General features: G+C 44.1%; 2 protein-coding genes across 7 annotated transcripts in view; both read left to right on the forward strand.

Moving 5' to 3' along the window:
* The first annotated feature begins 852 nt into the window (after positions 1-852).
* On the forward strand, positions 853-109,759 carry LOC133446238 (probable ubiquitin carboxyl-terminal hydrolase FAF-X). 6 transcript variants are annotated; one of them, XM_061724220.1, is made up of 48 exons: positions 853-1,117; positions 25,382-25,668; positions 31,900-32,045; positions 33,887-33,966; positions 36,329-36,441; positions 38,590-38,808; positions 41,126-41,241; positions 41,316-41,567; positions 44,324-44,459; positions 44,545-44,697; positions 47,226-47,330; positions 47,522-47,728; positions 49,217-49,353; positions 50,313-50,351; positions 53,328-53,461; positions 55,122-55,212; positions 59,783-59,896; positions 59,982-60,210; positions 62,443-62,538; positions 62,630-62,841; positions 63,929-64,169; positions 64,297-64,446; positions 66,433-66,553; positions 67,968-68,098; positions 69,561-69,839; positions 69,930-70,055; positions 72,073-72,210; positions 73,113-73,279; positions 74,297-74,405; positions 75,289-75,435; positions 77,533-77,679; positions 82,525-82,732; positions 87,813-88,033; positions 89,193-89,380; positions 90,174-90,347; positions 93,055-93,196; positions 93,377-94,133; positions 96,567-96,690; positions 96,895-97,120; positions 97,257-97,386; positions 98,935-99,120; positions 99,674-99,894; positions 99,973-100,061; positions 100,160-100,316; positions 101,183-101,395; positions 101,779-101,808; positions 107,007-107,105; positions 107,669-109,759. In XM_061724220.1, the coding sequence occupies exons 2-48, from the start codon at positions 25,549-25,551 to the stop codon at positions 107,918-107,920; spliced, it is 7,872 nt and encodes a 2,623-aa protein (XP_061580204.1). In that variant the 5' UTR covers positions 853-1,117; positions 25,382-25,548; the 3' UTR covers positions 107,921-109,759. The 6 variants fall into 6 exon arrangements, with proteins under 6 accessions (XP_061580204.1, XP_061580205.1, XP_061580207.1 ...); XM_061724221.1 differs by having other exon boundaries at positions 72,085-72,210; XM_061724223.1 differs by lacking the exon at positions 101,779-101,808.
* Positions 109,760-140,459: 30,700 nt separating this feature from the next.
* LOC133446242 (cohesin subunit SA-2-like) overlaps positions 140,460-144,179 on the forward strand; it is a 50,383-nt gene continuing 46,663 nt past the window's right edge. The window contains exons 1-4 of the mRNA XM_061724232.1: positions 140,460-140,586; positions 141,573-142,088; positions 143,029-143,113; positions 143,244-143,384. Of these exons, the coding sequence (XP_061580216.1) occupies positions 142,039-142,088; positions 143,029-143,113; positions 143,244-143,384 (276 nt within the window). The 5' untranslated portion in view covers positions 140,460-140,586; positions 141,573-142,038. The remainder of the gene's footprint in view (positions 140,587-141,572; positions 142,089-143,028; positions 143,114-143,243; positions 143,385-144,179) is intronic.

The raw sequence follows: 144,179 nt of genomic DNA on the forward strand, positions 1-144,179 counted from the left end.
CTTGACGTGTGCCTCTGTGTGGTCCTGTTTCCTGGATTGGCAGTGGATGTCACCCCCCCCACCCCCCACCAACCACCCCCAACCCCCCCCACAAAAAAAAAAAAAAAAAACTCACTGGGTTTGTATGTGTATATTTATGTATGTGTATGCATGCATATATATATATATATATATATATATATATATATATATATATATATATATATATATATATATATATATGTGTGTGTATATATTAAATATAGTAACAATGCACATATATATGCCTTTGGTTTTTACCTACATGGTATCAATCATTAATATGTGTGCAGACAAGGGAGAAAAAAAAATAAAAATAGGTAAGTAGAGTGACAACAGTTTCTCATTTACAATGCTGACCTGGGTGACGTCACTCAGGTATATCATGATAGTTAGGTGTATACAAAAAAATAAAAAATAAATATATATATAAATATAAAAAAAATAAAATAAAAAAATAAATAAATAAAATAAATAAAAGATATAAAAAAAACTACAAAAAACAAAACAAAACAACAACAAAAAAAAAAAAAAAAAAAAAAATACTGTACTGGAGACCTGGTTGCCATGGGAGACCTGGTGGTCATGGAGACCCTACCAGGGGCGTAATGCCCCCGACCACATAGCTCCTAGGATCACTCGGGCAACACAAAAAAAAAAAGAAATATATATATATATATAAAAAAAAAATAAAATAAACAACAAAAACAACTTAAAAAAAAAAAAAATTATATATATGTATATGTGAGTAACCCCCGCTGGTGCGGTACCTCCCCCCCTCCTCCAGGGGGCTCCCTCTCCGCCGCTACTGTTTCCTGCTAAACTCCGGAGCGGAGCAGCTGGACGGGACCGACACCGAGAACCCGAACCTCGTCCTTCCTGCTGGTGTTGTGATGCGGTTCTACTGACCCACCAGAACCAGAACCAGGACCGGTACCGGTACCAGGACCAGGACCAGGACTCTGGTCCACCAGGACTAAACCAGAACCAGCACCAGAACCTCCGGGACTGGACCAGAACCAGAACCAGCACCGAGGCCGCTGACGCAGGAGAATCCCCCGGGTCGGACCAGAACCGAACCGGACCTTCACCCGAGCAGGTTCGTGTCTCCAGGCCCGGTTATACACCCCGGTACCGGGTCGGTTACCGCAGAGCCGGTACCGGCCCGGGAGAGACCGATACGAGGGACCGCGGTCCCGGGAGTTCCGGCCCAGCTGGGCCTCAGCTGGTACCGCCCCGGTACCGGTCCAGTCCCCCCAGGCCGGTCCAAGGCCAGCGGGACCAGCAGAACCGGGGAGAACTGGACCGGTCCCGCCGGGCCGGGTCGCAGGTTCGGACCGGCGGGACCGGCTCCGTCTACTCCCTGGACGTGTTTACACCGGTACCGCCGCGGTTCCGGGCCCGGTTCCGGTCCAGACAGCTGTGTGTCCGGGCCTGGGCCGGGCTGGACCCGGTTCCGCCAGGCCCCGGTCCCTGGTACTGGTTCTGACCCGGTTCTGCTGAGCGGGTCCAGGAAGTAGACGGAGCCCGGGCCGCTGCAGCTGGTACCGGCTCAGCTGCTGCTGCTGCAGGTTCTGCTGGTTCCGGGCCGGCCGGCTCGGTCCAGAGTGATCAGATCAGCTGGGTGGGTGAGCTGGACTTGGTACCGGTTCTGTCCCGGTACCGGGTCCAGATCCCTGGTCCGGGCCCCGCCAGGGCCTGCTGAGGCCTGCTAGCCTGTTAGCTGCTAGCGGGCCCGGAGCGGCGGGGAGGAGGTGGTACCGCGGGGCCGGTACCGGGGCCATGGTGGTGCCGCGGTCCCGGGCGGGTTCGCTGGGTTGTTGGTTCTGCAAATACAGAGTTCGAGAGAACCAGGCCCGGTCCGGGGGGGCTAACCCTAACAGCTAACGGCTAGGCGGCTAACTAGCCTTTTAGCTGGAGACTCAACCAGAAATACAGTTGGATATACTAATATACTAATATAATTATAATAACTGGTTATAGTTACTATAATAGTCTCTGACTAACCATAACTATATATTTACTATAGTACTATACACTAATACAGACAGTACTGTGTACTACAGTCTCTGACAGTTCTGGTTACTACCAATATGACTATAGTATAGTTATAGTATACTATATAACTATATAGTTTATAACTATAATAGTCTCTGACTAACCATAACTATATATTTACTATAGTACTATACACTAATACACACAGTACTGTGTACTACTGTCTCTGACAGTTCTGGTTACTACCAATATGACTATAGTATAGTTATAGTATACTATATAACTATATAGTTTATATACTATAATAGTCTCTGACCTGCTGAATAACTAAATGACCACTAACCCTAACTATATAGTTTATATAGTATAATATATACAATACTATAGTAGTCTCTGACTAACCATAACACTGACCTGATAACAGATAAATAACTGAATAACTAACCAGAACTATATAGTATATACTATAATAGTCCTATAGATTTCTATCTGGTATAAGTGTAAACTGTTATATATATATATATATATATATATTACTATGACCTACTGACTGACTAACCAGAACTATATAGTATATACTAATATAACTCTAGTATAGTTAGTTATATACACTATAGAACTATATAGTGATAATAACAGGATATAATAGTCCTGTGACCTGAGGAATAACTGACTAACCACAACCCTGTGTGTTTTGTGTGTGTATATATATATATATATATATATATATATCTCCCTAGCCTACTAACTAACCTGCTGACTAATCCTCTAGAATAGATATTTATTATATATTATATATATATATATATATATATATATATATATATATATATATATGTATTGTCATATTCATGGTACAGTGAGATTAAAAGCATCAACTTTACAGTGCAAGTCAGTGCAAACAGAAACAAGAAATATAAATAATATAAAAAAGGTTAAGGTGCATTTTTAAATAGTCAAATCAGTCTAACTTGCTGACTGAATAACCTACAGAATAACCTGCTGACTAACCTGCTGAATAATCTGCTGAATAACTAACCTGCTGACTAACTAACTAACCTGCTGACTAGAGCTGCACTGATCAGGGTTGTGAGGGCCGATCACTGATCTCCAAAATCAGTATCTGCCGATCACGGATCAGCGTGAATATTGTTGTCTCATGTCCAACACTGACATCGTATTATTAGGAGATGAGAAAGTTTCATGAATGGACTGTTTTATTTCAGGCTGATGTGCAACATTTCCCTCTAGAGATGATTTAGACTCAGTTACAAAGAGTTAGTGTAGTTTAGTAGTTTAATCTTCCTGTGGTAATAATGATGTACATCTGGCATTGTTTTATTTTGATTTTATTTTCAATGTTTTGTGCATGTACATTATTTAATTGTTTTGTGCATGTACGGAGTAGGATGGGGTTGTGTGGTGGGAGGTGGATGGGTGGGTCGGGGTTTTGGAGTGCTTAGTATAGTCCAAGCTCATTCAGTTTAGCTCTATTCACGTAGTAATGTACCAATCTTATATATGTTACATTTATATGTATTTTATGTGTAGACCCCAGGAAGACTAGCTGTTACCATGGTGACAGCTAATGGGGATCTTAATAAACAATAAACAATGTACAACATGAACCAACACAGAAACAGCAGACATGTCTCTCTCTTAGAGCTGATACAAGTTAACTGTAAACCTTAGTTTTCCTGTGGAAAGAGGAATTAAATCTTAAGATAAAAATGTATTATGAATTATTAAGCTGTGTGAAAGCTTTAGCGGTAGCTTCCGCCGCGTGTGAGGAAACTCTTGTGAGTGAAACAAAACTCTTCTCACTAGAATCCACCTGTCACTGTGGAGCGACTGACACGACTGTCGTCCTGGTGAGGGTTTGGATGTAAATATTCTGGTTAAACTCCGGCAGGATTTCATCAGTGAAATACTAACGACGCGGCAGCGCGAACCGCAGATCCAAGCAGCTAACGACGTGTTTAAACCCAACGTCTGCTACAACAGAAAGGCTGATGATCAAAGCTTATGAATCCATTACCTTACGATGTAGTTCTTTATTTTTCTTGCTGTCGTTTATAAGTCTCTGTTACGTTCAGCTGAGTTAGCGGCGTTGCTCCTGTTCTTTCTCTGCCTTAGCAGCAGCCGACTTTGGCAACTCAATATTCTCCTTCGTTTGAAAAACGTTGAATGTCTTATCAGCTTCGTTGTGTTGAAGTTCTTTTGTAACTTTCCTCCTCGCGGTGTCTCCTTTGGACCGTCAAAACTGTACATTTGTTGTCCTATTCAGATATTGTAAAACTCCCATAAGAGCGACGCCATTTTCAGTGTTGATGTTTTGTAGAGACGGCCACGCCCCTTCTAGAGGCCACGCCCCTTCTAGAGACCACGCCCCTTCTAGAGGCCACGCCCCCTAAGACACCTGGGTCAGGTGTGGGAACTCACACGAGGGCGGCGTTTGTTGTTGTAAACGTCATCTGATCGGCAGCTTTGAACTATTTTCCGATCAAAACCGATAGGGGCGTTATCAGTCGATACTGATCGGTTGCCGATCGATCGGTGCATCTCTACTGCTGACTAACCTGCTGACTAGTCCTCTAACCTGCTGACTAAAGGCTGAGTTATGGTTTTGCGTCAAAACGACGCTGTGTCTATGAAGTGTAGTATGCGTCGACGCAGAAAACACGCTGTCGCTGACGCCGTCACTGACGTCACCTCCCACAAACTGTAACTCTGCGTGGAGGCGACGCAGACCAAACACAGACGAGACGGCTGTGATTGATTCGTTTGGTAGCAACGCATTTCTGGTTCTGGTTTGAAGCAGTCGTGAACTTTCAGCCTCTTTTCTTCGTGTATGTGTGATTTTTTTTTTTTTTTTTTTTTTTTTTTTTTTTTTGCACAATAGTTACTTATCTCTTTCATTCACTGTGACCGGAAAAGTCGGATAAACCATTCAGGAAAATATCGCTAACTAGCGGTCACGGGGGGTACTGGGGGGGAAATGGAGTGACGGAGAAGTCTGAAGGTTCACGACGGCGTTGCTTTGACGCAGAACCATAATTCAGCCTTAACCTGACACTGCTGCTGCTGCGGCCTTAACTACCCTAATCATTTAGCTGCTGCAGGTGACTAATGGAACTTTAACACCAGCACCTACTCAGCTCAACTCCTGGTTTCTTTTCCTCTACAATCAGCACCAGATCAGCAGTAGGAAGTTGGAGAAGCTGCTGTGACGTATTTGATTGTGTTTCTAAAGGAAGAAGACAACAACACTAAAGATGTAGAACCTGGAGGAGATGATAGATAAAGATGGAGGAGATGATAGATAAAGATGGAGGAGATGATAGATAAAGATGTAGAACCTGGAGGAGATGATAGATAAAGATGGAGAACCTGGAGGAGATGATAGATAAAGATGTAGAACCTGGAGGAGATGATAGATAAAGATGGAGAACCTGGAGGAGATGATAGATAAAGATGGAGGAGATGACAGATAAAGATGTAGAACCTGGAGGAGATGATAGATAAAGATGTAGAACCTGGAGGAGATGATAGATAAAGATGTAGAACCTGGAGGAGATGATAGATAAAGATGGAGGAGATGACAGATAGAGATGTAGAACCTGGAGGAGATGATAGATAAAGATGTAGAACCTGGAGGAGATGATAGATAAAGATGTAGAACCTGGAGGAGATGATAGATAAAGATGGAGAACCTGGAGGAGATGATAGATAAAGATGGAGGAGATGATAGATAAAGATGGAGAACCTGGAGGAGATGATAGATAAAGATGGAGGAGATGATAGATAAAGATGGAGGAGATGATAGATAAAGATGGAGAACCTGGAGGAGATGATAGATAAAGATGGAGGAGATGACAGATAGAGATGTAGAACCTGGAGGAGATGATAGATAAAGATGTAGAACCTGGAGGAGATGATAGATAAAGATGGAGGAGATGATAGATAAAGATGTAGAACCTGGAGGAGATGATAGATAAAGATGGAGAACCTGGAGGAGATGATAGATAAAGATGGAGAACCTGGAGGAGATGATAGATAGATATATAGATGATAAATGTGCTGCTGGTCTGTGGATTGTGTTCCATATCAAGTTAAAAATGAGAGTGAAAGAAGCTTCAAGCGGCTTTTTAATGTTGTTAGTTTGTCTCTGCTGCTGAAAAGTGTGTTGGTATCTGAGCAGCTATGAAGGAGATCCTGGTAGATCTGGTGGTTCCTTATCTCCTCTAGATCTTTTTAATTCTCTCCTGGTAGATCTGGTGGTTCCTTATCTCCTCTAGATCTTTTTAATTCTCTCCTGGTAGATCTGGTGGTTCCTTATCTCCTCTAGATCTTTTTAATGCTCTCCTGGTAGATCTGGTGGTTCCTTATCTCCTCTAGACCTTTTTAATTCTCTCCTGGTGGATCTGGTGGTTCCTTATCTCCTCTAGATCTTTTTAATTCTCTCCTGGTAGATCTGGTGGTTCCTTATCTCCTCTAGATCTTTTTAATTCTCTCCTGGTAGATCTGGTGGTTCCTTATCTCCTCTAGATCTTTTTAATTCTCTCCTCAGCACCAGGTTTATGAACCGTTGCTGCTGGAATCAAATGAACCAGAAACTCCGTCACAGTCTCTTTCTCTGATGTCACTTCCTGATTCAGGCCACGTTTCCACATAGTATTTACAAAAACGGATATTTCCCCCTCTACGTTTTGGAAAATCCCATCATTTCCAGGAACCTGCATAAATATCTGTTAAGGTGCTATGAGCAGCCAAACCTACAGGGGGCAGTGTAACGAGAAGATAAAGTCATGCTAGCCAATCAGAATCCTGGAAAAAAACATCAACAAATGACACGAGTAACTTCCAGTTACTTCCAAGATGAACCAGAGTCTTTGGTTTGGAGTGACAGAGAAGTGGAGTTACTTTTAAGTGTGACGTTAGAATATAAAACAAGTAAAATACAAGAAAATATTGACGGTTACAAACTAATTGTAACCACAGGTGTCACTCATGACGCTGGTGACGTTTCTGTCTCATAATGTGACGTTCTGAAGAATAAATGTCCGTTTCTCTCCGTTTACAAGCAAACGTGAAGACGGAGGTTTTAAAAATCTACACTGGACGGAGTTTTCAGAAATGATGGTTTTTGGAGACTTTGAGCTCCGTTTTCGTGTAAACGAACAAACAAAACGCATGAAAACACCAGCGTTTTTGCTCCGTGTAAACGGGGCCTCAGACGTCTGACTCCGACCAATCGGTGGTCTGTAGTGTGATGACATCACAGCCCGACTCAGCCGCTTAAAACCTCGGCAGAATAGAAACAGAAAAGTATCTACTCTAGTTAGACCCTGGTGGAGAAGAACCAAACCTGGTGGAGGAGACGAGTCGGTTCTGGTGGAGAAGAGCCATAATATGACATTATGTCAGCGGTGGAAACTCATTTCAGTTCCATCTCAGTTTACCGCCAACCAGTAGGTGACTAGCGCCCGCCGTCTGCGACTAGTAGAGATGCACCGATTGATCGGGATTTCAACACAACGAAGCTGACAAGACATTTGAAAGTTATTTACTCAAAGGAGTATATTGAGGTTCCAAAGTTGTCTGCTGCTAAGGCAGAGTAAGAAAAGGAAGTAACGCGGCAGTAACAGCTGTAACAGGTTACGTCGTAAGGTAATGGATTCATATGGTTTGCTCATCAGCTTTTCTGTTATAAAAGACGTCGGGTTTAAACACGTTAGCAGCTTGGATCAGCAGTGCGCGCTGCCGCGTCGTAAATATTTCACTGAAATCCTGTCACGTGTTATACCAAACTATATACCGTGTACGTTTACCGTACCGTATATCAAACCGTACAAAGCCGTGTCAGTCGCTTCACAGTGACATCTGGAGTTCTAGTGAGAAGAGTTTTGCTTCACTCACAAGAGTTTCTTCACACGCGGCGGAAGCCATTGTTAAATCTTTCACAAACCTTAATAATTCATAATACATTTTTATTTTAAGATTTAATTCCTGTTTCCACAGGAAAACTAAGGTTTATAGTTTACAACTGGTATCAATTTTTAGAGAAACATGTCTGCTGTTTCTGTGTTGTTGCACATGTTGTACATAATTATTACCACAGGAAAGCTTAAGCTAGTAGCTACACTAACTCTTAGTTAGCCGAGTCTAAATCATCTTTAAGAGTCTCTATTGGGAAATATTGCACATTGCCTCAGTCTGAACTAAAACAGACAATTCATCATGATACTTTCTCATCTCTTCATTTTTATACCTAATAATACAATTGACGAATTTATGGATTTCACGCTGTGATCGGCAAAATCGGGATCGGCAGATATTGATTTTCGAGATCGTGATCGGTGCATCTCTAGTGACTAGCACCTGCCGTCGGCGACCGGCACCTGCCGTCGGCGACCGGCACCTGCCGTCGGCGACCGGCACCTGCCGTCGGCGACCGGCACCTGCCGTCGGCGACCGGCACCTGCCGTCGGCGACCGGCACCTGCCGTCGGCGACCGGCACCTGCCGTCGGCGACCGGCACCTGCCATCAGGCGCCTGATCAGGGACCGGAACACTGGAGGAATGTGAGGAATGTCAGGTGTGCTGTCGTTGCATAAGTGATTTGTGACACGTGTCTGTCATCACGTGTGTCTGGAGGAGCTTTGGGAACATTAGGGTCCGGACGGAGAACACTAGTTTCCTTTGGAGCTACATTTATTTATTTTTTTTATTTATTTATTTGGATCATGTGCTCAGTATGGTTCACTCATTCATAACATGTCGTGTAATCATTTAGATCGAAAAGGAATAGGCTGAAGCTCTGAGCTTATAAATGCCTTTAACCTTCACATTATTATTATTTACACTTTCTATAACAAATGCTTTCTAGCATTTCCACCCAAAAAAGAAGCAAACACGAAAATAAAATATATGTAACAACAAAGAACCAGTAAGAAAAGAAAAAATAAATAAATAGTCCCGATTTAAAACGAGGACAAAAAAGATCAGTAAATATTACCTGCATAATTCTCTCCCTTGCATCTTATCCTTTAATCTTGTATACATACTAATTAACACTGGACATTTTATTCCAGTAGTGTAACTCGCTCCACTTGAGTAGTTTGGGTGTTTAATTGAACTTAATTAATGTCTAAAGTGAAACGATTGTGACTGCAGACGTTTCCTCTGGTTACTGTCCAGCTTTCTAGTAGCTGTTTAGTTTGTGTGTTTGTTTTCAGAAGAACGCTGTTCAACTTCTCAGCGCTAGCTGGCAGTGGGTCACCCAGATTGGTTTGAGTAATATATTTATTGATTTGATTAGTAAAAACTCTGGCTGGAAGTGATGAATTCCTCCGGTGAAACCAGCCTGCTCACGTGGAGGTGGAGACCTCTCCTCTCCTCTCCTCTCCTTTAGCGTCCCTAAACTTACCGAAGGAAAGAGATGCAGATCACAAACACGAACATCATGTTCCCTTGGTTTTTATTATATACAATCTCTTTGTCCTAATCTGTGTGTTAACTAATGAAGGGGATTTATAGTCCAGATCTGTTGAGCTCGTCCTGCTCTGTTGTATTTACACATCCACCCAAAAGACATGAGCATTTTTATTTTTACATGATGTGAGGAAACAATGTAATTATTCCACTAGTCCAAGTGAAATGATACTATTAAAAAGCGTGTCATAGTCGGGCTGAAAGGAAACCGGACAGAACTTCTTAGTCGTACGATTAATTATCAACTGACTTTAGATTAAAAGCTTTTCATGTCTTTGATATCGAACAATCTCGCGGGATATAAAATCTCCAAATTAAAGAAATATTGACCCGTCATCAAACCTGGTGCCACGGTGTTTGTAAAGGATTGTACAGTAGGATAAATTGAAATAAATATTGAATAAACAGTGTAGATTGTGGATGAGTTTGGTCCACAGAGCTGGTTTGGACCTGGGACTGGGCTGGTGTTTTATCAGCCTTTATTCTGGTGTCGTGTTTATGACGGAGCTGATAAGACGGTGTGTTGCCGCACCACGATAGTACGCCTGTAAACTTTACCCTGTATTAACTATGTGATGTTGGCTGACGTGAGATGATGAAAACGCTCTTTGGATTCTCCTGCAGGAACCGTAGTAACCACATCCACGTCTCCTCCTCCTCCCACGGAGCTGCTGATACGTCATCGCCGCCATATTGGATGTTCAAGACTGTAAACTAATACAAGTGAATGGACTTATTTTCATAAAGCTCCTTTCTACAAAGAAATGTACGTTTTACGTCTCGTTTATTCATTCACACACGCACTAATATACTTGGGGAACAGTTAGGAACCAAATATAATATATTTAGTTTTGAACGTTGATGAGAAAATCTGTTTCTCTATGTTTCTTATTTTTGTGAGGGGGATATAAATTGTTTTTCGGCACTACCTTGTTCTCTATATCTGATATAACATGAATTACTCCTAATGTGAGATCAATAAAGTTCTTATTTTTGCCATCTGAGAAAATTAAATATATTATATTTGGTGCCTAACTGTTTCCAAGTATATTAGTGCGTGTGTGAATGAATAAATGAGACGTAAAACGTACATTTCTTTGTAGAAAGATGCTTTATGAAAATAAGGAAAAAAGAGGAAAAAAATATGAAAAAAAGGAGGAAAAGAGTAAAAAAAAGATGATGAAAGAAAAAAAGAGGGAAAAAAAGATTAAAAAAAGGAAAAAAGATTAAAAAAAGATGAAAAAAGATGAAAAGGGAAAAAAAGATGAAAAAAGGGAAAAAAGATGAAAAAAGGAAAAAAGAGGAAAAAATGAAAAAAGGAAAAAAGATGAAAAAAAATTAAAAAAGAGGGGGAAAAGGAGGAAAAAAAGAGGAAAAAAGTGCATGTGTGAATGAATAAATGAGACGTAAAACGTACATTTCTTTGTAGAAAGGTGCTTTATGAAAATAAGTCCATTTACTTGTATTAGTTTACAGTCTTGAACATCCAATATGGCGGATGTTGACGTATCGATGCAGCTCCATGGGAGGATACGTTTATATGTCTATGGTAGTAACTCCTCCTTCATTCAACACCACAGCTACCATTAATACTTTATAAAATAAGAAGGAAAATTACAGTCTCACTTCCCTAAAACCTACAATATGCTGTAATATTACATTAAGGACAAATAATTTATATTAGCCACATGTTATACAACCAAATTTAAAGAAAAAGTGAGTATATTACAGATCCATGGTCATTATTCCAGAGAGTAAAGCAGCGAAACCTTCTGGTTCCCTTATACGTTTATAATTATAATAATGTTTATAAGAGATGATGTGTTGGCCGGTCTGGGAACCTTCAGGCTCGTCCTGGGACACGTGGAGACGGTTGTTGGTTCTGGTTAGTCTGACGTTCCTGCTGGACGGACGGACGGACGGACAGAATCTTTCAGGGCGGCACCGGATGTTTACAGGACTGTCTCAGAAAATTAGAATATTGTGATAAAGTTCTTTATTTTCTGTAATGCAATTACAAAAACTAAAATGTCATACATTCTGGATTCATTACAAATCAACTGAAATATTGCAAGCCTTTTATTATTTTAATATTGCTGATTATGGTTTACAGTTTAAGATTAAGATTCCCAGAATATTCAAATTTTTGGAGATAGGATATTTGAGTTTTCTTAAACTGTAAGCCATGATCTGCAATATTAAAATAATAAAAGGCTTGTAATATTTCAGTTGATTTGTAATGAATCCAGAATGGATGACATTTTTGTTTTTTTAAATTGCATTACAGAAAATGAAGAACTTTATCACAATATTCTAATTTTCTGAGACAGTCCTGTACATGTTGCAGTTTATTTATGGCACTTTTCCACCAGCACCTACCCGGCTCTGCTCAGCTCAGCCTGGTTTCTTTTCCACTACAATTCAGCACCTGGAGCAGAAGTAGGAGGTTGGAGAAGCTGCTGTGACGTATTTGATTGTGTATCTAAAGGAAGAAGACAACAACACTAAAGATGTAGAACCTGGAGGAGATGATTGATTTTTAGATTTTTTTTTTTTTTAGATTTATTTATTTGCACAGTTTAAAAATTACACAAATAAAAGTAACAACTTTACAAATTAAAGTGCAGGAAGAGGTGAACATTCAAAGAGCTTATCAGCTGCCTCCACCTATAGTTAACATAAAATGTAATATCATACTTATAAAAACAAAATATACAAATGAGCAGTTAGAAATCTATAGATGATAGAAATTAAATGAAAATTACAAAGAATTTACACAAAAGAAAAATGATCGGATATATGAATAACAATAAAGAGTACAATTTGATAATTAAGAAACAAACAAAAAATAAAGGACTAAATAACAAACCCAATGAAAACAAACAAAAAATAATTTCAAGGAGATTACGCAAGACGATAAAATGTGTCAGCACATCCATAACTTCTGCCAGAGCAGTTCCATTTACAAAACAAAAAGTAAGTGGTGTTTCAGACATCCTTTAAAACCTTTTTTTGCTAAATGGGAATATGTATTCCATAGTTTGACCCCCCTGTACCGTAATATTTACCCCTGGTTGTAACACATTTTGGAGGATGCAGATCTATGATGATAGATGATAAAGATGGAGAACCTGGAGGAGATGATAGATAGATATATAGATGATAGATGTGCTGCTGGTCTGGGGCTTGTGTTCCATATCAAGTTAAAAATGAGAGTGAAAGAAGCTTCAAGCGGCTTTTTAATGTAGTTAGTTTGTCTCTGCTGCTGAAGTGCATTGGTATCTGAGCAGCTATGAAGGAGATCCTGGTGGATCTGGTCGTTCCTTATCGCCCGTCTAGATCCGAGTCGTCTAGATCCGAGTCGAGCCGGGCTGAGCAGGTTCTGGTGGAAAAGTGGCATTAGTGTTTTTAAAGTGACTTCTGAAATCCGTCGGCGTTGGGTCGCTGCAGAGCAAGATTAGACGGAGCGTTACACATTTGGTTTTACTGATTAGAAACATTCATTCGGAACCGAAAGTGAAGGCAAAAGCACTCGGTCATCTGTGATAAACGTCTTCTCCAGTTTACAGACTTTCTAGCTTCACATTAACACGCTGACTCAGCAGAGTCGGAGTATTGATGACGAGACATTTCCCCCGCTGGACGTTCTGGTCATGGACCGGTTCTTACTGCATCACGCTGCAAGTTATCAACGTTAACGGTTCTTACTGCATCACTCTGCAACACCGAGTTATCAACGTTAACGGTTCTTACTGCATCACGCTGCAACACCGAGTTATCAACGTTAACGGTTCTTACTGCATCACGCTGCAACACCGAGTTATCAACGTTAACGGTTCTTACTGCATCACGCTGCAACACCGAGTTATCAACGTTAACGGTTCTTACTGCATCACGCTGCAAGTTATCAACGTTAACGGTTCTTACTGCATCACGCTGCAACACCGAGTTATCAACGTTAACGGTTCTTACTGCATCACGCTGCAACACGGAGTTATCAACGTTAACGGTTCTTACTGCATCACGCTGCAACACCGAGTTATCAACGTTAACGGTTCTTACTGCATCACGCTGCAACACGGAGTTATCAACGTTAACGGTTCTTACTGCATCACGCTGCAACACCGAGTTATCAACGTTAACGGTTCTTACTGCATCACTCTGCAAGTTATCAACGTTAACGGTTCTTACTGCATCACGCTGCAACACCGAGTTATCAACGTTAACGGTTCTTACTGCATCACGCTGCAACACCGAGTTATCAACGTTAACGGTTCTTACTGCATCACGCTGCAACACCGAGTTATCAACGTTAACGGTTCTTACTGCATCACGCTGCAACACCGAGTTATCAACGTTAACGGTTCTTACTGCATCACGCTGCAACACCAAGTTATCAACGTTAACGGTTCTTACTGCATCACGCTGCAACTCCGAGTTATCAACGTTAACGGTTCTTACTGCATCACGCTGCAACTCCGAGTTATCAACGTTAACGGTTCTTACTGCATCACGCTGCAAGTTATCAACGTTAACGGTTCTTACTGCATCACGCTGCAAGTTATCAATGTTAACGGTTCTTACTGCATCACGCTGCAACACCGAGTTATCAACGTTAACGGTTCTTACTGCATCACGCTGCAACACCGAGTTATCAACGTTAACGGTTCTTACTGCATCACGCTGCAACACCGAGTTATCAACGTTAACGGTTCTTACTGCATCACGCTGCAACACCGAGTTATCAACGTTAACGGTTCTTACTGCATCACGCTACAACACCGAGTTATCAACGTTAACGGTTCTTACTGCATCACGCTGCAACTCCGAGTTATCAACGTTAACGGTTCTTACTGCATCACGCTGCAACACCGAGTTATCAACGTTAACGGTTCTTACTGCATCACGCTGCAACACCGAGTTATCAACGTTAACGGTTCTTACTGCATCACGCTGCAACACCGAGTTATCAACGTTAACGGTTCTTACTGCATCACGCTGCAACACCGAGTTATCAACGTTAACGGTTCTTACTGCATCACGCTGCAACACCGAGTTATCAACGTTAACGGTTCTTACTGCATCACGCTGCAACACTGAGTTATCAACGTTACCGGTTCTTACTGCATCACGCTGCAAGTTATCAACGTTAACGGTTCTTACTGCATCACGCTGCAACACCGAGTTATCAACGTTACCGGTTCTTACTGCATCACGCTGCAAGTTATCAACGTTAACGGTTCTTACTGCATCACTCTGCAACACGGAGTTATCAACGTTAACGGTTCTTACTGCATCACGCTACAACACCGAGTTATCAGCGTTAACGGTTCTTACTGCATCACTCTGCAACACCGAGTTATCAACGTTAACGGTTCTTACAGCATCACGCTGCAACACCGAGTTATCAGCGTTAACGGTTCTTACTGCATCACGCTGCAAGTTATCAACGTTAACGGTTCTTACTGCATCACTCTGCAACACGGAGTTATCAACGTTAACGGTTCTTACTGCATCACGCTACAACACCGAGTTATCAGCGTTAACGGTTCTTACTGCATCACTCTGCAACACCGAGTTATCAACGTTAACGGTTCTTACAGCATCACGCTGCAACACCGAGTTATCAACGTTAACGGTTCTTACAGCATCACGCTGCAACACCGAGTTATCAACGTTAACGGTTCTTACTGCATCACGCTGCAACTCCGAGTTATCAACGTTAACGGTTCTTACTGCATCACGCTGCAACACCGAGTTATCAACGTTAACGGTTCTTACTGCATCACGCTGCAACACCGAGTTATCAACGTTACCGGTTCTTACTGCATCACGCTGCAACTCCGAGTTATCAACGTTAACGGTTCTTACTGCATCACTCTGCAACACCGAGTTATCAACGTTAACGGTTCTTACTGCATCACGCTGCAAGTTATCAACGTTAACGGTTCTTACTGCATCACGCTGCAAGTTATCAACGTTAACGGTTCTTACTGCATCACGCTACAACACCGAGTTATCAACGTTAACGGTTCTTACTGCATCACGCTGCAAGTTATCAACGTTAACGGTTCTTACTGCATCACGCTACAACACCGAGTTATCAACGTTAACGGTTCTTACTGCATCACGCTGCAAGTTATCAACGTTAACGGTTCTTACTGCATCACGCTGCAAGTTATCAATGTTAACGGTTCTTACTGCATCACGCTGCAACACCGAGTTATCAACGTTAACGGTTCTTACTGCATCACGCTGCAACACCGAGTTATCAACGTTAACGGTTCTTACTGCATCACGCTGCAACACCGAGTTATCAACGTTAACGGTTCTTACTGCATCACGCTACAACACCGAGTTATCAACGTTAACGGTTCTTACTGCATCACGCTGCAACACCGAGTTATCAACGTTAACGGTTCTTACTGCATCACGCTACAACACCGAGTTATCAACGTTAACGGTTCTTACTGCATCACGCTGCAACACCGAGTTATCAACGTTAACGGTTCTTACTGCATCACGCTACAACACCGAGTTATCAACGTTACCGGTTCTTACTGCATCACGCTGCAAGTTATCAACGTTAACGGTTCTTGCTGCAACACCGAGTTATCAACGTTAACGGTTCTTACTGCATCACGCTGCAAGTTATCAACGTTAACGGTTCTTACTGCATCACTCTGCAAGTTATCAACGTTAACGGTTCTTACTGCATCACGCTGCAACACCGAGTTATCAACGTTAACGGTTCTTACTGCATCACGCTGCAACACCGAGTTATCAACGTTAACGGTTCTTACTGCATCACGCTGCAACACCAAGTTATCAACGTTAACGGTTCTTACTGCATCACGCTGCAACACCGAGTTATCAACGTTAACGGTTCTTACTGCATCACGCTGCAACACCGAGTTATCAACGTTAACGGTTCTTACTGCATCACGCTGCAACACGGAGTTATCAACGTTAACGGTTCTTACTGCATCACGCTGCAACACCGAGTTATCAACGTTAACGGTTCTTACTGCATCACGCTGCAACACCGAGTTATCAACGTTAACGGTTCTTACTGCATCACGCTGCAACACGAGTTATCAACGTTAACGGTTCTTACTGCATCACGCTGCAAGTTATCAACGTTAACGGTTCTTACTGCATCACGCTGCAACACCGAGTTATCAACGTTACCGGTTCTTACTGCATCACGCTGCAACACCGAGTTATCAACGTTAACGGTTCTTACTGCATCACGGTGCAAGTTATCAACGTTAACGGTTCTTACTGCATCACGCTGTAACACCGAGTTATCAACGTTAACGGTTCTTACTGCATCACGCTGCAACACCGAGTTATCAACGTTAACGGTTCTTACTGCATCACGCTGCAAGTTATCAACGTTAACGGTTCTTACTGCATCACGCTGCAACTCCGAGTTATCAACGTTAACGGTTCTTACTGCATCACGCTGCAACACCGAGTTATCAACGTTAACGGTTCTTACTGCATCACGCTGCAACACCGAGTTATCAACGTTAACGGTTCTTACTGCATCACGCTGCATCACTGAGTTATCAACGTTAACGGTTCTTACTGCATCACGCTGCAACACCGAGTTATCAACGTTAACGGTTCTTACTGCATCACTCTGCAAGTTATCAACGTTAACGGTTCTTACTGCATCACGCTGCAAGTTATCAACGTTAACGGTTCTTACTGCATCACGCTGCAACACGAGTTATCAACGTTAACGGTTCTTACTGCATCACGCTGCAACACGAGTTATCAACGTTAACGGTTCTTACTGCATCACGCTGCAACACGGAGTTATCCACGTTAACGGTTCTTACTGCATCACGCTGCAACACTGAGTTATCAACGTTAACGGTTCTTACTGCATCACGCTGCAACACCGAGTTATCAACGTTAACGGGTTCCAGCTGGTGCTCTGGAAGGAGCACTGTTATAATTGATAAAAGTGTTAGGAGACGCTGGAACTTGTCTGTCTGTCTCTGAACCCCCTGACAGACGGACGACGCGCGAGGGCTGGGCGATATGGACCAAAAGTCATATCTCCATATTTTCTAGCTGAATGTTGATACTCGATATATATCCATATTTTTTCTGTGACATAATTGGAGTTTCCCCCAAAGCATTATAGCATAGCATCTCTGTTAGCATCTCTGTTAGCATCTCTGTTAGCATCTCTGTTAGCATCTCTGTTAGCTTCATTTTTTCTGAGGCAAACCCTTAAAAAAACAGTCAGTTTTAATCCAAAGCCTCGTGCCAAATGTCACACAGGTTCCTTTATTAACAGAGGTCTGCACAATATCAACATGTATAAAACTAATGAAATAAAAATAAACTGCCTGCATATATAGAATAAAAATGCTTCTTGAATAAAATAAAACAAATATCCCTTTCCTGCATAACAATGAAATTAAAATACACTGTAATTAATACAATGTAGACAGTAACAGGCAGACTTTTCCACTGAGGTTGACAGTTGTGCAAATAACAAAACATTTGTGAAAATCTCAAATAAATACAACAAGTCAACTACTGTACATTTTACAGATTTTGTGCGAGGAAAACTAACTTGTCAACACTGTCAGGTTTCAGCGAGGGGTCAGTGTTGATGTTCAGTCAATCTGTCACAAAATAAGCTATATCCATATAAACGTGTAAACCTTACACTTAACGTAGGCGGTACGCCTATCTTGAACATGAACTGAACCACTGCATTTGCAGAAATATTTTCTCCTAATTTAGTTTTTAAATGTGGCAAATAAAATAAACAAAATTAATATTTTTTTTAATTCTTTCTCGATATCAGTTTAACAGAAAACATGTGAGCTCTTCTCAGCCGGGGAGATGCTGCTGTCCTCCATCCCATCAGCAATGTCACATTTGGTTTCATCTTCTGTCGCATTTTCTCTCTGGATTTTTGCTTGTGATCCTGTAAAATATGAGGATTTGCTGCTCTGGATTCTTTTCATTTTTTCATTCATTTGACTGACTATCTTTTATTTTGGCGGGCTGGAAGTCGGACTTTTGGAATGCAAGAAAATCCGGTTGGTTTTCAAAATAAAACTGCTTTCTGTGGGAGCGATGCCTCTGACTCGGTCCCGGTATCAAAATCACACCCAAGCAGAATGAACACGGACTCTGTGTATTTTGGTTGTTATTACTTGTTAATAATTACGATGTAATGGTGAAAATACTTTGGGTGGATAAATGTTGTCCCACCGAGGATCAAAATAATTCAGCAGAGGGTACGACGTGTAAACCAGAGGGGGAATCCCCACCATCCCCACCGGCAAATCACACCTGTCGATATTTATTAAAATCTCGATATATGGCCCAGCCCTGACTCGCGCCCGAGACCTCGGCCCCCAGCGGTAGCAGCAACGCGGTAGCAGCAACACGGTAGCAGCAACACGGTAGCAGCAACACGGTAGCAGCAACACGGTAGCAGCAACACGGTAGCAGCAACACGGTAGCAGCAACACGGTAGCAGCAACGCGGTAGCAGCAACGCGGTAGCAGCAACACGGTAGCAGCGGACCGGACCGGGTCCATGTCAGAGATGTTCTAGCCCAGATACCTGTAATCTCTCAGCAGTGGAGCAGAGCAGTTGCTTAGCAACAGTTAATATTCCAGTCTTAAGGCTAGCATTGACGAGCTGCTGTTTACCAGCGTGAAACGTGACAAAGAGGACTCACCTCCGGCCCTGGACCGGGCTGACCCGGTCCCCCCTGCTGACCCGGTCCCCCCCTGCTGACCCGGTCCCCCCTGCTGACCCGGTCCCCCCTGCTGACCCGGTCCCCCCCTGCTGACCCGGTCCCCCCAGTAACACAGGTCCACTCTTGTGTGGGAGCTTTGTACTTTGTCTCTGCAAAGAACTGCTGATGGTACCACAACTCTTTGTGCAGCCGTCTCACTTCTGTTTGCATCTGCTTCCCCCTGAGACCGTGAAACAGAGCAAGGTGTTCTGCTGCTCCCGCAGGTGCAGGGACCTCTCATCCCCGTACTGCTGCTCCCGCGGATCTCTGTTCTGGGGCCGTGTTGTCGAACCGTCGCTGTGGACGTTTAGGATTGATCTGTGAAACCTTTCCTGTGTGTGACGCAACCTGACTTCTAGATATACTGGTATTTTAAAGCAGCACTAAGGCCGCGTTCAGACTGCCAGCCAATATCCGATTTTTAGCCCATCCAGATTGAAACTGGATGACTCTTTTGAAGTCTGAACAGTCCCAAACCGCATGAGATCCGATTTTTGCAAACCAGATGGAAACCACCTCCGGGAGGTAGTTTCATATCCGATCATTATCGCATTTGGGCAGATGCGTCTCAGTCTGAACAGAGATCCGAACTCCAGCTCCAAACACTCAGATCGGATATGACTGTCCCAGACGCTCCAAACCACCCGCCCATTTCCAGTTGTGGAGCTACTACAAATCATGTTTTAATAGCAGAAAAAAAGGCTGCATTTCCACGTACGGTGAGTGCGCCGCGTACCCAACGCCGTAGGCTCTGCGTTGGTGTAACGTGGAACCATAAATCAGCCTTCAGTCGCGCTGTGAGCGTGAACCTGCAGACCGTCAGCTCATCAGGAGGAGAGGTTAAAGGTTAAAGGTTACAGAGCGGGGCTGCCAGTTGTTCATTGCTGGTTGGTTTTGTTAACTCTGAGCTTTGTTGGTTGGTTTGTTAGTTTGCTGGTGGTTTTGTTCTCAACACTTTTCTCTGTTTCTCATTTTGCTGGGACGTCGGGTCTCTCCGCCGAGACACAACTTTTGCGGTATGCGTTCATTGTTGTGTCTAAAAATGATGCGCAGTGCCCACCCAATCAGAAACGGTACAGATATTTTGGAATTTTTTTATATATATAAAATTATAAATAAAAATAAAGCATCCACATAACCTTTGATCGGGTGGGAAGGACGCACGTTTGGGTGGAAATAACCCTCACGAAAACATTTGTGCAAATCTCAAATAAAACATAAAAAAAAAAAAAAATCGGTATAAACGATATTGTCTCGTACTATATCGTGTTTGAAAATATATCGATATATATTAAAATCTCGATATATCGCCCAGCCCTAGAGCGTAGTCAGGTTTTGGTCGGCGGGTCGAGGTCGTCACGTGATCCCGCTGCTCCAATAGATGTTACTAGTAAACAATATATTCACATTAATAACCCAATATATTCATATTAATAACCCAATATATTCACATTAATAACCCAATATATTCATATTAATAACCCAATATATTCATATTAATAACCCAATATATTCATATTAATAACACAATATATTCATATTAATAACCCAATATATTCACATTAATAACCCAATATATTCATATTAATAACCCAATATATTCACATTAATAACCCAATATATTAATATTAATAACCCAATATATTCACATTAATAACCCAATATATTCACATTAATAACCCAATATATTCATATTAATAACCCAATATATTCATATTAATAACCCAATATATTCATATTAATAACCCAATATATTCACATTAATAACCCAATATATTCATATTAATAACCCAATATAATCATATTAATAACCCAATATATTCACATTAATAACCCAATATATTCATATTAATAACGAATATCAGCTACATATCAGCTGTCACCTCCACCACACGGATCGTGACGTTTTTGTATCGCCAAATTTAGTGGCAGATATATTGTCCCCCCCCTAACTCTGATCTAACGGTAGTTAATGATTCTCACGGACCGGTCCAAACCCGGCTGCTCTGGTAGCTGAGGCCGGTGGTGACGCTGGTTCCTGTTGGGCTGATTTAGGAGCTTATCTTTGCTCTAACAGATTCTCCTCTAGGGCTGGGGATCCATTCAAATATCAAGAATCGATTCCGATTCTTAAGATTCAGAATCCATTTATCAAGATTTGATTCGATCCGATATTGATTTGGGTTACTGTTAATAAAACTGTTTTTTCAGCTGTTGCATGAATGATATGACTGTAGTTCTGCAACATATTAATACTAGTATTATATTGAGATTCAACAGCAAGTATTGCAGCTAATGATGCTGTAAGGACCAATCAGCTCCCAGAATGCTGATAGAACTGAAACAGAAACATCGTGTAGAATTACCAAACACATCCAGGGAGGAAACAGAGAGTTTTATTTTTAACACATTCGGTTTGAATTTTTTCCATTTTCCTTTTTTAACTTTTGATCATTTGGTCTTTAGCATTTTATGAAAATGTAACTGCAAGACAGTATATAAAATAATGAAATATAGACAATTTATACAATTATAGCTGAAAACTTTAATGTTTTCATACCTTTTAAACATATTTAAAGGCAAAAACATGGCACCAGTTATTCTCGTGTCCAACAAAACTTTCATTTTTTGGGCATAAACAAAAAAATACCAAAAGTTGTAATGATGAAAAAAAAATTGATCTTTAGACATATGAATCGATTTTTAGGAATTAATATGAGAATCGATTTAGAATGGGGAAAATCAATTTTTTTTTTTAATTTTTTTTTTCAACACAGGCCTATTCTCCTCAGATATTTACAGATGTGTGGTCCAGCATCTGTCCTGTGGTTGTGACTGTCCTCTCCTCCCCCTCTCCTCCAGGTGTTGACTAGGGCTGGGGATCGATTCAAATATCAAGAATCGATTCCGATTCTTAAGATTCAGGATCCGATTCGATCCGATATTGATTTGGGTTACTGTTAATAAAACGTTTTTTTCAGCTTTTGCATGAATGACTGTCTAGTTATGCAACGTATTAATACTAGTATTATATTGAGATTCAACAGCAAGTATTGCAGCTAATGATGCTGTAAGGAGCAATCAGCTCCCAGAATGCTGATAGAACTGAAACAGAAACATCATGTGGGTCAGAATTACCAAACAGATCCAAGGAGGAAACAGAGACGGATGAAAGAAATCGCTTTTATTTTTTCCCCATTTGCTGAGAATTCAGTTTTTTTTTTAATTCAAGATCTTTTTATTAAAATTTTCACAAAGTAAAACAGATGAAATGCTGAATGTCAATTACAAATATTTTGAGTAGGCATGGGCATGTTAATCATAGCATACACCAGTGTACAGAATATAAAAAACAATTAAACAGTATGAAAAAACATAAAATAGTAACAAAAACAGACTTCAGACCAAACTAATCCCTCCCCTGTCACTGCCAGATTACTAATCACAATATGAGGTCACTCTAACATCAAAAGCCTGCACTAGGAATACAAAAGAAATATGAAGTATAGTTCACAGGGTCTGGAATGCTTCTAGAAAAGGTCCCCACACTTTCTGGAACTTATTTGATTGCTGAAGCGAGTATCTAATTTTCTCCAGCTTTAAGCAGGACATGATGTCTTCCAGCCATTGTGCACGAGTAGGAGGGAAGGGATCCTTCCACCTGAACAGAATTGCCCGACGAGCCAAAAGGGAGGCAAAAGACAAAGTGTGCCCCTGTGCAGTGGTTAACTTCCTTCCTCCCTCCATGACCCCAAACAGGGCCGTCAGTGGGTTTGGTTCTAATCTGATTTTAAGCACCAGAGAGAGAGTATGAAATACTTCCATCCAGTACTTGTTTAGACATGGGCAGGACCAGTACATGTGGATGAGAGAGGCTTCTGCTACTTTACATCTCACACAGTATGGACTAATATCTGGGTACATGGAGGATAACTTTGCCTTGGAAATATGAGCCCTGTGTACCACTTTAAACTGAATTAAGCAGTGACGTGCGCACAGGGAGGTTGTATTAACCAGTTTGAGTATGGACTCCCAGGTATCCTCTGATAAGGGAAGCCCTAAGTCCTGCTCCCATGCTGCTTTGAGTTTATCTGTAGGGGCACTCCTAAGATCCAGCAACATACCATAGAAAGACGAAATGAGCCCCTTTTTGAATGGGTCTGTGGCAAGAACTTTGTCAACTGCCTATCGATGCACCAGGGGCTGGGTGTCTGGGAAAGAACAAAATGTCTAGCCTGAAGATACCTAAAGAAATGTGATTTTGGAAGGCCGAATTTACTACTTAACTGCTCAAAAGATGCCACGGTGCCATCTATGAACATATCTCTAAAACGAATCATACCCCTCCTGTGCCATTCCTGGAAGGTGGGGTCCTCAAGGGATGGTTTGAAAAAGTGATTTGATGCAATGGGGCTAAGAAGAGAGAAGCTTTGAAAACCAAAAAACTTCCTAAATTGGGCCCAAATTCTAAGAGAATGTTTAACCACTGGGTTTTTGATTGATTTAAGTGAAGGAAGTGGAAGTGAGGAGCCGAGTAGGGCAGGAATTGACAGGTCATCAGTTGGATGTAACTCCATCGCCACCCAGTCAGGGCGGTCAGCGCCGTCGCAGTAGAAGGACCAGAATACAAGGCAGCGCAGGTTAGCAGCCCAATAATAATAACGAAAGTTTGGGAGGGCCAGACCACCTGCAGACTTTATTTTTTGAAGGTGAGTCTTGTTCAAACGTGGCCGTTTACCCCGCCATAAGTATGAAGATATAACTGAGTCAAGGGACTGAAAAAAAGAGCCAGGAATAAAGAGTGGTAAGGTCTGGAAAAGGTACAAAAATTTAGGTAAGATGGTCATTTTAACTGAATTGATGCGACCCACAAGAGACATTGACAGGGGTGACCATTGTGTAAGGATTTGTTTGGTCTCATTTAACAATGAGATAAGATTCTCTTGGAGCAGGTTTTTGTGTTTCCTTGTCACAGATATGCCTAAATAGGAGAATTTGTCATTTACGATTTTAAAGGGAAAATTGGAAAGGTCTAAAGCATGTGATTCGAGATTGGTAGGGAAAAGCTCACTTTTGCTGAGATTCAGTTTATAGCCTGAGAGTTTCCCAAACTGACTGAGAAGTGACAGCGCAGGGGGTAATGAGGCCAGAGGGTGAGAGATGAAAAGCAAGAGGTCATCGGCATAAAGCGAGACCTTATGTTCCCTGCCACCTCTCCAGATACCGGACACATCCTCACAAGATCGGAGCGCTGTGGCAAGCGGTTCGATAGCCATGTCAAAAAGCATGGGACTAAGAGGGCCCCCCTGACGGGTTCCACGATGCAGATTAAATGGTTTTGACCGTTGAGAGTTAGTACGAATTGAGGCTGTCGGGTACAAATAGAGAAGTTTAATCCACAGCGCAAAGTTCGGACCAAAACCAAACCTGTCCAGCACAGCAAAGAGATAATCCCATTCAACGCGGTCGAATGCTTTCTCCGCATCCAGAGAGACAACGCATTCAGGGATAGCCTCAGAGGCAGAGTAGATAATATTGAACAGTCGCCTTGTGTTGAAGTAAGACTGCCTACCTTTAATGAAGCCAGTTTGGTCTTCAGATATAATTGTGGGGAGGGCATTCTCCAGCCTATGGGCTAGGACTTTAGCTAGGATTTTAGCATAGAATTCAGTTTTTAACATTTATGAAAATTTAACCCCAAGACAGTATATAAAGCAAAGAAATATAGACAATTTATGCAATTATAACTGAAAACTTTAATGTTTTCAAACCTTTAAACATATTTTAAAGGCAAAAACATGGCACCAGATATTCTCATGTCCAACAAAATATTTATTTTTTGGGCATAAACAAAAAAGTACCAAAAGTTGGAATGATGGGGAAAAAAAAAAAAAAAAAAAAAAATTTAAATCGATCTTCAGACATACTAATCGATTTTTAGGAATTAATATGAGAATCGATTTAAAATCGGAGAATCGATTTTTTTCAACACAGGCCTAATTTGTCCTCTCCTCCCTCTCCTGCAGGTAATGCGATGGTCCCAGCAGCTCGTCCAGGTCTTAACTGTCTTCTCCTCCTCTCCTGCAGGTAATGCGATGGTCCCAGCAGCTCGTCCAGGTCTCCAGCTGCTCGCGTCGCTCTCTCGTGTGCTCGGCCTCTCTTCCCTCTGCGCTACAGCTGAGCGGGCTGTGATTTCCCTCCGGGCCAGCGCTCCCTAAAAGGCCAAGATTGCCAAGATCTGCCCCGTGGCGAGCATGACGGCCACCACGCGTGGCTCTCCGGTGGGGGGCAACGACAGCCAGGGCCAGGGCCAGGGCCAGGGCCAGGGCCAGGCCCCCGATGCTCAGAGCCAACCGCCGCTGCCCCAGAACCAGGTAGGTGTCACCACAACCTGCTGCTGCCCAGGGGACCGTGGGGGGGAGAGCATCAATGAACAGAGGAGTGATGGCTGCAGAGAGTGTGTGTGTTGGTTAGACGTGAGAGGAAGCTCCTATGTAGGTCAGCCAGGCAGAAGGAGCTCCATCACTCCCCCACATCCATGTTTCCCCGTTCTGGATCTGAACAAAGCGCCGCTGCTTCAGCTGCAGCGCCGCCGTCAACGTGCTCCTCTGTGAGGAAGAGGATGCTGCTGAACATGCTCCTCTGTGAGGAAGAGGATGCTGCTGAATATTTCTGGTTTCTGCTTCTCTGAGGGGCTCGGAACTCTAAGGGCCAATCCCAATGTTCACCCTACTTTCCACCACTAGCCCTAGAAATGAGTAGGGTCCTTGTAATGTTCCCTAGGGATTGGGACACCACTTGCTACGTCCCTGCGTGGTTTACGTTCGGGTACGTAAGCGACTGCGTAGTTACGTTTGCACAAACGTCACACCATATCAGGAAGCCCAGAGATAAAAGCTGTTTTAATTTCAGCTGTAGCGCTGTTAATATGCCACTTTATTAAGTTTTAATATTTTTTCAGGCGTAAAAGTAACCGTTAAGATCCCCAACCTGGGCTCAGTTTATCCAAATAACGCCTGGTAAGAAATTTGCTCCGATGTTTTCGGGGGATGAGAAGAGCCGCCGGCTCGGGAGCTGATTTATGGTTCCGCGTTAAATCAACGCAGAGCCTACGGCGTAGGGTACGGCGTACGGCGCGCGTCGCCGCGTAACCTACGCCGTAGGTTCTGCGTTGGTGTAACGCGGAACCATAAATCAGCCTTTATTCTGGCGAGATCTTTGCAACAACGACCAAACGAGTGATCATGTACATTCACTGAGTGAATATTATGAAAGTAAAATATATATTTCTCGCTAGAAATGTAATCAAAATGCATTTTTATGCAGAAACTAACAAAATATTGATTTTTATTCACTAAAAATGAGAAAATGTCCGCCATGTTTTTTTGTTTGATTTAGGCCCAGTCCCAATCCCCCACTACTCCTACTTTTCAGTCCTACCCCTAAATGTTCCCGTTCCCGTGAGGGCAGTGGTTCCCAATTCCTCTTTCCACCTAGGGGGAGTGGAGAAAACGAGGGCGAGTGGTTATGAATCTAGCTCTTCACAGCGAGGGATTTCAGATGCTGACTCGCCGACCGAGGGCCAGAACAAAATTTCCCAGAATGCTTAGTTTACGTCATCATTTGCAGACTGAATCAAACAAAAAAACATGGCGGTCATTTCTCATTTTTAGTGAATAAAATCAATATTTTGAGTTAGTTTCTGCATAAAAATGCGTTTTGATTAGATTTCTAGTGAGAAATATATATTTTACTTTCATAATATTCACTCAGTGAATGTACCATGGCCTCAGCGTTAGGGCTCGGCCAGGCGGGGCATGGGACACCCATGGGACATTTTCTCTGGAGGATTTCTGTTCTAGCCGCTGCTGGTTGGTTTGTTGCCACAGGTCTTCATTTCTGATCTTGTCTGGCCAGTGGATCCTCAGTCTGCGTCTCAGACACCAGTTGATGAACGTCTGGATCTTGATGGTGTTGATGGTTCGCCACGTCGTAGCTCCGTGTAGCAGAATCCATTTGACATTGCTGATGAAGATGCAGATTTTGGTTTTTCTGGAGACGTCCTTTGAGTGCCAGATGTTCTTGAGCTGTAGAAAAGCGGCTCTTGCTTTTCCCATTCTGCATCTCACATCTGCATCAGTTCCACCCTGAAGATGGACGATGCTGCCCAGGTGAAGTGGTCAACTTCCTCCAGTGCGCTGCCTTCCAGTATGATAGGGGCTCGGTTGGTGGTGTTGACTTTCAGGACCTTGCTTTTCCTTTTGTTGATGTTCAACCCGACGCTTGCTGATGTTTCCGCAATCGTGGTGGTTTTTTCCTGCATTTGTTGGTGGGAGTGTGAGAGGAGCCAGGTCGTCTAGTTGTTTCCAGGGGTTCCACTGAATACCGTTGATGATAATAATAATAATAATAATAATTCATTTTATTTAGAGGCGCCTTTCAGGTCACCCAAGGTCACCTTACAGGAGATACAATACATTTAATACAAAAAGGAGCAACAGACGGCATCAAAAGGTACATTCTGTAAATCAATAAAAAGAACAAACTAGTGTAGTGCAGTGTCCAGTTAGAGTGAGGGAGCGAGTTTGAACAGGTGAGTTTTGAGTTGTGATGGAGTCTAGTCTATTTTATGTAGGGGAGGGAGTTCCAGAGTCTGGCTGGGGCACCCACGGTGCACCCATGGGTGTATGATGACATGATGACACGATGACATGATGACAGCGGCGACTCTCCTGCCCTCCGTTTGTTTTTAATCCAGTTTTAAATACAGTAGTTGTTGTAAAATCCTCCTTAATTCTGTAAAATCATCCAAAGGGAAATAAAAGACTGGATGATGAAATACTTTACAAGACCCCGACCCCCAGGTTAAAAGTTGTTTTTATCCATCCTGAACTTTTGTTTGCTAAATATTTCAGAGAAGTGGGACACAAGTCCCAGATGTTCTAATGATTGGGAGTAGGGCTGAACGATTAATTGCATTTGAGATAATATTGCGATGTGATAAAACGAGATTTTCTAACCGCAAAGGCTGCGATTTGACCAGTCATGTGATCTGGTCACGTTGCCGGCAGGGAAAAAAAGTCAACAGTGCCGCGTGTCCGCGTGTAACCTAAATCTACCGTGGCCTCAGCGTTAGGGCTCGGCCAGGCGGGGCTTTATAAATTTATTAAATATATGAGCGCGGAGTCGGCGTGGCGAGGAGCCGGGCGCGCACCGGCAGACAGTGGAGTCGCACTGTGAAGCCTGATTTATGGTTCCGCGTTAAATCGACGCATAACCTACGCCGTTGGCTACGGCGTAGGTTACGCGGCGACGCGCGCCGTACTAGGGCTGGGCGATATATCGAGATTTTAATATATATCAATTTATTTTTATTTCATGTGTTTTATACATGTTGATATTGTGCAGATCTCTGTTAATAAAGGAACCTGTGTGACATTTGGTAGAGGCTTTGTATTAAAACTGACTGTTTTTTTAAGGGTTTGCCTCAGAAAAAATGAAGCTAACAGAGATGCTAACAGAGATGCTAACAGAGATGCTAACAGAGATGCTAACAGAGATGCTAACAGAGATGCTAACAGAGATACTAACAGAGATGCTAACAGAGATGCTAACAGAGATGCTAACAGAGATGCTATGCTATAATGCTTTGGGGGAAACTCCAATTATGTCACAGAAAAAATATGGATATATATCGAGTATCAACATTCAGCTAGAAAATATGGAGATATGACTTTTGGTCCATATCGCCCAGCGCTACGCCGTAGGGTACGCGGACCGTACGGCTCTGCGTCGATTTAACGCGGAACCATAAATCAGCTTTGTGTTGCTGTGAGCCTGAACCTGCAGCTCGTCAGCTCATCAGGAGGTTAAAGGTTAAAGAGGTTAAAGGTTAAACAGCGGGGCTGCGACTTCATTGCTGGTTGGTTTTGTTAACTCTGAGCTTTGTTGGTTGGTTTGTTAGTTTGCTGGTGGTTTTTTCTCTGTGATTTTTAAATTATTTGTGAAGTTCTGAGTTCCCTGTGAGGAAGGTTTTTTGTTCCCTGTGGGAGTTTTTCTGTGTTTTTCTATTAAACTACACCTCGTTTTGGCTAAAGTTTAACCCGGTTTGGTGTCGTGTGATTGGGTTCAGAGAACGATCATAACACTCGTGTGTACAGACGTGTGTAGACGTGTTAAAGAGGTAAAGCTACAGATTTGTTTTCTTTATTGTTGTAATCTGTGCTTTAAATAAATCTTACATTGTTTATTATAAAACAGACTGATTTATTGCTTGTGTATTTGAAAAATACATGAGAACAGGACCTTGAAAAAATAATCGCATATTAAATCGCAATCGCAATATTGAGGAAAGAAATCGCAATTAGATTATTTTCAAAAATCGTTCAGCCCTAATTGGGAGCCATTTCCAGTTGTTGAGAGTGGATGAACGGCTCATGTCTGACGCTGCTGTTTGTGTTTGAGAGCAGGGACTCGCTAAACTGAAAGTGAAAGTTAACGAGCAGACTAACTGGTTTAGTTTAGTCTGCGTGTCCAGGTGTAAATACCTGCAGGTGAAGGCGTTCATGGATCAGTGGGGGGGTGGTATTCACATGTGCAGCTCAGTAAATGTGGATTAAACCAGAATATGACGTCAGGAGCAGTTATTTCTGTTCAGTTATTTCTGTTCATATTATCTGACATTTAGAGTTCGGCAACCGTCCATTAAAATCTGGTAAAACTTTGGAAGTTCCATCATCCAAAACTCAGTCATTCTTCCTAAAGAAGATGTTGTTGCTGCATCATGAGGGCGTGTCCTCAGGTTCATCCCTCACACAGAGGATGTTGTAAAGTTCTTTATTTTCTGTAATGCAATTACAAAAACAAAAATGTCATACATTCTGGATTAATAACAAATCAACTGAAATATTGCAAGTCTTTTATTATTTTAATATTGCTGATCATGGCTTACAGTTTAAGAAAACTCAAATATCCTATCTCAAAACATTAGAATATTCTGGGAATCTTAATCTTAAACTGTAAGCCATAATCAGCAATATTAAAATAATAAAAGGCTTGCAATATTTCAGTTGATTTGTAATGAATCCAGAATGGATGACATTTTAGTTTTTTTAATTGCATTACAGAAAATAAAGAACTTTATCACAATATTCTAATTTTCCGAGACAGTCCTGTATTTCATGTATTATTCCTATCCATTCATCTCTAGTGGGGGATTCAGGTTTTAAACCTCCTTGGAACAGATTTTTTGCTCGCTGCACGGAGTATCTGTAGCAGTTTCTTATCTTTGTTATTCCACCCCTCAAATTGGATGTCACCCATATATAGGATGTTGTTGATTTATAAATACATCAATACATCTGTGTCAGAATAATGACCTAACTGAACTGTAATAAAGCGTGACTCCAGGTGTGGTGTGTTTTAGTCCTGGTTTGTAACTGTGGGGTTTGTTTTTAGTCCTGGTTTGTGACTGTGGGGTTTGTTGTGTGTTTTTAGTCCTGGTTTGTAACTGTGGGGTTTGTTGTGTGTTTTTAGTCCTGGTTTGTAACTGTGGGGTTTGTTGTGTGTTTTTAGTCCTGGTTTGTAACGTTGGGGTTTGTTGTGTGTTTTTAGTCCTGGTTTGTAACTGTGGGGTTTGTTGCGTGTTTTTAGTCCTGGTTTGTAACTGTGGGGTTTGTTTTTAGTCCTGGTTTGTAACTGTGGGGTTTGTTGTGTGTTTTTAGTCCTGGTTTGTGACTCCAGGTGTGGTGTGTTTTTAGTCCTGGTTTGTAACGTTGGGGTTTGTTGTGTGTTTTTAGTCCTGGTTTGTAACGTTGGGGTTTGTTGTGTGTTTTTAGTCCTGGTTTGTGACTGTGGGGTTTGTTGTGTGTTTTTAGTCCTGGTTTGTAACTGTGGGGTTTGTTGTGTGTTTTTAGTCCTGGTTTGTAACTGTGGGGTTTGTTGTGTGTTTTTAGTCCTGGTTTGTAACGTTGGGGTTTGTTGTGTGTTTTTAGTCCTGGTTTGTAACTGTGGGGTTTGTTGTGTGTTTTTAGTCCTGGTTTGTAACTGTGGGGTTTGTTGTGTGTTTTTAGTCCTGGTTTGTAACTGTGGGGTTTGTTGTGTGTTTTTAGTCCTGGTTTGTGACTGTGGGGTTTGTTGTGTGTTTTTAGTCCTGGTTTGTGACTGTGGGGTTTGTTGTGTGTTTTTAGTCCTGGTTTGTAACTGTGGGGTTTGTTGTGTGTTTTTAGTCCTGGTTTGTGACTGTGGGGTTTGTTGTGTGTTTTTAGTCCTGGTTTGTGACTGTGGGGTCTGTTGTGTGTTTTTAGTCCTGGTTTGTAACTGTGGGATTTGTTGCGTGTTTTTAGTCCTGGTTTGTAACGTTGGGGTCTGTTGTGTGTTTTTAGTCCTGGTTTGTGACTGTGGGGTTTGTTGTGTGTTTTTAGTCCTGGTTTGTGACTGTGGGGTTTGTTGTGTGTTTTTAGTCCTGGTTTGTAACGTTGGGGTCTGTTGTGTGTTTTTAGTCCTGGTTTGTAACGTTGGGGTCTCTGTGTGTTTTTAGTCCTGGTTTGTGACTGTGGGGTCTGTTTTTAGTCCTGGTTTGTAACGTTGGGGTCTCTGTGTTGCAGACATCGTCTCCCAACTCGTCCAATGAGAACTCCCCGGTGAGCCCCCCGGACGAGCAGGGCCAGGGGGACGGACCCCCCCAGCTGGAGGAGGAGGAGCCGGCCTTCCCCCACACCGACCTGGCCAAGCTGGACGACATGATCAACAGGTAATATCATCATAATAATAATAATAATACCACACCGACCTGGCCAAGCTGGACGACATGATCAACAGGTGAGAAGAATAATAATAATGATGATAATAATACTGATAATAATAATAATAATAATAATAATACTCATAATACTCATAATAATAATAATAATAATAATAATACCACACCGACCTGGCCAAGCTGGACGACATGATCAACAGGTAATAATAATAATAATAATAATAATAACACACCGACCTGGCCAAGCTGGACGACATGATCAACAGGTAATATCATCATAATAATAATAATAATAATAATAATAATAATAATACCACACCGACCTGGCCAAGCTGGACGACATGATCAACAGGTAATTATCACTATAATAATAATATAATACCGTAATAATACCACACCGACCTGGCCAAGCTGGACGACATGATCAACAGGTAATATCATAATAATAATAATGATAATAATAATAATAATCATCAAAACCACACACTCATGTTTACAGCTCACCACTGACTGCGTTTCCAGCATCAATAACCCTTTTCTAACTGGAATATTATCAATAACCCGGTTACACGGCCATGTAAACACCAATAACCCCTTTAATAACCGGAATTTGCTCATATTTTGGTTTTTAAAAACCCCAATATGACCCCTGGGTTCCTCCTTTTAAATCCCAAATATATTTGGTCATCTACAGGACTGTCTCAGAAAATTAGAATATTGTGATAAAGTTCTTTATTTTCTGTAATGCAATTAAAACAACAAAAATGTCATCCATTCTGGATTCATTACAAATCAACTGAAATATTGCAAGCCTTTTATTATTTTAATATTGCTGATCATGGTTTACAGTTTAAGATTAAGATTCCCAGAATATTCTAATTATTTGAGATAGAATATTTGAGTTTTCTTAAACTGTAAGCCATGATCAGCAATATTAAAATAATAAAAGGCTTGTAATATTTCAGTTGATTTGTAATGAATCCAGAATGTATGACATTTTAGTTTTTGTAATTGCATTACAGAAAATAAAGTACAATATTCTAATTTTCTGAGACAGTCATGTTTAGCCTAAAGGGATTTCCCCGTCAGAAGGAACAGGAATTTGTTTTCTGCACATGCTCTGTTCACAAGGAATCCTGGTGTTTTGAGTCCAGGAAGTTCTTATAAACACGGAGAAACCAAGACCAGGAGGAGACTAATCACTTCATAAATGTAATGAAGGATATGAACATTTCTGCATTTGTAGACGGTAGAAAGTACCGGGATAGAAGATTTACAAGAAGGAGAGAGAAAAGTTGTGCGAAGCAGCATTTGTTTTGAATTTGGATCCAGGAAGAAGAAGCAGAAATGACGGGAATTGCGTCATCACGTTCTCCGTGCGTCGCTGGTTTGATCCAGATAAATGATTAATCACCACGTTTACAGGGATAACACTGTTAGCTCAGCATGGAAACACATTATTCCTAATGTTTCAGGAACCGGAATATTGACTTTAACCTGAGTTTAGACTGATGTAAACGTAGTCAGTGTTATGATGTTCATGACTCCTCTTCCCCGTGTGAAGCTGAGGGTTTATGAACTTTGCTTTGAGCACAAATCAAGTTCAACACTCGTTAGTGGATCTCAGTTCACTGGCCTTCAAACCAACAACCTTATCAGAGTAACACAGAACCTGCTTATACTTGGTCTGCTGGGGTTTCAATGAGAAGCTGTTACTCTTTCTGCCATTAACACTCAAGTCTAGAAATATTTGTTGATTGTTTTTAAGCTTCAGAATGTATTAATTGTTTTGGTGTGTACATCATTCTCTGTGTTGTCTGTCTGTCCTGCAGGCCTCGCTGGGTCGTTCCCGTTCTGCCAAAAGGAGAGTTGGAAGTTCTCTTGGAAGCTGCTATTGACCTCAGTAAAAAAGGTACGAACGCACACCGTTGTTCTAGATGTCAGAGCTGCTGCTGAACTGGACCTGACAGCAACAAGGTTCCTGGTTCAACTCCAGCAAGAGTTTCTGTGGAGTTTCATGTTCCTCTCAGCCTGTCTGGGGTTTCTGGTTAAACGTCCGGGTCTAGAGGAACTTTTCAGGAGCTGAGAAGCTTCTTAGAGCAGCAGAATGATGAAGGGATTCCTGCTTAAACACCACGATGTTCCTGTCTCTGATGACCAGCAGGATGATGATGATGATGATGATGATGATGATGATGATGATGATGATGATGATGATGATGATGATTTAGAATGTATTAAAGTTTAGCCCCTTGAGATGCAACATCTCATTTTCAAGGGGGTCCCATAAAACATACGTTACAATATATTACATTACAGTACAGACATACATGACATAAAACACACACAGACATCTTGCTCACCCTCCCACACACAACCCCTACACACATAAATCTAGTTACAGAGTAGATTAATTGAATAACTGAAACAATGAGATAAATTTAACATAACAGAGAAAATAAATAAATAAATATAAATAAATGATGATAATAGGAATCACTATAATGATAATATTATCAATAATCATTATTAATAATAACATTGGTTATAATATTGATAGTAATAATTTTGACAATAATAACAGTAATTATAATAATATAGTGGTGGTGATGATTAAATTAATAGTGATAATAATAGTGATATGAATGATGATAATATGAATAATATTGGTTATAATATTGATACTAACAATTGTGATAATAGTAATGATAATAGTGATGATAATTATACTGATCATAATGCTGATGGTTATTAATAATAATGATGATAATGGAGATAATACATGTAAGTTGTAATGTGATGTTGGATTTGATCCACACATCTGACTCCATCGGATCTCAACGGGAGAAGAAAATATACAGTAAAAATTTAAAATAAAATACATGAATAACATGGCCAATTAATATGAAAAAATGATGAAAACTGAAATTTAAAGAACTATCAGTTGTTTACGTATTTTATATATTAAATATTACGTAGATTACTTTTAACATTCTTATTAAATTGTTAAAAATGTTTAAAATATTCAATGTAGCTGTGTATCAGCAGTAGTTGACATTAAAAGTAAAAGAATCTTAATTAAGTTGTCATTAAGTCGTCCATAAGATGAAGATTCCTCTTCTAGTCAAACATCCTCATAGTCCTCATGACATTTATATAAAAATACTCAAGATAAAACAATTATCTTCATTTTAGCCTTAACTTCCCAAACTGTTCTGAGCAGCGTATTTTGTGGGAAACGCAGGTTTGGATCAGAGCTGGTAGAGGAGCCAAAAGTACTGTTACTTCAGAATAATATGACTCAAGTAGAAGTATAAAGTATCATCCAAATAATTACTTGAGTAAAAGTAAAAAAGTACTTGGTGAAAAAACTACTCGAGTACTGAGTAACTGTTGAGTAACATCTGATTTATTTTTTTAACACAACCATTCAAACAAAAGTACAAAATAATCATCTTCAGGCAAATTAAATCAATAAAATAATAAAATAAATTAAAATTAATACAAAATTGCTTAAATTAAAATCTTAAAGTAAATTCAAGTACTTTAATAAATAATAACAGAATATATATATAAAAAAAAAGCACAAGTAGCACAAAATTTCCAGCCTTTGTACTTTTCTTTTTTAACCATCAGAACTAGAACAAGCATGAACTCATAGAAACTCTGTGTGTGTTTGAGTCTGTGTAAATGTGACAAAACATGCAAAAACTAACATTTTTCCCAAAGAATCACCCAGTGATGTCATGAGATTGACGCGTATGTGGATAAAAGGGATAAAAGAAAAGTAACAGCTCAACGTAGCCTAATGTAGCGGAGGAAGAGGAACAGTTTCTTCTTCACAAATCTACTCAAGTAAAAGTACAAAGTATAGTGATTCAAAACTACTCCTAAAAGTACAACACCTGTCTGATGGAGCTGGTACCTACACATTTACCACCGCTCCACCGCGTTGCTACCAGTGTTTCAGCTTTCTGATCAGGAAACTACCGACTGGTGGAGAAATGAGAGAATAATAAAACGTCAGAGTTCTTGGCGAAGTTAAAAAGCAATAAACTTTTATAGCATTTTATATCAATCTCATTCCTTTGCAGGTTACACTGAAACTTGTACATTTCAGTGTCCTTTTCTTTCCCTTTAAAAGTTGTTTCCCCCTTGTGGTGTGTTCATGAGTGGTTAGGTTCATGTGTTCATGAGTGTCAGGGTTAGGTTCATGTGTTCATGAGTGGGAACTAACCTGCCAGGTTTTCATGTGAATGTGTGTTTTGTTGCAGGACTGGATGTGAAGTGCGAGGCGTGTCAGAGGTTCTTCAGAGACGGACTCACCATCTCCTTCACCAAGATCCTGACGGACGAGGCCGTCAGTGGCTGGAAGTTTGAGATCCACGTGAGTTTCCCCGTCTTCTTCACCGTCAGGTCTGCAGGAGGTTTAGAGGAAACTCTTCTGGAGGTCTGAGGAGGATCAGGGTCTGCAGGAGGTTTAGAGGAAACTCTTCTGGAGGTCTGAGGAGGATCAGGGTCTGCAGGTTTAGAGGAAACTCTTCTGGAGGTCTGAGGAGGATCAGGGTCTGCAGGAGGTTTAGAGGAAACTCTTCTGGAGGTCTGAGGAGGATCAGGGTCTGCAGGTTTAGAGGAAACTCTTCTGGAGGTCTGAGGAGGATCAGGGTCTGCAGGTTTAGAGGAAACTCTTCTGGAGGTCTGAGGAGGATCAGGGTCTGCAGGAGGTTTAGAGGAAACTCTTCTGGAGGTCTGAGGAGGATCAGGGTCTGCAGGTTTAGAGGAAACTCTTCTGGAGGTCTGAGGAGGATCAGGGTCTGCAGGAGGTTTAGAGGAAACTCTTCTGGAGGTCTGAGGAGGATCAGGGTCTGCAGGAGGTTTAGAGGAAACTCTTCTGGAGGTCTGAGGAGGATCAGGGTCTGCAGGAGGTTTAGAGGAAACTCTTCTGGAGGTCTGAGGAGGATCAGGGTCTGCAGGAGGTTTAGAGGAAACTCTTCTGGAGGTCTGAGGAGGATCAGGGTCTGCAGGAGGTTTAGAGAGGAAACTCTTCTGGAGGTCTGAGGAGGATCAGGGTCTGCAGGAGGTTTAGAGAGGAAACTCTTCTGGAGGTCTGAGGAGGATCAGGGTCTGCAGGTTTAGAGGAAACTCTTCTGGAGGTCTGAGGAGGATCAGGGTCTGCAGGTTTAGAGGAAACTCTTCTGGAGGTCTGAGGAGGATCAGGGTCTGCAGGTTTAGAGGAAACTCTTCTGGAGGTCTGAGGAGGATCAGGGTCTGCAGGTTTAGAGGAAACTCTTCTGGAGGTCTGAGGAGGATCTACAGAACTCTGCTGGGGGTTGAGAGAAACTTTCATGATTTCTATAATATTTAATGTTGTTGATGGTTTGCAGTGTTTTAAATAAATGTGGCAACGTCAGCGGTGAGGACATTTCTACGGTGGCCGAGACCCGCCATTGCTGAAAATAAAAGTAACACTGCAAACAGAAACAAACGCTGCTGCAAATAAAATAAACGCTGAAAATATAAAGAAACGCTGCAAATAAAAACAAAGGGCGCTGCAAATAAAAGAAACGCCTCTGCAAATAAAAAAAAAAATGGTGCAAATAAAAAAGCCACAACGGAAGTGAATTACCGGGGACTATTTTTTTCCCATTTTGATTTGATATATAATGAGTTTCTTCCATCACTTTTTTGGAGACAGCTATACAGTTTTGATACCGTCTTTGAGGGGGTTCTTTTATATGCGCCCATCAAAAATACAATCATCTCATTAGTCTCCGCTGATAAGTACCTATTCACTTCCTTGTCATAAAAGTTACGTAGCTGTAAATAACGGTACAGATCTCTGTTTTTAAATTTAAACTCCCGTTTGAGTTTTTCAAAATTCTTCTTTATCATTTAATTTACTAATTATTTTTGTTAGACAAGAAATATTTAGTTGTTTTTTTTAAATACCTGACATGTTTCGCCTTCATCAGATGAAATGTAAAGCCATGGACAAAATTAACTTTATTAAATCACAAATATTTATAGCTCCTGGTGCAAACTTATTTCTTTATTTAACAAATAACGCTGTATTATATCAGAAATGTTGAAGTCAGGGTCTGCCTTTATTCCCGTTTACATGATGGAGGTGCTGAGGTGCATTGATCCAACAATTTACTTTTGTAATCCTGTATTTGACCCGGTCTTTGTACGTTTTGACCGTAGAGAAACGTAATTCTTACCATTGTAAGAATGAGATGAACCTGCTGGATCTACCGCCCTTATTTAACAACAACTTGTGTTTTTTATTATTTTACCTCTTTTCTTATCATTTTATTTCATTTTATTTGTTATTTATGTTTGAATTGTGTCTTGCTGCTTTTAATGTTGATGTAAAGCACTTTGAATGAGCTTGTGTTGAATTGTGCTGTACAGATAAACTTGCCTTGAATCAGGACGGGGATAATTGTGATGCATGGATGTTTCCAAGTCCGGGGTTCAGCTGCAGCGTCTCCAGCTGCTGTGAAGCTCATCCCTGTCTCTCTGTTTTCTCCAGCGGTGCATCATCAACAACACCCACCGCCTGGTGGAGCTGTGCGTGGCTAAGCTTTCCCAGGACTGGTTTCCTCTGCTGGAGCTGCTGGCCATGGCCACCAACCCCCACTGCAAGTTCCACATCTACAACGGCACGCGGCCGTCCGAGACCGTCCCCGCCGGGGCCCAGCTGGCCGACGACGAGCTGTACGCCCGGCCGCCCGACCCGCGCTCCCCCAAGGTAAGAGCTGTACGCCCGGCCGCCCGACCCGCGCTCCCCCAAGGTAAGAGCTGTACGCCCGGCCGCCCGACCCGCGCTCCCCCAAGGTAAGAGCTGTACGCCCGGCCGCCCGACCCGCGCTCCCCCAAGGTGAGGTGGGGGTGGCTGGACCCAACACCGGGGAATATCTCCGTTATCAACACCGGGAAATATCTCCCCGAATCAACACCAGAACTTTGCTGGAAATCTTAATCTTTTGTGTAGGGCTGCAACTAACGATTATTTTAATAATCGATTAATCCGTCGATTATTTTTTCGATTAATCGGTGAATCGGATAAAAAAAAACAAAAAACAAAAAAGCATTAAATTCCAACCATTCGAAAACAGAACTGACAGTGCAAATTCACATTGCAGATAATCTTCAGAAAGTTCACTAACAGGTTGCTCCTTGAACAAGCTGAGTATTGATAAAAAAAAACAAACTAAATGGACTAACACAGAAAACATACACATGTATGCTTTACATCTGCCAAATATATAAAAATCAAGTGCACAAAAGAGGAATACTTTGTTTAAAAAGGGACCTGAGCTGTCGGAACAATAAATAAATTATAAAAAATAAAGAAAAATACAAATCAGAAACAGGATTTGTTTGAACATTACAATTTGTTCTCTCACTGCCTTCACTCAAAAAACTAAGGATCTTACCAAGAAATGTTCTTATTTCTAACCTAAAAATGCCGTTACACCTGATAACACACATCACTTAAAAGGTTAGGTGTTTTCCCACGTGTTTTAATTGAACTTTCATTTATCTCAAGCTAATTTTAAGTTCTAGTTAAGTTTTAAGTTAAAGTCTTTGTAAGATTTTGAGTTTTGGCAGTGTTCTAAATAAAATTATGATCCTGCTGTATTGGAGCACATTAGGCTCCAGTGCTGCTTGTTTTATCCATGAATGACTACAGTGATAAAATTGAAAACTACCCAGTTAGCTTTATTACGTTTTTATTTTTCTGACATTTTCTGCCTTTTCTTTTAGTTAAAACTGTAGCGGGAACAGATGTTTAGAGGAACCTATGTATGTACCGGGTTAGAGGGGGAACATATAGGAGAACGGACCAGAAGAATATAGACTGGATTGAAAATAAAAGTTAATCACTGAGCTACATGTGTCTCCGTCTGGGCCATTGCAGACTGTCTGAGCACGGCATGTTACTAAAACCAAACAAATCCGCGCCCTCTTTCTTCTTTTTACGTGCGCGGCGTCAGCGCGCTGTACCACATTAAATGTAGTCCGGGCGAAACACCTCAACTTCAGCTCCGCGACTTAAGGCTGATTTATGGTTCCGCGTTACACCAACACAGAGCTACGGCGTAGGCTACGTGGCGGTGTGCGTCGCTGCGTACCCTACGCCGTAGGCTACACCGTCAATTTAACGCGGAATCATAAATCAGGCTTTAGTGAGTGACGTAATAATCGCGCAACACAACGAATCGATAATGGAATTCGTTGCCAACGCTTTTAATAATCAATTTTTATCGATTTTATCGATTCGTTGTTGCAGCCCTACTTTTGTGTTGTATAATAAACAGGTTTTTACATTTTCTAGACCAGGGCTCGGCAACCCGCGGCTCTAGAGCGCCGCCCCTTTTTTCTCTTTTTTTCTTTTTTCTTCTTCTTTTTTTCCCCTTTTTTTTCTCTTTTTCCTTTCCTTTTTAATCTCGACATTTTGACTTTTTTTTCAACATTTTTACTTTTTTCTCAACATTTCCACTTTTTTCTCGAAGTGCATAATGAAAAAAATAAATCTTTCCCAGTTCTAACTAATATAGAAACATGCAGCATGTGTTTCTTCATTCTAATTCTGATACGAGACTTTTCATTTTTTGCGACTCCAGAAATATTTATTTTTTGTGTTTTTGGTCCAATATGGATCTAAAACATGTTGGGTTGCCGACCGCTGGTCTAGACATATTTGTCAAGAATAGTCACAAAATAAGTTGTTGTGCCCCCCTCTATTAAGGTCCAAATTTAATTCAATACTACTATTTATATTATATTTATTATATTATATTTATTTATCCCCAAAGGGAAATGAATGGTTGTAGTTTTCATGATTTAAGTCGTTTCAGAGTCATTGTAGAGAGTTATTGCTGTGGACAGAAATAAGTAAATAATAATCCAGAATAAAATGTAGAATACAGCATTTATAAACCACTTTGTTTGTTAGAGACTTGTATAAACTCTGTGTGCCGGGTGTTGGAGCTGAGTCAGCGACCTCCAACATCCCCGTCCCCAGAGGAAAAACATCAACTTTCTCTCTCTTGTCTCCTCAGGGCTGGCTGGTGGACTTAATAAACAAGTTTGGCACGTTAAACGGGTTTCAAATTTTGCACGATCGCTTCATGAGCGGCCAAGCACTGAACGTCCAGATCATCGCTGCACTTATCAAGTGAGAGCTCTGATTCCAGCCGCGAGAGTCCCGGCCGGTGAGACGGTTCTGACTCTGCTCTGCTCTGCTTTCAGGCCGTTCGGCCAGTGTTACGAGTTCCTCACGCTGCACACGGTCAAGAAGTACTTCCTTCCAGTCATCGAGATGGTTCCCCAGTTCCTGGAGAATCTCACGGACGAGGAGCTCAAGAAAGAGGCCAAGAACGAAGCCAAAAACGATGCACTGTCCATGATAATCAAGTCTCTGAAGAACCTGGCCTCCCGCGTGCCGGGCCAGGAGGAGACTGTGAAAAATCTAGAGATTTTTAGGTTAAAAATGATTCTTAGGTGAGTGTGAAGGATCTGCTGGAGTTCCTGTAGAGGGGAAATGTCATGGCAGTTACAGTCAGTACTGGAGTTGTAAAATAAAACGGGGGATGTTGGATTTGATCATATGGGGACAGATAATTTGTGCTGATTACAAATAATATAATATATTACAAATAATAGCAGTGACCAAAACACCTGCAGAAATACTGCAGGAATGACATAGCAGCAGTTAAATGCAGCCTTCTGTAAGCTTTAAATATCCACTGGACTTACATCAAATACATCAAAACACAACAATAAAAAACACTTTTCTGAACTTATCAATATGACTCTGTCCTTCACAGGATAAGTAACATGGATCACTGCAAAAACTCACAATCTTAACAAGAATATTTGTCTTATTTCTAGTTAAAATGTCTCATTTTAGTAAAAAAATCTCATTACACTAAAAACAAGACTCATCACTGGAAAAAACAACAATTTCAGGTACATTTTCACTTGAAATAAGTAGAAAAATCTGCCAGTGGAACAAGATTTTTTTAGCTTGTAATAAGAAGATAAATCTTGGCAGATTTTTCTACTTATTTCAAGTGAAAATTTACTTGAAACAGGTGAAAATTGTCAAATAAGTTATTTTTCTGGTGATGACTCTAAATGTTGAAATAGCAGTAAAACCACATTCATTGATGAAATGACATAAGGGATGGAAAGGAGGGATGGCAGTTTTACAGGGGGGATGATTTGGACCGTTTTTATTTCAGGGGGGATGATTTGGACCGTTTTTATTTCAGGGGGGATGATTTGGACCGTTTTTATTTCAGGGGGGATGATTTGGACCGTTTTTATTTCAGGGGGGATGATTTGGACCGTTTTTATTTCAGGGGGGGATGATTTGGACCGTTTTTATTTCAGGGGGGGATGATTTGGACTGTTTTTATTTCAGGGGGGATGATTTGGACCGTTTTTATTTCAGGGGGGATGATTTGGACAGTTTTTATTTCAGGGGGGATGATTTGGACCGTTTTTATTTCAGGGGGGGATGATTTGGACTGTTTTTATTTCAGGGGGGGATGATTTGGACCGTTTTTATTTCAGGGGGGGATGATTTGGACTGTTTTTATTTCAGGGGGGGGTGATTTGGACCGTTTTTATTTCAGGGGGGGATGATTTGGACCGTTTTTATTTCAGGGGGGATGATTTGGACTGTTTTTATTTCAGGGGGGATGATTTGGACCGTTTTTATTTCAGGGGGGATGATTTGGACCGTTTTTATTTCAGGGGGGATGATTTGGACTGTTTTTATTTCAGGGGGGATGATTTGGACTGTTTTTATTTCAGGGGGGATGATTTGGACCGTTTTTATTTCAGGGGGGATGATTTGGACTGTTTTTATTTCAGGGGGGATGATTTGGACCGTTTTTATTTCAGGGGGGATGATTTGGACCGTTTTTATTTCAGGGGGGATGATTTGGACCGTTTTTATTTCAGGGGGGATGATTTGGACCGTTTTTATTTCAGGGGGGGGTGATTTGGACTGTTTTTATTTCAGGGGGGATGATTTGGACCGTTTTTATTTCAGGGGGGGATGATTTGGACCGTTTTTATTTCAGGGGGGATGATTTGGACCGTTTTTATTTCAGGGGGGGATGATTTGGACAGTTTTTATTTCAGGGGGGATGATTTGGACCGTTTTTATTTCAGGGGGGGATGATTTGGACCGTTTTTATTTCAGGGGGGATGATTTGGACCGTTTTTATTTCAGGGGGGGATGATTTGGACCGTTTTTATTTCAGGGGGGATGATTTGGACTGTTTTTATTTCAGGGGGGATGATTTGGACCGTTTTTATTTCAGGGGGGATGATTTGGACTGTTTTTATTTCAGGGGGGATGATTTGGACCGTTTTTATTTCAGGGGGGATGATTTGGACTGTTTTTATTTCAGGGGGGATGATTTGGACCGTTTTTATTTCAGGGGGGGATGATTTGGACCGTTTTTATTTCAGGGGGGATGATTTGGACTGTTTTTATTTCAGGGGGGATGATTTGGACCGTTTTTATTTCAGGGGGGATGATTTGGACTGTTTTTATTTCAGGGGGGATGATTTGGACCGTTTTTATTTCAGGGGGGATGATTTGGACTGTTTTTATTTCAGGGGGGATGATTTGGACCGTTTTTATTTCAGGGGGGGATGATTTGGACTGTTTTTATTTCAGGGGGGATGATTTGGACCGTTTTTATTTCAGGGGGGATGATTTGGACAGTTTTTATTTCAGGGGGGATGATTTGGACCGTTTTTATTTCAGGGGGGGATGATTTGGACTGTTTTTATTTCAGGGGGGGATGATTTGGACCGTTTTTATTTCAGGGGGGGATGATTTGGACTGTTTTTATTTCAGGGGGGGGTGATTTGGACCGTTTTTATTTCAGGGGGGATGATTTGGACCGTTTTTATTTCAGGGGGGATGATTTGGACCGTTTTTATTTCAGGGGGGATGATTTGGACCGTTTTTATTTCAGGGGGGGATGATTTGGACTGTTTTTATTTCAGGGGGGGGTGATTTGGACCGTTTTTATTTCAGGGGGGGATGATTTGGACCGTTTTTATTTCAGGGGGGGATGATTTGGACCGTTTTTATTTCAGGGATGATTTGGACCGTTTTTATTTCAGGGGGGGAAGATTTGGACTGTTTTTATTTCAGGGGGGATGCCGTCCCCCTCATCCCCCCTCAACTCCAGTACCGGTTATAATAATATAAAACCTTTCTCTTCCAGGTTATTGCAAATTTCTTCATTTAATGGCAAAATGAATGCACTAAATGAGGTGAACAAGGTGATCTCCAGCGTGTCCTACTACACGCACCGGCACAACCCCGAGGAGGAGGAGTGGCTGACGGCCGAGCGCATGGCGGTAGGCGTGGCCTCAGGGTGCTGTCGTTCCCATGATGCAGTGCGTCTGCCGTAGCTGAGCTTCTCCCCTCATGTCCCCCCTGCAGGAATGGATCCAGCAGAACCACATCCTGTCCATCGTGCTCAGGGACAGTCTGCACCAGCCCCAGTACGTGGAGAAGCTGGAGAAGATCCTGCGCTTCGTTATCAAGGAGAAGGCTCTGACCATGCAGGACCTGGACAACATCTGGGCCGCTCAGGTACGACCACGCTGCTCCAGGGCTGTACTGCCTTTTTATGGAGGATTTAGGGCCTGAGCACTGAAGGTGCGAGGACCCTATTGTATTTGTGGTGTTTATTATTATTCTTATTTTTATTAGTGCCACGGCTGCGCCAAGTGGCACGCCTCCTCCATAGCTATGCAATAGCAATGGAGGAGCAGTGCCTCTTGGCGCAGCCAGAGGCACTATTGTTATTGTGTGCGTTTCATGTTATTATTCATTTTCTGGACAAAACTTCGGTTCGCTACTAGTCCCGCAGCTTTGAGAAAACGCGATTGGCGTGCATGTTTTTGCGCAAGGTGCAAAAACGTGCACTTTTAGCGCCATCCGGAATGCATTGGGAGAACTTTGGGGCCTCAAATTAGAGTGGAGCTCTAATTTTTAAGAGTGGGAGGGACATTAAAAAAATGACCTTAATTTTTCTTTGTAACTCGAGCTCACGGCCGAACCCGTGAAAGCTAGAAAGATCATTTTTGGTTAGAATGTAGACATAGATGTTGGGATTCATAAAATGTGACTTTCACAGGTGGGGTATGCACAAAATTTAAACAGGGGGGGATAAAGCTGCTCCAATTCCTGCCTCTGTCCCCATTCACTGCAATGTAATCAAAAGTTTTCTTCAAAAAAATCTCACTTTGTTTTCGAACTGCCGTTAATAACACATTTTAAGGAATATCTGAATAAAATTAAGATTGTCAGAATCTTCTGGGTTCTGTGTCTCTCACGATGTCTTTGTTTTTCTGCTAGGAGCTATGGTTTTCTCACAAATCGGAGTTATTTGACAACTTGTCACAAGGCAAAAACTGGGGTTTTCTCACAGCCAGTCCGGAACATTCCTCATTTCGAGGTTCTTGTTGCCGGGGCAACCAGAGCTCAGCTGTTGACTGATTAGAATGAGCCAGACTGGTCACATGACCCAGTCAGTACAGACTTCATATACTATAACCTGGAAAATGGAGAAATCTGAACCCTGACCTTTTGACCTTACATGATCCCCAGTCCTGCTGGGAACAGGTTCATGGGATATATATGTATATTATTATTATTGTATATATAAATATTTACATTTGTATATTATATATACAAATTAGCCCCTTCTTCTGATTGGTTGTCCCTATTTTCTGCTATAACTTTTGAATGGTTTGACATAAAGAGTCATGGGTGGTGTCAATTGACTCAGTATTGAGTCCTTGACCTTCATTTATCCAAATTAGCCCCTCCCCTTCTTCTGATTGGCCGATATGTTATAGTCCGATAACTTTTGAATGGTTTGACATAGAGAGTCATGGGTGGTGTCATTGGACTCGGTATTGAGTACTTGACCTTCATCGGTGAAAATTAGCCCCGCCCATTCTTCTGATTGGCCGATATGTGAGTCATTCACCTTTATTGATTGCAAAATGCAATAATGTACACAAATGTGCAGCAGCCCGCCGTGGCATTCTTGAAATTTCTGCGAGGAAATTGTCTAGTTATTATTATTATTCTTCCGAGAAAGGAATTGCCTTTTTGGAGGCCTTAAAATGCTTGAAAACTCACCCAATTTTGCACACGCTTCCAGAGTCGCGACAATTACGTATTTTATGGGCGACAGGCATGGGTCGACAAGAATGGGCTCTATAGCGCCACCTATTTTATGTTTTTCGATGAGCCCCACAATATGGTTTGACTTACAGCAATGACCTTTATGTGTCTATTATATCAGACAAAGCCCTACAAAAAAGTCTCTTGGTCCCATGCTCTAAGTTACACAGGAAGTCCGGCATTTTGAACAGAAAATGGCATTTCTCATGAATTCTGATCATTTCCAGGCCTCGTATTTTAACGAACTCCTCCTAGAGTCAAATTTCGGTGTCTCGCCATGAACATAAAAGTTGTTGTAACTTGCTCATACTTTGTCCAATTTGACCCAAAATCTGTACATTTAATCAGGCTTCCATTCTGAACATGCAAGTCATACAAGCTTCCACTGCAGCCTGAACGTGCACTAGGGTGCGAGGGCCCGTTCATCGCTGCTTGCAGCTTTAATTAAAATCGATTTATATGTCTAAAGATCGATTTTTTTTTTTTAATTTTTTTTTTTTTTTTTTTCTTTACACATTTTTTTTCATCATTACATTACAACCCTTTGTATTTTCTTTGTTTATGCCCAAAAAAGGAATGTTTTGTTGGACACCAGATAATTGGTGCCATGTTTTTGCTTTTGAATATGTTTAAAGGTATGAAAACTTTAAAGTTTTCAGTTATAATTGCATAAATTGTCTATATTTCATTACTTTATATACTGTGTTGGGGTTCCATTTGCATAGGTTGCAGGTTTAACCTCCGCCCTAGCGTCCGCGAGGAGGTTGATCTGAGTTTGTGTTGTTTCAGGTTGATCTGAGTTTGTGTTGTTTCAGGTTGATCTGAGTTTGTGTTGTTTCAGGTTGATCTGAGTTTGTGTTGTTTCAGGTTGATCTGAGTTTGTGTTGTTTCAGGTTGATCTGATGTTTGTGTTTGTGTTTCAGGCCGGGAAACACGAGGCCATCGTGAAGAACGTCCACGACCTGCTGGCCAAGCTGGCCTGGGACTTCTCCCCCGAGCAGCTGGACCACCTGTTTGACTGTTTCAAGGTAGGAACTAGGAACTAGGAACCAGGAACCAGGAACCAAGAACCAGGAACTAGGAACCAGCACCCTGTTCCCCTGGTGGGGGCTGCTGCCCCGGCCTCACCTGCGTCTCACCTGCATCTCACCTGCGTTGTCTCACCTGCGTTGTCTCACCTGCGTTGTCTCACCTGCGTTGTCTCCCCTGTCTCTTCCAGGCCAGCTGGACCAACGCCAGCAAGAAGCAGCGGGAGAAGCTGCTGGAGCTGATCCGGCGTCTGGCCGAGGACGACAAGGACGGCGTGATGGCCCACAAGGTTCTGAACCTGCTGTGGAACCTGGCGCACAGCGACGACGTCCCGGTGGACATCATGGACCAGGCCCTGAGTGCCCACATCAAGATCCTGGACTACAGCTGCTCCCAGGTACGGGGGGGGGGGGGGGGGGGGTCAGGGCTCCACAGCAGGCAGGTGGAAGCAGCAGCGGGATGACCGGGGGTGGGGACCGCAGGCCAGCATGCAGCTCCCGAAGCTCCGGCCCAATCAGCAAGTCCCAGGTTGGGGTGCAGGGTCGGGGGAAGGTTGAGAAGGGGCAGGGCCAGGGAGAGGAGTCTTGACGGACAAATCTCTCCCCCGCCTGCCCGGGCCGTTACCCTGACCGGGCCGTTACCCTGACCGGGCCGTTACCCTGACCGGGCCGTTACCCTGACCGGGCCGTTACCCTGACCGGGCCGTCAGCCTGACCGGGCCGTCAGCCTGACCGGGCCGTCAGCCTGACCGGGCCGTCAGCCTGACCGGGCCGTTAGCCTGACCGGGCCGTTACCCTGACCGGGCCGTTACCCTGACCCTCTCACTCCCACGCTGCAGGATCCGGTGTTGTGCATTCAGAGATGCTCTTCTCCACCGGCAGAGGATGCTGCACCATGTACAAAAGAGAAAAAAGGGGGGCCGGAACAAGAAACTACAGAAGCGATGGACAAAAACGATAGCTATGAGATATTTATAATAAATAAAAATGGAAAAGGAGAAGAGAGGAAGGGAAGAGGAGAGGAGAAGAAGGGTGAGAGGCACCGCCCAGCGGATCATGTCGGTCCCCCCTGCAGCATAGGCCTATAGCAGCATATCTACCACCAAGCTATATTTGAGACTAACTATTATAGTTTTGTTCTATAGCTGCAACTATGACTACTGACTCTAACACACTAGAGTTTACACTACCTAGAGATTTACCAACACCAGCTAGAGGTTTACTAAACACTAACTATAGGCTTTACTAAACAGAAATGTTTTAAGTTTAGTTTTAAAGGTGGAGGTGGTGTCAGCCTCCTTAACCCAGATTGGAAGTTGGTTCCATAGTAGTGGTGCCTGATAGCAGAACGCCCGCCCTCCAAATCTACATTTAGATACTCTAGGAACTACGAGTAAACCTGCACCCTGAGAGCGGAGAGCTCTGCCAGGAACATAAGGCACTATCAGGTCTTGTAAATACTGCGGAGCTACGCCGTTTTGGGCTTTATATGCAAGTAATAAAATTTTAAATTGGATTCTGAATTTTACAGGTAGCCAATGGAGCGACGCTAACACTGGAGAGACGTGGTCTCTCCTGCTGATTCCTGTCAGCACTCGTGCTTCGTTTCCTTGGTAACGGGAGATATTCGTCTCCGCTCAGCTCCGCTCGGATAGTTTCTTTTCTCTCCTTTTCTGCATCCCAGTCATCAAAATTGTTAAATTCACCAAATAAATTAAAAGAAATGACCAAATCCCTCGTGTGTCCGTCCTGCGGTAGCCGGCTCTTCTTCTCTGTATCTCCGTTGCCGTGGTTACCACCTGGCACTTGATCCAGCGCAACAATATTAAAGATAACAGGAAATTTGACCAAACTTCTGTATCGTGACACACGGCTTTCCTTCACAGGACCGAGACACCCAGAAGATCCAGTGGATCGACCGCTTCATCGAGGAGCTGCGGACCAACGACAAGTGGGTGATCCCTGCTCTGAAGCAGATCAGAGAAATCTGTAGCCTGTTTGGAGAAGCTCCCCAGAACCTGAGGTAGGTCCCGCCGTGGCGTCGGTCCCGCCGCGGGTCGCCCCCGCTAGCTCGTAGAACTGCAGCCCAAACCTCTCAGCTTAACATTTACCACCAAGTTCTAGTTATTCTACTTTAATTTAAAGTAAAGGGCGCGCTGACATCATGGCGCCCTCTTTTTAAACGAGCATCTTTATCATGATTACAACCATTCACAGAGAGGAGCTTACATGCACGTTTAGTTGGTTTGCTTTAACAAACCAATGTATTTCTATGAAGGTAGTTGGATATGGAGCCAAATCAAGGCCAAAAGTTTTGCTAATTTGAAAATAAAATTTGAACCTGAAAATTATTTTTTAGTTTCAATTTTTTTTTTCGGTGTCAGATCTTTTTTTTTCAGTTTCACATCTCTTTTTTCAGTTTCACTTCTTCTCTGAAACTGAAATAAAAGTTTTGAAACTGAAAAAAAGATCTGATACCAAAAAAAAAAATTGAAATTGTAAAAAAGAATTTTCAGGTTCAAATTTTATTTTCAAATTAGCAAAACTTTTGGCCTTGATTTGGCTCCATAGTTGGATTCCATAAATATAACTGGGTCAGTAGTTTTGTTTATGCTCCTATTTCCACTAAAAGGTGCTTGAATAAACAGAAACTAAAGCGTCCCGCCCACAGCCGTGAGGCGTAGCTCGGTAGCTCTTCCGTTAGGCTACCTTATAAGATCTTTAGAAGGTTAAGTTATAAGATCTTTCGAAGGTTAACCTTCTAAAGATGTTATAACTTATGTTACGAGATCTTTCTAAGGTTGCATTATAAACTAACCTGACCGGTTCTGCTGGCGTCTGAACCGTTTCCATAAGGTCCTCGGTAAATTACATGAAAAGGGAATACGACCTAGTCCTGCTGCACAATCCTCACATTCACATTTCTCTGAAGGAGTTTGTTAGTCGCTGTAGAAAATATGTAGTTTACCTGTTGTTTTTCAGAAAGAAAATGCCAATTAACATACTAAAGAACTTAGTGGGGTAAGTTGAGTGTCAATTCCAGGGTTCTGCCCGTTTCTTGTTACATCAAGTCTTACTTTCTCTCTGACATGTTCGTGACATAAACCAAACATGACATGGAAAATTCTGCCACGAATCGGCTTCAGCAGCTTCTCGGGATTCATCTCAAAAGACTCGTTACTCCTCGTACCGGCCGGAACCGCGGGTTAGAGTTAGGGTCAGTGTGGGTCAATGTGGGTCAGTGTGGGTCAATGTGGGTCAATGTGGGTCAGTGTGGGTCACCGCGGGTTACTGGGTCACCGCCGGGGCATAGATGCATCAGGTGCAGGTGCGTTAGCTGCAGGTGCATCAGGTGCAGGTGCGTTAGCTGCAGGTGCATCAGGTGCAGGTGCGTTAGCTGCAGGTGCATCAGGTGCAGGTGCGTCAGCTGCATCAGGTGCAGGTGCGTCAGCTGCATCAGGTGCAGGTGCGTCAGCTGCATCAGGTGCAGGTGCGTCTGCTGCAGGTGCGTCAGCTGCAGGTGCGTCATCTGCAGGTGCATGTGCAGGTGCCTCAGCTGCAGGTCTGTCAGCTGCAGGTCCGTCAGCTGCAGGTCCGTCAGCTGCAGGTCCGTCAGCTGCAGGTCCGTCAGCTGCAGGTGCGTCAGCTGCAGGTGCATCAGCTGCAGGTGCGTCAGCTGCAGGTCTGTCAGCTGCAGGTCTGTCAGCTGCAGGTCCGTCAGCTGCAGGTGCGTCAGCTGCAGGTGGATCAGCTGCAGGTGCGTCAGGTGCAGCTGCGTCAGCTGCAGCTGCAGGTGCGTCAGCTGCAGGTGCGTCAGCTGCAAGTGCAGCCCGGAGCGCCGGTAGCTCGGGTCACGTCTGCTAACGAGCTTCTCTGTTCCTACCGTATCGGCCCAACTATAATAGCTGTATTGTGTTCATTAGTCTTCAGATTGATCTCTTTGTGGTTTTTTCTTTTGTTCAGACAAGGATCAGAGTTCTGACCTTCAAACTTTACTGACAGTTTCAGCAGAAATTCCACTTTCCTCAGAGACGGCCCCAATATAAGACGTTTTTATCATTGTTTTTATCATTGAAATCAGACTGAAAAAGTGGGCTCGTCTTCCATTCGGGGTTTAGACGTTATTCCCATTCACAACGCTAGATGGCGCCAGATATCTTTAAAGCGAACCCCTATCACCAAGAAGATAATAGCGGTTAGAAAGAAAAGAGAAGACAATAAGAGAAGAGATAACATCTGTAGAAAAGTGGGTGGAAGATCGGCAGGTGAACCGGCAGCTGAGGAGAAGTTATGATACAAACTTCAACATGATGGTTGGAATGAGGCAAAATAACAAGCTTTTTCTCTGCAATATATTGTTTTAATCATTTGTTTCAGATGTACTGTCATTATTTTCTGTATAAAATTTGAATTTGGTGTTCAAAAAGTCTTTTTTCAAACTGGAGTCTTGAGAAAAACAGGGTGGTCTTATATTCGGGCCGATACGGTAATAGACTTTATTGTGCTGGTTGTTCATCGACAGGGAAACGTACGGTGGCCGAGACCCGCCAAAATAAAAGAAACGCTGCAAGTAAAAGAAACGCTGCATCAGCAAAAATAGTCCCCGGTTATTCACTTCCGTTGTGGCTTTTTTATTTGCGTCGTTTTTTTTTATTTGCTGCAGCGTTTGTTTTTATTTGCAGCGTTTCTTTTATTTGCAAAGCGTTTATTTTATTTGCAAAGCGTTTATTTTTATTTGTAAAGCGTTTATTTTTATTTGCACCGTTTATTTTATTTGCAAAGCGTTTATTTTTTTTTGCAAAGCGTTTATTTTTATTTGCAAAGCGTTTATTTTTATTTGCAAAGCGTTTATTTTTATTTGCAGCGTTTCTTTTATTTGCAAAGCGTTTGTTTTTATTTGCAAAGCGTTTATTTTATTTGCAAAGCGTTTATTTTTATTTGCACCGTTTATTTTATTTGCAAAGCGTTTATTTTTATTTGCAAAGCGTTTCTTTATATTTGCAGCGTTTCTTTTATTTGCTGCAGCGTTTGTTTTTATTTGCAGCGTTTATTTTATTTGCAAAGCGTTTATTTTATTTTCAGCAATGGCGGGTCTCGGCCACCGTAGAAATAGCATCGTTTGAGCGGCTCGTTACGAAAGCTCAGGTTGTGAAAGTTTCTTTGTCTCGGTTACTGGATGTTCTCGGTCAGGTTGCAGCTGCATCCTCAGCCTTCCTGCACCAGAACTGAAATAACCTCTCAGAAACAACAGTGTGTTTAACTTCCAGCAGTTGTTGCTTCGTTGTCGTTACTGTTGTTGATCTCCAGTTCCTTCTACATCAACTCATTTAACTAATTTAACGGGTTAACGTTCAGGATCCCGTCAGGAATCTGAGCAGCAGCCGGTCCGGCGGAGCGTTGTCCAGTAAACGTTTACGTAGTTTCTCCCGTCCGAAGGCGGCGGCCCTGCAGAGCCGTCTGATTGGCCCGCTGTGCTAAGGGGCGGTCCTTTGAGATGGAGCCCCGCCCCCTTCTGCCAGTCTGTCCGTCAATCATTCAGAGCTGAATATCAGAGGGATTTCATGCCTTGGAACTAAGTCTTTCTTCATTTCTTTTCCCCATTTTTTTACTTCTTCATTCTTAATGCATCACCTGTCACCACAATGATTGATCTTTACATAAACTCAGAACAATTACTTCAGCGTTTAGGAACATTTTAACAAAAAAAACCCTGAGCCGACTAAAGAAAATGAAAATGTTCCTGGTGTTTGTAAAACTTGAGCTGAAAGAATCTTTCTGGAAACAAGGCAGGAAATGACTTCACTGATATGACTCTTTCTGCTGGTGACACACACACACACACACACACACACACACACACACACACACACCAGCTGCTTCCTTCATGTTCTTTACAGAATGAGAAATCAGCTTCTGAATCAGGTGTAACTGACGGTGCGTTGTTTTCTCCTCTCTCTGGTTCCGTTAATCCTGCACTCTGGTCCGTTTGTCCTCCAGTCAGACCCAGCGGAGTCCCCACGTCTTCTACCGCCACGACCTGATCAACCAGCTGCAGCACAACCACGCCCTGGTCACGCTGGTGGCCGAGAACCTGTCGGCCTACATGGAGACCATGAGGCAGCTGTCCAAAGGTGGGGGAGAACCTGGGGGGGGCTCACCTAGGAATGGGCGATATTTTACCGTTCACGATATACCGTCAAAAAAATTCCCCACTATAAGAATTTGTCATCTCGCGGTAAAAACGATACATTTTCGTTGATGATGTTTTTGTGTAAAGCTGATTTTTGGAAGGAAGGGAGGGAGGCAGGGAGGGAGGGAGGAAGGGGAAAAAAGAAGAAAGGAAGGAAGGAAAGGGGAGAAGGAAGGGAGAAAACAAGGAAAGGAGGAAGGAAGGGAGAAAAGAGGAAAGGAGGAAGGAAGGGAGAAAAGAGGAAAGGAGGAAGGAAGGGAGAAAAGAGGAAAGGAGGAAGGAAGGGAGAAAAGAGGAAAGGAGGAAGGAAGGGAGAAAAGAGGAAAGGAGGAAGGAAGGGAGAAAAGAGGAAAGAAAGACAGAAAGAAAGAAAGAAAGAAAGAAAGAAGGATAAATTCTCGTTGATGAGGTTTTTGTGTAACAAACATGGCGGATCTGAGAGCGAGATAGATTTATAGTTAAAAAGGTGGAGTTGAATTGGTATTTTTTTATCGTCATTTTTATCGTTATCAGGATAAATGCCAGAAATTATCGTGATACATTTTTTAGTCCATACCGCCCATCTCTAGTCTCACCTGGGGGGGCAGGCAGCAGTCTGAGGGCCAATCCCAAAACACCCCCTACTTTCTACCACTACCCCTAAAATTCAAGCCACAATTTTTAGGGCCCTTGAATCTTCCCAGGTCAGTCCCAATACTCCCACTACTCCTACTTTCAGCACCACCACTAAATGTATCTGCTCCGTCACTGCGTGGTTTATGTTCGGGTACGTAAGCGACTGCGTAGTTACGTTTGCACAAACGTCACACCATATCAGGAAGCCCAGAGCTAAAAGCTGTTTTCATTTCCGCTGTAGTGCTGTTAATATGCCACTTTATTAAGTTTTAAAAATTTTTCAGGCGTGAAAGTAACTGTTAAGATCCCCAACCTGGGCTCAGTTTATCCAAATAACGCCTGGTAAGAAATTTGCTCTGATGTTTACAGGGATGAGAAGAGCCGCCGGTGATTTATGATTCCGCGTTAAATCGACGCAGAGCCTACGGCGTAGGGTACGCGGCGATGCGCGCCGTACGGTGTGCGTCGCCACGTACCCTACGCCGTAGGCTCTGCGTCGGTGTAACGCGGAATCATAAATCAGCCTTTATTCTGGCGTGATCTTCGCAACAACGGGCAAGCGAGTGATTATGTACATTCACTGAGTGAATATTATGAAAGTAAAATATATATTTCTCGCTAGAAATGTAATCAAAACTCATTTTTATGCAGAAATTAACTCAAAATATTGATTTTATTCACTAAAAAATAAATGTCCGCCATGTTTTTTTTTTTTTGATTCAGTCCGCAAATGAAAACGAAAAGCATTCTGGGAAATTTTTCTGGCCCTAGATCAACTAGTCAGCATCTGAAATCCCTCGCTGTGAAGGGCTAGATTCATACACACTAGCCCTACATGAAAAGAGGAATTGGGACACCACTACCCTCACGGGAACACGCAAAATTTAGGGGTAGTGGGGGGATTGGGACTGGGCCTAAAGGTGGGGGGGTCTCACCTGGTGGGGCTGGGGGGGTTAGGCAGCAGTCTGACCCGTTTCTGTTTGCAGAAGAGCAAGCGGAGTTCGACCCCCAGACGGTCCGGCCCGGGAGCCGCTACAGCCACGTCCAGGAGGTTCAGGAGCGGCTCAACTTCCTAAGGTCAGTGATCCCTCGCTGTAACTCTGTTCTGCTTCACGGATCTTCATCGTGCATCGTGTTCTGCATCCTGATTGGCTGAACAGTCGCGACCGCTGCGGTTCTGTTAAACCGGCCAATGCAGGCCGATTTTGCGGCTGAAATCGGGACGTCCCTTCTCTCGGCTCTCGGCGCTGCGCGCTCCCGACCAGATAGCGGATGAAAGCGCGATAATGATAAATATGATAAAATAATTACAAAGCTGCTGTGAAATATGGTGTAATAGATGTACTGTAATTATTTTCTGTATAGAAATTGAATTTAAAAAGACGGGTTTGTCTCAAAATCAGTGTGGTTTTATTTACTTGGCCTCTCTGGTCAGTAGAGAGGAGAAAAAAAGCAAGCGTGCATGTCCTTACAGACATGCGCCGAACGGCCGAAAAACATTGGTGACAATAACTATTCCACTTGAATATTCCACCATAGATGTCTTCAGACTAAGTCTACAATTATGCACATAACACAAAATACTTACATTAGGTGAATCTTGTGTGAAAACACTGGAGATCTGTTTCTCCAGCGCAAGTGCATGTGCAAGTGACGTCACCATGCTGCGCGCGCAGCAACGTTCCCCCCGCTCCCCCTCGGCCTCCACTCCCGCCGCGGGAGCTGGCCGGCACAGAGAGTCAGCTGTTAAATCCAATGGATTTAACATAAAAATTCATTAAAAATCACATGTTGGACGTGCATTTATGAAATCAACAGGATATTTTCACATCACAGTAAACAATATCTTTACGAAGTTTGAAGTTAATTGGACATGGCATGAGAAAGTTATGATTTATTTGAATACGAGTTCATATTTTGAAAAAAGTGAGTGACAAACTTTTCCAAATATGATATGTTCCAGTGTATGATTATGTCCTGTCGAAAGGTTTCTGTATCTGAAATTTAATTGTCCTAAGACAAAACCAGTGATTTTTAATGATTATTTTACCAGAAATCTTGAGTGACGTAGAATTGCAATTTCGTTCAAGTTATGACCACGATACGCGACGCAGTCAATAAGGACCCTTATGACAATAATATGTGTGGATTTCATTGTGATTGGATGAACGAAACAGTAATTACGGCACATAATTTGATGAAAAAATTATACCTGACCAAAAGGTGGCGCTATGGAGTTCATCCAAGATTGTCATATCCACTTGTTCAGAATGGAAGCCTGATTACATGTACAGATTTTGGGTTAATTCTGACCAATTATGTTTAAGTTACAACAACTTTTATGTTCATGGCGAGACACCGAAATTTGACAACCTCTGACAGCGACGCCCTTTGACACAAACTTACATTTTTCACTGTCAGTCATCGTCAATGCCTTACCTTTTATGTGATCAACTTTGAAATCAATAAACTGATCTCGTTTGGAGCACAGATGCATACTAGAAGACATGACAATTCCTGGTGCCAACAGGTGGCGCTACAACCGATCCTGAATATTCCACCATAGATGTCTTCAGGCTCAGTCTACAATCATGCACATACGTTTTCAACCACATCAAATCATGTATTGCTGAATTACAGCCAATTGATGTTTGATGGCGAGGCTTAAAAATGACCTCAAACTTCGCCGGATCACTACGGTCAAGCCCTCTGCTGAAAACTTAAAAGCTTCACAATTTAGCGTCGGCCATGTGTCTAGATTGTACAAACCAAGTTGTGAGCCAATTCGATAAAATCTCTAGGAGGAGTTTGTTAAAGTACGAGACCTGGAAATGACCATAATTCATGAAAAATGACATTTTCTGTTCAAAATGCCGGACTTCCTGTGTAACTTAGAGCATGGGTCCAAGAGACTTTTTTGTAGAGCTTTGTCTGATATAATAGACACATAAAGGACATTGCTGTAAGTCAAACCATATTATGGGGCTCGTCGAAAAACATAAAATAGGTGGCGCTATGGAGCCCATTCTTGTCAGCCCATGCTCATCGCCCATAAAATACGTAATTTTTTCCGACTCCTGAAGCGTGTGCAACATCTGGTGAGTTTTCGAGCATTTTAAGGCCTCCAAAAAGGCAATTCATTTAAGGCAAGAATAATAATAATAATAATAATAATAATTAAAGCTGCAAGCAGCAATGAACGGGCCCTCGCACTCACGGCCACCGCCCCCATAAGCATATCAGAAATGACACCACCCACGACTCTCTATGTCAAACCATTCAAAAGTTATAGCAGAAAAAAGGGACAACCAATCAGAAGAAGGGGTGGGGCTAATTCAGGCCAACCAAGGTCAAGGACTCCATAAAGAATCTGATGACACCACCCACGACTCTCTATGTCAAACCATTCCAAAGTTATAGCAGAAAATCGGGACAACCAATCTGAAGAAGGGGCGGGGCTTATTAAGGCCAACGAAGGTCAAGGACTCCATAAAGAATCTGATGACACCACCCACGACTCTCTATGTCAAACCATTCAAAAGTTATAGCAGAAAATCGGGACAACCAATCAGAAGAAGAGGCGGGGCTAATTCTGGCCAATGAAGTCAAGGACTCCATAAAGAATCTGATGACACCACCCAGGACTCTCTATGTCAAACCATTCCAAAGTTATAGCAGAAAATCGGGACAACCAATCAGAAGAAGGGGCGGGGCTAATTAAGGCCAACGAAGCTTAAGAACTCATTACAGAGTCCCATGACACCACCCACGACTTCCTATGTCAAACCATTCAAAAGTTATGGCAGAGAAAAGTATTCTAGGGGGCGCTGTTGAGCCGTTAGGCCACGCCCATTAATGCAAACCATTAAATATCAAATGTATCGCCAGGCCTGGCTTGCATGCAAAATTTGGTGACTATCAAATATGGACCAATCAGATGAAGGGGGGGCGTGCCTTTTGGCGTCTAGCGTCGCCATGGTAATACTTTTGAAAGAGAAAAGTAATGCGTGGTGTCGCAGGATGGAGACGCACATTTTGATGTATAACACACCTGGGTGCACGTTACGGTTCGGGCCGTATTAATTGCCGAAGGAATGGCATAAATTTAGCCAAAATTACACAATTAATTCAAAATGGCCGACTTCCTGTTCGGTTTTGGCCATGGCTCCAAGAGACTTTTCTTTAAGTTGTGCCATGCTACAGGTGTGTAGCGATTTTCGTGCATGTACGTCAAACTGTATCGTGGGGCTTGAGGCACAAAGTTTTCCGGGGGGCGCTGTTCAGCCATTTTGCCACGCCCATTAATGCAAACCATGAAATATCAAATTTATCGCCAGGTCCTGCTTGCATGCCAAATTTGGTGCCTTTTGGGGAACTATCAAATATGGACCAATCAGATGAAGGGGGGGCACGCTTGTTGGCGTCTAGCGTCGCCACGGTAACACTTTTGAAAGAGAAAAGTAATGCGCGTTGTCGCAGGATAGGGACGCACATTTTGATGTAAAACACATCTGGGTTCATGATACGGTTCGGGCCGTATTAATTCTCGAAGGAATGGCATATATTGCTCCAAAATTACGTGATTCATTCAGAATGTTCAAAATGGCCGACTTCCTGTTCGGTTTCGACCATGGTGCCAAGAGACTTTTCTGTAAGTTGCAACATGATACAGGTGTGTACCGACTTTCGTTCATGTACGTCAAACCGTATTATGGGGCTTGAGGCGCAAAGTTTTTTCTGTCTGAACCAATCAGATGAAGGGTGGGCGCGCTTTTTGGCGTCTAGCGTCGCCACGGTAACGCTTTTGAGAGAGAAAAGTAATGCGCGGTGTCGGAGGATGGAGACGCACATTTTGATGTATAACACACCTGGGTGCTCGTTACGGTTCGGGCCGTATTAACTGCCGAAGGAATGGCATAAATTTCGCCAAAATGACACGACTAATTCAAAATGGCCGACATCCTGTTCGGTTTCGGGCATGACGCCAAGAGACTTTTCTTTAAGTTACGTCATGATACAGGCGTGTACCGATTTTCGTGCATGTACGTCAAACCGTATCGTGGGGCATGAGGCACAAAGTTTTCAAGGGGGCGCTGTTGAGCCATTAGGCCACGCCCATTAATGCAAACCATTAAATATCAAATTTTTCGCCAGGCCAGGCTTGGGTGCAAAATTTGGTGACTTTTTGGGCACGTTTAGGGGGGCAAAAAGGCCCTCCTTTCGTCAGAAAAATAATAAGAATAATAATAAAAAAAATACAAATAATTCCTACAGATACAATAGGGCCTTCGCACTGAAGGTGCTCGGGCCCTAATAATAATAATAATAATAATAATAAACATCACAGATACAATAGGGTCCTTGCACCTTCAGTGCTCGGGCCCTAAAAAAAAGTAGAATAAGTATAGAATAGAATAGACTCTGTATCGCAGTGTATATATATAAAATGTGCAACAATGCAGGAGTGTAAACACATGAACAAGTAGCAGCAGCAAGTACCGAACCCCTGAGGGGAGAATCCTGATTATTGTGCGTCGTCACTGTAGTCTCCAGATATTCAGACGTGGGTTCAGATCAGCTTCTTGAAAACAGAGTTCTACCCAACGTTCCTGACCTTTGACCTCTGACCTCTGACTTGTCCCCCCAGGTTCCTGCTGAAGGACGGCCAGCTCTGGCTCTGTGCTCCACAGGCCAAGCAGATCTGGAAGTGTCTGGCGGAGAACGCCGTGTTCCTGTGTGACCGCGAGGCCTGTTTCAAGTGGTAGGAACCTTTACTTTACCTGCTCTGGTTCCAGGTCTGGTCCCCGGTCCCCAGCATGTCTCTGACCCCCTGTCTGTCCCCCCAGGTACTCCAAGCTGATGGGGGACGAGCCGGACCTGGACCCGGACATCAACAAGGACTTCTTTGAGAACAACGTGCTGCAGCTGGACCCGTCCCTGCTCACGGAGAACGGCATGAAGTGTTTCGAGAGATTCTTCAAGGCCGTCAACTGCAGGGAGGGCAAGCTGGTGGCCAAACGCCGCGCATACATGATGGACGACCTGGAGCTGATCGGCCTGGACTACCTGTGGAGGGTGAGGGGGTCCGGGGTTACCGGGGGGTCCAGGGGGGTCCAGGAGGTCCTGCAGGTCCAGCAGGTCCTGCAGACCTGGAGCTGATCGGCCTGGACTACCTGTGGAGGGTGAGGGGCCTGGAGGGGGGTCCAGGGGGACCATGGGGTCCAGCAGGCCTGGACCGGTCGGGTTGCTGATCCTCGTCTCCGTCAGAGATTCAGACCTGGGGTCGGATTCACCAATATGTTCTTAAGAACCATCTTAAGAACTGTCATTTCTTACAAATTTCTTATTTTTCCTACTTAAGAACTTCTTAAAATACGTCATTGCACGCGCCAACAAACAACATTTACAGGTAGTTTAACCGTCAGTCACTCACTAAACATGGAGAAGGAGAAAAAGAGATGCAGGAACTTTTCAAGGTTTTGGTGGATGAGATTAATGTGAGAAAAAAAAATACTATTGGGGAAAATTAATAATAATTAACTACCATGCTAACTAACATGCTAACAAACAGTTAACAGGCTCTTTGTGTAATTAATTACAAAGTATATCCTTAAACTATGACCTACTCGTCTAAACTGGTCTAAAATGTGTTGGAAAAGTTGATTTAGAGGCTTATTATTATTATTATTATTATTATTATTATTATTATTATTACTATTACCTTTTCACAGAAGACATTTTAAGACAGGTCAGGGTTGTCTTAAAGTTAAGAAAAAGGCGAGAACCAATTTGAGAACTTTTATTTCAAGAATACCATTTATTCTTACGTTTTTCTTAAGAAGAAACTTAAGAAGAAAGTTGAGAAAATACTTTTTTGGAGAATATGACTTCTTCTCTTTTTTCTTCTTAAGACTGAACTTAAGAAAATATTGACACTTAAGAAGATTTTTTTTCTTAAGAATGTTTTGTGAATCCGGCCCCAGATCCAAACCTGACAGAACTCTGTTCTTAAGTCTAACTACAAATGCATGAAGAGCTGCTGGTGTGAGAGAAAAGTGTAAACTTCATGTTCTCTTCGGCATGGGAATCAAAAAGATTGAAAAACAATTTAGAAAAACCGAGGCACTTAAGAAGATAGAAAAATATAAAAAGCCTTTATTTAATCATGACTTTGTAAAAGTTAAACATGTTTGGGCCATGTAGGCAGATAACAGACACAAACACAGGTCACATGATCAGCTCAGGTGAACAGTCACGTGATCAGCTCAGGTGAACAGTCACGTGATCAGCTCAGGTGAACAGTCACATGATCAGCAGGTGAACAGTCACATGATCAGCAGGTGAACAGTCACATGATCAGCAGGTGAACAGTCACATGATCAGCAGGTGAACAGTCACATGATCAGCAGGTGAACAGTCACATGATCAGCAGGTGAACAGTCACATGATCAGCAGGTGAACAGTCACATGATCAGCAGGTGAACAGTCACATGATCAGCTCAGGTGAACAGTCACATGATCAGCTCAGGTGAACAGTCACGTGATCAGCTCAGGTGAACAGTCACATGATCAGCTCAGGTGAACAGTCACGTGATCAGCTCAGGTGAACAGTCACGCGATCAGCTCAGGTGAACAGTCACGTGATCAGCTCAGGTGAACAGTCACATGATCAGCAGGTGAACAGTCACATGATCAGCAGGTGAACAGTCACATGATCAGCAGGTGAACAGTCACATGATCAGCAGGTGAACAGTCACATGATCAGCAGGTGAACAGTCACATGATCAGCAGGTGAACAGTCACATGATCAGCAGGTGAACAGTCACATGATCAGCAGGTGAACAGTCACATGATCAGCTCAGGTGAACAGTCACATGATCAGCTCAGGTGAACAGTCACATGATCAGCTCAGGTGAACAGTCACATGATCAGCAGGTGAACAGTCACATGATCAGCTCAGGTGAACAGTCACATGATCAGCTCAGGTGAACAGTCACATGATCAGCTCAGGTGAACAGTCACATGATCAGCTCAGGTGAACAGTCACATGATCAGCTCAGGTGTTTAATGAACCTGGTCGGAGCAAACAGGCTCATCAATCAGATCCAGAACAACCAACCAATCAGCATAAGCAGGAAAGAAAGACACAAACAGAAATATAAACAATAATAATACAAAAGACCACCAAAAATCAAAAGTCCTTAAGAAGAAACTCAAAATAAAATGTATAAAATAATATTTTTTAAATGTTTTTAAGGCAAATCATTTTTTCTTAATTGTTTTAGAACTCTGTTATTTCTGATTCAGGTGGTGATTCAAGGAAGTGACGACATCGCGACCCGAGCCATCGACCTGCTGAAGGAGATCTACACCAACCTGGGACCCAAACTACAAGTCAACCAGGTCTGGATGCAGCTCGGGGGGTTCTGGGGGTTCTGGTGGTTCTGGTGGTTCTGGTCCCTGGTGGTCCTGGTCTAACCCGGTCTCCCTGCAGGTGGAGATCCACGAGGACTTCATCCAGTCGTGCTTCGACCGGCTGAAGGCGTCCTACGACACGCTGTGCGTGCTGGACGGGGACAAGGACAGCATCAACTGTGCCCGGCAGGAGGCGATCCGCATGGTCCGGGTGCTCACGGTTCTGAAGGAATACATCAACGAGTGTGACAGCGACTACCACGAGGAGAGGACCATCCTGCCCATGTCCAGGTTTGATGACATTTCTAGAGAAATATATATTTTACTTTCATAATATTCACTCAGTGAATGTACATAATCACTCGTTTGCTGGTTTGCCGAAGATCTCGCCAGAATAAAGACTGATTTATGGTTCCGCGTTACACCAACGCAGACCCTACGGCGTAGGGTCTGCGTCGATTTAACGCAGAACCATAATTCAGCTCCCGAGCCGGCAGGCATCATCATCCCGAAAACATTGGAGCAAATTTTCTTAACAGGCGTAGCTACAACTGTTAGATTTCATCTATTAAACCAACATCTTCCTAAATGATTTATTTCAGCCAGCGGTAATTCTCCACAGAGCTGCAGGTTTCTCCCTGGGACGACGGCGCAGGTTGACCCGGCCGTGAGCTGCTGCTGTTACCATGGTAACAGCTGCTGCTGCTGCTCCGGGCCGGCGGCTCTTCATCGGGTCAAATTTCTTACCAGGCGTAATTTGGATAAACTGAGCCCAGGTTGGGGATCTTAACGATTACTTTTACGCCTGAACAAACATTAAAACTTAATAAAGGGGCATATTAACAGCTACAGCGGAAATTAAAACAGCTTTTATCTCTGGGCTTCCTGATATGGTGTGACGTTTGTGCAAGCGTAACTACGCAGTCGCTTACGTACCCGAACGTAAACCACGCAGTGACGTAGCAGATAAATGTAGGGGTAGTGCTGAAAAGTAGGAGTAGTGGGAGTATTGGGACAGACCTGGGAAGATTCAAGGGCCATAAAATCTGTGGCTTCTTTTTTAGGGCTAGTGGTAGAAAGTAGGGGGAGTATTGGAAGTGTAGCTTTCTAGCTTAAGCTTTCTGTGGTGGTTTGTTGTTGTAAACGTCATCCGATCGGCTTTGAACTATTATTTTCCGATCCACGATCAAAACCGATGCATCTCTAGCTGGAACTTGTCAGATCTGGCAACCTCGACCTCAGCGCTGGATTTCTGTCTTTGTGGTCTTAAATCTTGTGTGAAAATGTTGTTAAAAGGTCTTAATTCCCCTCGCTCCAGCCGGTATACGCCCTGCGGAGGACGGGCTTCCACTCACGACTCTCCCCTGTGTCCCTGCAGAGCTTTCCGGGGGAAGCACATCACCCTGATCGTCCGCTTCCCCAACCAGGGCCGGCAGGTGGACGACCTGGACATCTGGTCCCACACCAACGACACCATCGGCTCGGTGCGCCGCGCCATCCTCAACCGCATCAAGGCCAACGCCGCGCACACCAAGATCGAGCTGTTCATCGGGGGCGAGGTGGTGGACCCGGCCGACGACCGCAAGCTGATCGGACAGCTCAACCTGAAGGACAAGACGGTGAGTCCCGGAGCGCCGGGTGACCTTTGACCCCCCGGAGCGCCGGGGCACCTTTGACCCCCCGGAGCTGCCAAACTCACGCCGTTCCTCCCCTGATGTTCCTCCTCTGATGTTCCTCCTCCTCCAGCTGATCACGGCCAAGCTGACCCAGGTGAGCGCCAACATGCCCTCCAGTCCGGACAGCTCCTCAGACTCGTCCACGGGCTCCCCCGGTAACCACGGCAACCACTACAGCGACGGGCCCAACCCCGAGGTGGAGAGCTGCCTCCCCGGAGTGGTGAGTTACCGAGTCGGGGGGGCGGGGTCATGTGACCAGACTAGGACTGGGGATACATTCAAATGTCAAGAATTGATTCTGATTCTTAATATTCAGAATCGATTATCAAGATTTGATTTGATCAGATTCCGATATTGATTTGGGTTAGTGTTATTAAACAGTTTTTTCAGCTGTTGCATGAATGATATGACTGTAGTTCTGCAACATATTAATACTAGTGCTAGACACAAAATTCCCTGGAAATTTTGAAGTGCCACGGGACTATTGCGATTTTGATGACATTTCCTCTATCAAACCATTCAAAAGTTATTGCAGAAAATAGGAACTATCACATATCGACCAATCAGAAGAAGGGGTGGGGCTAATTTGCACCAATTATGGTCAAGGACTCAAAACCGAGTCCGGGGGTGTGACTCTGCACACAGAACCTTCTGGTTTGGCTGTGAGAAAAACCCTGATTTGGGGTTCTGACAAGCTCTCAAATAACTGATTTGTGATCAAACCGTAGCTCGTAGCAGAAAAACGAAAACATCGTGAGAGACACAGAACCCGGCAGATTCCGACAATCTTATTTTTATTCAGATATTCCTTAAAATGAGTGAGTAAGCTCAGTGCGAAGACAGAGTGAGATTATTTTGAAAAAAAACGTTTGATTACATTAAAGTGAATGGAGACTGAGACAGGTATTGGCGCCGCTCTAGCCCCCCCCCCCGTTTAGATTTTGTGCATACCCCGACTGTCAAAGACACATTTATTGAATCCCAACTCCTATGTCTACATTCTGACCAAAAATTATTCGTCTCCTTTTTACGGTTTGGCCGTGAGCTCGAGTTACAAATAAAAATGTGGGTTATTTTTTGCTGTTTCTCACACTCTACCAACTGAATTCCACACTCTAGATTTGACAAAAAGTGATTTCCAGTCCTTGCTTGTGTGCTCATATTTTGAAAAGTGTACATCTTAGGAAAAAACAGTTTAGGGTTTGGAGAGAGAAGAGAAGTTTTCCTCCGTTTTGAAGTTTGAATGACATTTCTACGTGCAGGTATGAGAAAGTTAGGTGACTCAGAAAAAATGTGAATTTTGGCTTTTTTTTTTACCTCCTCCCATCCACAGTGGGACATTCCGCGCCACACACATACATGGGAAAATCTCCCCATTAGTTTGGAAATTTGGAAATGTTTTTGCACTTCGTGCAAAAACTATTTATGCGATCGCTCTGAAAATTCACAGGACTGTAGTTAAATTCAGGGCCTACAACTTTCTAAATCGGTTCACAATTTTTAGAGTAACGGTGTGCGAGTGGTGAGGCCCCAAAGTTCTCCCAATGCGTTCCGGGTGGCCCAAAAAGCGCACGTTTTCGCACGTTGCGCGAAAACGTGCGCACCAATCGCTAATAAAAGTCGTACCTCTCGATTAGGGTGCACGTTTCTACGTTTTTACTTTTCGCGTTTTCTCAAAGCTGCGGGACTAGTTTACGCGCCAAAGTTTATACGGAAGAATTAATAAATAAATAAGCCTGAACAATAATAAGAGTTTATTACATAGCTGTGGAGGAGGATCGCTTTTATTTTTTCCCACATTCCTTTTTTAATTTTTTCCATTTTCGGTGTATTTCGGTTTTTAATTTTTGAGAATTTGGTTTTTAGCATTTTATGCAAATGTACTTTAATGTTTGTTATGTTTTCATACCTTTAAACATATTTAAAGGTATTCTCGTGTCCAACAAAACATTCCTTGTTTGGGCATAAACAAAAAAATACCAAAAGTTGTGACGTAATGATGAAAAAAAATCGATCTTTAGACATAGGAATCGATTTTTAGGAATTAATACGAGAATTGATTTAGAATCGAGAATCGATTATTTTTTTTTTTTCAACACAGGCCTAGACCAGACTGTCATCAACCCACAGATCGGGGTGGTGGGGGTGGTGGAGGGGTGATGGGGGGGATCAGCTGATCATGTGACCAACACTCTTCTCCCCACAGATCATGTCGCTGCATCTGCGCTACATCTCCTTCCTGTGGCAGATCGCTGACCTGGGCTGCAACCTGAACATGCCTCAGCTGCGGGACGGAGCCCGAGTCCTGATGAAGCTGATGCCCCCAGGTACGTGTGGACCCCCCCGGGCCCCCCCCAGTCTCCTTAACAACGGCAGGGCCGTTCTCCTGCTGTTCTGGTCTGTTCTGCTGCTACTCTGGTCTGTTCTGCTGCTACTCTGGTCTGCTACTCTGGTCTGTTCTCCTGCTACTCTGGTCTGTTCTCCTGCTACTCTGGTCTGTTCTGCTGCTACTCTGGTCTGCTACTCTGGTCTGTTCTCCTGCTACTCTGGTCTGTTCTCCTGCTACTCTGGTCTGTTCTCTGGTCTGTTCTCCTGCTACTCTGGTCTGTTCTCCTGCTACTCTGGTCCGTTCTCCTGCTACTCTGGTCTGTTCTCCTGCTACTCTGGTCTGTTCTGGTCTGTTCTCCTGCTACTCTGGTCTGTTCTCCTGCTACTCTGGTCTGTTCTCTGGTCTGTTCTCCTGCTACTCTGGTCTGTTCTCCTGCTACTCTGGTCTGTTCTCCTGCTACTCTGGTCTGTTCTCCTGCTACTCTGGTCTGTTCTCCTGCTACTCTGGTCTGTTCTCCTGCTACTCTGGTCTGTTCTCCTGCTACTCTGGTCTGCTACTCTGGTCTGTTCTCCTGCTACTCTGGTCTGTTCTCCTGCTACTCTGGTCTGTTCTCTGGTCTGTTACTCTGGTCTGTTCTCCTGCTACTCTGGTCTGTTCTCCTGCTACTCTGGTCTGTTCTCTGGTCTGTTCTCTGGTCTGTTCTCCTGCTACTCTGGTCTGTTCTCCTGCTACTCTGGTCTGTTCTCCTGCTACTCTGGTCTGCTACTCTGGTCTGTTCTCCTGCTACTCTGGTCTGTTCTCCTGCTACTCTGGTCTGTTCTCCTGCTACTCTGGTCTGTTCTCCTGCTACTCTGGTCTGCTACTCTGGTCTGTTCTCCTGCTACTCTGGTCTGTTCTCCTGCTACTCTGGTCTGTTCTCCTGCTACTCTGGTCTGCTACTCTGGTCTGTTCTCCTGCTACTCTGGTCTGTTCTCCTACTACTCTGGTCTGTTCTCCTACTACTCTGGTCTGTTCTCCTGCTACTCTGGTCTGTTCTCTGGTCTGTTCTGGTCTGTTCTCCTGCTACTCTGGTCTGTTCTCTGGTCTGTTCTCCTGCTACTCTGGTCTGTTCTCCTACTACTCTGGTCTGTTCTCCTGCTACTCTGGTCTGTTCTCCTGCTACTCTGGTCTGTTCTCCTGCTACTCTGGTCTGTTCTCCTGCTACTCTGGTCTGTTCTCCTGCTACTCTGGTCTGCTACTCTGGTCTGTTCTCCTGCTACTCTGGTCTGCTACTCTGGTCTGTTCTCCTGCTACTCTGGTCTGTTCACCTGCTACTCTGGTCTGTTCTCCTGCTACTCTGGTCTGTTCACCTGCTACTCTGGTCTGTTCACCTGCTACTCTGGTCTGTTCACCTGCTACTCTGGTCTGTGCAGATAACACCACGGTGGAGAACCTCAGGGCCGTGTGTCTGGACCACGCCAAGCTGGGGGAGAACAGCCTCAGTCCGTCGCTGGACTCCTGCTTCTTCGGCCCATCGCCCTCACAAGTGCTGTACCTCATCGAGGTGACCACAACCATCATTAAATATAGAATGCTATATTGTAGAGGAATAAAAAGCAGACTAAAATGTAGATACGAAGACAGAGTGAGATTCTTTTGAAGAAAACTTTTGATTACATTACAGCCAATGGAGACCGAGGCAAGAATTCGCCCCGCTCTAGCCCCCCCCGCCCCCCGTTTAAATTTTGTGCATACCCCGCCTGTCAAAGTCACGTTTTATGAATCCCAACACTTATGTCTATATTCTGACCAAAAAGTATTTGTCTCCTTTTTACGGTTTGGCCGTGAGCTCAAGTTACAAATAAAAATTCAGGTTATTTTTTTACTGTTTCTCGCACTCTAGAAACCGACACCCGCACTCTAGATTTGACAAAAAAGTGATTTCCAGTCCTCGCTTGAGTGCTCAAATTTTTTGAGTTTTTTTAATTTAATTTTTTTATTTTTTAAAAGCTATGGGTCAAATGCCTTCCGGACAAAACGGGAAATCTGTTGGAGGTCTTTGAACAGATGCATCCAGCTAACCTTTAGTTAACCTCAAGGACAATGGGACAACTGTCCCCAGGACAGTCGAAACCCTTGAGTAGATCAGGAAGTGGCTGTCCTGACATCTGTTAACAAAGCATGTGACAGTTCATAAGGACAAAAACTAGTTCAAAAGTTTGATTAACCTCACAATTCCCTCCTATTTGTCCTTTTGAAACTTTCAGCTAATATCCGCCCATTAGGCTTAGAATAATAGCCTCATAAACATTTAAGCCTAAATTACAACAACAATGCAAGTAAAGTGTTTGAGGATGTCAGCATGACTCATTAGTGGAAAGGTTTCTTCCATCTCTCGGACTCCTCTCCAGTCTGTTGTAGCCAGTCATCTTCTTCAGTCCCGTGGCTGGTGAGTAGGCGTCAGATGAGTTCTTCAGCGGACAAAGGTTTTGATACCGTTCGACTTCCGGCCTACTCAGGGTCTGGAAAGCTTTCTACTAGCTTTCACTGCGACTGGTGAACCCACGTAGAGGACAAAAACTAGTTCAAAGGTTTGATTAACCTCACACCATCCATCCCTCCATCCATTCATCCCTGCGTCCGTCTGTCTGTCCATCCGTCTATGCATCCATCCATCCCTCCATCCATCCATTCGCCTGTCCATCCATCCATCCGAGATGTAGACTAAAATGTTATCAGTTTTCCTCGACTAAAACTAGACTAAAATGGACAATTCTGACTAAAATGCTCAGACTTTTAGTCGACACGACTAAAAGGAGGATGAACGTGACTAAAACTAATAAAAACTAAAATGATAGCTGGACCCAAAGACTAGACTGAAACTAGAAGTGAAACAGGCTGACAAAAACACTGGTTTATTCTCCTGGTCGCCGCGTGGTCGCATCGTGGTCGCCGCGTGGTCGCCGCGTGGTCACCAGCAGCTTCAGATCCTTCATCCCCCCTCTCTCCTGCCTGTCCTCCTGCAGGTCGTCTACGCGCTGCTGATGCCCGCCAGCGCCACGCTGGGAGAGGACGCCAGCGACTTCCAGTACAACTTCCTGAAGAGCGGCGGGCTGCCGCTGGTGCTGAGCATGCTGACCCGGAACAACTTCCTGCCGTCGGCGGACATGGAGACGCGGCGGGGGGCGTACCTGAACGCCCTGAAGATCGCCAAGCTGCTGCTGACGGCCGTGGGCTACGGCCACGTGAAGGCCGTGGCCGAGGCCTGCCAGCCCAACGCCGAGGGCAACGTGCCCGTGTCCCCGGTGAGTCCCCCCCCCAGCAGCCAGTCCTGCCCCCCCCCCCCCCCCCCCCCCCTGGTATTAACCTGGTATTAACCTCCCCCCCCCCTCCAGATCAACCAGGCCACCCACGACCAGGCGCTGGTGCTGCAGAGCGCCCTGCAGAACATCCCCAACCCCGCCTCCGAGTGCATGCTGCGCAACGTGGCCATCCGGCTGGCCCAGCAGATCTCTGACGAGGTAACGGAGCTGGAGGAGAGTACAAGTACCTTTACATCCTGTTAACTCTAACTCTGTATAAACAACACTCTAACATCCTGTTAACTCTAACTCTAACTCTGCTGGAGGAGAATACAAGTACCTGAACATCCTGTTAACTCTAACTCAAGTACCTTTACATCCTGTTAACTCTAACTCAAGTACCTTTACATCCTGTTAACTCTAACTCTAACTCTGCTGGAGGAGAATACAAGTACCTTTACATCCTGTTAACTTTAACTCAAGTACCTTTACATCCTGTTAACTTTAACTCAAGTACCTTTACATCCTGTTAACTTTAACTGTAACTCTATACAACACTCTAAAATCTTGTTAACCCTAAATCAAACTCTGCTGGAGGAGAATACAAGTAACATCCTGTTAACTCTAACTCTGCATATACAACACTCTAACATCCTATTAACCCCAGCTCTAACTCTGTTAGAGTTGATGTGTTGATTAACAACGATCACTGTTGAAGCTGCTCTTTAACGGCACTTTTCCACTAGAACCTACTAGCACCTACTAGTACCTACAGGACTGTCTCAGAAAATTAGAATATTGTGATAAAGTTCTTTATTTTCTGTAATGCAATTTAAAAAAGCAAAAATGTCATACATTCTGGATTCATTACAAATCAACTGAAATTTTTTTCAAGCCTTTTATTATTTTAATATTGCATGGTTTACAGTTTAACATTGAGATTCCCAGAATATTCACATTTTTTTTAGATGATAAATAAAAGATAAAATAATGCAAGACTCCAACCCCCCGACCAATCGGTGGCCTGGAGTGTGATGACATCACAGCCCGACTCAGCCACTTAGAACCTCAGCAGAATAGGTACAGAAAAGTATCTACTCTAGTTAGACCCTGGTGGGAAAGAACCAAACCTGGTGGAGGAGACGAGTCGGTTCTGGTGGAGAAGAGCCGTTACAGAGCAGATGTGTTGCATCAAAAATCACTGTTGAAGCTGCTGTTTCCATGTCCTGCTGTCTGTCTGTCCTGCCGTCTGTCTGTCCTGCCGTCTGTCCTGCTGTCTGTCTGTCCTGCCGTCTGTCTGTCCTGCCGTCTGTCCTGCTGTCTGTCTGTCCTGCCGTCTGTCTAGGCCTGGGCGATATGAACCAAAAGTCATATCTGGATATTTTCTAGCTGAATGTTGATACTCGATATATATCCATATTTTTTCTGTGCCATAATTGGGGTTTCCCCCAAATCATTATAGCATAGCATCTCTGTTAGCATCTCTGTTAGCATCTCTGTTAGCATAATTTCTTAAAAAAACAGTCAGTTTTAATACAAAGCCTCGTGCCAAATGTCACACAGGTTCCTTTATTAACAGAGGTCTGCACAATATCAACATGTATAAAACAAATGAAATAAAAATAAACTGCCTGCATATATAGAATAAAAATGCTTCTTGAATAAAATAAAACAAATATCCCTTTCCTGCATAACAATTAAATTAAAATACAATGTAGACAGTAACAGGCAGACTTTTCCACTGAGGTTGACAGTTGTGCAAATAACAAAACATTTGTGACAATCTCAAATAAAACATTCAAGTCAATTTGTCACAAAATAAGCTATATCAAAATCATAAAAAGAATTTAAATCAATATAAACGATATTGTCTCGTACCATATCACGTTTGAAAATATATCGATATATATTAAAATCTCGATATATCGCCCAGCCCTACGTCTGTCCTGCCGTCTGTCTGTCCTGCTGTCTGTCCTGCCGTCTGTCCTGCCGTCTGTCTGTCCTGCTGTCTGTCCTGCCGTCTGTCCTGCTGTCTGTCCTGCCGTCTGTCCTGCTGTCTGTCTGTCCTGCCGTCTGTCCTGCCGTCTGTCCTGCTGTCTGTCCTGCCGTCTGTCCTGCCGTCTGTCTGTCCTGCCGTCTGTCCTGCCGTCTGTCCTGCCGTGTGTCTGCTGAGTGGAGGACTGTAGGAATAAGGGAGTAATAGATTCTTTGGGATGTATTCTGTATTTTTCATCAGAATTTCTTCCAGGCATCAAAGTACATCCCAGACATTTGTGTGATCCGAGCTGTGCAGAAAATCGTTTGGGCGTCGGGCTGCGGGACGGTGCAGCTGGTGTTCAGCTCCAACGAGGACATCAGCCGGATCTACGAGAAGGTAAAGGACCGTCCTGCAGGAATCTAACCCCCCCCCCCGATGAGACCAGGGAGCTGCAGGAGTGGGGGGGGGAAAAATATTGTAAAAAATACTCTGTCGCAATAAATAATCGATAAACTGACAGCTAATGTGGATATTTTATTACAACACATAATGGATTTACGCAGTTGTCACCGAACTATTGTTCATGCACTTCAATCTGTCCAACAGAGTTTACATTTACAGACTAGCAGCAGAGAGGAAATATACAAATTACTTTCTTTGTACATTGTAGGAAGTTTTGGCCTTGAATAAATGCATAATTACAGATGTTTTCCTTTTTTCAGTCACATATATCGTGATATATCGTTGATGAAATTTCTTACAATATACAGGACTGTCTCAGAAAATTAGAATATTGTGATAAAGTTCTTTATTTTCTGTAATGCAATTTAAAAAAAAAAAAAAAAAAATGTCATACATTCTGGATTCATTACAAATCAACTGAAATATTGCAAGCCTTTTATTATTTTAATATTGCTGATTATGGTTTACAGTTTAAGATTAAGATTCCCAGAATATTCTGATATTCTGATTTAATATTGCTGATATGATCAGCAATATTAAAATAATAAAAGGCTTGTAATATTTCAGTTGATTTGTAATGAATCCAGAATGTATAAGATTTTTGCATTACAGAAAATAAAGGACTTTATCACAATATTCTAATTTTGAGACAGTCCTGTAGAGATGAATGTAGATATGGTGTATGGTGATATTATCGTTATCGCCCCAGTATTGAGTGGTGAGTTACCGTATCGTCCCTGAGCTGCAGCGTCCCGGTGACACGTCTCTGTCCCCCCCCCCACGTCTCTGTCCCCCCCCCCACGTCTCTGTCCCCCCCCACGTCTCTGTCCCCCCAGACCAACGCTGCCAAGGAGCCGGACGGGGAGGACGAGCAGGTCTGCTGCGAGGCCCTGGAGGTGATGACGCTGTGCTTCGCCCTCATGCCCACGGCGCTGGACACGCTGAGCAAGGAGAAGGCCTGGCAGACCTTCATCATCGACCTGCTGCTGCACTGCCACAGCAGGTACGTGCTGGGGATCAACTAGTGATAATTAATGGAAAACTTCCAGCCGCAGCAACGTGGAGAGTTTGATCTAGTCCAGGGGCCGTCAACCCAAGATGTTTTAGATCCATATTGGACCAAAAACACAAAAAACTAATATGTCTGGAGCCGCAAAAAATGAAAAGTCTTGTATAAGCCTTAGAATGAAGACAACACATGCTGCATGTTTCTATATTAGTTAGAACTGGGGGGAGATTTTTTTTCATTATGCACAGAAAAAAGTTGGAATGTCGAGAAAAGTCAACATTTCGAGAAAAAGTTGAAATGTTGAGAAAAAAGTTGGAATGTCGAGAAAAAAGTTGAAATGTCGAGAAAAAAGTTGGAATGTTGAGAAAAAAGTTGGAATGTTGAGAAAAAAGTTGGAATGTTGAGAAAAAAGTTGGAATGTCGAGAAAAAAGTTGAAATGTCGAGAAAAAAGTTGGAATGTTGAGAAAAAAGTTGAAATGTCGAGAAAAAAGTTGGAATGTTGAGAAAAAAGTTGGAATGTTGAGAAAAAAGTTGGAATGTCGAGAAAAAAGTTGGAATGTTGAGAAAAAAGTTGGAATGTCGAGAAAAAAGTTGAAATGTCGAGAAAAAAGTTGGAATGTCGAGAAAAAAGTTGGAATGTCGAGAAAAAAGTTGGAATCTTGAGAAAAAAGTTGGAATGTCGAGAAAAAAGTTGGAATGTTGAGAAAAAAGTTGAAATGTTGAGATTAAAAAAGGAAGAAAAAAAGAGAAAAAAAAGAAAGAAGAAAAAAAGGTCAACCATTTTTGAAAAAGCTCCAGGAGCCACTAGGGCGGCGCTACAGAGCCGCGTGCGGCTACGTGAGACGGTTCCCTGTTCCTAGTTCCTGTTCCCGGTGTGAGTAACGACGGTGTTGGTCCGGCAGGATGGTGGTTTACTTGAGACAGTTCCTAGTTCCTGTTCCTAGTCCCTAGTTCCTAGCCCCTAGTCCCTAGTTCCTGTTCCTGGTGTGAGTAACGGTGTTGTCCGGCAGGTCGGTGCGTCAGATGGCCCAGGAGCAGTTCTTCCTCATGGCCACCAGGTGCTGCATGGGCCACCGGCCGCTGCTGTTCTTCATCACGCTGCTCTTCACCGTGCTGGGGGTGAGTACGTTTATACAAACCTTTACAGCCAAACTTTACAGAATACAACATACAATCATAAGACGGAGCAAAAATAAATAGAATAAAAGAAAAAGAGTAAAAAGTGTCACCACACTACTGGGTATTAAAGACATTCTAAATAAGTAGGTTTAAGCCTTGATTTAAAAAAGCCCAGGTCAGAGAGAGGGTGTAAGTTTCAGGGGAGTTTGTTCCAGTTGAAAAGGCCGGGTCACCTCAGTGCTGGACCTTTGACCTTTGACCTGTGATCCTCCAACAACCCTTGGTTGGAGGATCTCAGTCCTGCCAGACTCACGCACCGTTAAAAGTTCCCAGAAATAGGGCGGGGCAAGTTCGTTGAGGGCTTTAGGACAGGAAATGTGGTGGCAAAAATTGTTGTTCGTTCAATAAAGTGTTCAAAAAGAATGTCAGGACACACTCAGCTGTCTGTCTGGAGTTTTGATAAAAGGAAAAAGCATTCATGAATGGAGTCACACAGAGCTGCCTGATCAGACGAGCAGTCAGCCTGAAATGAACTAGAGATGTTTAGGCACACGCTATCTTATAGTGGCCAGGCTGGGAACAAAAAGACGAAATATCACCCTGGCAACCATGCCAGGCACTGTGTCAAAGGAGCTTGACCTCGGCATAGGAATGTTCACTTGAAAACAGGATTTGTGCATTAGTCTTAAAGCATACAAGACAAAATATATATATATTATACCAAAATTTCCCATTACAGAAGCCAATGGAGTGAATAGTGAATAAGAGTGGCTTCCTTCCCTCTAGAGGGGGTAGATGTTTGGACGGATGTGTGGAGATTCCCCCGTCAGGAAGGATGATCAGAGCTGTGTGTGTGTGTGTACATGTATATGTGTGTGTGTAGAGCACGGCCAGGGAACGAGCCAAACACGCCGGCGACTACTTCACGCTGCTGCGTCACCTGCTGAACTACGCCTACAACTCCAACATCAACCTGCCCAACGCCGAGGTTCTGCTGAACAACGAGATCGACTGGCTCAAGAGGATACGGGTAAGAACCGGGCCGGGGAGGACCGGGCCGACACCATGACCCCCGTCAGGTCTAAACACCTAAAACATTAAGCCTGAGTTATGGTTCTGCATCAAACCAACGCCGTGCCTACTCCGTCACCGTGACGTCGTCGTGAACCTTCGGACTTCTCCGTCTCTCCATTTCGCTGCGGTGCAGTTCCCCCCGTGACTGCTAGTTAGCGATCTTTTCCTGAATGGTTTATCCGACTTTTCCGGTCACAGTGAATGAAAGAGATAAGGACAACTATTGTGCAAAAAAACAAAACCAAAAAAAATCACACATACACGAAAAAAGAGCGCTGAAAGTTCACGACTGCTTCAAACTGGAAACCGGAAATGCGTTTCTTACCAAGCGAACCAATCACAGCCCTCTCGTCTGCGTTTGGTCTGCGTCGCCTCCGCGTGTAGTTACAATTCTTGGGAGGTGCAGGTCAGTGACGGCATCAGTGACGGCGTGTGGTCTGCGTCGACGCGAACCCTACGGCGTAGGCACGGCGTGGTTTTGACGCAGAACCATAACTCAGCCTTTAGGCATACAAGGAAAGAAAAGCACAGAGTCAGAATTCTGATCCTTCGAGTAGAATGAAACTGTCCAGTTCCATCCCCACACCCCTCTGCCAGTCTCAACACTCTCCTCACTTTTAATTGATTGGGAACGCCCCAGTTACCGTATTTTCTGCACCGAAAAGCCTTTAATTTTCTCAAAACTCGGCCGTGCGCCTTGTAATGCGGTTTTCCGTATATAGGATCATTACGGTAATTTCTGCTATTGTAGTCAGGGGGATTGTAGTTTGTGTCGCCGAAGTAAAGGCGCTAAAAACGGCGCTAAAAAACTGTAATTTATTACATTTTCTTCATAAAGTTTTGACTTACAGTACTTGTTTTTTTTTTTCTTTTTTTTTTGTAGCATTCCCTGTAGCGCAGCTCCATCAGGTGATGCTAACTCAACCCCGGCCACTATAGTACGGTATCTTACCGTATATTCCGTGCGCCTTATATATAAAGATAGTTTGAAAATAGGCCATTTATTGATGGTGCGCCTTATAATACGATACGAAAATACGGTCCATAAACACGAGTCAGCGTAAGGGAAAGGGGTTCTAATGTAGAGAATACTGCGTGCTGATTGGTCCAGACAACTGTCTGAGGGTCAGACAGGGTGCAGTCCCACTTCTCCTTCTCGTGACATTTCAATTTCAATTTTCAATTCAATGTATTTTATTTGGTAGGGACAGTGTACATCAATCAACATTTTCTTGAAAGGGAAATTAAAAAAATGTAGATGCACCAGATTGCAGCCATAGGCTGGTTTACATCGGTAGTCCCCCTGCCAGATGTAATCAGCAAAAATCATACAAACAACAATAATAATAATCACAAAAGAAGAAAACAATATAGCACACATAACATGGCATATGCATTCACAATAAAAGTTAATGACGATAAAAACCGTGCTGGGGAAATGAATGGTTTGAGAACTAAAGTGCTGTAGTGCTATGTTGTATCTGCTGTGGTACATGATAAATACTAATAAATAGTTGAATATTAAAGTGCTGCCAGTTCATGAGTATGGTACATGCAAAAATAAAATAACATAAAAAGTGAAAGTAAGAAAGAAGAAGAAAAAAAAAGGGGGGGGGGTCTGTACGGGGTGTGTAGATGAAGTTTGAGATTGCAGCAATGCAGAGTACTTAGTTATTGTTGTAATTGTGACTAGTTGTGGTTGTCAGTTATAATGTGAGGTAGTTAATAGTGATGATAGGCAGAAATTAATCCTGAGGGGGGAAAGAAAAAATAAAAAAATGTGACCGTTGCTTTCCTGTCTGATAAACCAGTTATCTCGTAACACACACACGTACAGTACTAACTGCTTAAAGCTGTCGTTGATAATAAGAGGATGAGAGCAGCAACAACGCTCCCCTGCAGCGCCGTCCAAACTGCTGCATCTGCTTCTCTGCAAGAGTTGAGACAAAAAACAAGGTCAAAAGTTATTGTTCAGACATGACAAATGAAAACTGAAACATGCATGATTATTTATACGTATATCCCTAATTACTGAGCGGTGTCTCTCCCCCAGGACGAGGTGAAGCGGTCCGGGGAGACGGGCGTGGAGGAGACGATCCTGGAGGGACACATCGGCGTCACCAAGGAGCTGCTGGCCTTCCAGACTCCGGAGAAGAAGTTCTACATCGGCAGTGAGAAGGGCGGGGCCAACCTCATCAAGGTACCGTGTAACCCCCCCATCCCCGTCCCCATTCCCCCTGATGACATCACTTTTTATTTCGAACATGCATGTTAAAAAAAGAGTACAAAAAAGTAAAAAAACTGAATAAATATATATATATATATATATATATATATATATATATATATATATATGATTGAAGTAAACACTTATCCAGTCCTAGCCCTGAATCTACATACATTCTTACATTTAACAAGAGTTTCAATAAACTTACTTATAAAACACACATACCTACTTTAATAACTGTTCAATACAGTGATATAATACTCAATTACCGTAGATGACCAAATAGTCGCCCGCGCGCAAATATGCGCCTGTGCTCTAATAGCCGCCGGGGGTCCGAGCCCATTTGGCATAATAAACGCCGGTTCAATTAAACGCCCGGGCAACTACCGGTAATAACCTGGTAATACCACTGTATTTGCATTGTATTGTGTACAGTATCGTTCATACTGCTCTGATCAGCTCCGTGTGTCGCCGTTGCACAGATAGAGCATGTGAGCGGAGTGAAGCTGTACCGTTTCTGATTGGGTGTGTGCACTGCGAATCATTTCAAGTTGTGTCTCGGCGGAGGAACCCGACGTCCCAGCAAAATGAGAAGAGAAAAAAGAGTTCAGCAGACAGCGCACACACTAAAGGCTGATTTATGGTTCCGCGTTATACCAACGCAGAGCCTACGGCGTAGGGGACGCGGCGACCCGCACCATGCGCTCTTTTTTTTTGCTATTAAAACATGATTTGTAATGTGAATTTGCAAAACTTACAAATAATAGGTTTTGACGTAACATCAGAGATTGTGCATGCTCTCTGTGAAAGGATGAGTCCAATCGGGTCGCAGCTGCTTCAACTGTGATTCCTTCACGAGGAGAGACCAGGATTTCAAACACGCTTGATTTTATTGAGACCTCACGATTCGTGATCGGGAGCTCGTCGTGAGGTGTTGTGTTGTGTACAGTGTGTACAATTTTAGTTCCAGTGGTACTATGGTGATCTCATATGTTCTTTGTAAGTAATGGTCTGGTGCTGCTCATTGCAAAAATAAATTGTAGCCTGGTGCAAATACCCGCCTGGTTCTTATAAACGCCTGGGGTCCGAGTGGATTTAGCATATTAAACGCCCGGGCTACTAAATGCTCATCTACGGTATATGTATATATAAATCAAATCAAAGCACACAAAAGAAAACAAAACAAATGCCCAGCAATTAGTTGTGCTACTATGTATGTAAGTACTAATAGAAGTAATTATAATGTATAGTATTACATTATCATTACTTTACTATAATATTACAATATAATAGAGAACATTAGACAGCAATGGTATAACAATATACTTGAATAACTATGAATGAATGAATGAATGAATGAATTAATCTTTATTTCGGCTTGTACAGAACAAGATGAAAAGGAAGAGAAAAAAAAAAAAAATCAACATTTCTTTTGCCGAAAAGGTGTAGGCTGAAGCCGTAGCTTATAGTGCCTACCCTTTTTTCTTTTGATCAGCAAAAAAATATGAGACATTATCTTTTACTCAGTGAAAACAAACAATACATAAAGAAGAAAAAAAATAAATAAATAAGTTAGACAAAATATAAAATTGACATTTCACATCCTAGAATGTTTTTGATAGTATACTTTATAATTATAGTGTTTTATATTTATTTACAATATTTTCTTTAAACAATTTCTTAAACTTGACGATAGAGCGACACATTTTTAGGTTGTTATTACAACTATTCCAAATTTCTTTTGCCTTAACTGATGTACATTTCTTTTTAATATTTGTTCTTGCTGTCGTTATCTCAAACATGAGTTTCCCCCTCAGGTCATAACAGGTTTCTTTTATCTGGAACAGGTCCTGAATGCAGTTTGGAAGCAGTTTCTGCTGGGCTTTTAAGGCAAATAAAACAGTTTTCTGCTCTACTATATCATGGAATTTTAAGATATTATATTTAATAAAAAGATTATTTGTTGGTTCATAATAGTCGGTTTTATTAATTATCCTTAACGCTCTTTTCTGTAATAGAAAAATAGGGTTTGTATTTGTTTTGTAGGTGTTACCCCATATCTCCACACAATAAGTCATGTATGGAACTATGAGTGAGTTATACATTAAAAACTGTGCTCTTTGACAGAAAAAATAATTTGTTTTATTTACTATTGCTAGGGTTTTAGACATTCTTGATTTTACACTATTTATATGTGATTTCCAGCTAAGTTTATCATCAATTATTACCCCCAGGAACTTATTTTCATATACTCTTTCTATTTCCATACCACTAATTTTAATTGTTATATGATTATTTTTTTTTCTAGTGCCAAAAATTATGAACTTAGTTTTAGTTAGGTTTAATGATAACTTATTGATATCAAACCATGCCTTCACATTTTTCAGTTCTCCTTCCACCACATTCAGCAGCTGTTCCAAATTCTTCCCTGAACAATAAAGGTTTGTATCATCAGCAAACAAGACATAATTTATTATTTTAGACACTTTACAAATATCATTTATATATAATATGAACAATTTAGGACCTAGCACTGAACCTTGTGGGACACCGAAGGTGACTCTTTCTAGTTCTGATTTATCATTATTTAACTCAACATATTGAAATCTGTCATCAAGATAACTCTCTATCCATGAATTAATCCCTCTGACACCATATCTCTCTAATTTATTTAATAAAAGTTTATGATCTATGGTGTCAAATGCTTTCTTCAGGTCAATAAACACCCCCACTGTATATTCCCCTTTCTCAATAGCAGTTGAAATTTCCTCTACTAGTTCCATCACAGCCATTGAGGTTATTACCTGTTACCTCTGAACCCATATTGATTATTGCTCAGCAGATTGTGTTTTTCTATGAATTTATCGAGTCTATTGACAAACAATTTTTCTATTATTTTTGAGAATTGAGATAATAACGAAATTGGTCTGTAATTATTAAAAAGGTGTCTATCTCCGTTTTTGAAGATGGGTATTACTTTGGCGGTTTTCATTTTATTAGGGAAGATTCCAGTTTGAAATGATAGATTACATATATAGGTCAGTGGTTTTACTATGTTTACTATAATATTTTTAACTAAAGACATATCTATATCTGTCCAATCAGCAGACCTTTTATCTTTGAATTTATGCACAATATCAAGTATGTCTATTTCTTTAACTTCACTTATATAAATTGTATAATAATTTCGTTCAACTAGATCTACTAAGCCTTCCTTATTTACCGGCTCCACAATCTCATTTGCCAGGTTATAACCCACATTTGAGAAGTATGTATTAAATTCATTGACTATTTCCTTTGGATTATTTACTGTTGTTTTTTTATCCTTCGTAAAATAATTGGGATAGTCTGCTTTGCCCTTACCTTTCCTAATTACACTATTTATTACCTTCCATGTCCCCTGTGTATTACTCCGATATTGTTGCAGTAATTTATAGTAATGCTCTTTCTTCTGAATTCTTATAATTTTTAATAATTTATTTTTATAAGTTTTGTATCTATTTTCGGTTTCTTTCGTTCTATGTTTTAAAAAGTTTTTATATAATAGATTTTTCTTTTTGCATGCATTTTCAATCCCCCTTGTTATCCAGGGGTTATTTTTGTTCTTGGGCTTTGCAGCTTGTTTTCTTAAGGGACAGTTCTTGTCATAAAGGTCCAGTAATGTGGCTAGGAAAGCATCATATGCTTTGTTGGGGTCTTTGTTAACATAGACCTCCTGCCAGTCCTGCTCACTAAGGTCCACATTAAGGGCTGCAATGGTTTCTGGTGTTTTCAATCTTGAAAGGTTATAGATGTTTTGCTTGGGTTCTTTTTTGGCCTTGAAGAAATTATGTAAGATGGCAAAAACGGGAAGATGGTCACTGATATCATTCAACAGCAGTCCCCCTGTTATTTCAATATCAATTTCATTAGTAAATATATTATCTATCAAAGTTGCTGAGTCTATTATACTATACTATATAAGAGTAGATATGCTATATACACTGGTTCATATATTTACCTCCAATTATATACATAAAAATTACTATAAATCTATATATCCACATATATAACTATAAATCCGCACACAAATACTGTACGTATAATACAACTCAATATATCCATATACATACTTACATATAACATATCTATATCCATAATGTACATCTATATACCAGAATCGGAATCATCTTTATTGGCCAGGTTCGAAACATTGTCCAACAAGGAATTTGACTCCGGTAATTTCGCTCTTTGGTGATAAAATAAAATAAACAATAAAACAAATGTGGAATTTCTATGATACAGAATAAACAGTATAAACATTTAAGGTGCAGCAGTTTGAGGTAGAGAGAGAAGAGAAAAGAAAAGAAAAAGGGACAGTTCTGAATAAAAATAAACATAACCTATTTACAATTTTACAATTTAACAGGGCAATTATAGAAAAAAAATACAAAAAGATTATAGAAATTATACAAAGAAATACACAGTGAGAGGTGCAGCTGAGTGAGGCAGACATGGTTGTCAAGGAAGGTGCTGGATGGTTTTTGCACGTGTTTGGTTACTCTGAGACTGTTATTTGTGAGAGTTCATCAGAGCAACCGCTTGGGGGAAGAAACTGTCCCTGTGTCTGGAGGTTCTGGTGCACAGAGCTCTGTAGCGCCGTCCAGAGGGGAGGAGTTGGAAGAGGCTGTGCCCCGGGTGTGAGGGGTCATATCTACATATATTAACTGCCCCCCCTCTGTCCTGCTGATGACATCACTGTGACATCACTGTGACATCACTGCCCCCCCTCTGCTGATGACATCACTGTGACATCACTGCCCCCCCCTCTGTGTGCAGGAGCTGATCGACGACTTCATCTTCCCGGCCTCCAACGTGTACCTGCAGTACATGAAGAGCGGGGAGTTCCCGGCGGAGCAGGCCATCCCCGTGTGCAGCGCCCCCGCCTCCATCAACGCCGGCTTTGAGCTGCTGGTGGCGCTGGCCGTCGGCTGCGTCCGCAACCTGAAGCAGATCGTGGACACGCTGACCGACATGTACTACCTAGGTGGGTGGAACACTGACCGACATGTACTACCTAGGTGACACGCTGACCCACATGTACTACCTAGGTGACACACATGTACTACCTAGGTGACACACTGACACACATGTACTACCTAGGTGACACACTGACCACCATGTACTACCTAGGTGACCCACATGTACTACCTAGGTGGGTGGAACACTGACCACCATGTACTACCTAGGTGACACACTGACCACCATGTACTACCTAGGTGACACACATGTACTACCTAGGTGACACGCTGACACACATGTACTACCTAGGTGACACACTGACCACCATGTACTACCTAGGTGACACGCTGACCACCATGTACTACCTAGGTGACACGCTGACCACCATGTACTACCTAGGTGACACACTGACCCACATGTACTACCTAGGTGACCCACATGTACTACCTAGGTGACACGCTGACACACATGTACTACCTAGGTGACACACTGACCACCATGTACTACCTAGGTGACACGCTGACCACCATGTACTACCTAGGTGACACGCTGACCACCATGTACTACCTAGGTGACACGCTGACCCACATGTACTACCTAGGTGACACGCTGACCCACATGTACTACCTAGGTGACACTGACCCACATGTACTACCTAGGTGACACGCTGACCACCATGTACTACCTAGGTGACACGCTGACCCACATGTACTACCTAGGTGACACGCTGACCACCATGTACTACCTAGGTGACACGCTGACACACATGTACTACCTAGGTGACACGCTGACCACCATGTACTACCTAGGTGACACGCTGACCACCATGTACTACCTAGGTGACACGCTGACCCACATGTACTACCTAGGTGACACGCTGACCGACATGTACTACCTAGGTGACACTGACCCACATGTACTACCTAGGTGACACGCTGACCACCATGTACTACCTAGGTGACACGCTGACCCACATGTACTACCTAGGTGACACACTGACCCACATGTACTACCTAGGTGACACGCTGACCCACATGTACTACCTAGGTGACACACTGACCCACATGTACTACCTAGGTGACACACTGACACACATGTACTACCTAGGTGACACACTGACCCACATGTACTACCTAGGTGACACACTGACACACATGTACTACCTAGGTGACACACTGACCCACATGTACTACCTAGGCGACACACTGACCCACATGTACTACCTAGGTGACACACTGACATACATGTACTACCTAGGTGAAACACATGTACTACCTAGGTGACCCACATGTACTACCTAGGTGACACACTGACACACATGTACTACCTAGGTGACACACTGACCACCATGTACTACCTAGGTGACCCACATGTACTACCTAGGTGGGTGGAACACTGACCACCATGTACTACCTAGGTGACACACTGACCACCATGTACTACCTAGGTGACACACATGTACTACCTAGGTGACACGCTGACACACATGTACTACCTAGGTGACACACTGACCACCATGTACTACCTAGGTGACACGCTGACCACCATGTACTACCTAGGTGACACGCTGACCACCATGTACTACCTAGGTGACACGCTGACCACCATGTACTACCTAGGTGACACACTGACCCACATGTACTACCTAGGTGACCCACATGTACTACCTAGGTGACACGCTGACACACATGTACTACCTAGGTGACACACTGACCACCATGTACTACCTAGGTGACACGCTGACCACCATGTACTACCTAGGTGACACGCTGACCACCATGTACTACCTAGGTGACACGCTGACCCACATGTACTACCTAGGTGACACGCTGACCCACATGTACTACCTAGGTGACACTGACCCACATGTACTACCTAGGTGACACGCTGACCACCATGTACTACCTAGGTGACACGCTGACCCACATGTACTACCTAGGTGACACGCTGACCACCATGTACTACCTAGGTGACACGCTGACACACATGTACTACCTAGGTGACACGCTGACCACCATGTACTACCTAGGTGACACGCTGACCACCATGTACTACCTAGGTGACACGCTGACCCACATGTACTACCTAGGTGACACACATGTACTACCTAGGTGACACACATGTACTACCTAGGTGACACGCTGACCGACATGTACTACCTAGGTGACACTGACCCACATGTACTACCTAGGTGACACGCTGACCACCATGTACTACCTAGGTGACACGCTGACCCACATGTACTACCTAGGTGACACACTGACCCACATGTACTACCTAGGTGACACGCTGACCCACATGTACTACCTAGGTGACACACTGACCCACATGTACTACCTAGGTGACACACTGACACACATGTACTACCTAGGTGACACACTGACCCACATGTACTACCTAGGTGACACACTGACACACATGTACTACCTAGGTGACACACTGACCCACATGTACTACCTAGGCGACACACTGACCCACATGTACTACCTAGGTGACACACTGACATACATGTACTACCTAGGTGAAACACATGTACTACCTAGGTGACCCACATGTACTACCTAGGTGACACACTGACCCACATGTACTACCTAGGTGACACACTGACCCACATGTACTACATAGGTGACACACTGACCCACATGTACTACCTAGGTGACACGCTGACCACCATGTACTACCTAGGTGACACGCTGACCACCATGTACTACCTAGGTGACACACTGACCCACATGTACTACCTAGGTGACCCACATGTACTACCTAGGTGACACACATGTACTACCTAGGTGACACTCTGACACACATGTACTACCTAGGTGACACACTGACCCACATGTACTACCTAGGTGACACACTGACCCACATGTACTACCTAGGTGACACACTGACCCACATGTACTACCTAGGTGACACGCTGACCACCATGTACTACCTAGGTGACACACATGTACTACCTAGGTGACACACATGTACTACCTAGGTGACACGCTGACCACCATGTACTACCTAGGTGACACACTGACCACCATGTACTACCTAGGTGACACACTGACCACCATGTACTACCTAGGTGACACACATGTACTACCTAGGTGACACACTGACCACCATGTACTACCTAGGTGACACGCTGACCACCATGTACTACCTAGGTGACACACTGACCACCATGTACTACCTAGGTGACACACTGACCACCATGTACTACCTAGGTGACACACATGTACTACCTAGGTGACACACTGACCACCATGTAATACCTAGGTGACACACTGACCACCATGTACTACCTAGGTGACACACTGACCACCATGTACTACCTAGGTGACACACTGACCACCATGTACTACCTAGGTGACACACTGACCACCATGTACTACCTAGGTGACACACTGACCACCATGTACTACCTAGGTGACACACTGACCACCATGTACTACCTAGGTGACACACTGACCACCATGTACTACCTAGTTGACACACTGACCACCATGTACTACCTAGGTGACACACATGTACTGCCTAGGTGACACACTGACCCACATGTACTACCTAGGTGACACACATGTACTACCTAGGTGACACACATGTACTACCTAGGTGACACACTGACCACCATGTACTACCTAGGTGACACGCTGACCACCATGTACTACCTAGGTGACCCACATGTACTAGCTAGGTAACACGCTGACCCACATGTACTACCTAGGTGACCCACATGTACTACCTAGGTGACACTGACCCACATGTACTACCTAGGTGACACACTGACCCACATGTACTACCTAGGTGACCCACATGTACTACCTAGGTGACCCACATGTACTACCTAGGTGACACTGACCCACATGTACTACCTAGGTGACACTGACCCACATGTACTACCTAGGTGACACTGACCCACATGTACTACCTAGGTGACACACTGACCACCATGTACTACCTAGGTGACACACTGACCACCATGTACTACCTAGGTGACACACTGACCACCATGTACTACCTAGGTGACACACTGACCACCATGTACTACCTAGGTGACACACTGACCACCATGTACTACCTAGTTGACACACTGACCACCATGTATTACCTAGGTGACACACATGTACTGCCTAGGTGACACACTGACCCACATGTACTACCTAGGTGACACACATGTACTACCTAGGTGACACGCTGACCACCATGTACTACCTAGGTGACACACTGACCACCATGTACTACCTAGGTGACACACTGACCACCATGTACTACCTAGGTGACACACTGACCACCATGTACTACCTAGGTGACACACTGACCACCATGTACTACCTAGGTGACACACTGACCACCATGTACTACCTAGGTGACACACTGACCACCATGTACTACCTAGGTGACACACATGTACTGCCTAGGTGACACACTGACCCACATGTACTACCTAGGTGACACACTGACCCACACGTACTACCAAGGTGACACACTGACCCACATGTACTACCTAGGTGACCCACTGACCCACATGTACTACCTAGATCACACACTGACCACCATGTACTACCTAGGTGACACACTGACCACCATGTACTACCTAGGTGACACACATGTACTGCCTAGGTGACACACTGACCCACATGTACTACCTAGGTGACACACTGACCCACATGTACTACCTAGGTGACACGCTGACCACCATGTACTACCTAGGTGCAGACTCTGCACTGCCTGCTAGTCTGTAAATGTAAACACTGTTGGATAAATTAAAGTGCATGAACAATAGTGCGGTGAGAACCGCCTAAATCCATTATGTGTTGTAATAAAATATCCATATTTTCCGTCAGTGTATGGATTATTTATTGCAACAGAGAGCAAAAATATATTGCAATATTGATTTTATTCCCCACCACTAATAAAGAATATCTGCAGTCTGATTGGAGACAATAAAAAAGAGAAGCAGTTTAAATAGCAGATGCAGTCGGTGCAACATTCAGGTGATTCAAGACGTGTGACGGACCGGTCCTCTGGGTGTTCCTCCGGGTCCGGTGGGTCCTCCGGATGGTCCCCTGGGTCCAGGTCCTCCAGGTCTAAGGTTGTTGTCCCCCCCCCCCCAGGCTGCGAGGCGCTGACGGAGTGGGAGTACCTGCCCCCGGTGGGGCCCCGGCCCACCAAGGGCTTCGTGGGGCTGAAGAACGCGGGGGCCACGTGCTACATGAACTCTGTGATCCAGCAGCTCTACATGATCCCCCCCATCCGGAACGGGATCCTGGCCATCGAGGGGACGGGGACGGACGTGGACGACGACATGTCTGGGGACGAGAAGCAGGAGAACGAGGTACCAGGGGTCTGGGGGGGGGCAGGTATCTGGGGGGGGGGACGTGGACGACGACATGTCTGGGGACGAGAAGCAGGTGAACGAGGTACCAGGGGTCTGGGGGGGGCAGGTATCTGGGGGGGGGACGTGGACGACGACATGTCTGGGGACGAGAAGCAGGAGAACGAGGTACCAGGGGTCTGGGGGGGGCAGGTACAGGGGCAGGTATCTGGGGGGGCAGAAAATAAAAGTTATAATGACAAATATTCTATTTTATGGCACTGCACTTTTTATTTTTATTTTTTATTTCTATTTTTAGTTAATTTATTTTTGTATCTTTTATATGGGTGTTTGATTTGTATATGACACAGCTGTGAGTGAGTGAGATGGAGATGTCAATTTCACCGAGGGAACCTCCCAAAGGGATTGTTAGGTTCCTAAATCAATATAATGTAAATTCATAACTTAGGAAAGACACAGAGACTGTGAAATGATTTTTAGGTCTTCTGCAGAAGCTTTGGGGAGAAGTCTGAGGAGCTTGCAGCAACACGGCCCTCCTCTGAGAACTCGTCAGGTCTTCTCCCAAAATCCTCTTGACGCTTTTATTGAGAAAACTGGAAACAGGAAATTACCATATACGGACTGTCAGTGTATAGATGATGGACAGTGGACGAAAACAGATGGTCACACATCGAGGTTTAAGAAGCCACACATGTGACATGTGAAACTTAAGCTTTAAAAAACACAAAAGGTCAAAGGGGTCAAATGGGGCCCCTTCTGGACAAACGAGAACTCTGTGAGGTTTTGCACAGATGCGTCTAAAGACACTGGGCCTTTTACAAACCGGAAGTCACCAGGCCAACCTTCATGGGGTCTTGTGTCATCAGATGGTCCAACTAACCCTTAAAGACAATGAGACGGCTGTCAGTCGACCCCCCTGACAAAAACTCAGGAAGTGGCCTGTGATCTACATGTAATAGCTTGTGGAAACAGTCAGTTCTCCAAAGCTGACTTGATTCTGATAGTTTCATAATGACAACTTAATTCAAAGGGTTGATTAACCTCACAGGGATTAATAAAGTTGTCTGAATCTGAAATAGAAATACTACCGTTAAAGACTAACCAAACCCCCGTATTTTCCCGTCTCCCCCCGTGTCCCCCCGTATTCTCCCGTCTGCAGAGCAACGTGGACCCCCGGGACGACGTGTTCTCCTACCACCACCAGTTCGAGGACAAGCCGTCGGGGAAGTCGGAGGACAGGAAGGAGTACAACATCGGGGTGCTGCGCCACCTGCAGGTCATCTTCGGACACCTGGCCGCGTCCCGGCTGCAGTACTACGTCCCCCGGGGGTTCTGGAAGCAGTTCAGGTACGGCCGGGTCCGGGTCGTGGGTGGGGGGTCACCGGTAGGGGTGGGAATCCAGAACCCGTTCTTTTTGAGATTCCGGTTCCCGGTGTTTCAATTCCTTGAAATTGTTTGCCTTTTTTGCAAAATATTCCCTTATCGATTCCAGTGGGCGCGAATGACGTCACGCAGGAAAACATGGCGACAAAGCGGTATAAACGCTCAAAGGTTTGGTTACTTTTTACCAAAAAGGATGCACTCCTGACACAGCTGCAGCTCGTCAGCTCATCTATGGGGAACTTAAAGAGCTTGTACCGCTAGCTTCTACCGCTAGCTTCTATCAGGCCAGAATAGATGAATGTTACCAGCAGTGACTGAGTTTGTGGTGTTGAACATGTTACTGGACATTCTTGTGTAATTGCCACAGAATAATGTGTTGTATTTAGTTAATTTCTACAGAAGAATATTTATTTTATTATTATTTTATATTAAAAACATATTTTATATTACAAATAATTTTGTGGGGCCCCCCAGGCACCATGGAGGAGCCCAAGGATGGGGGCGTCTTAACACCTCACTGGTATTGTTTTGTTTCAAAGATATAAAACAAAGTTGATGCTAATCGACCTGTTTGTTCTCCTTTTTTCCAAATGAGAATCGATAAGAGAATCGATAAAGAATCGAATCGTTCAACAGAATTGAAAACGGAATTGGAATTGGAAAAATCTTATCAATTCCCATCCCTAGTCACGAGGGGTCACCGGGGGGTCACCGAGGGGTCACTGGGGTCACCATGTCCACCATGTCCTCTCTGCAGGTTGTGGGGGGAGCCGGTGAACCTGAGGGAGCAGCACGACGCCCTGGAGTTCTTCAACTCCCTGGTGGACAGTCTGGACGAGGCCCTGAAGGCCCTGGGACACCCGGCCATGCTCAGCAAGGTGCTGGGGGGATCCTTCGCCGACCAAAAGATCTGCCAGGGCTGCCCCCACAGGTGAGCCCCCCCCAGGGGAGAGAGCAGAGAGCACAGTTTATTTAGATGGGACAACGCATATTAATGAACACTACATTAATCAGTGTAAATACACCAGGTTTTAGCAGAAATGCTAGTTTCCATCCGCAGTCCCCACAGAAAACATCAAAACAATTCAGTCAAACAATACAATCAAACAAGGGAACAAACATAAAACATACATAGTAGCAAAATAGATTTAGCAGCATTTAAAAGCAGTACGTTCACGTATCCTGCTTGGTGTTGCATTCCAGGTTTAGAGGCACCAACCCAAAAAGTGGATTGACTAAAAGCACTTTTTCTAAAAGGAACTATCCAGTCTCCTCTAACTCCAGCTCTGGTTCATCTGTTCTGTAATTTTGTTTCCCAGATTCTTGTACAGGGGGTTGTGCCTGGCCATGAAAGATTTTAGAGATCAAAATAGCGTCATTATATTTTACAATGTTGTCCCAGTTTAAGCGCTCATGCTTTTTTAATATCTGACAATGATGGTATGTTTGGGGTTTTTTATCCAATACTTTCAGGGCTTGTTTGTAGACTATTTCAACTTGTTTTAGTGTTGTCCTCCAGGCGGTTGCCCAGCTTGTTCTGCAGTAGGACGATCATGGTATCAAAATCTAATTTTCCTGTCTCAGGAGTTGGGTTGTTCCTAATAAACCTGAAGTTGGACAAGTTAAACTTGATTCTGTCTTTTTTAGAGCTTGTTTGGTCTAAATCAACATTACATAAGTTTGTAACAAGGAAAGACAACAGAGACGGCCTTGGAATGGTTTTAACGCACTTCTGCAGAAGGGGGAGAGCAACAGGGGGTCAGGGGCTCTCTGTGAGAGCCCCCGACAGCAAATGCTTCCCAAGGTATTCTCCTCCTGCATGATGGTTTTATTGAGAAACTTGACAGGAACTAACCAAGTAAGGACAGTGAACAGTAGACAATGGGCGGAAGTGATAACGTGTGATTGAAATCATGACACTACAGTAGATAGACGTCACCAGAACAGTCCAAAACCCTGAGTAGATCAGGAAGTGGCTGTTCTGACATCTGTTAACAAAGCATGTGACAGCTTCGGATGGACAAAAACAAGTTTAAAGGTTAATTAACCTCACAATTCCCTCCTGTTGTCCTTTTGAAACTTCAACTAATATCCATCCATTAGGCTTAGAATAGTAGCATCAAACATTAAGGTCAAACATTTAAGAAATTGGAAGGCGAGCTCATAACACACTTAACGAGTAATTATATTAAGGGAGAGGCGAAAACCCTGGCTATATGGGGCGAAATTCCTCTCCAACCCTCGTAGTAAGCGATTACTCATGGTCAAGACACATACAAGCTTAAAACATTTCACAGTAAACAAAATGAAACAGTCTACAATCCAGTGTCATCATAAACATCCTTGTCATCAGTTAGGGTTCGTTGGAGTTGTCGGTAATAGACTTCAGAATACTGGACTAAGGAAGTTTGGATGGTTCTTTGGACCATTGCACTTAGACACGGAAGGTTACAGGTAATGAAAACACAGAACAGTACAAGGACAGTAATAATCGGAATCATAATTTTAGTCATTATGTCAGTCCAGGGGCCAGAAGTCAGCCAGGACCCAAAAGTGGTGCCTGCTGAGCGTCTGTCTTCTGACACGACTTTGGCCAACTGACGTAATTCGGCTATAGCTTTGGTAACATTACCCTCAGCACCAGTTTATGAACGTACAGCAGTGTTCCTAAATTACAACAACAATGTAAGTAAAGAGTTTGAGGAACAATTCCTAACATGTCAGCATGACTAGTTAGTTTTAGTGGAAAAGTTTCCTCCATCTCTCGGAGCTCCTCTCCAGTCTGTTGTAGCCAGTCATCTTCTTCAGGCCCGAGGCTGGTGAGTAGGCGTCAGATGAGTTCTTCAGCGGACAAAGGTTTTGATACCGTCCGACTTCCGGCCTACTCAGGCTCTGGAAAGTTTCCTACTAGCTTGCACTGTGACTGGTGAACCCACGTAGATCGTTCAGCAACCTTTACTGCAGTCGGGGTCGCAATCTGGACCACGATTTTCGTTTCACCACTCAAATCAGGATCTGGTCACCTGGTTTCAGCAATTCCTGCTTAGGAGAGAGAGGAGAAAGCGGCAGCTTACAAGAACTTTGAACATCTTTTCAGCAAACAATTTACTCATCCACATCGAGAGTGGGTCCCTTCGGCTTTCTCTTGCCATGGTTCCCCTTCCCATAGAAGGAGCTGGAACGGGCGACCATGCGCTACCCCAAAGGGTGTGACAAAAAATTTTTAAGTAGGTATTTGAATACTTGAATACTTTGTGTACTATACTCTGCCTCCCTCCTGTTTGAGACATGGGACTTCCCATGGCTCAATTTAGCCACCAGGGGGAACAGGCTTTTTGGGAGTACTGGTTTGTCATATCAACTAGAAGTTGGACAATGAACAGTAGTCAATGGGTGGAAGTGATAACGTGTGATTGAAATCATGACACTACAGTATACAGACGTCACCAGAACAGTCCAAAACCCTGAGTAGATCAGCAAGTGGCTGTTTTGACATCTGTTAACAAAACATGTGACAGCTTTGGAAGGACAAAAACAAGTTTAAAGGTTAATTAACCTCACAAGCTCCCTTGTGGGTTCCTCTGGGTAATATCGGCTGTGTTTGTGGGTTCCTCTGGGTAATAATGGCTGTGTTTCAGGTATGAGTGCGAGGAATCGTTCACCACCCTCAACGTGGACATCAGGAACCACCAGAACCTGCTGGACTCCATGGAGCAGTACGTGAAGGGGGACCTGCTGGAGGGGGCCAACGCCTACCACTGTGAGAAGTGCAATAAGAAGGTGAGGGGGCTCCTGGGGGGGGTATTAACCATTATGTGCAGACAAGGTAAAAAAAAATAAATATATATATTGTTTGATTGAATAATTAAGAAATAAATCTACCTCCATACAAGCTTCCTGGTGGAGGTTTGAGAGGCAGCAGCTTTGCGTTTGAGGTGCTGACGCTGCCTTCCCCCCCAGGTGGACACGGTGAAGCGGCTGCTGATCAAGAAGCTGCCGCCCGTCCTGGCCATCCAGCTGAAGCGCTTCGACTACGACTGGGAGCGTGAGTGCGCCATCAAGTTCAACGACTACTTTGAGTTCCCGCGGGAGCTGGACATGGAGCCCTACACGGTGGCTGGCGTGGCCAAGCTGGAGGGCGACGACGTGAACCCGGAGAACCAGGTGATCCAGCAGAACGAGCCGTCGGAGCCGTCGCCGCCCGGCAGCTCCAAGTACCGGCTGGTGGGCGTGCTGGTGCACTCGGGCCAGGCCAGCGGCGGACACTACTACTCCTACATCATCCAGAGGAACGGCGGCGACGGGGAGAAGAACCGCTGGTACAAGTTCGACGACGGGGACGTGACGGAGTGCAAGATGGATGACGAGGAGGAGATGAAGAACCAGTGCTTCGGCGGGGAGTACATGGGCGAGGTGTTCGACCACATGATGAAGAGGATGTCGTACCGGCGGCAGAAGCGCTGGTGGAACGCTTACATCCTGTTCTACGAGCGCATGGACTCCCTGGACAAGGACAGCGAACTGGTCAAGTACATCTCGGACCTGACGATCTCGTCCAGCAAGCCGCACCAGGTCAAGATGCCCACGGTCATCGAGTGCAGCGTCCGCAAGCAGAACGTCCAATTCATGCACAACCGAATGCAATACAGCCTGGAATATTTCCAGTTCATAAAGAAACTGCTGACCTGTAACAGTGTCTATTTAAACCCTCCTCCAGGTACGAGCCTCCGTCTGGGGGGCAACGGGGCGGGGGGGGGGGGGGGGGTAACAGTGTCTATTTAAACCCTCCTCCAGGTACGAGCCTCCGTCTGGGGGGGTAACGGGGCGGTGAGGGGGGGGTAACAGTGTTTATTTAAACCCTCCTCCAGGTACGAGCCTCCGTCTGCACATCTGCACGCCGGGCGTGGTGGTGGGGGGGGTAACGGGGTGGTGGGGGGCAGTAACGGGGCAGTGCCGCTGCTGCTAGTCATGGACTCCTGGGTGACTCCTGGGTGACTCCTGGGTGACCCCTGGGTGACTCCTGGGTGACCCCTGGGTGACCCCTGGGTGACTCCTGGGTGACTCCTGGTTATCCCCTGGGTGACTCCTGGTTATCCCCTGGGTGACTCCTGGGTGACTCCTGGGTGACTCCTGGTTATCCCCTGGGTGTCCCCTGGGTGACTCCTGGGTGACTCCTGGGTGACTCCTGGTTATCCCCTGGGTGACTCCTGGTTATCTCCTGGGTGACTCCTGGGTGACTCCTGGGTGACTCCTGGGTGACTCCTGGTTATCCCCTGGGTGACTCCTGGTTATCCCCTGGGTGACTCCTGGTTATCCCCTGGGTGACTCCTGGGTGACTCCTGGTTATCCCCTGGGTGACCCCTGGGTGACCCCTGGGTGACCCCTGGGTGACTCCTGGTGACCCCTGGGTGACTCCTGGGTGACCCCTGGGTGACCCCTGGGTGACTCCTGGGTGACTCCTGGTTATCCCCTGGGTGACTCCTGGGTGACCCCTGGGTGACTCCTGGTTATCTCCTGGGTGACTCCTGGGTGACTCCTGGGTGACTCCTGGGTGACTCCTGGGTGACCCCTGGGTGACCCCTGGGTGACCCCTGGGTGACTCCGGGTTATCTCCTGGGTGACTCCTGGGTGACTCCTGGGTGACTCCTGGTTATCCCCTGGGTAACTCCTGGGTAACTCCTGGGTGACTCCTGGGTGACTCCTGGGTGACCCTTGGGTGACCCCTGGGTGACCCCTGGGTGACCCCTGGGTGACCCCTGGGTGACTCCTGGTGACCCCTGGGTGACTCCTGGGTGACCCCTGGGTGACTCCTGGGTGACTCCTGGGTGACTCCTGGGTGACTCCTGGGTGACTGCTGGTTATCCCCTGGGTGACTCCTGGGTGACTCCTGGTTATCCCCTGGGTGACCCCTGGGTGACCCCTGGGTGACTCCTGGTGACCCCTGGGTGACTCCTGGGTGACCCCTGGGTGACCCCTGGGTGACTCCTGGGTGACTGCTGGGTGACTCCTGGGTGACTCCTGGTTATCCCCTGGGTGACTCCTGGGTGACTCCTGGTTATCCCCTGGGTGACCCCTGGGTGACCCCTGGGTGACTCCTGGTTATCCCCTGGGTGACTCCTGGGTGACCCCTGGGTGACTCCTGGGTGACTCCTGGGTGACTCCTGGGTGACTCCTGGTTATCCCCTGGGCGACTCCTGGGTGACTCCTGGGTGGGTGACTCCTGGGTGGGTGACTCCTGGGTGACTCCTGGGTGACCCCTGGGTGACTCCTGGTGACCCCTGGGTGACTCCTGGGTGACCCCTGGGTGACCCCTGGGTGACCCCTGGGTGACTCCTGGGTGACTCCTGGGTGGGTGACTCCTGGGTGGGTGACTCCTGGGTGACTCCTGGTGACCCCTGGGTGACTCCTGGGTGACCCCTGGGTGACTCCTGGGTGACTCCTGGGTGACTCCTGGGTGACTCCTGGGTGACTCCTGGGTGACTCCTGGTTATCCCCTGGGCGACTCCTGGGTGACTCCTGGGTGACTCCTGGGTGACCCCTGGGTGACTCCTGGGTGACTCCTGGGTGACTCCTGGGTGACTCCTGGGTGACTCCTGGTTATCCCCTGGGCGACTCCTGGGTGACTCCTGGGTGACTCCTGGGTGACTCCTGGGTGACTCCTGGGTGACTCCTGGTTATCCCCTGGGCGACTCCTGGGTGACTCCTGGGTGACTCCTGGGTGACTCCTGGTTATCCCCTGGGCGACTCCTGGGTGACTCCTGGGTGACTCCTGGGTGACTCCTGGGTGACTCCTGGTTATCCCCTGGGCGACTCCTGGGTGACTCCTGGGTGACCCCTGGGTGACTCCTGGGTGACTCCTGGTTATCCCTTGGGTGACTCCTGGGTCACCAGGCCCTAGAGGGGGGACTACAGGACTGGACTGTTCCACCTTAGCCACATTGAATTTCACACCGGTGTAAAAGTGCCTTGTTTGTGTCAAATAACTGAGATTTAGTTGTATAATTAAGTTATTTCTGAATCTGGGTCTAGCTGGGTCTGGTTCTGTCTGGGTCTGGGTCCTGGTCTGAGTACTGGGTCTGAGTGTACTGGGTCCAGGACCAGGTCCACGTCCAGGTCTCACCCCCCCCCCCCCCCCACCCCGTGTCTCCAGGTCAGGACCACCTCCTCCCCGAGGCCGAGGAGATCGCCATGATCAGTGCTCAGCTGGCAGCCCGGTTCCTATTCAGCACCGGGTTCCACACCAAGAAGGTGGTGAGAGGCCCGGCCAGCGACTGGTAAGTTGTGTGTGTCCCCCCCTACCTGTCCCCCCTGGTAACCCCTCCCCTCCCCTGGCCAGCGACTGGTAAGTTCTTGTCCACCCCCCCTCCTTACAGGTAAATTCCTACCACCTGGTCAGGTGTGTCCCCCCTCTAACCCCCCCTCCCCTCTCCCCCCAGGTACGACCCCCCCTCTAACCCCCCCTCTACCTCTCCTCCCAGGTACGACGGCCTCTGCATCCTGCTGAGACACAGTAAGAACGTGCGGTTCTGGTTCTCCCACCACGTGCTGTTCTCGTCCCCGGCCCGGTTCTCCGAGTACCTGCTGGAATGTCCCAGCGCCGAGGTCCGCGGAGCCTTCGCCAAGCTCATCGTCTTCATCGCTCACTTTTCCCTGCAGGACGGGCCCTGCCCTCCCCCCACCGCCTCGCCGGGGCCCTCCACACAGGTGGGTGTCCTGGGGCGGGCTGGTCTGGGTGTCCTGGGGGGGCTGGTCTGGGGGGTTTGGGAGGGTCTGGGGGGTCTGGGGTCTGGGGGGGGGGTCCAGGTGGTCCGGGCCCCCCCCTAACTCTCCTCTCTTCCAGGGCCCTGATAACCTGAGTCTGAGTGACCACCTACTAAGGGCCGTGCTGAACCTGCTGCGGAGAGAAGTGTCTGAACACGGCCGGCACCTGCAGCAATACTTCAACCTGTTCGTCATGTACGCAAACCTGGGTAAGTTGACCTGCTTCACTTCTAATCTGCTCATCAGTGCCACGGCTGCGCCAGAGGCTCTATTGTTATCCTGCGCGTTTATTTTTTTTCATTTTCCGGCCAGATTTCGGTTCGCTACTCCTTCTACAGATTTCAAAGGAACCAGGCGCATCATATATCAAAAACGTGCGGCTCGATAGGGAATAGTGTGCTATGACTTTTGGTGTTGAAATTCCCATTTTTCCCAAAGTTATTCCCAAAAAACCGGCCAAAAAAATCCATTCAAATTGGATGGGAAAAGGTAAAAAAAAAAAAAAAAAGCCAAAATTCACCTTTTTTCTGAGTCACCTAACTTTCTCACACCTGCACGTAGAAATGTCATTCGAACTTCAAAACGGAGGAAAACTTCTATTCTCTCGAAAACACCAAACAGTTTTTTCCTAAGGTGTACACTTTTCAAGATATGAGCACTCAAGCGAGAACTGGAAATCACTTTTTTTTATCAAATCTAGAGTGCGGGTGTCGGTTGGTAGAGTGCGAGAAACAGTAAAAAAAAATAACCTGAATTTTTATTTGTAACTCGAGCTCAGGGCCAAACCGTAAAAAGGAGACCAATAATTTTTGGTCAGAATGTAGACATAGGTATTGGGATTCATAAAATGTGACTTTGACAGGCGGGGTATGCACAAAATTTAAACAGGGAGGGCTAGAGCGGCACCAATACCTGTCTCAGTCTCCATTGGCTGTAATGTAATCAAACGTTTTCTTCAAAAGAATCTCACTCTGTCTTCGCACTGAGCTTACTCACTCATTTTAAGGAATATCTGAATAAAATTAAGATTGTCAGAATCTGCCGGGTTCTGTGTCTCTCGCGATGTTTTTGTTTTTCTGCTATGAGCTACGGTTTTCTCACAAATCAGAGTTATTTGAGACCTTGTCAGAAGCCAAAATCTGGGTTTTTCTCACAGCCAAACCGGAAGGTTCTGAAGAGAGGTTCTTGTTGCCGGGACAACCAGAGCTCAGCTGCTGAGTCATTCAGCCAGAACTGGTCACATGACTCAGTCACTAAAGACTTCATATACTTGTGTGTGTGTGTGTGTGTGTGTGTGTGTGTGTATATATATATATATATATATATATATATATATATATATATATTAAATACCCCCCCCCCCCCACACACACACAGTAAATAACCCACAGCAAATGCTATAACCTTTGAATGGTTTGACATAAAGAGTCGTGGGTGGTGTCATTGGACTCTGTATTGAGTCCTTGACCTTCATTGGTGCAAATTAGCCCCGCCCCTTCTTCTGATTGATCGATATGTGATAGTCCGATAACTTTTGAATGGTTTGACACAGAGAGTCGTGTGTGGTGTGCAGCAGCCCGCCATGGCACTCTCGAAATTTCTGTGAGGAAATTTTCTAGTTATTGTTATCGTCACATGACCAGCATTTTCGTTGCGTCTGGTTTTCCTCAGGTGATAAAGCTTCGTTGACGACGATATTTAGTCCTAGTTTTCCTTGACTCTGCTCCGACCTCTGACCTCTGACCTCTGCTCCCCAGGCCTGGCGGAAAAGACGCAGCTGCTGAAGCTGAACGTCCCGGCCACATTCATGCTGGTGGCCCTGGACGAGGGGCCCGGCCCCCCCATCAAGTACCAGTACGCCGAGCTGGGAAAGCTCTACACCGTGGTTTCGCAGCTGGTGCGCTGCTGCGACGTGGCGTCGCGCATGCAGTCCTCCATCAACGGTAGGAGCACCCTGAATGATATGATATGAACATTTATTAATATATGTAGATATCTAGATGTATATTAGGGATATAGATATGTTGTATGTAGGTATGTACAGGACTGTCTCAGAAAATTAGAATTTTGTGATTTTCTTTAAAAACAAAAATGTCATACATTCTGGATTCATTACAAATCAACTGAAATATTGCAAGCATTTTATTATTTTAATATTGCTGATCATGGCTTTCAGCTTAAGAAAACTCAAATATCCTATCTCAAAAAATTTGAATATTCTGGGAATCTTAATCTTAAGCTGTAAGCCATAATCAGCAATATTAAAATAATAAAAGGCTTGCAATATTTCAGTTGATTTGTAATGAATCCAGAATGGATGACATTTTTGTTTTTTGAATTGCATTACAGAAAATAAAGAACTTCATCCCTATATTCTAATTTTCTGAGACAGTCCTGTAGATATGTAGATGTATATTATGGATATAGATATGTTGTATATGGATATACTGAGTTGACGTGGAGGGGGCCGTGCTGACGTCCCTGTGCCGTCTGCAGGAAACCCCCCCCTCCCAAACCCGTACGGCGACACCAACCTGACGGCGGCGGTGATGGCGGTGCAGCAGCTCGTGGCCGAGATCCTGTTTGTGAGGACGAGCTACGTGAAGAAGATCATCGAGGACTGCAGCAACTCGGAGGAGACGGTGAAGCTGCTGCGCTTCTGCTGCTGGGAGAACCCGCAGTTCTCCTCCACCGTGCTGAGCGAGCTGCTGTGGCAGGTAACGGGGGGGGCGGTGGACCCTGGGGGGCCCCGGGACCTCAGGGGCCTCAGGTGACTCATGCAGGTCTGTCCCCAGGTGGCGTACTCCTACACCTACGAGCTGAGGCCTTACCTGGACCTGCTGTTGCAGATCCTGCTGATCGAGGACTCCTGGCAGACACACAGGTAGCTGCCCCTCGGCTGGTTGGGGGGGGTTGCTGTAATTATGTGGAAAATTATAATAAAGACCAGAAGGATGCAATAGAGCTCTCGTCCCTGAACAGGATCCACAACGTCCTGAAGGGAATCCCCGACGACCGGGACGGGCTGTTTGACACCATCCAGCGCTCCAAGAACCACTACCAGAAACGAGCCTATCAGTGCATCAAGTGCATGGTGGCGCTGTTCAGCAACTGCAGCGTGGCCTACCAGATCCTGCAGGTACTGACCCCCCCCCCCTAAAAACCATGACCCCCCCCACCAGATTCTGCAGGTACTGCCACCCCCATCAGATCCTGCAGGTACTGCCCCCCCCCCCACCAGATTCTGCAGGTACTGCCCCCCCCTAAAGACCATGACCCTCCCCACCAGATCCTGCAGGTACTGACCCCCCCTGAAGACCATGACCCCCCCCCCCCCATCAGATCCTGCAGGTACTGACCCCCCCTGAAGACCATGACCCCCCCCCCCATCAGATTCTGCAGGTACTGCCCCCCCCTAAAGACCATGACCCTCCCCACCAGATCCTGCAGGTACTGACCCCCCCTGAAGACCATGACCCCCCCCCCCCCCCATCAGATCCTGCAGGTACTGCCCCCCCCCCCCCCCCCCAAAGAGCTGACCTGAACGTTGACCTGAACGTTGACCTGAACACTAACCTGAACGTTGACCTGAACACTAACCTGAACGTTGACCTGAACGCTGACCTGAACGCTGACCTGAACGTTGACCTGAATGTTGACCTGAACGTTGACCTGAACACTGACCTGAACACTGACCTGAACGCTGACCTGAACACTAACCTGATTATTGACCTGAACGTTGACCTGAACGTTGACCTGAACGTTGACCTGAACGTTGACCTGAACGTTGACCTGAACGTTGACCTGAACGTTGACCTGAACACTCACCTGAACGCTGACCTGAACGCTGACCTGAACACTAACCTGATTATTGACCTGAACGTTGACCTGAACGTTGACCTGAACACTGACCTGAACACTGACCTGAACGTTGACCTGAACGTTGACCTGAACACTAACCTGAACACTAACCTGAACGCTGACCTGAACGCCGGTTGTGTGCAGAGTAACGGGGACCTGAAGCGGAAGTGGACGTGGGCGGTGGAGTGGCTGGGGGACGAGCTGGAGCGGAGGCCGTACACCGGAACCCCCCAGTACACCTACAACAACTGGTCTCCTCCGGTCCAGAGCAACGAGACCTCCAACGGCTACTTCCTGGAGCGTTCACACAGCGCCCGCATGACGCTGGCCAAAGCCTGCGAGCTCTGTCCAGAAGAGGTAAACCCCCTCACCACACGCCTCACACCCACACCGAGCTAAGCTAAGAGACTAGCGCGCCGCTCCATCAGCCCGCTCAGCCACTGTTTTCATCATAAATGAAGTCCTGAAGTGGCCCCAGATTAGCTCACCTAGCAACGTTTCTAATTGCTGATGTGTAAATGTTTGTATGTTGTTGTGTAGCTCTGGTTTAAGTATCCATTCAGAATGTCATTTAGAGCAGAATATAAAGCTGTTAAATGTTTGTTCATGGCTGACGTTCACAGTACACACAAGTATCATTTTATTGTTCTCACTTCAAATGCGTGATTTGTATTTATTTATTTTTAATGATGGAAACTTCAGTCCAATGACGCACTTCTTCTGTAATATTCCACACACAGCTCAAGTGTACTCAGGGAAGTCCAGGGAAGGTCAGTATTCCAGGCACCACGACATAAAGGAAATTATGCAGCAGAAAACATTGATCAGTTTATTGATGTTTAGGTTTACCTGCTTTTGACCTTCATGGTTTAGATTATCGTCACACCTCATGGTTTCTAACACAACACAGATGTTCAATACCTTACTCACCTCACAGTACGCAGGACTTGCTAGTCTGATGGGTGGATGCTGCTTGTCCTCCTCGTAGCTTCAGAGACAGATTAAGATCATAGATAAGTGTCTAAAACACAGGGAGGAAACAAACATGTTGATTCATGATAGTGAGGGGAAATGTTTCCGTCTGCTGGAGAGATGTGAAGTTCCCGACCGTCATCCCCCTCTGCCCCGGGTCCTGAATCACCTGCATCTGTACCGGCGGTAATCGGCCGTCGTACCGGCGGTAATCGGCCGTCGTACCGGCGGTAATCGGCCGTCGTACCGGCGGTAATCGGCCGTCGTACCGGCGGTAATCGGCCGTCGTACCGGCGGTAATCGGCCGTCGTACCGGCGGTAATCGGCCGTCGTACCGGCGGTAATCGGCCGTCGTACCGGCGGTAATCGGCCGTCGTACCGGCGGTAATCGGTCGTCGTACCGGCGGTAATGGGCAGCCGCACCGGCGGTAATGGGTACTCGCACCGGCGGTAATCGGCAGTTGTACCGGCGGTAATCGGCAGTCGCACCGGCGGTAATCGGCAGTCGCACTGGCGGTAATCGGCAGTCGCACTGGCGGTAATCGGCAGTCGCACTGGCGGTAATCGGCAGTCGCACTGGCGGTAATCGGCAGTCGCACTGGCGGTAATCGGCAGTCGCACTGGCGGTAATCGGCAGTCGCACCGGCGGTAATGGGCAGTCGCACTGGCGGTAATCGGCAGTCGCACTGGCGGTAATCGGCAGTTGCACCGACGGTAATCGGCAGTTGCACTGGCGGTAATCGGCAGTTGCACTGGCGGTAATCGGCAGTTGCACTGGCGGTAATCGGCAGTTGCACCGGCGGTAATCGGCAGTCGTACCGGCGGTAATCGGCAGTTGCACTGGCGGTAATCGGCAGTTGCACTGGCGGTAATCGGCAGTCGCACTGGCGGTAATCGGCAGTCGCACTGGCGGTAATCGGTATTGGCGGTAATCCTTTAAAGCTCCACAAAAGAGCTTTTACGTGTTTATTTACGTGACAGACGTTAGTTAGCAGCAGTAGCTTCCTGTCAGGCTCCGTCTCCTTTTCACCTTGTTGAACGTATCTGAGCAACCGCAGACCAACGCTCCCTCCAGAAATTCATAGATGAAAGACGAAATTTAGTTTCCAAAAAATATGTCCTGGAGAGGTGCTTGTTTACTTTGGACTGTTAAGACGGGAGCCGCCAACACGACTCCTTCAGTAGAGTCCCCGATGGAGTAATCCGTGGAGTCATCCATGATGTCTCCATCCACGGAGGAGTCAATGACTCCATCGTGGAGGCGTCAATGACTCCATCCACGGAGGAGTCAATGACTCCATCCACGGAGGAGTCAATGACTCCATCCACGGAGGCGTCAATGACTCCATCGTGGAGGCGTCAATGACTCCATCCACAGAGGAGTCAATGACTCCATCCATGGAGGCGTCAATGACTCCATCGTGGAGGCGTCAATGACTCCATCCACGGAGGCATCAATGACTCCATCGTGGAGGCGTCAATGACTCCATCCAAGGAAGCGTCAATGACTTCGTCCACGGAGGCGTCAATGACTTTGTCCACGGAGGCATCAATGACTCCATCGTGGAGGCGTCAATGACTCCATCCACGGAGGCGTCAATGACTCCATCCACGGAGGCGTCAATGACTCCATCGTGGAGGCGTCAATGACTCCATCCACGGAGGCGTCAATGACTCCATCCACGGAGGCGTCAATGACTCCATCCTCGGAGGCGTCAATGACTCCATCCTCGGAGGCGTCAATGACTCCATCCACGGAGGCGTCAATGACTCCACCCGTGGAGGCGGCAATGACTCCATCCACGGGAGGCGTTAATGACTCCGTCCACGGAGGCATCAATGACTCCATCGTGGAGGCGTCAATGACTCCATCGTGGAGGCGTCAATGACTTTGTCCACGAAGGCGTCAATGACTCCATCGTGGAGGCGTCAATGACTCCGTCCACGGAGGCGTCAATGACTCCATCGTGGAGGCGTCAATGACTTTGTCCACGAAGGCGTCAATGACTCCATCGTGGAGGCGTCAATGACTCCGTCCACGGAGGCGTCAATGACTCCATCGTGGAGGCGTCAATGACTCCATCGTGGAGGCGTCAATGACTCCATCGTGGAGGCGTCAATGACTCCATCCATGGAAGCGTCAATGACTCCATCGTGGAGGCGTCAATGACTCCATCGTGGAGGCGTCAATGACTCCATCCGTGGAGGTGTCAATGACTCCATCCGTGGAGGCGTCAATGACTCCGTCCACGGAGGCGTCAATGACTCCATCGTGGAGGCGTCAATGACTCCATCCAAGGAAGCGTCAATGACTCCGTCCACGGAGGCGTCAATGACTCTACCGTGGAGGCGTCAATGACTCCATCGTGGAGGCGTCAATGACTCCATCCACGGAGGCGTCAATGACTCTGTCCACGGAGGCGTCAATGACTCCATCGTGGAGGCGTCAATGACTCCATCCATGGAAGCGTCAATGACTCCATCGTGGAGGCGTCAATGACTCCATCGTGGAGGCGTCAATGACTCCATCCGTGGAGGTGTCAATGACTCCATCCGTGGAGGCGTCAATGACTCCGTCCACGGAGGCGTCAATGACTCCATCGTGGAGGCGTCAATGACTCCATCCGTGGAGGCGTCAATGACTCCATCGTGGAGGCGTCAATGACTCCATCGTGGAGGCGTCAATGACTCCATCGTGGAGGCGTCAATGACTCCATCGTGGAGGCGTCAATGACTCCATCCATGGAAGCGTCAATGACTCCATCGTGGAGGCGTCAATGACTCCATCGTGGAGGCGTCAATGACTCCATCCGTGGAGGTGTCAATGACTCCATCCGTGGAGGCGTCAATGACTCCGTCCACGGAGGCGTCAATGACTCCATCGTGGAGGCGTCAATGACTCCATCCAAGGAAGCGTCAATGACTCCGTCCACGGAGGCGTCAATGACTCTACCGTGGAGGCGTCAATGACTCCATCGTGGAGGCGTCAATGACTCCATCCATGGAAGCGTCAATGACTCCATCGTGGAGGCGTCAATGACTCCATCCACGGAGGCGTCAATGACTCTGTCCACGGAGGCGTCAATGACTCCATCGTGGAGGCGTCAATGACTCCATCCATGGAAGCGTCAATGACTCCATCGTGGAGGCGTCAATGACTCCATCGTGGAGGCGTCAATGACTCCATCGTGGAGGCGTCAATGACTCCATCCGTGGAGGTGTCAATGACTCCATCCGTGGAGGCGTCAATGACTCCGTCCACGGAGGCGTCAATGACTCCATCGTGGAGGCGTCAATGACTCCATCCACGGAGGCATCAATGACTCCATCCACGGAGGCATCAATGACTCCATCCACGGAGGCGTCAATGACTCCATCGTGGAGGCGTCAATGACTCCATCCACGGAGGAGTCAATGACTCCATCCACGGAGGCGTCAATGACTCCATCGTGGAGGCATCAATGACTCCATCCAAGGAAGCGTCAATGACTCCATCCACGGAGGCGTCAATGACTCCATCCTCGGAGGCGTCAATGACTCCATCCTCGGAGGCGTCAATGACTCCATCCACGGAGGCGTCAATGACTCCACCCGTGGAGGCGTCAATGACTCCATCCACGGAGGCGTCAATGACTCCGTCCACGGAGGCGTCAATGACTCCATCGTGGAGGTGTCAATGACTCCATTGTGGAGGCGTCAATGACTTTGTCCACGGAGGCGTCAATGACTCTACCGTGGAGGCATCAATGACTCCATCCACGGAGGCATCAATGACTCCATCCACGGAGGCGTCAATGACTCCATCCACGGAGGCGTCAATGACTCCATCCACGGAGGCATCAATGACTCCATCGTGGAGGCATCAATGACTCCATCGTGGAGGCGTCAATGACTCCATCCACGGAGGCGTCAATGACTCCATCCAAGGAAGCGTCAATGACTCCATCCACGGAGGCGTCAATGACTCCATCCACGGAGGCGTCAATGACTCCATCCACGGAGGCGTCAATGACTCCATCCACGGAGGCATCAATGACTCCATCGTGGAGGCATCAATGACTCCATCGTGGAGGCGTCAATGACTCCATCCACGGAGGCGTCAATGACTCCATCCAAGGAAGCGTCAATGACTCCATCCATGGAGGTGTCAATGATTCCATCGTGGAGGCGTCAATGACTTTGTCCACGGAGGCGTCAATGACTCCATCCACGGAGGCATCAATGACTCCATCCACGGAGGCATCAATGACTCCATCCACGGAGGCATCAATGACTCCATCCACGGAGGCGTCAATGACTCCATCGTGGAGGCGTCAATGACTCCATCCACGGAGGCGTCAATGACTCCATCCACGGAGGCGTCAATGACTCCATCGTGGAGGCATCAATGACTCCATCGTGGAGGCATCAATGACTCCATCGTGGAGGCATCAATGACTCCATCGTGGAGGCGTCAATGACTCCATCCACGGAGGCGTCAATGACTCCATCCACGGAGGCGTCAATGACTCCATCCACGGAGGCGTCAATGACTCCATCCACGGAGGCGTCAATGACTCCATCCACGGAGGCGTCAATGACTCCATCCACGGAGGCGTCAATGACTCCATCCACGGAGGCGTCAATGACTCCATCGTGGAGGCGTCAATGACTCCATCCACGGAGGCGTCAATGAGGAGTCATTAATAGTCATCAACGTCTCCAGCGATGACCCCCCTCATGGATGACTCCATTGGCTCGATCCATGGAGTCATCGATGGATGGAGCCAGTGGAGTCGTGGGAGACTCCGTTGGTCCTATCGATGGAGTCGCTGATCTCTTGTAACTTAATTTGCTGGACAGCAGCAGGGATTTGGACCCGAGGCCACCGACCGCTCGACACTGAAGCCCGGCAGCGTAGCATCACAGCAGGGATAGTCACATATAAGCAGGTCGTACTTTTATAACGATGTAGAAAGCTTCCAGTTTGATGGGTGACGCTCGTCTTCTGTTTTAGGAGCCGGATGAACAGGAAGCACCTGACGACCAAGACTCGTCCCCCCCGGAGGACACGTCTCTGTACCCACATTCTCCTGGGACGGCCCAGTTCCAGCAGGTAGTGCCATGTGGTTAGCTTGGGTTTAGTGAAACGCTGGGGGGGCTGGACACATGCTGATTAGGGGTGGGACGATACGGAAACTCACGATTCAATACTGTGGCGATACGTGACCCACGATAACGATAATATCACCATACACGTTATCTACGATATTTCATATATTGTAAGAAATTTCATGAACGATATATCACGATATATGTGACTGAAAAAGAAAAAATACCCATAAAAAGGAAAACGTCAGTAGTTATGCATTTATTAAATGCCAAAACTTCCTACAATGTACAAAGAAAGTGCATTTGTATATTTCCTCACTGCTGCTAGTCTGTAAATGTAAACACTGCTGGACAGATTGAAGTGCATGAACAATAGTGCGGTGACAACTGCGTAAATCCATTATGTGTTGTAATAAAATATCGATATTTGACGTCAGTTTATCGATTATTTATTGCGACAGAGAGTACAACAATATATTGTAATATTGATTTCCCCACCTCTAATGCTGATTGTGGTGATTCAGGGTCCTAGAACCGGTGCTGACTGACTTCTCCCCCTCCCCACAGAACAACCACCCCCCCCACGGGCAGCCGTACACCGGGCCGGCCGCTCAGCACATGAACAACCCACAGCGACCCGGCCCCGCCCCCGGACCCTCCCCCGCCCCCGGGCCGACCCAGCCGCCCACCACGGCCCCCCCCAGCACCACTCCTGGATCTGGATCAGGCCCGCGAGCACAAGAGACCTGGGAGGGCCCGGAGGAGGCCCCGGCCCCCGCCCCCGCCTCCACCCCGGCCCCCGCCCCCCCCAAGGAGTAAAGCTCCCCGCGCTGCTGCCGTGCCTCAAGCCTCCGTCGCCCCCCCCCCTCCTCGCTCCTCGCCGCCCCCCCACCGCCGGCCCGAGGGAGGGGGGGGAGCCAGGCCTCCCGCCTCCTCCCTCCCCCGGCCTGCTCCTCCCAGCCGGCCTCCGGGAGCCCCCCCTCCCCTGGACCTGGTCTCTGGTCCCCCCCCCCCCCCTCTCTGGACCAGGTCTTTGGTCCCCCCCCCCCCCGCGGCGGCAGAGGCGAGCTGGGACGAGGAACCAGACTGAGCTGGAGATGAAAGGTGTACATAGTATGTTCATGTTCTTGACTGTTGGACCCCCGAGCACCACGTGCTGCCGGGACCCGATGACAACAAAATGGATATTATAAATAAGAAAATTCCCCAAAAACTAAGAAGACGACGACTCCTCTTGACCACCGCGGTGGTTCCGGACCGGACCGGTTCTCTGAAGACTCTGCAGCTCCTCGGCTCCTCCTGCTCATGCCAAATCCACCTCCGGCCGCGGTTGGTTTCAGTGTGGCGGCGGGACGGTTGGCTGGACTTAACGCTGTTTGGTTGGTGTGAAACGCAGTGATGCAAACGTTGTTCTGAAACTCATTGCCTTTCTTTCTTTTCTTTTCTTTCGTTTGTTCTGGTAATTGATTCAATCCTTTTGAAGCTCTAGTTAATATGCTGTAACATTTAGCATGGCTTCTCACCAGAATAGTGTAGCCCAAGGGAAGACTTGTGATCATAACAACCTTAAAGCTGTTCTTACTCCACGTCCAGAGGGCCGCGGCCCCGCGGGCCCCGCGACCCCGGCGTGAGCGGTCCCTTCTTTTCTACTCGTCTGTCCAACAGGGGCGATATTTTCAACCAGTGTATAAGTGGCTTTTCAATTGCACATTATAATCTTCCGACTTCACATTCGGCATCAGTCTGGTGGGTTCAGGCGCTTCGCTCATCGTAGGACTTCAGAGGATCGACACATATGCAACGGGCGGCTCCCCGGGTCGCCGGCCCCGGGTCGCCGGCGTGTTCTAGACGCGTGGTTTGCTTCTGTCGTAGTCGTAGACGGACCCGTCGCCCACCGGCCTCCCCTGGGGGTCCGGGGTCCGGCCCCGGGGTACCAGGGGTCCGGCCCTGGGGGTACCGGGGGTCCGGCCCTGGGGGTCCGGCCCCGCAGGGTACCAGGGGTTCGGCCCTGGGGGTCCCGGGATACCAGGGGTCCCCGGGGTACCAGGGGTCCGGCCCCACAGGGTCCCGGGGTACCAGGGGTCCGGCCCCACAGGGTCCCGGGGTACCAGGGGTCCGGCCTCGCAGGGTCCCGGGGTACCAGGGGTTCGGCCCTGGGGGCCCCGGGATACCAGGGGTCCGGGGGGCGGCCGGCGCCGCCAGAGCAGCAGCCGGTTAGTTGCCGTGTAATTCTGTAGGAGTAAAAAGGTAAAACATCAGTAAATACTGTATTTAATTGGTCACTTGAATGCGTGTATTTTTTTGAAATTTCTTTTGTCTAAAACAAAACCAAATACTCCTGCAAATGAAAATATTCTGCCCACCGTATTATATTTAAATATTTTGCTCTTATTTTATAGAATTTATTTTGTTGTATTTCACTAAAAATAGATTTTGATTTAAGAGGAACATTTTTGTCCTTGTGTTATTTTTAAAGAAGAATATCGACTGTACAGAGTTCTGCGCCCTGTTTTTTGCCGACTTTTGTTTTGGCCATGGTGTGACGTTGAATTCTGGAGCTGCAGTCGCGATGTGGACTTTCACTTTGTGAGGTTTTTTGTGCACAGAAATATAACAGAAAAGCATTGCGCCCTTAGCAAATAAAAACATGGAATCTTGGCTGAGTCTCTTCACTTCTGGACCCGGTCTCTGGACCTGGACCCGGTCTCTGGACCCGGTCTCTGGACCCGGTCTCTGGACCTGGTCCTGGTCTCTGGTCTCTGGTCCTGGTCTCTGGACCCGGTCTCTGGACCTGGTCCTGGTCTCTGGTCTCTGGACGGCATCACACTTGTAGGTTTGTTGTTCCAGATGTTTGAGCTCACATTGAAATGTGTCCGGTGTTCTGTTACGTCTTGTTTTTATTCCACCAGGGAGATTGTGACTGGACTAACCTGCCAAGCTGCTCTGTCAAGGTTAGATTATAGAATCAACAATTTTATTGAAAAGAAAAAGGCAGACTCCAGTAATTTTCCGTCTGCCTTAAGTCTCTGGTTCATCAATGGCGACTCCAATCAGACGAATTAGTGGTCAATTCCCGCCAAGCCGAGCTTCCACCTTCTCCAAGGTATTTTCCATCTTGCCAATGAGCTCAAAAACGGGACCGCAGGCCAGAACGCAGCTCCCGAGGCTCCAGCCTGCAAACATGCACAAAAGAGAAAAAAGGGGGGCCGGCACAAGAAACTACAGGAACGATGGACGAAAATGATAGCTATGAGATATTTATAATAAATAAAAATGGAAATGGAGAAGAGAGGAAGGGAAGAGGAGAGGAGAAGAAGGGTGAGAGGCACCGCCCAGCGGATCATGTCGGTGCCCCCTGCAGCATAAGCCTATAGCAGCATATCTACCACCAAGCTATATTTGAGACTAACTATTATAGTCTTGTTCTATAGCTGCAACTATGACTACTGACTCTAACACACTAGAGTTTACACTACCTAGAGATTTACCAACACCAGCTAGAGGTTTACTAAACACTAACTATAGGCTTTACTAAACAGAAAGTTTTTAAGTTTAGTTTTAAAGGTGGAGGTGGTGTCAGCCTCCTTAACCCAGATTGGAAGTTGGTTCCATAGTAATGGTGCCTGATAGCAGAACGCCCGCCCTCCAAATCTACATTTAGATACTCTAGGAACTACGAGTAAACCTGCACCCTGAGAACGGAGAGCTCTGCCAGGAACATAAGGCACTATCAGGTCTTGTAAATACTGCGGAGCTAAGCAGTTTTGGGCTTTATATGCAAGTAATACAATTTTAAATTGAATTCTGAATTTTACAGGTAACCAATGGAGCGACGCTAACACTGGAGAGACGTGGTCTCTCCTGCTAATTCCTGTCAGTACTCGTGCTGCTGCATTTTGGATCAGCTGGAGCCTATTCAGCAAATTACTTGGACATCCTGCTAACAACACATTACAGTAATCTAGTCTAGAAGATACAAACGCATGAACTAGTTTTTCTGCATCACTCTGCGAGAGGATTTTCCTAATCTTTGCAATATTACGGAGATGGAAAAAGGCTATTTTACAAACCTGATTGACATATGGTTTAAACGACAAATCCTGATGGAAAACAACACCAAGGTTTCTCACAGTTGCACTGGAAGCCATCGCAACACCATCTAGCCCCTTCCTAAGATGCTCTGGACCAAGAATGATAACCTCTGTTTTATCTGAATTTAGAAGCAGGAAATTTCTGGACATCCAGTCCTTGATGTCCCTAAGACATGCCTGAAGTTTAACTAACGGTTCTGTTTCATCCGGCTTCATAGACAAATAGAGCTGCGTATCATCAGCATAACAATGAAAGTGTATGCCGTGATTCTGGATTATACTTCCCAAGGGCTGCATGTATAAACTGAACAAGATTGGTCCTAGCACTGAACCCTGCGGAACACCATAACAGACCCTTGACTGTTCTGAAGAAACCTCATGTACATGAACAAACTGGAACCTGTCAGATAGATATGATTTAAACCAACGTAGAGGCATCTTCCACGTCCTCGACGGACAGAATCAACAGACACATGATCCTCCAATGTTTCCATGAGTCCATGTTTCCGGCGAAAAAAGTCCCGTCGGGGCAGGAGGGCTCCCTTACTCCCTGACTTCTCGTCGCAAAAATTTGGTCAATTGTGCTGAGAGACCAGTTAACCAATTCCATGATTGTAGAGATGTAGAGATCGGAGGAGTGAAAAGAAGAGGCTCTAAAAAGACAAGACAGGACAAAAAGCAACAGCAGGGCCGATAGGGAGGGAGAGGAGCAGAAAAGCGTCCGCCTTCATGAGAGCCGGAAGAAGACGCTAGTAGATGCTACTTGGTGTTTCTGCACAGTCGATTTTCAAAGTTTGATTCACGACCATCATTTCTTGCACGATGTTGAGTATTTGACCCTTCAAAATACACGACCCATGACATGAATTGCATTACACTTTGTGAACATTATACGATAAAGAGAAGAAAAAAAACTATTCTATGGCTTTATTTGATATTCATTCAGTCTATTTAGTCTTTATTTAACCAGGCAGGTCATTAAGAACATTCTTATTTACAATGACGGCCTGGTAAGAGACAAGGAAGTGGTTTAGGGAGTAAAACGCAGTAAAGGAAGTGGTTTGTGGAGTAAAACGCAGTAAAGGAAGTGGTTTAGGGAGTAAAACACAGTAAAGGAAGTGGTTTAGGGAGTAAAACACAGTAAAGGAAGTGGTTTAGGGAGTAAAACACAGTAAAGGAAGTGGTTTAGGGAGTAAAACAGTAAAGGAAGTGGTTTAGGGAGTAAAACGCAGTAAAGGAAGTGGTTTAGGGAGTAAAACACAGTAAAGGAAGTGGTTTAGGGAGTAAAACACAGTAAAGGAAGTGGTTTAGGGAGTAAAACGCAGTAAAGGATGTGGTTTAGGGAGTAAAACACGGTAAAGGAAGTGGTTTAGGGAGTAAAACGCAGTAAAGGATGTGGTTTAGGGAGTAAAACACGGTAAAGGAAGTGGTTTAGGGAGTAAAACACAGTAAAGGAAGTGGCTTAGGGAGTAAAACGCAGTAAAGGAAGTGGTTTAGGGAGTAAAACACTGTAAAGGAAGTGGTTTAGGGAGTAAAACACAGTAAAGGATGTGGTTTAGGGAGTAAAACACGGTAAAGGAAGTGGTTTAGGGAGTAAAACGCAGTAAAGGATGTGGTTTAGGGAGTAAAACACGGTAAAGGAAGTGGTTTAGGGAGTAAAACACGGTAAAGGAAGTGGTTTAGGGAGTAAAACGCAGTAAAGGAAGTGGTTTAGGGAGTAAAACACTGTAAAGGAAGTGGTTTAGGGAGTAAAACGCAGTAAAACACGGTAAAGGAAGTGGTTTAGGGAGTAAAACGCAGTAAAACACGGTAAAGGAAGTGGTTTAGGGAGTAAAACACAGTAAAGGAAGTGGTTTAGGGAGTAAAACACAGTAAAGGAAGTGGTTTAGGGAGTAAAACGCAGTAAAGGAAGTGGTTTAGGGAGTAAAACGAAGTAAAGGAAGTGGTTTAGGGAGTAAAACACGGTAAAGGAAGTGGTTTAGGGAGTAAAACGCAGTAAAGGAAGTGGTTTAGGGAGTAAAACACTGTAAAGGAAGTGGTTTAGGGAGTAAAACGCAGTAAAACACGGTAAAGGAAGTGGTTTAGGGAGTAAAACACAGTAAAGGAAGTGGTTTAGGGAGTAAAACACAGTAAAACGCAGTAAAGGAAGTGGTTTAGGGAGTAAAACGCAGTAAAGGAAGTGGTTTAGGGAGTAAAACACTGTAAAGGAAGTGGTTTAGGGAGTAAAACGCAGTAAAACACGGTAAAGGAAGTGGTTTAGGGAGTAAAACACAGTAAAGGAAGTGGTTTAGGGAGTAAAACACACTAAAGGAAGTGGTTTAGGGAGTAAAACACACTAAAGGAAGTGGTTTAGGGAGTAAAACGCAGTAGAGGAAGTGGTTTAGGGAGTAAAACGCAGTAAGGGAAGTGGTTTAGGGAGTAAAACACAGTAAAGGAAGTGGTTTAGGGAGTAAAACACAGTAAAGGAAGTGGTTTAGGGAGTAAAACGCAGTAAAACACAGTAAAGGAAGTGGTTTAGGGAGTAAAACACAGTAAAGGAAGTGGCTTAGGGAGTAAAACGCAGTAAAACACGGTAAAGGAAGTGGTTTAGGGAGTAAAACGCAGTAAAGGAAGTGGTTTAGGGAGTAAAACGCAGTAAAACACGGTAAAGGAAGTGGTTTAGGGAGTAAAACACAGTAAAGGAAGTGGTTTAGGGAGTAAAACGCAGTAAAGGAAGTGGTTTAGGGAGTAAAACGCAGTAAAGGAAGTGGTTTAGGGAGTAAAACACAGTAAAGGAAGTGGTTTAGGGAGTAAAACGCAGTAAAGGAAGTGGTTTAGGGAGTAAAACGCAGTAAAGGAAGTGGTTTAGGGAGTAAAACGCAGTAGAGGAAGTGGTTTAGGGAGTAAAACACAGTAAAGGAAGAGGTTTAGGGAGTAAAACGCAGTAAAGGAAGTGGTTTAGGGGGTAAAACTCAGTAAAACACAGTAAAGGAAGTGGTTTAGGGAGTAAAACGCAGTAAAGGAAGTGGTTTAGGGAGTAAAACACGGTAAAGGAAGTGGTTTAGGGAGTAAAACGCAGTAAAGGAAGTGGTTTAGGGAGTAAAACACAGTAAAGGAAGTGGTTTAGGGAGTAAAACGCAGTAAAACACAGTAAAGGAAGTGGTTTAGGGAGTAAAACACAGTAAAGGAAGTGGCTTAGGGAGTAAAACGCAGTAAAACACGGTAAAGGAAGTGGTTTAGGGAGTAAAACACAGTAAAGGAAGTGGTTTAGGGAGTAAAACGCAGTAAAGGAAGTGGTTTAGGGAGTAAAACGCAGTAAAGGAAGTGGTTTAGGGAGTAAAACGCAGTAAAGGAAGTGGTTTAGGGAGTAAAACGCAGTAAAGGAAGTGGTTTAGGGAGTAAAACGCAGTAGAGGAAGTGGTTTAGGGAGTAAAACACAGTAAAGGAAGAGGTTTAGGGAGTAAAACGCAGTAAAGGAAGTGGTTTAGGGGGTAAAACTCAGTAAAACACAGTAAAGGAAGTGGTTTAGGGAGTAAAACGCAGTAAAGGAAGTGGTTTAGGGAGTAAAACTCAGTAAAACACAGTAAAGGAAGTGGTTTAGGGAGTAAAACGCAGTAAAGGAAGTGGTTTAGGGAGTAAAACGCGGTAAAGGAAGTGGTTTAGGGAGTAAAACACACTAAAGGAAGTGGTTTAGGGAGTAAAACACAGTAAAGGAAGTGGTTTAGGGAGTAAAACGCGGTAAAGGAAATGGTTTAGGGAGTAAAACACGGTAAAGGAAGTGGTTTAGGGAGTAAAACGCAGTAAAGGAAGTGGTTTAGGGAGTAAAACGCAGTAAAGGAAGTGGTTTAGGGAGTAAAACGCAGTAAAACACGGTAAAGGAAGTGGTTTAGGGAGTAAAACACAGTAAAGGAAGTGGTTTAGGGAGTAAAACACAGTAAAGGAAGTGGTTTAGGGAGTAAAACACAGTAAAGGAAGTGGTTTAGGGAGTAAAACACACTAAAGGAAGTGGTTTAGGGAGTAAAACGCAGTAGAGGAAGTGGTTTAGGGAGTAAAACACAGTAAAGGAAGTGGTTTAGGGAGTAAAACACAGTAAAGGAAGTGGTTTAGGGAGTAAAACACAGTAAAGGAAGTGGTTTAGGGAGTAAAACACAGTAAAGGAAGTGGTTTAGGGAGTAAAACACAGTAAAGGAAGTGGTTTAGGGAGTAAAACACAGTAAAGGAAGTGGTTTAGGGAGTAAAACACAGTAAAGGAAGTGGTTTAGGGAGTAAAACACAGTAAAGGAAATGGTTTAGGGAGTAAAACACAGTACAGGAAGTGGTTTAGGGAGTAAAACGCAGTAAAGGAAATGGTTTAGGGAGTAAAACACAGTAAAGGAAGTGGTTTAGGGAGTAAAACACAGTAAAGGAAGTGGTTTAGGGAGTAAAACGCAGTAAGGGAAGTGGTTTATGGAGTAAAACACAGTAAAGGAAGTGGTTTAGGGAGTAAAACACAGTAAAGGAAGTGGTTTAGGGAGTAAAACACAGTAAAGGAAGTGGTTTAGGGAGTAAAACGCAGTAAAGGAAGTGGTTTATGGAGTAAAACACGGTAAAGGAAGTGGTTTAGGGAGTAAAACGCAGTAAAGGAAGTGGTTTAGGGAGTAAAACACAGTAAAGGAAGTGGTTTAGGGAGTAAAACACAGTAAAGGAAGTGGTTTAGGGAGTAAAACACAGTAAAGGAAGTGGTTTAGGGAGTAAAACGCAGTAAGGGAAGTGGTTTAGGGAGTAAAACACAGTAAAGGAAGTGGTTTAGGGAGTAAAACACAGTAAAGGAAGTGGTTTAGGGAGTAAAACACAGTAAAGGAAGTGGTTTAGGGAGTAAAACACAGTAAAGGAAGTGGTTTAGGGAGTAAAACGCAGTAAGGGAAGTGGTTTAGGGAGTAAAACACAGTAAAGGAAGTGGCTTAGGGAGTAAAACGCAGTAAAGGATGTGGTTTAGGGAGTAAAACACGGTAAAGGAAGTGGTTTAGGGAGTAAAACGCAGTAAAGGAAGTGGTTTAGGGAGTAAAACACGGTAAAGGAAGTGGTTTAGGGAGTAAAACACAGTAAAGGAAGTGGCTTAGGGAGTAAAACGCAGTAAAACACGGTAAAGGAAGTGGTTTAGGGAGTAAAACGCAGTAAAGGAAGTGGTTTAGGGAGTAAAACACGGTAAAGGAAGTGGTTTAGGGAGTAAAATGCAGTAAAGGAAGTGGTTTAGGGAGTAAAACGCAGTAAAGGAAGTGGTTTAGGGAGTAAAACACTGTAAAGGAAGTGGTTTAGGGAGTAAAACGCAGTAAAACACGGTAAAGGAAGTGGTTTAGGGAGTAAAACACAGTAAAGGAAGTGGTTTAGGGAGTAAAACGCAGTAAAGGAAGTGGTTTAGGGAGTAAAACGCAGTAGAGGAAGTGGTTTAGGGAGTAAAACGCAGTAAAGGAAGTGGTTTAGGGAGTAAAACGCAGTAAAGGAAGTGGTTTAGGGAGTAAAACGCAGTAAAGGAAGTGGTTTAGGGAGTAAAACACAGTAAAGGAAGTGGTTTAGGGAGTAAAACTCAGTAAAACACAGTAAAATAAGTGGTTTAGGAGGTAAAACTCAGTAAAACACAGTAAAGGAAGTGGTTTAGGGAGTAAAACACAGTAAAGGAAGTGGTTTAGGGAGTAAAACGCAGTAAAGGAAGTGGTTTAGGGAGTAAAACGCAGTAAAGGAAGTGGTTTAGGGAGTAAAACGCAGTAAAGGAAGTGGTTTAGGGAGTAAAACACAGTAAAACGCAGTAAAGGAAGTGGTTTAGGGAGTAAAACACAGTAAAACGCAGTAAAGGAATTGGTTTAGGGAGTAAAACAGTAAAGGAAGTGGTTTAGGGAGTAAAACGCAGTAAAGGAAGTGGTTTAGGGAGTAAAACACAGTAAAACGCAGTAAAGGAAGTGGTTTAGGGAGTAAAACGCAGTAAAGGAAGTGGTTTAGGGAGTAAAACGCAGTAAAACACAGTAAAGGAAGTGGTTTAGGGAGTAAAACTCAGTAAAACACAGTAAAGGAAGTGGTTTAGGGAGTAAAACACAGTAAAGGAAGTGGTTTAGGGAGTAAAACACAGTAAAGGAAGTGGTTTAGGGAGTAAAACACAGTAAAGGAAGTGGTTTAGGGAGTAAAACACAGTAAAGGAAGTGGTTTAGGGAGTAAAACACAGTAAAACACATTAAAGGAAGTGGTTTAGGGAGTAAAACGCAGATGTTGAGTATTTGATCCTTCAAAATACACGACCCATGACATGAATTGCATTACACTTTGTGAACATTATACGATAAAGAGAAGAAAAAAAACTATTCTATGGCTTTATTTGATATTCATTCAGTCATTAGCCTTTATTTAACCAGGCAGGTCATTAAGAACATTCTTATTTACAATGACGGCCTGGTAAGAGACAAGGAAGTGGTTTAGGGAGTAAAACGCAGTAAAGGAAGTGGTTTAGGGAGTAAAACGCAGTAAAGGAAGTGGTTTAGGGAGTAAAACACAGTAAAACGCAGTAAAGGAAGTGGTTTAGGGAGTAAAACGCAGTAAAGGAAGTGGTTTAGGGAGTAAAACACAGTAAAACGCAGTAAAGGAAGTGGTTTAGGGAGTAAAACGCAGTAAAACACAGTAAAGGAAGTGGTTTAGGGAGTAAAACTCAGTAAAACACAGTAAAGGAAGTGGTTTAGGGAGTAAAACACAGTAAAGGAAGTGGTTTAGGGAGTAAAACGCAGTAAAGGAAGTGGTTTAGGGAGTAAAACACAGTAAAGGAAGTGGTTTAGGGAGTAAAATACAGTAAGGGAAGTGGTTTAGGGAGTAAAACACAGTATAGAAAGTGGTTTAGGGAGTAAAACACAGTAAAGGAAGTGGTTTAGGGAGTAAAACACAGTAAAGGAAGTGGTTTAGGGAGTAAAACGCAGTAAAGGAAGTGGTTTAGGGAGTAAAACGCAGTAAAGGAAGTGGTTTAGGGAGTAAAACGCAGTAAAGGAAGTGGTTTAGGGAGTAAAACGCAGTAAAGGAAGTGGTTTAGGGAGTAAAACGCAGTAAAGGAAGTGGTTTAGGGAGTAAAACGCAGTAAAGGAAGTGGTTTAGGGAGTAAAACGCAGTAAAGGAAGTGGTTTAGGGAGTAAAACCCAGTAAAGGAAGTGGTTTAGGGAGTAAAACACAGTAAAGGAAGTGGTTTAGGGAGTAAAACGCAGTAAAGGAAGTGGTTTAGGGAGTAAAACCCAGTAAAGGAAGTGGTTTAGGGAGTAAAACACAGTATAGAAAGTGGTTTAGGGAGTAAAACACAGTAAAGGAAGTGGTTTAGAGAGTAAAACACAGTAAAGGAAGTGGTTTAGGGAGTAAAACGCAGTAAAGGAAGTGGTTTAGGGAGTAAAACACAGTAAAGGAAGTGGTTTAGGGAGTAAAACACAGTAAAGGAAGTGGTTTAGGGAGTAAAACGCAGTAAAGGAAGTGGTTTAGGGAGTAAAACGCAGTAAAGGAAGTGGTTTAGGGAGTAAAACACAGTAAAGGAAGTGGTTTAGGGAGTAAAACTCAGTAAAACACAGTAAAGGAAGTGGTTTAGGGAGTAAAACGCAGTAAAGGAAGTGGTTTAGGGAGTAAAACACAGTAAAGGAAGTGGTTTAGGGAGTAAAACTCAGTAAAACACAGTAAAGGAAGTGGTTTAGGGAGTAAAACGCAGTAAAGGAAGTGGTTTAGGGAGTAAAACACAGTAAAACACAGTAAAGGAAGTGGTTTAGGGAGTAAAACACAGTAAAGGAAGTGGTTTAGGGAGTAAAACTCAGTAAAACACAGTAAAGGAAGTGGTTTAGGGAGTAAAACGCAGTAAAGGAAGTGGTTTAGGGAGTAAAACACAGTAAAACACAGTAAAGGAAGTGGTTTAGGGAGTAAAACGCAGTAAAGGAAGTGGTTTAGGGAGTAAAACGCAGTAAAGGAAGTGGTTTAGGGAGTAAAACGCAGTAAAGGAAGTGGTTTAGGGAGTAAAACGCGGTAAAGGAAGCGGTTTAGGGAGTAAAACACAGTAAAGGAAGTGGTTTAGGGAGTAAAACACAGTAAAACACAGTAAAGGAAGTGGTTTAGGGAGTAAAACGCAGTAAAGGAAGTGGTTTAGGGAGTAAAACGCAGTAAAAGAAGTGGTTTAGGGAGTAAAACACAGTAAAGTGGTTTAGGGAGTAAAACGCAGTAAAAGAAGTGGTTTAGGGAGTAAAACACAGTAAAGGAAGTGGTTTAGGGAGTAAAACACAGTAAAGGAAGTGGTTTAGGAAGTAAAACACAGTAAAGGAAGTGGTTTAGGGAGTAAAACACAGTAAAGGAAGTGGTTTAGGGAGTAAAACACAGTAAAGGAAGTGGTTTAGGGAGTAAAACACAATAAAGGAAGTGGTTTAGGGAGTAAAACGCAGTAAAGGAAGTGGTTTAGGGAGTAAAACACAGTAAAGGAAGTGGTTTAGGGAGTAAAACGCAGTAAAGGAAGTGGTTTAGGGAGTAAAACACAGTAAAGGAAGTGGTTTAGGGAGTAAAACACAGTAAAGGAAGTGGTTTAGGGAGTAAAACACAGTAAAGGAAGTGGTTTAGGGAGTAAAACACAGTAAAGGAAGTGGTTTAGGGAGTAAAACACAGTAAAGGAAGTGGTTTAGGGAGTAAAACACAGTAAAGGAAGTGGTTTAGGGAGTAAAACTCAGTAAAACACAGTAAAGGAAGTGGTTTAGGGAGTAAAACGCAGTAAAGGAAGTGGTTTAGGGAGTAAAACACAGTAAAGGAAGTGGTTTAGGGAGTAAAACGCAGTAAAGGAAGTGGTTTAGGGAGTAAAACACAGTAAAGGAAGTGGTTTAGGGAGTAAAACACAGTAAAGGAAGTGGTTTAGGGAGTAAAACGCAGTAAAACACAGTAAAGGAAGTGGTTTAGGGAGTAAAACGCAGTAAAGGAAGTGGTTTAGGGAGTAAAACACAGTAGAGGAAGTGGTTTAGGGAGTAAAACACAGTAAAACACAGTAAAGGAAGTGGTTTAGGGAGTAAAACACAGTAAAACACAGTAAAGGAAGTGGTTTAGGGAGTAAAACAGTAAAGGAAGTGGTTTAGGGAGTAAAACTCAGTAAAGGAAGTGGTTTAGGGAGTAAAACGCAGTAAAGGAAGTGGTTTAGGGAGTAAAACGCAGTAAAGGAAGTGGTTTAGGGAGTAAAACACAGTAAAGGAAGTGGTTTAGGGAGTAAAACGCAGTAAAGGAAGTGGTTTAGGGAGTAAAACACAGTAAAGGAAGTGGTTTAGGGAGTAAAACACAGTAAAACAGTAAAGGAAGTGGTTTAGGGAGTAAAACACAGTAAAGGAATTGGTTTAGGGAGTAAAACAGTAAAGGAAGTGGTTTAGGGAGTAAAACACAGTAAAACAGTAAAGGAAGTGGTTTAGGGAGTAAAACACAGTAAAGGAATTGGTTTAGGGAGTAAAACAGTAAAGGAAGTGGTTTAGGGAGTAAAACGCAGTAAAGGAAGTGGTTTAGGGAGTAAAACACAGTAAAGGAAGTGGTTTAGGGAGTAAAACACAGTAAAGGAAGTGGTTTAGGGAGTAAAACGCAGTAAAGGAAGTAGTTTAGGGAGTAAAACGCAGTAGAGGAAGTGGTTTAGGGAGTAAAACACAGTAAAGGAAGTGGTTTAGGGAGTAAAACACAGTAAAGGAAGTGGTTTAGGGAGTAAAACACAGTAAAGGAAGTGGTTTAGGGAGTAAAACACAGTAAAGGAAGTGGTTTAGGGAGTAAAACACAGTAAAGGAAGTGGTTTAGGGAGTAAAACACAGTAAAGGAAGTGGTTTAGGGAGTAAAACACAGTAAAGGAAGTGGTTTAGGGAGTAAAACTCAGTAAAACACAGTAAAGGAAGTGGTTTAGGGAGTAAAACGCAGTAAAGGAAGTGGTTTAGGGAGTAAAACGCAGTAAGGGAAGTGGTTTAGGGAGTAAAACTCAGTAAAACACAGTAAAGGAAGTGGTTTAGGGAGTAAAACGCAGTAAAGGAAGTGGTTTAGGGAGTAAAACACAGTAAAACACAGTAAAGGAAGTGGTTTAGGGAGTAAAACGCAGTAAAGGAAGTGGTTTAGGGAGTAAAACACAGTAAAACGCAGTAAAGGAAGTGGTTTAGGGAGTAAAACACAGTAAAGGAAGTGGTTTAGGGAGTAAAACTCAGTAAAACACAGTAAAGGAAGTGGTTTAGGGAGTAAAACACAGTAAAGGAAGTGGTTTAGGGAGTAAAACACAGTAAAGGAAGTGGTTTAGGGAGTAAAACGCAGTAAAGGAAGTGGTTTAGGGAGTAAAACACAGTAAAGGAAGTGGTTTAGGGAGTAAAACGCAGTAAAGGAAGTGGTTTAGGGAGTAAAACACAGTAAAGGAAGTGGTTTAGGGAGTAAAACACAGTAAAGGAAGTGGTTTAGGGAGTAAAACACAGTAAAACACCGTAAAGGAAGTGGTTTAGGGAGTAAAACGCAGTAAAGGAAGTGGTTTAGGGAGTAAAACACAGTAAAGGAAGTGGTTTAGGGAGTAAAACACAGTAAAGGAAGTGGTTTAGGGAGTAAAACTCAGTAAAACACAGTAAAGGAAGTGGTTTAGGGAGTAAAACGCAGTAAAGGAAGTGGTTTAGGGAGTAAAACGCAGTAAGGGAAGTGGTTTAGGGAGTAAAACGCAGTAAAGGAAGTAGTTTAGGGAGTAAAACGCAGTAGAGGAAGTGGTTTAGGGAGTAAAACACAGTAAAGGAAGTGGTTTAGGGAGTAAAACGCAGTAAAGGAAGTGGTTTAGGGAGTAAAACGCAGTAAAGGAAGTGGCTTAGGGAGTAAAACGCAGTAAAACACGGTAAAGGAAGTGGTTTAGGGAGTAAAACGCAGTAAAGGAAGTGGTTTAGGGAGTAAAACGCAGTAAAGGAAGTGGTTTAGGGAGTAAAACACAGTAAAGGAAGTGGTTTAGGGAGTAAAACACAGTAAAGGAAGTGGTTTAGGGAGTAAAACACAGTAAAGGAAGTGGTTTAGGGAGTAAAACTCAGTAAAACACAGTAAAGGAAGTGGTTTAGGGAGTAAAACGCAGTAAAGGAAGTGGTTTAGGGAGTAAAACACAGTAAAACACAGTAAAGGAAGTGGTTTAGGGAGTAAAACGCAGTAAAGGAAGTGGTTTAGGGAGTAAAACGCAGTAAAGGAAGTGGTTTAGGGAGTAAAACGCAGTAAAGGAAGTGGTTTAGGGAGTAAAACACAGTAAAGGAAGTGGTTTAGGGAGTAAAACTCAGTAAAACACAGTAAAGGAAGTGGTTTAGGGAGTAAAACACAGTAAAGGAAGTGGTTTAGGGAGTAAAACGCAGTAAAGGAAGTGGTTTAGGGAGTAAAACTCAGTAAAACACAGTAAAGGAAGTGGTTTAGGGAGTAAAACACAGTAAAGGAAGTGGTTTAGGGAATAAAACGCAGTAAAACATAGTAAAGGAAGTGGTTTAGGGAGTAAAACGCAGTAAAGGAAGGGGTTTAGGGAGTAAAACTCAGTAAAACATAGTAAAGGAAGTGGTTTAGGGAGTAAAACGCAGTAAAGGAAGTGGTTTAGGGAGTAAAACACAGTAAAGGAAGTGGTTTAGGGAGTAAAACACAGTAAAGGAAGTGGTTTAGGGAGTAAAACACAGTAAAGGAAGTGGTTTAGGGAGTAAAACGCAGTAAAGGAAGTGGTTTAGGGAGTAAAACGCAGTAAAGGAAGTGGTTTAGGGAGTAAAACACAGTAAAGGAAGTGGTTTAGGGAGTAAAACACAGTAAAGGAAGTGGTTAAGGGAGTAAAACGCAGTAAAGGAAGTGGTTTAGGGAGTAAAACGCAGTAAAGGAAGTGGTTTAGGGAGTAAAACGCAGTAAAGGAAGTGGTTTAGGGAGTAAAACACAGTAAAGGAAGTGGTTTAGGGAGTAAAACACAGTAAAGGAAGTGGTTTAGGGAGTAAAACACAGTAAAGGAAGTGGTTTAGGGAGTAAAACACAGTAAAGGAAGTGGTTTAGGGAGTAAAACACAGTAAAGGAAGTGGTTTAGGGAGTAAAACTCAGTAAAACACAGTAAAGGAAGTGGTTTAGGGAGTAAAACACAGTAAAACACAGTAAAGGAAGTGGTTTAGGGAGTAAAACACAGTAAAACACAGTAAAGGAAGTGGTTTAGGGAGTAAAACGCAGTAAAGGAAGTGGTTTAGGGAGTAAAACGCAGTAAAGGAAGTGGTTTAGGGAGTAAAACGCAGTAAAGGAAGTGGTTTAGGGAGTAAAACACAGTAAAGGAAGTGGTTTAGGGAGTAAAACTCAGTAAAACACAGTAAAGGAAGTGGTTTAGGGAGTAAAACACAGTAAAGGAAGTGGTTTAGGGAGTAAAACGCAGTAAAGGAAGTGGTTTAGGGAGTAAAACACAGTAAAAGAAGTGGTTTAGGGAGTAAAACACAGTAAAAGAAGTGGTTTAGGGAGTAAAACGCAGTAAAGGAAGTGGTTTAGGGAGTAAAACGCAGTAAAGGAAGTGGTTTAGGGAGTAAAACACAGTAAAGGAAGTGGTTTAGGGAGTAAAACTCAGTAAAACACAGTAAAGGAAGTGGTTTAGGGAGTAAAACACAGTAAAGGAAGTGGTTTAGGGAGTAAAACGCAGTAAAGGAAGTGGTTTAGGGAGTAAAACGCAGTAAAGGAAGTGGTTTAGGGAGTAAAACGCAGTAAAGGAAGTGGTTTAGGGAGTAAAACGCAGTAAAGGAAGTGGTTTAGGGAGTAAAACACAGTAAAGGAAGTGGTTTAGGGAGTAAAACACAGTAAAACACAGTAAAAGAAGTGGTTTAGGGGGTAAAACGCAGTAAAGGAAGTGGTTTATGGAGTAAAACGCAGTAAAGGAAGTGGTTTAGGGAGTAAAACGCAGTAAAGGAAGTAGTTTAGGGAGTAAAACGCAGTAGAGGAAGTGGTTTAGGGAGTAAAACACAGTAAGGGAAGTGGTTTAGGGAGTAAAACGCAGTAAAGGAAGTAGTTTAGGGAGTAAAACGCAGTAGAGGAAGTGGTTTAGGGAGTAAAACACAGTAAAGGAAGTGGCTTAGGGAGTAAAACGCAGTAAAGGAAGTGGTTTAGGGAGTAAAACACAGTAAAGGAAGTGGTTTAGGGAGTAAAACACAGTAAAGGAAGTGGTTTAGGGAGTAAAACACAGTAAAGGAAGTGGTTTAGGGAGTAAAACACAGTAAAGGAAGTGGTTTAGGGAGTAAAACTCAGTAAAACACAGTAAAGGAAGTGGTTTAGGGAGTAAAACGCAGTAAAGGAAGTGGTTTAGGGAGTAAAACGCAGTAAGGGAAGTGGTTTAGGGAGTAAAACTCAGTAAAACACAGTAAAGGAAGTGGTTTAGGGAGTAAAACACAGTAAAGGAAGTGGTTTAGGGAGTAAAACGCAGTAAAGGAAGTGGTTTAGGGAGTAAAACTCAGTAAAACACAGTAAAGGAAGTGGTTTAGGGAGTAAAACGCAGTAAAGGAAGTAGTTTAGGGAGTAAAACGCAGTAGAGGAAGTGGTTTAGGGAGTAAAACGCAGTAGAGGAAGTGGTTTAGGGAGTAAAACACAGTAAAGGAAGTGGCTTAGGGAGTAAAACGCAGTAAAACACGGTAAAGGAAGTGGTTTAGGGAGTAAAACGCAGTAAAGGAAGTGGTTTAGGGAGTAAAACGCAGTAAAGGAAGTGGTTTAGGGAGTAAAACACAGTAAAGGAAGTGGCTTAGGGAGTAAAACGCAGTAAAACACGGTAAAGGAAGTGGTTTAGGGAGTAAAACGCAGTAAAGGAAGTGGTTTAGGGAGTAAAACGCAGTAAAGGAAGTGGTTTAGGGAGTAAAACGCAGTAGAGGAAGTGGTTTAGGGAGTAAAACACAGTAAAGGAAGTGGCTTAGGGAGTAAAACGCAGTAAAACACGGTAAAGGAAGTGGTTTAGGGAGTAAAACGCAGTAAAGGAAGTGGTTTAGGGAGTAAAACGCAGTAAAGGAAGTGGTTTAGGGAGTAAAACACAGTAAAGGAAGTGGTTTAGGGAGTAAAACACAGTAAAGGAAGTGGTTTAGGGAGTAAAACACAGTAAAGGAAGTGGTTTAGGGAGTAAAACTCAGTAAAACACAGTAAAGGAAGTGGTTTAGGGAGTAAAACGCAGTAAAGGAAGTGGTTTAGGGAGTAAAACGCAGTAAAGGAAGTGGTTTAGGGAGTAAAACGCAGTAAAGGAAGTGGTTTAGGGAGTAAAACACAGTAAAGGAAGTGGTTTAGGGAGTAAAACTCAGTAAAACACAGTAAAGGAAGTGGTTTAGGGAGTAAAACACAGTAAAGGAAGTGGTTTAGGGAGTAAAACGCAGTAAAGGAAGTGGTTTAGGGAGTAAAACGCAGTAAAGGAAGTGGTTTAGGGAGTAAAACACAGTAAAGGAAGTGGTTTAGGGAGTAAAACACAGTAAAGGAAGTGGTTTAGGGAGTAAAACACAGTAAAGGAAGTGGTTTAGGGAGTAAAACACAGTAAAGGAAGTGGTTTAGGGAGTAAAACACAGTAAAGGAAGTGGTTTAGGGAGTAAAACGCAGTAAAGGAAGTGGTTTAGGGAGTAAAACGCAGTAAAGGAAGTGGTTTAGGGAGTAAAACACAGTAAAGGAAGTGGTTTAGGGAGTAAAACACAGTAAAGGAAGTGGTTTAGGGAGTAAAACTCAGTAAAACACAGTAAAGGAAGTGGTTTAGGGAGTAAAACGCAGTAAAGGAAGTGGTTTAGGGAGTAAAACACAGTAAAACACAGTAAAGGAAGTGGTTTAGGGAGTAAAACGCAGTAAAGGAAGTGGTTTAGGGAGTAAAACGCAGTAAAGGAAGTGGTTTAGGGAGTAAAACGCAGTAAAGGAAGTGGTTTAGGGAGTAAAACACAGTAAAGGAAGTGGTTTAGGGAGTAAAACTCAGTAAAACACAGTAAAGGAAGTGGTTTAGGGAGTAAAACGCAGTAGAGGAAGTGGTTTAGGGAGTAAAACACAGTAAAGGAAGTGGTTTAGGGAGTAAAACGCAGTAAAGGAAGTGGTTTAGGGAGTAAAACACAGTAAAAGAAGTGGTTTAGGGAGTAAAACACAGTAAAGGAAGTGGTTTAGGGAGTAAAACACAGTAAAGGAAGTGGTTTAGGGAGTAAAACACAGTAAAGGAAGTGGTTTAGGGAGTAAAACTCAGTAAAACACAGTAAAGGAAGTGGTTTAGGGAGTAAAACGCAGTAAAGGAAGTGGTTTAGGGAGTAAAACGCAGTAAGGGAAGTGGTTTAGGGAGTAAAACGCAGTAAAGGAAGTAGTTTAGGGAGTAAAACGCAGTAGAGGAAGTGGTTTAGGGAGTAAAACTCAGTAAAACACAGTAAAGGAAGTGGTTTAGGGAGTAAAACACAGTAAAGGAAGTGGTTTAGGGAGTAAAACGCAGTAAGGGAAGTGGTTTAGGGAGTAAAACGCAGTAAAGGAAGTAGTTTAGGGAGTAAAACGCAGTAGAGGAAGTGGTTTAGGGAGTAAAACACAGTAAAACACGGTAAAGGAAGTGGTTTAGGGAGTAAAACGCAGTAAAGGAAGTGGTTTAGGGAGTAAAACGCAGTAAAGGAAGTGGTTTAGGGAGTAAAACACAGTAAAGGAAGTGGTTTAGGGAGTAAAACACAGTAAAGGAAGTGGTTTAGGGAGTAAAACACAGTAAAGGAAGTGGTTTAGGGAGTAAAACTCAGTAAAACACAGTAAAGGAAGTGGTTTAGGGAGTAAAACGCAGTAAAGGAAGTGGTTTAGGGAGTAAAACGCAGTAAAGGAAGTGGTTTAGGGAGTAAAACGCAGTAAAGGAAGTGGTTTAGGGAGTAAAACACAGTAAAGGAAGTGGTTTAGGGAGTAAAACTCAGTAAAACACAGTAAAGGAAGTGGTTTAGGGAGTAAAACACAGTAAAGGAAGTGGTTTAGGGAGTAAAACGCAGTAAAGGAAGTGGTTTAGGGAGTAAAACACAGTAAAAGAAGTGGTTTAGGGAGTAAAACACAGTAAAGGAAGTGGTTTAGGGAGTAAAACACAGTAAAGGAAGTGGTTTAGGGAGTAAAACGCAGTAAAGGAAGTGGTTTAGGGAGTAAAACACAGTAAAACACGGTAAAGGAAGTGGTTTAGGGAGTAAAACACAGTAAAGGAAGTGGTTTAGGGAGTAAAATGCAGTAAAGGAAGTGGTTTAGGGAGTAAAACTCAGTAAAACACAGTAAAAGAAGTGGTTTAGGGGGTAAAACTCAGTAAAACACAGTAAAGGAAGTGGTTTAGGGAGTAAAACGCAGTAAAGGAAGTGGTTTAGGGAGTAAAACACAGTAAAGGAAGTGGTTTAGGGAGTAAAACACAGTAAAGGAAGTGGTTTAGGGAGTAAAACGCAGTAAAGGAAGTGGTTTAGGGAGTAAAACGCAGTAAAGGAAGTAGTTTAGGGAGTAAAACGCAGTAGAGGAAGTGGTTTAGGGAGTAAAACACAGTAAAGGAAGTGGTTTAGGGAGTAAAACACAGTAAAGGAAGTGGTTTAGGGAGTAAAACGCAGTAAAGGAAGTGGTTTAGGGAGTAAAACACAGTAAAGGAAGTGGTTTAGGGAGTAAAACGCAGTAAAGGAAGTGGTTTAGGGAGTAAAACACAGTAAAGGAAGTGGTTTAGGGAGTAAAACACAGTAAAGGAAGTGGTTTAGGGAGTAAAACGCAGTAAAGGAAGTGGTTTAGGGAGTAAAACACAGTAAAGGAAGTGGTTTAGGGAGTAAAACGCAGTAAGGGAAGTGGTTTAGGGAGTAAAACGCAGTAAAGGAAGTAGTTTAGGGAGTAAAACGCAGTAGAGGAAGTGGTTTAGGGAGTAAAACGCAGTAAAGGAAGTGGTTTAGGGAGTAAAACACAGTAAAGGAAGTGGCTTAGGGAGTAAAACACAGTAAAGGAAGTGGTTTAGGGAGTAAAACGCAGTAGAGGAAGTGGTTTAGGGAGTAAAACACAGTAAAGGAAGTGGTTTAGGGAGTAAAACGCAGTAAAGGAAGTGGTTTAGGGAGTAAAACACAGTAAAGGAAGCGGTTTAGGGAGTAAAACAGTAAAGGAAGTGGTTTAGGGAGTAAAACGCAGTAAAGGAAGTGGTTTAGGGAGTAAAACACAGTAGAGGAAGTGGTTTAGGGAGTAAAACGCAGTAAAGGAAGTGGTTTAGGGAGTAAAACGCAGTAAAGGAAGTGGTTTAGGGAGTAAAACGCAGTAAAGGAAGTGGTTTAGGGAGTAAAACGCGGTAAAGGAAGTGGTTTAGGGAGTAAAACGCAGTAGAGGAAGTGGTTTAGGGAGTAAAACGCAGTAAAGGAAGTGGTTTAGGGAGTAAAACGCAGTAAAGGAAGTGGTTTAGGGAGTAAAACGCGGTAAAGGAAGTGGTTTAGGGAGTAAAACGCAGTAGAGGAAGTGGTTTAGGGAGTAAAACGCAGTAAAGGAAGTGGTTTAGGGAGTAAAACGCAGTAAAGGAAGTGGTTTAGGGAGTAAAACGCAGTAAAGGAAGTGGTTTAGGGAGTAAAACGCAGTAATGGAAGTGGTTTAGGGAGTAAAACACACTAAAGGAAGTGGTTTAGGGAGTAAAACGCAGTAAAGGAAGTGGTTTAGGGAGTAAAACGCGGTAAAGGAAGTGGTTTAGGGAGTAAAACGCAGTAGAGGAAGTGGTTTAGGGAGTAAAACGCAGTAAAGGAAGTGGTTTAGGGAGTAAAACGCAGTAAAGGAAGTGGTTTAGGGAGTAAAACGCAGTAAAGGAAGTGGTTTAGGGAGTAAAACGCAGTAATGGAAGTGGTTTAGGGAGTAAAACGCAGTAAAAGAAGTGGTTTAGGGAGTAAAACGCAGTAAAGGAAGTGGTTTAGGGAGTAAAACACAGTAAAACACAGTAAAGGAAGTGGTTTAGGGAGTAAAACGCAGTAAAGGAAGTGGTTTAGGGAGTAAAACGCAGTAAAGGAAGTGGTTTAGGGAGTAAAACGCAGTAAAGGAAGTGGTTTAGGGAGTAAAACACAGTAAAGGAAGTGGTTTAGGGAGTAAAACTCAGTAAAACACAGTAAAGGAAGTGGTTCAGGGAGTAAAACGCAGTAAAGGAAGTGGTTTAGGGAGTAAAACACAGTAAAGGAAGTGGTTTAGGGAGTAAAACGCAGTAAAGGAAGTGGTTTAGGGAGTAAAACACAGTAAAAGAAGTGGTTTAGGGAGTAAAACACAGTAAAGGAAGTGGTTTAGGGAGTAAAACACAGTAAAGGAAGTGGTTTAGGGAGTAAAACACAGTAAAACACAGTAAAAGAAGTGGTTTAGGGGGTAAAACGCAGTAAAGGAAGTGGTTTAGGGAGTAAAACGCAGTAAAGGAAGTGGTTTAGGGAGTAAAACACAGTAAAGGAAGTGGTTTAGGGAGTAAAACGCAGTAAGGGAAGTGGTTTATGGAGTAAAACGCAGTAAAGGAAGTGGTTTAGGGAGTAAAACGCAGTAAAGGAAGTAGTTTAGGGAGTAAAACGCAGTAGAGGAAGTGGTTTAGGGAGTAAAACACAGTAAAGGAAGTGGTTTAGGGAGTAAAACACAGTAAAGGAAGTGGTTTAGGGAGTAAAACGCAGTAAAGGAAGTGGTTTAGGGAGTAAAACGCAGTAAAGGAAGTAGTTTAGGGAGTAAAACGCAGTAGAGGAAGTGGTTTAGGGAGTAAAACACAGTAAAGGAAGTGGTTTAGGGAGTAAAACACAGTAAAGGAAGTGGTTTAGGGAGTAAAACGCAGTAAGGGAAGTGGTTTAGGGAGTAAAACGCAGTAAAGGAAGTAGTTTAGGGAGTAAAACGCAGTAGAGGAAGTGGTTTAGGGAGTAAAACACAGTAAAGGAAGTGGTTTAGGGAGTAAAACACAGTAAAACACAGTAAAGGAAGTGGTTTAGGGAGTAAAACACAGTAAAGGAAGTGGTTTAGGGAGTAAAACGCAGTAAAGGAAGTGGTTTAGGGAGTAAAACACAGTAAAGGAAGTGGTTTAGGGAGTAAAACGCAGTAAAGGAAGTGGTTTAGGGAGTAAAACTCAGTAAAACACAGTAAAGGAAGTGGTTTAGGGAGTAAAACACAGTAAAGGAAGTGGCTTAGGGAGTAAAACGCAGTAAAACACGGTAAAGGAAGTGGTTTAGGGAGTAAAACGCAGTAAAGGAAGTGGTTTAGGGAGTAAAACACAGTAAAGGAAGTGGTTTAGGGAGTAAAACGCAGTAAAGGAAGTGGTTTAGGGAGTAAAACACAGTAAAGGAAGTGGTTTAGGGAGTAAAACACAGTAAAGGAAGTGGTTTAGGGAGTAAAACACAGTAAAGGAAGTGGTTTAGGGAGTAAAACACAGTAAAGGAAGTGGTTTAGGGAGTAAAACTCAGTAAAACACAGTAAAGGAAGTGGTTTAGGGAGTAAAACGCAGTAAAGGAAGTGGTTTAGGGAGTAAAACACAGTAAAACACAGTAAAGGAAGTGGTTTAGGGAGTAAAACGCAGTAAAGGAAGTGGTTTAGGGAGTAAAACGCAGTAAAGGAAGTGGTTTAGGGAGTAAAACGCAGTAAAGGAAGTGGTTTAGGGAGTAAAACACAGTAAAGGAAGTGGTTTAGGGAGTAAAACGCAGTAAAGGAAGTGGTTTAGGGAGTAAAACGCAGTAAAGGAAGTGGTTTAGGGAGTAAAACGCAGTAAAGGAAGTGGTTTAGGGAGTAAAACACAGTAAAGGAAGTGGTTTAGGGAGTAAAACTCAGTAAAACACAGTAAAGGAAGTGGTTTAGGGAGTAAAACACAGTAAAGGAAGTGGTTTAGGGAGTAAAACGCAGTAAAGGAAGTGGTTTAGGGAGTAAAACGCAGTAAAGGAAGTGGTTTAGGGAGTAAAACACAGTAAAGGAAGTGGTTTAGGGAGTAAAACACAGTAAAGGAAGTGGTTTAGGGAGTAAAACGCAGTAAAGGAAGTGGTTTAGGGAGTAAAACGCAGTAAAGGAAGTGGTTTAGGGAGTAAAACACAGTAAAGGAAGTGGTTTAGGGAGTAAAACACAGTAAAGGAAGTGGTTTAGGGAGTAAAACTCAGTAAAACACAGTAAAGGAAGTGGTTTAGGGAGTAAAACGCAGTAAAGGAAGTGGTTTAGGGAGTAAAACACAGTAAAACACAGTAAAGGAAGTGGTTTAGGGAGTAAAACGCAGTAAAGGAAGTGGTTTAGGGAGTAAAACGCAGTAAAGGAAGTGGTTTAGGGAGTAAAACACAGTAAAGGAAGTGGTTTAGGGAGTAAAACTCAGTAAAACACAGTAAAGGAAGTGGTTTAGGGAGTAAAACGCAGTAGAGGAAGTGGTTTAGGGAGTAAAACGCAGTAGAGGAAGTGGTTTAGGGAGTAAAACACAGTAGAGGAAGTGGTTTAGGGAGTAAAACTCAGTAAAGGAAGTGGTTTAGGGAGTAAAACACAGTAGAGGAAGTGGTTTAGGGAGTAAAACTCAGTAAAACGCAGTAAAGGAAGTGGTTTAGGGAGTAAAACACAGTAGAGGAAGTGGTTTAGGGAGTAAAACGCAGTAAAGGAAGTGGTTTAGGGAGTAAAACGCAGTAAAGGAAGTGGTTTAGGGAGTAAAACACAGTAAAGGAAGTGGTTTAGGGAGTAAAACTCAGTAAAACGCAGTAGAGGAAGTGGTTTAGGGAGTAAAACACAGTAAAGGAAGTGGTTTAGGGAGTAAAACGCAGTAAAGGAAGTGGTTTAGGGAGTAAAACACAGTAAAGGAAGTGGTTTAGGGAGTAAAACACAGTAAAGGAAGTGTTTTAGGGAGTAAAACGCAGTAAAGGAAGTGGTTTAAGGAGTAAAACACAGTAAAGGAAGTGGTTTAGGGAGTAAAACGCAGTAAAGGAAGTGGTTTAGGGAGTAAAACACAGTAAAGGAAGTGGTTTAGGGAGTAAAACTCAGTAAAGGAAGTGGTTTAAGGAGTAAAACACAGTAAAGGAAGTGGTTTAGGGAGTAAAACACAGTAAAGAAAGCGGTTTAGGGAGTAAAACACAGTAAAGGAAGTGGTTTAGGGAGTAAAACGCGGTAAAGGAAGTGGTTTAGGGAGTAAAACACAGTAAAGGAAGTGGTTTGGGGAGTAAAACGCAGTAAAGGAAGTGGTTTAGGGAGTAAAACACAGTAAAGGAAGTGGTTTGGGGAGTAAAACGCAGTAAAGGAAGTGGTTTAAGGAGTAAAACGCAGTAAAGGAAGTGGTTTGGGGAGTAAAACGCGGTAAAGGAAGTGGTTTAGGGAGTAAAACACAGTAAAGGAAGTGGTTTAGGGAGTAAAATGCAGTAAAGGAAGTGGTTTAGGGAGTAAAACGCAGTAAAGGAAGTGGTTTAGGGAGTAAAACACAGTAAAGGAAGTGGTTTAGGGAGTAAAACACAGTAAAGGAAGTGGTTTAGGGAGTAAAACACAGTAAAGGAAGTGGTTTAGGGAGTAAAACGCGGTAAAGGAAGTGGTTTAGGGAGTAAAACACAGTAAAGGAAGTGGTTTGGGGAGTAAAACGCGGTAAAGGAAGTGGTTTAGGGAGTAAAACACAGTAAAGGAAGTGGTTTGGGGAGTAAAACGCAGTAAAGGAAGTGGTTTAAGGAGTAAAACGCAGTAAAGGAAGTGGTTTAGGGAGTAAAACACAGTAAAGGAAGTGGTTTGGGGAGTAAAACGCAGTAAAGGAAGTGGTTTAAGGAGTAAAACGCAGTAAAGGAAGTGGTTTGGGGAGTAAAACTCAGTAAAACACAGTAAAGGAAGTGGTTTAGGGAGTAAAACACAGTAAAGGAAGTGGTTTAGGGAGTAAAACACAGTAAGGGAAGTGGTTTAGGGAGTAAAACACAGTAAAGTGGTTTAGGGAGTAAAACACAGTAAAGCACAGTAAAGGAAGTGGTTTAGGGAGTAAAACTCAGTAAAGCACAGTAAAGGAAGTGGTTTAGGGAGTAAAACACAGTAAAGGAAGCGGTTTAGGGAGTAAAACACAGTAAAACACAGTAGAGGAAGTGGTTTAGGGAGTAAAACTCAGTAAAACACAGTAGAGGAAGTGGTTTAGGGAGTAAAACTCAGTAAAACACGGTAAAGGAAGTGGTTTAGGGAGTAAAACTCAGTAAAACACAGTAGAGGAAGTGGTTTAGGGAGTAAAACTCAGTAAAACACAGTAGAGGAAGTGGTTTAGGGAGTAAAACTCAGTAAAACACGGTAAAGGAAGTGGTTTAGGGAGTAAAACGCACTAAAGGAAGTGGTTTAGGGAGTAAAACGCAGTAAAGGAAGTGGTTTAGGGAGTAAAACGCAGTAAAGGAAGTGGTTTAGGGAGTAAAACGCAGTAAAGGAAGTGGTTTAGGGAGTAAAACGCAGTAAAGGAAGTGGTTTAGGGAGTAAAACACAGTAGAGGAAGTGGTTTAGGGAGTAAAACTCAGTAAAGGAAGTGGTTTAGGGAGTAAAACAGTAACGGAAGTGGTTTAGGGAGTAAAACTCAGTAAAACGCAGTAAAGGAAGTGGTTTAGGGAGTAAAACTCAGTAAAGGAAGTGGTTTAGGGAGTAAAACACAGTAAAGGAAGTGGTTTAGGGAGTAAAACGCAGTAAAGGAAGTGGTTTAGGGAGTAAAACGCAGTAGAGGAAGTGGTTTAGGGAGTAAAACGCAGTAGAGGAAGCGGTTTAGGGAGTAAAACTCAGTAAAACACGGTAAAGGAAGTGGTTTAGGGAGTAAAGGAAGTGGTTTAGGGAGTAAAACGCAGAAAAGGAAGTGGTTTAGGGAGTAAAGGAAGTGGTTTAGGGAGTAAAACGCAGAAAAGGAAGTGGTTTAGGGAGTAAAACGCGGTAAAGGAAGTGGTTTAGGGAGTAAAGGAAGTGGTTTAGGGAGTAAAACGCAGAAAAGGAAGTGGTTTAGGGAGTAAAACGCGGTAAAACACGGTAAAAGAAGTGGTTTAGGGAGTAAAACGCAGTAAAGGAAGCGGTTTAGGGAGTAAAACAGTAACGGAAGTGGTTTAGGGAGTAAAACTCAGTAAAACACGGTAAAGGAAGTGGTTTAGGGAGTAAAACGCAGTAAAGGAAGTGGTTTAGGGAGTAAAACACAGTAAAGGAAGTGGTTTAGGGAGTAAAACGCAGTAAAGGAAGTGGTTTAGGGAGTAAAACACAGTAAAGGAAGTGGTTTAGGGAGTAAAACGCGGTAAAGGAAGTGGTTTAGGGAGTAAAACACAGTAAAGGAAGTGGTTTAGGGAGTAAAACGCGGTAAAGGAAGTGGTTTAGGGAGTAAAACGCGGTAAAGGAAGTGGTTTAGGGAGTAAAACGCGGTAAAGGAAGTGGTTTAGGGAGTAAAACACAGTAAAGGAAGTGGTTTAGGGAGTAAAACGCGGTAAAGGAAGTGGTTTAGGGAGTAAAACACAGTAAAGGAAGTGGTTTAGGGAGTAAAACGCGGTAAAGGAAGTGGTTTAGGGAGTAAAACACAGTAAAGGAAGTGGTTTAGGGAGTAAAACGCGGTAAAGGAAGTGGTTTAGGGAGTAAAACGCGGTAAAGGAAGTGGTTTAGGGAGTAAAACGCGGTAAAGGAAGTGGTTTAGGGAGTAAAACGCGGTAAAGGAAGTGGTTTAGGGAGTAAAACGCAGTAAAGGAAGTGGTTTAGGGAGTAAAACGCGGTAAAGGAAGTGGTTTAGGGAGTAAAACGCAGTAAAGGAAGTGGTTTAGGGAGTAAAACACAGTAAAGGAAGTGGTTTAGGGAGTAAAACGCGGTAAAGGAAGTGGTTTAGGGAGTAAAACGCAGAAAAGGAAGTGGTTTAGGGAGTAAAACACAGTAAAGGAAGTGGTTTAGGGAGTAAAACACAGTAAAGGAAGTGGTTTAGGGAGTAAAACACAGTAAAGGAAGTGGTTTAGGGAGTAAAACACAGTAAAGGAAGTGGTTTAGGGAGTAAAACACAGTAAAGGAAGTGGTTTAGGGAGTAAAACACAGTAAAGGAAGTGGTTTAGGGAGTAAAACACAGTAAAGGAAGTGGTTTAGGGAGTAAAACACAGTAAAGGAAGTGGTTTAGGGAGTAAAACACAGTAAAGGAAGTGGTTTAGGGAGTAAAACACAGTAAAGGAAGTGGTTTAGGGAGTAAAACTGTATGTATCTGTATGTGAGGGGGTGTGCGTGAGGAGGTGTGTGTGAGGAGGTGTGTGTGAGGGTGTGTGTGTGAGGAGGTGTGTGTGAGGGTTTGTGTGTGAGGGGGTGTGTGTGAGGGTGTGAGGGGGTGTGTGTGAGGAGGTGTGTGTGAGGGGGTGTGTGTGAGGAGGTGTGTGTGAGGGGGTGTGTGTGAGGGTGTGTGTGTGAGGGTGTGTGTGTGAGGGTGTGTGTGTGAGGGTGTGTGTGTGAGGGGGTGTGTGTGAGGGTGTGAGGGGGTGTGTGTGAGGAGGTGTGTGTGAGGGGGTGTGTGTGAGGAGGTGTGTGTGAGGGTGTGTGTGTGAGGGGGTGTGTGTGAGGGTGTGAGGGGGTGTGTGTGAGGAGGTGTGTGTGAGGGGGTGTGTGTGAGGAGGTGTGTGTGAGGGGGTGTGTGTGAGGGTGTGTGTGTGAGGGTGTGTGTGTGAGGGGGTGTGTGTGAGGAGGTGTGTGTGAGGGGGTGTGTGTGAGGGTGTGTGTGTGAGGGGGTGTGTGTGAGGGTGTGAGGGGGTGTGTGTGAGGAGGTGTGTGTGAGGGGGTGTGTGTGAGGGGGTGTGTGTGAGGGGGTGTGTGTGAGGAGGTGTGTGTGAGGAGGTGTGTGTGAGGGGGTGTGTGTGAGGGGGTGTGTGTGAGGGGGTGTGTGTGAGGGGGTGTGTTTGAGGGTGTGTGTGTGAGGGTGTGTGTGTGAGGGTGTGTGTGTGAGGGTGTGTGTGTGAGGGGGTGTGTGTGAGGGGGTGTGTTTGAGGGTGTGTGTGTGAGGGTGTGTGTGTGAGGGGGTGTGTGTGAGGAGGTGTGTGTGAGGGGGTGTGTGTGAGGGGGTGTGTGTGAGGGTGTGTGTGTGAGGGGGTGTGTGTGAGGGGGTGTGTGTGAGGGTGTGTGTGTGAGGGGGTGTGTGTGAGGGTGTGTGTGTGAGGGTGTGTGTGTGAGGGGGTGTGTGTGAGGGTGTGTGTGTGAGGGGGTGTGTGTGAGGGGGTGTGTGTGAGGGGGTGTGTGTGAGGGTGTGTGTGTGAGGGTGTGTGTGTGAGGGTGTGTGTGTGAGGGGGTGTGTGTGAGGGGGTGTGTGTGAGGGGGTGTGTGTGAGGGGGTGTGTGTGAGGGGGTGTGTGTGAGGGGGTGTGTGTGAGGGGGTGTGTGTGAGGAGGTGTGTGTGAGGGGGTGTGTGTGAGGAGGTATATGTGAGGGGGTGTGGTCTAACTTTCTAATTGCGGGGTAAAGGGGAGGTAATTATCAGACGTTTTGTCAATTGTTCAAATCTTTATAATTATAATCTACCAGGTAATATTATGGAAACAACACACGCTTTCTTTTACAGTCCAGTTTCACTTTAATTACTGAGCAAAGGCCAGGTAAAAATTTCTGTACTTAAATAGAATTACTGGGCAAGTAACTACAAGGTAAGAACCTGCCAATCGCCAGGTAAAACATGGTAACTATCAGGTTAATTACAAGGTCAATAGAGTCATTTACACCCTCGGGGGTACATGCACCAATCCATTGATAATACATGAATCAATAATGAATGGTATCAGTAAAATATATCAGTAGTATGCATTAATTGGGACGTACTACTCAGAGACACACGGCATTTCCTGCCGTTGGGGGGGGGAGTTGTTATCATGGTAACAGCAGCAGTAGCAGCTCCGCTCTTTCCCATTTATTCTGGCCCAAACAAGATGACATTATATAATATTATTATATATGAATATTGTAATATTAATATTATATAATGATATTATTATACTTAATATTATACATATACGTATCACTTAGCAACCAAACACCACTGCATTGCATTGTGGGAAGTTTCTGCTCGGCTAGTGTCCATCAATACACACTAATAAATGTCTCCAGAATGAGTATGGATAGTACATACTACTGAGTATGGATAGTACATACTATTGAGTACGTACTAATGTAACTTCGTGTGTATTTTGTGATATTGTTGAGTGTGTGTGTTTGCTGCTGCACAAGTACATTTCTCCTCTGAGGATCAATAAAGTTTATTCTATTCTTCTATTCTATGTTTCGGGTGCACTAAAAAATCTCACATACTGTTTTTGCTACTCATTAGGGTAGAAGTATGGGAAAAATAAAATAATATTATATAATATTAATATTATAATATTCGTATATGATAATATAATGTAATTATTCCAAGTATGGGTAACTGCAGGCAGGGAGGGGGGGCGTGGTGCAGGGAAGGGGGCGTGGTGCGAGGGGAGGGGGCGTGGTGAGAACTGCAGTGGGTGTGCTGCGATCCAAGCCAATCAGTGGGTTTACAATGACATCTCAATTTTGTATTATATTTATCTAATTTATTATAACTATTTCCATTAGATAATTGCGGATTCATCCAAGTATGTGTTTATCTATAATATATAGGCTACTGCTAAATGCCTAAATTGTAAATTGTGTATATATATATATATATATATATATATATATATATATATATATATATATATATATATATATATATATATATATTTAGACGTTTAATTCAGAGCGATTTAGGCCTACTAAGCAAGAACAAAAAATACATCAGATATGCTAAGTAGTATAACAGTGTCAAATATTAATTATACGTAAGGGTTAGTGTATCACGAAGATCTGTAATGATACTAAGCATATAGTAAATAGTGCTGTGCCTATATAAAAGATAAAAGTTTACGTGAACTGTGTGTGTGTGTGTGTGTGTGTGTGTGTGTGTGTGTGTGTGTGTGTGTGTGTGTGTGTGTGTGTGTGTGTGTGTGTGTGTGTGTGTGTGTATTTGCCTACCATCACATATTCATGCATTATTAATAGTTCCATGCATTTTTAGTGGTGGTGTATATACATGGTTATTAAAAATGAGCTAAAGATAAAAGATAAAAGATAAAAGAAAAAGACAAAGATAAAAGAATAAAATGATAAACGGTCGGGAAATATATGTTCCCCGCGTTTGAATTTCATTGGGCGGCTTGGTTTGCGGTACGCCCAGTGCTTAGTTCGCAGCACGCCCCCCTGTGATGTCACTCGCTACTCCCTGCCTGCAGTTACTCATGACTCAATTATTCCGCCCTGCGGTGAACTAGTAACGTTCCTAGTCGGACCTATTTCAGGGACGGACCAGTGCAGCAAACAAACGGCATGAAAACCATAGACATAATAAAGAGTGTTTATGTCTATGATGAAAACGGTTACAAGTTTTCTCAAACGGAGCAAGTAATGACATGTTATATTTTTATATTAAGAATATTGGTGTTTGTAGTTTATACACTTACTTACCGTGTAAGTTTGGTTGATATTTCATCACGTAGTTTGTCACTTTGTTTAATCGTGTCAGCGCAGTGATTTTATTTGTCCACCAGAGGGCGCCTTTGAGTCTGAAACAGGCTTTATTTATCTTTATTTATCTGTTTCATCAATAACAGCGTGAGAAAGAGTAACATTAATGTTACTGGTTAAGTTTGTTTCACTTTTATACTTTTGTCTGTTACCAGATACAACAGACATTATTTTGTAGTAATGTTTATTTTTGTTTATTGTTTGCAGTCTTACAAAAAAGAGCTGTGATTGGAGAGAAGTAGAAGAAATAAAACGGAGGACCAAAAGAGAAGAAAAGATCAGACATAAATCCTCAAACAAAAGAATTTCTTCAGCCTCCCCTTTAGTGTTAGCTACAGTATCTGTCTAGTTGTACAAGCTGAAACGAACTGCGAGGACAGAATAGTTACAATAATAATATATATAATAATATAATAATAATAATAATAATAATAATAATATAGTTATAATATAATATCATCTTGTTTGGGCCAGGATAAACGAGAAAAAGCGGAGCGATGCTGCTACTGCTGCTGTTACAGGAGTTGTTACCATGGTAACAACAGCTACTGCTGCTGTTACCATGGTAACAGCAGCAGTAGCTGTTGTTACCATGGTAACAACTCCCACTCCCAACTGAGTTGTACGTCCGAATTAATGCACACTACTGATATTTACTCAAAAGTGTGCCGAACTTAAGTATACTTTTTGAGTATATTATTATTATTATTAATTATTAAATCTTTATTTCAGACCCAAGGGGATCCATATCACCATAAAAGCAGAATAAGATAATAAAAACAAAGACAGAATAAAAAACAAACAAACACAAAATACAAAGTACAGAGCTTTCCCCACTATTCAGTGTAGGCTTGCATACAAACATGTTCTAAAATATATATATATACTGTTTAGTACGGTATTTTGGACGCACCGCTTGTGTCCATCAATCCATACTAATACATTTCTCCAGAATGAGTATGGATAGTACATACTAATGAGTATGGATAGTACATACTATTGAGTATGGATAGTACATACTACTACATATCTCACCTACTGTTTTTGCTGCTCATTAGGAGGAAGGAGGGAATTTCGGACGCAGCCTTTGTGTTTTTATTTATTTACATATTTGTCCTTCAACCCAAAGTAACTGCAGACACAAAAGTCCAGTTTTTTTTATTTGTTTTTTTTATTGCTTGCTTTGAGCCAGTGGCAACAAAATTTCGTTCCACTTGTACTTGGTCTTTTGGTTTGACGATAAAGTGAAGCTTGAACCGGGAGATAGTGGTAGTTAGTGATGGTTAGTGATGGTTAGTGATGGTTAATGAAAGTTAGTGATATAGTAAGTGAAAGATTTACGTTTTACGTCTCATTTATTCATTCACACACGCACTAATATACTTGGAAAACAGTTATGCACCAAATATAATATATTTATATATCATTATATATAATTTTCTCAGACGGCAAAAATAAGAACTTTATTGATCCCACATAGGAGTAATTCATGTTCTATCAGCTATAGAGAACAAGGTAGTGCCGAAAAACAATATATACCCCCCCTCACAAAAATAAGAAACATAGAGAAACGTATTTTCTCATCAACAAAACATATTTTTTTTAAATTTTTAAGTAACAAAATAACATATTTTAACTATTTTTCAGATTTTTTCAATTATTTTATTGTCTGAAAAATGGTTCAAATATGTTATTTTGTTATTTGAAAAAATTGTAATTTGTTTTGTTGATCTATTTTTCCATATTTTTCTTATTTCTTATATTTTTCTATGTGTCGTCTCGACCCAAATCTGGCAAGAGGTCCTGGCTGCGGGGAGGGGGCGTAACGTCAGAGTTCAGTGACGTGTCATCCAATCAGAGCAGGTCCAGGCTCTGAGCCAATCAGAGCATGTTAGGTTGTCCGGGAGCTTGACTGTGAGCTGCGGAGACGGTTCTCAGAATCCTCCAAAACCTCCGATTAACGTCATTAAAATGATTAAAACTATGATTTAACTGTTTTAACTGTGACATTACTGCGGTCAGAGTCAGGACGGTAAGTTTGTCAGAGATGTTTGTCTCTGCTCGCCCGTTGGTCTGCTTTGTTGTGTAAATGAAACTATGTGTTATTATTGTTGTTGTTTAGTTTCAGTAACGGACAGTAACGGAGAGTAATAGAGTAGTAACGTGTAACGTTCACTCTGCATCTCCTGTGTTTGAGCTAAACACCTAACGGCTAAGGCCGTTTTAATATTTACAGCTGGACTGGACATGTGTTGCAGAAATATCTACAATTCAGTTCTTCTTCCACAATCTCAGATTTCAACATCATTCAAGTGTTTGGTGTTTCTAATTACAGATATAATTACAGTTTCTAATTACAGATATAATTACAGTTTCTAATTACAGATATAATTACAGTTTCTAATCACAGATATCTATAATTCAGTTACAGAAATCTGTAATGTGAATTACTGATTTCTGCAACTGAATTCTGACTAGCTGTAATTCCAGTTTCAGATTTCTACAGTTTAATTCTGACTATAGTCCTAATTCCAGTTCAACATATCTTTAATTCCCCTCAATTCAACATTTCTACATCGTCCTTTCTAAGATAAGATAAGAAAACCTTTAATAGTCCCACAGAGGGGAAATTTGCAGATTACATCAGCAAAAACAAGAGGCATCAATATAATAGTAATAACACAGTAATAATAACACACTATAAACACTAAACTGGTATATACAATAATAAGAAGAAGAAGAAGAAGGAGAAGAAAAATAAATAATAAGAAATACTAGTATATAAAAAATAACAGATGGATATTTACGGATGATATTTACATAATTGCACGTTGCAGAGAATGCACAATTATTTTCCGGTTTGTATATTTATTGTCAGGTTGTTATGGTTGTGGTCTACTGTGCTGGTGCTGGTTGTGTAGTCTCACAGCTGCAGGAGGAATATATAATATATATAAAATATATAAACACGTGCATGAGCCTCGTCCCCTGTAGTGAGACTCCTCCTCTTGTGTCCAGGTCCTGCTGAGGTCCTGCTGAGGTCCTGCTGAGGTCCTGCTGAGGTCCTGCTGAGGTCCTGGGGGAGGTCCAGGTCCTGCTGAGGTCCTGGGGGAGGTCCAGGTCCTGCTGAGGTCCTGCTGAGGTCCTGCTGAGGTCCTGCTGAGGTCCTGGGGGAGGTCCAGGTCCTGCTGAGGTCCTGGGGGAGGTCCAGGTCCTGCTGAGGTCCTGCTGAGGTCCTGCTGAGGTCCTGCTGAGGTCCTGCTGAGGTCCTGCTGAGGTCCTGCTGAGGTCCTGCTGAGGTCCTGCTGAGGTCCTGGGGGAGGTCCAGGTCCTGCTGAGGTCCTGGTCCTGGTCCTGCTGAGGTCCTGGTCCTGGTCCAGCTGAGGTCCTGGTCCTGGTCCAGCTGAGGTCCGGGTGAGGTCCAGGTCCAGGTGGAGGTCCTGCTGAGGTCCAGCTGAGGTCCAGGTCCTGGTCCAGGTCCAAGATGATTCCCGAAGCGTCGGCCGCTGCTTCATCCGGGTCCTCGGAGGAGAGGTGAGATCTGAGGAAACATCCATTGATTGACTTGTTTATAAACATGTTTGTGGACACATTAGATCAGTGTCTCTTAACCTGGGGTCCGGGCCCCCCCAGGGGGGGCCAGAGATCTCTGGGGGGGGACTTTGTCTGCTTTGAGATATGCAGTTGTAAAAATTATATTTAAATAAATAAAAAATCATAATAACACATTTAATGGAATACTGTAATCCAAGTCTGTATAAACCCACTTAGTATTTTAAAATGACTCAATTCAATTCATTTATTAAGGACTGCAGGACAAGTCAGCAGAATTTGCTTTGGGCACAGCATCGTGCCAGCACAAAGTCCTGTGTGGCAACAAACATCAGTTTATACATGTAACATACGTGAGCAGACCAAAATATATTTCTAAGTTATTTAGCAGGATAAAAACGTAATAACTTATTATTATATCCTTATCCAACATTTAATCATACTACTACTCCGACAGGTTGTTAAAGGAAAAATGTTGATAAATGTTGCCCTCATATTAAAAGAGACATTTTTCAGAAATTATTTTATGTCCTTGCAATTATTTTCTGTGCGTATTTTATACATTGGTGACACAAAATGAAGTGAGAAAGACAAAGTAATATCTGTACAGGGTAAACCAAAGAGAAATGTATAAAAGAAAACATAATTAATGTTCATTTTTCAATTAAAGGTTTGTAACGCATAAATTTACTCTTTTGGTGCTAGTACGTACGGGTCGGGGGCCCGGCTGGTGTTAGACACAAGTAGGGGGGACAGGGAAAAAAGGTTGGGAACCGCTGCTGTAGAGGACACGTTAAAGGATACGTTCATAGACACGTTCGTGGACACGTTTATGAACATGTTCATGGACACGTTTATAAACATGTGCATGGACACGTCCACGTCCTCAGACGTGTCCTCATCTCCGGTGTTTGTCCCGCAGAGCCACCGGTGATGCGGAGGCGTCCTCGTCTGGAGCTGTCAATCAGTCGGAGGAGGACTCGGGGACGGAGAACCAGCAGAAGGTGGTGGGTGCTGGACGTCTCTGGGAGACACGTTTGGACAGGATTAGGACCGTCAGGGACAGGAAGTCCCGTTTCAGGGAACTTAGGGACGTGTTGGTGGATCTAATCTAGTCCCCCTCATGTCCCCCTGCAGAGACGGAGGAAGAGACCTCACCGTTTCTCCGAGAACTTCAAGACCAAGCGAGCGCGAGGCGGCGGAGCGGGACGAGGACAGAGGGACGCCGAGGCCGTCACCCTGTTCCAGGTGGTCACCATGGGACGCAGCGCCATGCAGGTGAGGACGTCCTCCTCCCGGGACACACCTGTCCTCCTCCTGGCAGACTAGAGGGATGTCTGCAGACGTCTGCGTCCCTCTAGTCTGGGGGACGACTGCAGTCTAAGGGCCAATCCCAAAACACCCCCTACTTTCTACCACTAGCCCTAAAAATCAAGCCACAGATTTTAGGGCCCTTGAATCTTCCCAGGTCTGTCCCAAAACTCCCCCTACTCCTACTTTTCAGCACCACCCCTAAATTTATCTGCTACGTCACTGCGTGGTTTACGTTCGGGTACGTAAGTGACTGCGTAGTTACGTTTGCACAAACGTCACACCATATCAGGAAGCCCAGAGATAAAAGCTGTTTTAATTTCAGCTGTAGCGCTGTTAATATGCCACTTTATTAAGTTTTAATATGTTTTCAGGCGTAAAAGTAACTGTTAAGATCCCCAACCTGGGCTCAGTTTATCCAAATAACGCCTGTTATCATCGCTGATGTTTTCAGCAGTGAGAAGAGCCGCCGGCTCGGAGCTGCAGCAGCTGTTACCATGGTAACAGCTGCTGCTCACGGCCGGGTCGACCTGCGCCGTCGTCCCGGGGAGAAACCTGCAGCTCTGTGGAGAATTACCGCTGTCTGAAATAAATCATTTAGGAAAATAAATGTTGGTTTAATAGATGAAATCTAACAGTTGTAGCTACGCCTGTTAAGAAATTTGCTCCGAAAAATTAGAGATGGGAACAGCCTGCTGCCGGCTCGGGAGCTGATTTATGGTTCCATGTTAAATCAACGCAGGCATGGCGTACGGCGCGCGT

Source organism: Cololabis saira, chromosome 6 (genome assembly GCF_033807715.1).
Source record: "Cololabis saira isolate AMF1-May2022 chromosome 6, fColSai1.1, whole genome shotgun sequence".
Classification (NCBI taxonomy): Eukaryota; Metazoa; Chordata; class Actinopteri; order Beloniformes; family Belonidae; genus Cololabis; species Cololabis saira.

Bases quoted from the DNA above. Each gene is read 5' to 3' on its own strand.
- LOC133446238 (XM_061724220.1), top strand. From the start codon at position 25,549: ATGACGGCCACCACGCGTGGCTCTCCGGTGGGGGGCAACGACAGCCAG. The intron at 38,809-41,125 runs GTAAGAGCTGTA...TTGTCTCCTCAG, and splicing joins CCGACCCGCGCTCCCCCAAG to GGCTGGCTGGTGGACTTAAT. The intron at 62,842-63,928 runs GTTTGATGACAT...GTGTCCCTGCAG, and splicing joins ACCATCCTGCCCATGTCCAG to AGCTTTCCGGGGGAAGCACA.